This window comes from Tenrec ecaudatus, chromosome 5 (assembly GCF_050624435.1).
Source record: "Tenrec ecaudatus isolate mTenEca1 chromosome 5, mTenEca1.hap1, whole genome shotgun sequence".
NCBI classification, from domain to species: domain Eukaryota; kingdom Metazoa; phylum Chordata; class Mammalia; order Afrosoricida; family Tenrecidae; genus Tenrec; species Tenrec ecaudatus.
Window position 1 is genome coordinate 90,210,105 of NC_134534.1, and position 144,179 is coordinate 90,354,283.

Consider the following 144,179-nt stretch of genomic DNA (forward strand, 5'->3'; position numbering starts at 1 on the left):
GCACACCCACAGTAGGACAACTGGCTAGTTTGTTTTCCATATTAACTTTGCCACTTGGCATTTTCTTGATGTTTGCCTTTTGAGAGTTTGTTCGGTTCTCTCAACTGTTCCACGTGACCAGGGTTGCCCAGCAACTCCTTGAATCATTGCTGCTAAGAAATGTGACCCATTTAACAGCCCTAATATTCCTGGGCACGCCAAGGTAATGGAGTGATTTCTTGAATTGTGCTTTTACAACTTTTCTTGAATTGCTGGTCCTGCAAGAAAATATTTTTATCCATCAAGTGAATATAAACACCAGCACATATTGAAACATTACAACTGTATATAGCTTCTCAGGATATGTGTTTGTCATTGCTCACCTGGATATAACCCTGGCCTTGTATTACAGGTAATAAGGGGCTTTTGAATTTTTAGAATGGTCTTTGAACATATGAAGCAAGCTTGACTTACCTAGTGGATGGCTGACTGCAATCCAAATGTTAAGATGCATTAATTTCACTCAGTCCTATGTAGGGTCCTGATAAAAGTAGGAAGACTAATGACTTCTTTTTAGCAAGAGCTGTAACATATACTTCAAGATCATTACTTTTGTGTGTGTGTGAAACTAGTTCATGGGTCACAAAAGAATTGAAGTCAATTTCAATTTGATTGTTCCTCCTTTTCTAACCACTAAAAGGAGACCTGGGTGAATAGTGGTTATCTGTTGGGCTGCTAAACACAAAGTCAGCAGTTCAAACCCAACAGCTACTCCATGGGAGGATGATGAGGTTTTCAACTCCCATAAAGAGTTACAGCCTTGGAAACCTACAGGGGCAGTTCTGTGCTGTCCTGTAAGGTTGCCGTGAGTTGAAATCCACTCAGTGGCAGTGGGTGAGTGATAACCACGCAGATCAGTGTTTACATCTGGTGGGTAAGGAAAATGGAGGGTTTTTAAGGCTGTGACTGTTCTTCCTTAATTTTCTAAACCTTTTAATATTATTTTTCCCTTTCACTTGTGGAATATAACACATCCAAAGGAAAACATGTATTTGGATAGCCCATCGCATCCGGCGACTGTAGCTCAGTAAATACCACCTGCTCCTCCATTGTGTATGCGGTTCTTGTTTATTTTTTAATTTACCCACCATTCTCTCCCTTTCCCTCCCTTTCTTCTTTGCTCCCCACCCCCGACTCCCTGCCTCATCATAGTCTTCAGTCTTTTCCTTTGGTGTGAAAACCATTTTTTTCCTTTTCCCTTTATAATAATGGTGTAAAAAAATAGTGGTGTCATGAAATACTTTTCTATGCAATTGACCAACTCTGTGAGCATAAATTTTGCCGATGTCATGAGGTGTTTGAAACATGCATTGTGTTTTAAGGATGTCTAACATCCCATTTTGTGTATATAACAGAATTTATTTATCCATTCCACCACAGATGAGGATTTTGATTGTTTCTACCTTTTTGCTATCATAGAAATTACTGTGATAAACATGAATGTGAATGTTTATATTTTCTTCTTTATGTCTTTAGGATATATACCAAATAGGGAGAATGCAGGATCATATGGCATTTGTATTCACATTTAAGATAGCACCATTCTGTTTTCCATAACAGCTACACAATTCTAGAATCCAACAAGCAATGTACGAGTGTTCCAATTTCTCCACATCTCTCCAGCATTTATTGTTTTGTTTTTATTAAATTTTACTAAGAGTGTAGTTATGAGGTGATATTAAATCATTATTTTAATCTCTATTTCTCTTATAGCTAATGAACACAAGTTTTCTTCATATGATTGTTGGCCTCTTGATTGTCCTTGTTAGTAAATTGTTCATGTCTCCTGGCAAATTGTTGATTGCATTGTTTTACTTCTTAAGATACTGTAGTTTTCCCATATATTTTTGAAATTAACCCTTTAACTTACATGTTGTTGGTTCCAACCCATAGTGACCTTAAGCACAACAGAACAAAGCACTGCCCAGTCCCGTGTGATCCTCACAGGATGTTTTTAGTTTTGAGCCCATTATTGCAGTCACTGTGTCAGTCAATATCACTGAGGGCCTTCCTCTTTTTTTTGTTGCCCCTCTATTTACAACTCTGATGTCCTTCGCCAGGGATCAGTCCAAAGTATGTAAGATGATGTCTGTCAGCCCTGCCTCGAAGGAGCACTCTGGCAGTACTTCTAAGACACATTTGTTTGTCCTTTTGGCAGGCTAATATTCCTCACCAGCATAATTTAAATGCATTGATTATTTTCTGTCTTCCTCGTTCAATGCCCACCTTTACATGCATATGAGGCAATTGAAAAGACCACGGCTTGGGTCAGACACACCTTGGTCCTCAAAGTCACGTCTTTGCTTTCCAGTACTCTAAAGAGGTCTTGGGCAGATTTACTCAATGCAGTGCGCCCTTTGTTCTCTGGACTGCTGCTTCCATGAGCACTGATTGCGGATCCAAGCAACACAAAATCCTTGACAACTTCAATCTTTTCCGCATTTATCATGATGCTCCCTACTGGTCCAGTTGTGAGGATTCTGGTCTTCCTTACATTGAGTTGTAATCCATCCTGGCTTACCATCCTTGATCTTCATCAGCAAGTGCTTCAAATCTTCCTTACTTTCAGCAAGCTAGGTTGTGTCGTCTGCATATTGCAGGTGGTTAATAAGCCTTCCGTCACACTTGTTGCCCCATTCTTCTATTTTAACTAGCAAACAAAAATATTTTAAAGAATCAATATATTTAACATTAAAATCTGCATTTTCTTGCTTTTCTTAAAAAACAAAAACCCAACTCTGACTCCAGCCCACCAGTCAACCTACATTTCATCATGGTATTTTATTTATACGCAGTGTGGGGTTGTGCAATTCGTCCTTTGTTCTGTTAAGGTGGCTTCATATGTTATCACAAGCCTACCTCATATATTCATCTGCTTTCCTCTTCCGAACTAAAAATCCAGTCCCCACTCTCCTGCTCCTGGTTCACTTTAGTGATGGGGTTTTTGTCTAGTTCAGAGGCTGTCAAACTTTTGAGACAGAAGAGCCTATCTTGTTCCTCACAACAATTTAAAAATTATTTAAGAGCCATAAATATATATATTTTTCAAACAAGTGAAATAATCATCTGAATATTTTAAAAATATAAATATGATAATTTCATTTTATCTTCAGAGCCACATATATGTGCCAGAAGAGCCACATTTGGCTCGAGAGTTGAGGAACAGAAACAAAAGGCAAAGAGCAACTAAGTCTCTGATCCAGTCACCCCTAAGGCCAAGTCAACCCCACCCTTTCCGTTAGTTCTCCTTTTTTCCCCAATACTAGCTTAATGGGGACTTGAATCCTGACTACTCCTAACATTGTGAAAAGGGCACAGATTTCAGAGTATTACTCAGAATCTAAATTTCTGTCATGTTCCTGTATAATTCTGGACATGTCACTTATCTAACTTCAAATGTTTAATCTATACAATGAATATTCTAATGCTTACCTCAAGGCAAAAGTGGTGTTCTCATAATTTGTGCTACACAATAAATATAATATTTTTGCATACCCCATAAACATTTACTGAGTTTTATGGTTAACTCAAATGAAACCCAGTTCCTTTGAGTTCATTCTGATCCGTAGCCATCTTATATAGTGTTTTCTAGGCTGTAAATATTTACAGGAGCACAATGCCGCATTTTTCCTCTGTAGAGATGCTGGTGGATTCGGACCACCAGCTGTGGGGTTAGCATTCCAGTAGTTAAGTGTCAGTAAGACCATGGTAGATGCATTAAAAAAAACAAACACTATAATGTGAGTTAAAAAGTTCCCTCTTAAAAAATTATAGTAGGGTTCTTTAAGGAGATAGTCCTAAACCCATATTCCATTCAGAGATTCTGGAATAAACTGATAGAGACCCAAACCTTCAGCCAGATGAATTTAGATTTGTGTTATGGTTCATTATTTGAATAACTAATCATGAACTGCTTGTGGAAATTCTCTGACCCTGAGTTTACACCCTTAACGATGGAGGCAGAAATCCTCACCTCTTTTATTGGATTAGAGTGCCCAGTAGAGTGTGAAGCATCCAACACATTGTGGCTATTATGACTGTGATAGAAAAAGAACAAAAGCCAACAGGCAGGAGCTTGCCAAAAGTTTCATTTCTGTGAAACTATTGAATTTGTAATTTCTAGTATCTGAGAGCTCAATTGAGCTAAAATTGTATAGTGAGTAATCAGTACAATGCTGTTTTGTTCACTTGCTCCAAGGACACCCCTCCTGTACCAGTCCCAGCCCAGGCTAGCCCAAACTTTCCCACGATTCAAAGGCTTCCTATGTCAGCTTCAAGCATCATTATTCTGGAACCAAGGCAGATTTCCACTGTCTTCCTCTGGGTGGACCAGAGAAACACATTCATAAACATGCATATGTACATAAGAAAGAAGTTTAAGTGGAGAGCAAATGCTTTGAAAATGATGAGGGCAAAGAATGTACAGATGTGCTTCATACAATTGATGTATGTATGGATTATGATGAGTTGTATGAGTCCCTAATAAAATGTTTTTTAAAAAAAGAAAGAGGTTTATATGCAAGAGCAATTGCATATTGATAACGTCCCAGCCCAGTCCAGATCAAGCCTATAAGTCCAACATTAGCCCGTATGTCTGATACCAATCTATAAAGTCCTCTTCAGACTCATGAAATGCATGCAATGCTGCCAAATGCAGGAATATCACAGGTCAGTGGGTTGGAAATCTTTTGGATGCAGTGGTGTTGTAAGCATCTCAGCGCTGGCAGGGGTCTCTCTACATGGCTTCTTCAGCTCCAGACGTCTGGTTGCATCAGGGTAGGTCCATGTGGTTTCTCCAGCTCCCAGGGTGTAGTGTCAGGTGCCTTGTCAGTAGTGTCTCCTAGCGAGTGAGCTTTGTCAGTAGGGAGTCTCCAAGGGAGTGAGCCTTGAGAGATGTTTCTCCCACCTCCAAAGAGGAAATACAGGAGTTCCCAGAATTCTCAGGAGAAGGCCCTGCCCACACAGAGGTCTTATTGGTTATATCTTGAAAGACAGGCCAGACTCCACCCCTTCACTCATAATCCTCTCAAGTCCCAAGTCAACACGATTATGTAACTATCACATCCATGAAAAGAAACAAATAAAAGTCTGTTAGAGCAACTAGACGGATGCCACAAACCATAATTTCACGAGAGGAGTCACAGCCATGAAATGACCTCTTTGGGGCTGTTGTTTCTTTTCTTTAAGAAGCGAAGTCCAGCAACTTTTCAATCAGCCACCAAAGTGATCAGTTTGTTTCTCCTTAGAGATTGAAATATTACTTTATACTGTGACTTACTGGTGGGACCTTCTGGTGGAAGATGTACAGGAAAAACATGGCAGGTTCCCAAGAGAGTTGCCTTTGGAGTTTCAGCACGCTGCCTTCCCAAAATGACTTACTTTGAGAGGCACAGAATGAGTTTTCCTGAGAGGGAATTTTATTGACCTCTTCCCGCACCCTGAGGGAAGACAGTCTGGTCAGCCAACATGACTGGTTCTGGCACTTCTCTCCCCAAACAGTGTGAAACAGGCTTTATTTATTATTATCATTAAATACATTTGGGGGGGGGCTATTACAACTCTTATCATAATCCATACATTCATCCGTTGTGTCAAGCACATTTGTACATATGTTGCCATCATTTTCAAAGCATTTTCTTTTTACTGGAGCCCCTTATATCAACTCATTTTTTCCTCCCTTCCCCATTCTCCCTCCCTTATGAACCCTCAATAAATTATAATTTTTTATTTTCATGTCTTACATCGTCCGCTGTCTCCATTCACCCACTTTTTTGGGAGGGGGTTATATGTAGATCATTGTGATGAATTCCCCCCTCCCCCCCACCACCTCCCCTTTCCCCTCCTGATATCTCTATTCTCATTATTGGTCACGAGGGGTTTATCTGTCCTGGATTCCCTGTGTTCCCAGCTCTTATCTGTAGCAGTGCACATGTTCTGGTCTAGTCAGATGTGTAAGGTAGAATTGAGGTCATGATAGTTGGGGGAAGGAAGCATTAAAGATCTAGAGGAAAGTTGTATGCTTCATCGGTGCTATACTGCACCCTGACTGGTTTGTCTCTTCCTTGTGACCCTTCTGTAAGGGGATGTCCAATTGTCTACAGATGGGCTTTGTGCCTCGCCCCCTTCCTCATTCACATTGGTATGATTTTGATCTGGGTCTTAGATGCCTGATACTTGACCTCATCGACACCTTATAATCACTCAGGCTGGTGTGCTTCTTCCATGAGTGCTTTGTGGCTTCTCAGCTAGATGGCCACTTGTTTATCTTCAAGCCTGTAAGACTCCAGAAGGTGCTAGATAGCTGGGCACCGTCAGCTTTCTTCACCACATTTGCTTATGCTCCTGCTTTGTCGTCAGTGATCACGTCAGGAAGGTGAGCATCACAGAATGCTGAATTATTAGAATAAAGTATTTTTGCATTGAGGGAGTATTTGAGTTGAGGCCAAATGTCTATCTGCTACCTTAATACTTAACATGAATATAAGTAAATAGATTTATTTTCCTATCATTTTATATATCTTTACATGCCTATATTCAGACCTCTATAAATGTCCTTTGTCTTAGTTCTTTCCTCTATTTCCTTTTACTTTCCTCTTGTTCCACTATCATGTTCAGCCTTAATTTGGGTTTAGTAATTCCTCGCTATTACATTGACCTTGATTAAGCCCCACTAGGCATCCTACGCCCTTCTCTCCATTGATTTTAGTTCAATTGTTCCCTTGCCCTTGGTTGGTTGACCACCCCTCTTTCCTTTCTCCCACATTTCCTTTCCTCTTTGCCCCCCTCAACTATCAGTCCCATTGTTTTCTTCTCCAATTTGTTTTTCCCACCCATCTTATCTAGACATGCAGAGACATTAGTAAGCACCAAAAGTCAAACAAAACAAAGGAAGACAAAACAAACAAGACAAAACAAAAAACTCAACAAAAAGAAAGCCAATGATAAAAAAGGAAAACCTGTAAATAGTTCCAGGTCTGTTTTTAGACCTTCAGGAGTGTTTTCCAGTCAAGCCTGATGGGGTACCACACTCTGTCCCCAAAGTCTATTTTTGGTATTTCCTGGGGACTTCATTGCTTTGCTCCCCTTGCTGTTCTGTTGCATGCCCTGTGTTTTGCCTCATTACGATGGGTCAGACTGGGCATACTTCCTGTACTGCGTCTCCAGTGGTGCTCCCGGTAGCACTATGGTTCAGTAAGGGACGTCGTGTCTCCTGGAGGGGTCGGCCTTATGGTTCTCTCTGTGCATTGTCTGCTCTGAGCAAGTATATCGTCCTCAGGGATTGGTGGGCCAGGATGTGTTCCACTCACTCTCCTTCCCTTTTCGTTTAGTGAAACAGGTTTTTAAAACAACCGAGTACAACACTGTAGTGAAATTCTTCCTGGTGACAGGGAAACAAATGCATACTGGGGTATCAAAGGTTTCTGGGAAGTGTAGTCCCTCCATAGACTGCACATGCTCTGTTCAAATCTCCACCTTCACTCCCATGCCCTGTCACTTTCTCCCCTAAGACATTTTATAAACATAATTCTTTAGGGGATCAGAGGCGGAGGTTTCTCCTGTGGTTATTTCCTGCTTATATGGGTGTAGTGTATCATCACCCTGCCTATCTGAACAGAAACCTCTCAATCTATTCTCTATTAAGGGGAGCAAGCTCTTTCAGGTAGAGATGCTGAACTTGAGGCTGAGCGCCACATAGGCACAGTCATCAGTCTAGCACTTTCAGGATCAACTGGGTCTGGTCTTTCAAAAAGTCCAGTCACCAAAGCTGTCCTAGGGGAAATTCTTAATTATAATGAGACAAAGAAAAGTGAGACGTGGAATGTATGGGACCCATCAATGCTATGCCTAAGAACAATATTAAAAGCACATATTTCTTTACATTTCTCTCTTCTGCTTCATTATTTAAAATTCTTAATTTAGGCTTTATTATAAAAACTGCAAGGGTTGGCTGGTCTAACAGGCTGAAATAAAAGGGCAAAGAAATAAAAGTCATTTTTTCCTACATGTTCTTGCTCTCAGGACACTTTTAGATCATACTTCCTAATATGTGCATACGTGTGTCTGCATGTGTCTTGCTCTTTCTGTGAGCACACTACTTCTCTCTGCTTTTTCTAGGATTTGTCTTGGCCACTCGTGTAGTTTAGTGGTTAGAAGTGTGTGTACACAGAATACTGAAGATGCCTGAATCGATCCTAGGATGAAGGCAGGGCTGTGTGTGAACACTGTGGCTTCCTGTAGAATAAGTGCCTTTCAGCTCCTGCCACTGACGCGCTTATTCCTCCCGGTCAGAGGTTGAAGATACCATAGCAGGCTCTTTGAACTCACAGTGATGGCATCCCACTGGATGCCATCTTGTCTGCCCTCACCAGCAAAGTTCGTAGATTGATCAGAGCGTATGTTCATCACCGTGGTCCAAACTTCTTATTCCTCTAATACACGCGAGGCAGCAGTGAATGATAATACAGATAGAATTAGTACTATCCCTTGTAAATTTGACTTACCTCGTGTGCCTATCCTTGATAGCAGGTACTCAAGTAAGCCTGTGTGTGTATCACTGTTACTGTGTGTAGCTATGTGGCCTGCTCTTTAGTTCTGTGCATGCCTTCTTCTACCTTTCCTGTAGTATCCATTTGCCACAAGGAGTACTGACTACACTACTCTACTGACTAACTTGCTGAGCTAGTAAAAATAAAGTTCACAGCTGCTGTCATTTGGGGGCACTTTGGTCACAGAGTTTAAGCATTGTTGCTGTGCTCCCATTCCTCGTGGTGATAGATCAATTTCAAAGATTGTTTCAGTTTAACTATAACATACCCAGGGGTTAAAGTTCTTAAAATGACAAACCCTAGTCCCCTCCCTGGGGGACGGACAACAGAAAAGTGGGTGAAGGGAGACATCAGACAGTGTAAGACATTAAAAAAAATTGTCAAGAGTTCATGAGGGAGTGAGAGTGGGGAAAGGAGGGGACAAAATGAGGAGCTGATTCCAAAGGCTCAAGTAAAAAGCAAGTGTTCTGAGAATGATGATGGCAACAAATGTGCTTGACACATGGATGGATGTATGGATTGTGATAAGCGTTGTACGAGTCCCCAGTAAAATGATCAACAACACAAAAACGACCAACTCCAACTTGAGGGCTGGACTAAGAGAGGTCTCTGTCTCCTCTTTGGCAACATGCAATGCTGTCGTATCAGGTTTTGCTCTAACTCTTAGAACCACCAGTTACAGATTGAGGAAAGGCTTGGTTAGTGCCACAAGACATTATTCCTGAGGAGGTTTTGGTAGCTGTTCACACAAGTCATCAGTTAACTAGGTTCTAAATGAGGTCAAAACAAGGTGCTCCAGGCAGTCAGGTTACTAGCAGGGAGTCCTTAATTTAACTTAACTGCACAAAGGAAAAGCCTGTAAAAACTGAAAGTGGCAAGTAGGATCAAATGAAAGTTTAAAAAAACTTGGGTTTCTTGTGGCAGATTTAACGCTGCATTATATTACCAGCATTTGCTACGGATTTTGACAGTTTAGAAGCATTCTAATCCAAGCATCTATCCCACCCCCCACCCCCAACCAAAGGCAAAAAGTAACTAGATGAGTCATTTCAGATAAAAAGATATAACAAGTAGCACATGTGGGGATAATTAAATGGAGGTGTGTCACCTACCAGAAGGGAGGTGGATCAATCTAGTTCAATCCTCTTGCTGGTTTGGCCACCAAGTCAGGAACTTGGTCTTCTTCAGGTGAGAATGAAGTACCTAAGATTTTATGCCTGGTAATTTTGCAACATTTTAGACCTTTTGCACTTACTCGCTAAGGCAAACATAATCTTCAAGACTAGGGCAGAAGATTATAAGGATTATAATAACAGGTGGCAAATGTATGCTAGACCCATACTGATAGTCACTAGGAAAACTTGGAAGAAATAAAAAATGTCCAATGTCTTTAAAGGATTTTTATAATATCCTTGTTTCTGCCTGAAGCAGATATTTTAGCTTTTAAATTTTAACAAACTATTTTCAGCTCCTGTGATCTGTAAAGGGCTAGTTTAATGACACACATGCAAAGTTCTATTACACTTCATGGGCAGACCACTCTCAAATTTCCCCAAAACTTGTTAGAGAAATCTAGAGAATTGCTGAGTTTATCTCCAGTTCTCGTCATTGCTTCTAGAAGTCTGGGGACAGACTGATAAGTATCTCTTAATACCATTTTTCTTTCTTTTTTTTTTTAACAATTTATTGGGGCTCATACAATTCTTATCACAGTTCATACATATACATACATCAATTGTAATACCATTTTTCTTGTTGGACTCTTAGGGCCCAGGGAAATAGGTTTTATTATTGACCCTGGTACCTTTTAAAATGTCACCGGGTTCTCTTGAAGGCTTTGGCTAAGGGTGGCTAGATTGCCATTACTGTGTGCTGTTTTCAGGCCAGAGGTCACCACTGCCTAATTTACTACAAAGAAGATCAGTTTTTCTTTAGCGTTTGAGGATAAAACTTGCTCCACTTCTTACGACTGCATCCCAGAGGTGTGTCTGCAGGCATTCCCCTTTGGTTTCCCATCTGAAGAGCAGAAGAGACCATCCTAGGATCTAGAGCATTCTCTTGTCTCTACGGCATGCTTTAAAAATGAAACAAAACCCCCAAACCCCACCTTTTTGGGAAAGGGCATCCCCTTTCCAAACCTGGGCATCTAGGATTAACTGGTCCTTGCTGAGTAGCTACCACCACCTAACCCCTATCTGGTCAGGCCTACACATCTCTAACTCTGGGAAAACCTTTAAACTATCTCCTCGTAGGAAGCAGAAGCCTTAGCTCGGATCTGCTGCGAAATTCCATGGAGGTAAGGAATCATCAATGGGAGCTGGCAGGGTCAAAGACCACTTACCTGGCTTCTGGGGTTTACATAAAAAATGCCAAGCCAGTGATGAGGATCATTGGAGAGTTGGAAAATTCTCATAAAATGCTTAAAGTAAAACTGTATCTTGGCTCTCAAGTTTGTGGGGGTAAAGTGGCCTGAAATATAATTCCACATCCTTTGTAATAGCTTCTTTCTACAGCTCCCAAGTCAATTTTGGTTACAGAAAACCATACAAGGCACACGTGCACGTGCTCACGAGGGCAGAAAGCCTCATCTTTTCCCCATGGTACGGCTGCTGGTTGCTGACCTTGCTGACAGCAGCCCAGTGCATAGCTGGTATGTCACCAGGGTTCTTGCTGAGATTTTAAAGAGACAGGCGCCCTCTCCGTTGGATTTATAGTGTTCTGGGGATAATAGCTTTTGGATTTATAGTGTTCTGGGGATAATAGCTTTGCCCCAGACCTGAATAGATTAAATTGAAGCGAGCCTTTTATGGAGTACTTACATACAGAGATACCTTTAAATTGCCCACATTATTCCTACGTAAAGTATTTAAAGAAATGTTTACTCTACTTAATAACTAGGTTCTATCTTTGATGCTTTAACTTAGCTGTAACTCATGTGCCTTATCACCTTTCGGAGTTCTAGAAACCTCGATTTAGTATGTTAGGTTACAACTTCAGCATGCTAGTCCTTTTTATAAGTTCATTTCTGCAGAAAATCTTTGGTTAAGTATCTTAGTGGTTCCACAAATCAAAGGCTTATCTGTTGTTGACAAAATCTAATATGTCTAAGGTTAAATCACAGTAAAATATACACATTAAGTACATATATATATTTTGAAAACCCTTAGTGGAAAATTCACAAACTAATGCAAAGCTGAACAAAGTTAAGAGAAGGAACATTAGACCAAAAAGAAATATAAATAATGCTTAAAAGTTTCAGCTATAACATCAAACTTAAAAGTTTTAAGGTTCATTGGCATATAATTCATAAACTACAAATTCTATAGTTCAGATTGAGAAACATTGTACAATTATCACATCAGTTTCAGAATATTGTCTTCCCAATTTCCTGGAATAGACAAGTAAGTGCTTCCAGGATTTCATCAGTTTGTTTAAACTTTCCAATGGCTATTCCATCAATTCCTGGAGCCTGGTTTTTGCCTAATGTTTTCAGTGCAGTGTGAATTTTTTCCTTCAGTGCTATCGGTTCTTGTTAATGTTACCTCTTCAAATGGTGGGATGTCCACTAGTTGTTCTTTGTACAGTGACTGTATATTGTTTCCATTTTCTTTTGATGTTTCCCTAGATCATTCAATACATTGCCTATAGAATCTTTCATTATTGCGACTAGAGGTTTGGTGGATGCAGAGGGAGTGAGGCTCATGCCTTTCAAGAGGCAACGATCTCTGGGAAGAGATCCAGGAGGAGGTAGCTTTATTGTGATGGCCCGTGGGAGCGGGGCATGAGTGGTTCCAGGGGAAGGGGTATTGCTCGGAATAACCTAGGATGGCATCATTGATTTAAGGATTGTAGAAGTGGTAGAAACAGTATTTTTATTAAAAGGCATGAAAGATAGTACTGATTATGAATTGTAAAAATAGTACTTTTATTTTCTTTAACAAGAGAAAGATAAAAGGCAGGGGGTCTGAATCTGTCCGCAGGGCAGAGATCATTTGAGCATTTGGAAACAATGCCTTGACGTGAGTGGCTCTGCTCATTTGGGCATTTGGACTGGCAGGGCTAGGTTTAGGGAGAGCCTGAGCTAGAGGCAAAGGTTTCAACCGAGGCTGCGGGAGCTGAGACTTGAGATATTGTAGTTTGCAGGCAGAGTGGGGCTAACTGTGACCAGCTGTCCAGAAGCAAGAGCGTTGGAGTGGACCAGGTTGGAGGGGGTGGGGCTCAGGCTGTTCAGGTGATGGCAGTCTCTGATAAGGGATGGGAAAGAGAGGGCTGTGTCGCACCTGTCTGGGGGAAAGGTCATTTCTCTTGATGGCTTAGTTGGGGGGGTGGTGGTGGTGGAAGGGATGAGCCTTCTCGGAGGGCAAGGCGTTGCTCTGGACAGCCTGCCTGGGGTGGTCTCGTTAGGAATGTTGACTGGAGAGTGGGGTCATGAAGGGGCCAGGGTGCTAAGGTCAGCTGGCACTTCAGGTAGGACACAAGGTGGTTATGGGGGTCATGTGAGCCCAGGGCATATGAATTGCGTGCTAGGTGAGGGGAACTTGACAGCCAGGGTGCTCACCAGCTGAGAGGGCCTCGCCATCCGAGAAGCATTTGCCAGCTGAGAGGGTCTTGCCAGCTGAGGGTTCAGAAGCCTGGGTGGGCAGTCTGGAGGCCAGGTGTCTGGAGTACACACCTGTTGAGAAGTGAAGAGGCTTCTCAAGTCTGCTGTGACATCATCTGCTAGCTCCATTGGGAGAAAAGGCTATCCCCTTTCCTCTAGCCCTCGGCTGCTCCCACTAACTGGACCTTTTGGGCTCAGGTTACTTATCTATTGAGTTGATCTCCACAAATGCTCATACCGTTTTCTTTCTTGATGTCTTCCTCCTGCTTCTTAAAGAGGGGCTCACTCTTGGTGTGAGCAATCGGCCATCTTGACCTAGAATCACTTTTTATTATAATACTTTTACTATTTGTTATAGTTAGCTATTTCCTCTTCCTGTGCAGCCCCGCCCCTCTGAAAATACACATGCCTCTGAGGCAAAAACAGGAAGGCCTGGAGATGTAGGCACACCCACCCAAACCAGTGTCTTTTTCCATTCGGAGTGCACAGACCAGGTCAGGTTCATGCTGCCATAGCAACAGAACTCCAGCACCCACACCCAAGCTACACCCCCATTTTTGGTCTCTCTTGTCTCTCCTCTCTGTGGTAGTTACATAATCTGGTGTCGATTTGGGTCTTGAGAGGATTAAGAGTGAAAGGGTGGAGTCTAGCCTGTCAATCGGGTCATAACCAATGAGGCCTCTGTGTGGGCCTGGATTTCTGAGGATGCTGGGAACTCCTGGATTTCCTCCTTGGAGGCTGGAGATACTCTGTCTCTCTGATCACTCCCTAGGAGACTCTCTACTAACAAGGCTTACTCCCTGTGAGACATTTCTGAGAAAAAGTCACATGGACCTACTTTGATGTAGTCAGAACCCTAGGGGCTAGAGCAGCCACGTGGAGACCACTGCCAGTGCTGAGATGTTTACAATCCCACTGGATCCACAAGACTTCCCACCCACCGGCCTGTGATCTTCCTGCATTTGGCATTATTGCATGTGTTTTGAGTCAGACGAGGATTTTATAGATTGGTATCAGACATATAGGCCAATATTGGATTTATGGACTTGATCTGGACTGGGCTGGGCTGTTTTCTCAATATTAAATTGCTCTTGCACATAAATCTTTCTTATACACATGAGTGTCCATGAATTTGTTTTTCTAGTCTACCCGAACTAGCACACTCTGCATATCCAATTTTCACCCATATTTTTCTACTTGACTTTTACTTTGTCTTCTTCCCCTTTTCTTTTTTCCCTCTCTTCTTTAATTCTACTTTTTTTTCCTAAACACACATAAAGCTAAATCCTCTTCTGGTTTGACTATTTACTTACATATTTTTCCTGACCCTTCAACTATCTCTCTGCCCTTTCCCTCCTTTTCCTTGTGAAATACATTTCCACTAAGTGTATTCTGAATACTCATCTTAAATAAATTTCCCACAATTTTTATAGATCTGAGGGCCCATTCAGATGGCTGCATATTATCATTACTTTTACTTATCTCCACCACCACCTCACCTTTCCCCACTTACCCACCCCTTTCCCTTTTCTCCAGTTCTCGCTATCGTATGCTTTCTGGCACCTTTTGGACATGCCTGACATCACTAGACAGAGCCCTCTACCTGTTAACAGCTCAGCAGCTCACACACCACTGCATCATGATGCTGTAGTAGATGCCACTCCCCTGCCGGCCCCCCAAGTCAAGGAGTTGGTTCTTTGAAAGGATTACCAAAATTGACAAACGTAACAAAGGCAGAGAAAGAGAAGCAGGTAGATAGAATTAGATGATACTGAAAATCTTCTCATGTATTTGGTAGGCACTTGAATACTCTCTTTGGTGAAATGTTTATGCCATCTACCCAACTTAGGGCTGTGCTGTCTTTTTGTTGTTGTCAGTTGTAGTTTTATATGTACTTTGGTTATGTTCTTATTAGATCTAGTCAGTAGCTTGTTTTTACTCTCCATAGTCTTATGAGCAAACGTTTTTAATTTTATGAGCTTCATTTAGTCTTTGGTCTTTGTACTTCTGTTATTATATTAGATAGTCCACTGTTAAAAGCAAGGCTTGACAGTGTTACTCTATCATTTTCTTCCAAGAATTTATGGTTTTAAGTTTTACAGTTAGGTCTTGAATTCATTTTGAATTCTTGTGTATGGTGTGAGGCATTAGTCCAAATTTATTTTTGTGCATGTGAAAATTCCATTTTCCCCACATTATTTTTTGACGAGACACTTTCTCTCCTCACCCCTATGGCCAACCTGGTCAAATAGACATAGCACTCTTAGATTCTCAGTTCTATTTTGTAGGTCTGTATGTCTATTGTTAGATCAGTACAATGTTGCTTCAATTACTGTGGCTAGATGTTTGAAAGTAATGAAGTATGGGTCTTCCTACTTTGTCTTCTCTTTCAACATTACTTTAACAGTTCAGGACCTCTTCGCATTCCATATCAAGTTCAGGGTTGACTTTTTCCATTTATTTAAACAAAGCTATTGGAATTTTTAGCAGAATTGCAATGAATCTGTAAATCATTTTGGGTATTGTTGACATGTTAACAATATTAAGTCTTCCAACCCATGAAAATGGATCATCTGTTTAAGTCTTCTTTAATCCCTTTTAATCCATTCTTTTATAATTTTCATTGTATATGACTTTCACATCTGAGATAAGTATTTTCTTTTTTTCCGAGATAAGTATTTTCTTGGGCATTTTATTCTCAAAATTGTTCCCCAAATTTAGGCTTTTACTTTTTATCACCAGATTATTTAATACATTAAGAATATGTGAGATATTTCAATTATTTTATTGAAAATATTATTGAATGTACCATGGAGGGCCAGAATAAACAACTATATCTTGGACAAAGTACAGCTAGAATCTTACTTGGAAGCAAGGATGGAGAGACATATTATAATTTAGAGATGTGACTGTATATATTCGAGTATAAGCCAACCTGAATATCAACCGAAGCACCCAAAGTCAACCTGAATATCAACCAAGGCACCTCATTTTACCACAAAAACTGCACTAAAAAATGTGCTGAAAAACTCGGCTTATATATAAGTATATACGGTATTTGGAGGGACTAGTCCCTACAGAAGGAGCAATGAAGGCAAAGTGAGTTATGTGTTAGGTTGCTAATTGCAAGGTCAATAGTTCAAAACCACCAGTCACTCCATAGGAGAAAGATGAGGTTTTTTACTCTAAAAGAGACTTACAGTTTCGGGAACCATTTCGGGAACTCACAGGGGAAGCAGCTCTACTCTGTCCTATAGGGTCATTGGGAGTTGGAATAGACTTGGTGGCAGTGGGTTTTTTTATTTTTTGAGTCCCTAGAGATCGATATCTTAGGTATTAGTAAGCTGATACAGAGCAGTATTGGCCATTTTTAATTGGACAATCATTGTTTACTGTGCCTGGAATGACAAATCCATGATGAGTGGCATTTCACTCATCATTCCTCCCCACCCCATAAGTCTATCTTGAAGTACAATGATCTCTCGTGTACATTTATTTGTACAAGGATGACCAGATAATACAATATTACTCAAATTCAGACAAAAAACTAAAGCCAATAATGAAGAAAAAGAAGAGTCTTATGAACTTCTTGAGTCTGAAACTGATCAAACACGTGATCAAGATACATTGATAATTACTAGTGATTGGAATGTGAAAGTTGGAAACAAAGAGTATCAGTAGCTGGAAAATATGACATTGGTGATATGAAGCTGGAGGTTATATGAAAGTATTTTGCAAGCCCAATGATTCCTCAATGCAAATACCATTTCCAACAACATAATACACAGAATTCAAAGTGATTACATTTGTGGAAAAAGATGATGGAAAAAGGAGAAACTCAACATCATCAGCCAAAACAAGGAACAGATGAACTATTTCTCACATGTAAATTCAAGTTGAAACTGAAGAAAGTTAAAGCAAGTTCATTAGTGCCAAAATATGACCTTGAACACACCCTCCCTGAATTTGGAGACCATCTCAAAGAAGAAATTTGATGCATTTAACACTAATGAGCAAAGACCAGATGAGCTATTGATGATATCAGGAACATCATACATAAAGAAAGCAAAAGGCCATTAAAAAAAGCAAATCAAAATAATAATAATTTATAAATCATTAAGGGTTCATGAGGGAGGAGGGAGCGGGGAAGGAGGGGGGAAACGAGGAGCTGATACTAAGGTGATACTAAGGTGATACTAAGCAGAAAACAAATGTTTTGAGAATGATGATAGCAACAAATGTACAAATGTGCTTGACATGATGTATGGATGTATGGATTGTGATAAGAGTTGTACGAGCCCCCAATAAAATGATTTTTTAAAAAGCAAACACTAAACTGTATGCTAGAATAGACTCCGAAACTTGTTCTTGAAGAGAGAAGCTAAAACAAATATAAGAAACAAATATAAGAGTAGCTAAAACAAATACAAGAAATATAAAAATAATTGAACAGAACATTTCAAAATGCAGTTTGAGAAGACAAATTAACATGTTATCATGAAATATACTGTGGTAGTTAGATAATTTCATGTCAACTTGATAAATAGAATGTAGGGGTGGAGTCTAGCTTGTCAATCAGGTCACAAGGTAACTCCCACCAGGAGGATTCTGGGAACCTCTTTTTCTCCTGGGAGGAGGGCCATATTCTCTCTGCTTCACATTCCTGAAAACAAGCCACATGGAGCCACACTGATGGCAGCCTGAGCCCTGGAGATGTTTCCACCACCACTGGATCCACAAGATTTTCCACCCACAGGCCTGTTATCTTCCTGAATTTTGCATCATGGCAAGTGGCTGTGTGAATGTGAAGAGGGATTTATGCACTAGTATTGGACTTATGGACTTGAGCTGGACTGGGCTGGATGTTTTCCTGATATATAATAACTTCTTGTTGTAAAGCTCTTTTTTACACATATATGAGTGTCTCTGGATTTGTTTCTCTAGTCAGCCTGGCCTAACCCACATGGTATTTTAATCTTATATGCACGTGAGAGCTAGACAATGAATAAGGAAAACCACAGAAGAGTTGACGTGTTTGAATTCTTCTGTCTGTTCCTGTAAAAATTAAACGTCTCAAAAACCCAAAGGGGAAGCTCCATTCTGTCCTAAAGGGTTGCTATGAGTATGATCTATATGCTGTTGTTGCCAAGCGCCATCCAGTTGGTTCTGGACCATAGCAGCCTTAGTCACAACAGAATGAAACACTGCCTGGTATGCACGATCCTCACAATTGTTCCTATGTTGGATCCTATTGTTGCATCCATTATGTCAGTCCATCTGGACCAGGGTCATTATCTTTTTTTTTTTTGCTGTCCCTGTATTTTACCAAGCATGTGTCCTTCTCTAGGGACTGGTCTCTCCTGACATGTTGAAAGTATGTAAAAAGAAGTCTCGCCCTCCTTGCCTCTAAGGCGCACTCTGGCTATACTTCTTCAGCAGCTCAGGGTACTTTCACTGTTCTTCACTAGCACCACGATGCAAATGCATTGATTATATTCTGTTTTCCTTATTATTCAATATCCAACATTCACGTGCATCTGAGGTAACTGAAGATACCATGACTTGGGTTGGGTGCACCTTAGTCCCCAAAGTAATGTCCTTTTTAATACCTTGAAGAGGTCTTGTGCAGCCAATTTACACAATGCAATGCACTTTTGGTCTCTTGATGGCTGCTTCCATGAGCATTGAGGATCGAAGCAAGACAAAACCCTTGACAACTCCCATCTTTTCTCCATTTCTCATGATGTTACCAGTTGTGAGGGTTTTGGTCTCTTTTATATTGAGTTGTAATCCACACTGAAGGCAATGCTACATCTTCTTCAGTGTTTAAAGCCCTCCCCACTTTCAGCAAGCAAGGTTGCGTCATCTGTATAGCGCAGGTTGTTAATAGTCTTCCTCCAATCCTGATACTACATTCTTCATATAATCCAGCTTCTCTGTTTGCTCAGCACACACATTGACTTAGGATGATGAGAGCATACAACTCTCATCTTTGCACACCTTTCCCGATTTTAAACCATGCAGTAGTCCCTTATTCTGTTCTCACAACTGCCTCTTGATCCATGCATAGTGCCACACAAGCATGGTGAAGTGTTCTGGAATCCTCGAATCCTCATTCCTCTCCAGGTTATCCACAGTTTGTTATGAATTTAAATAAATAATTAAAAATAATAAAGAAATTATATATCTATATCTATATATATCCACTCACACATAGAACATATTGAGATTAGGGCCCAGCATTTAAAAAATTTGAGTGAAAAAAAGTGAAAAACCACATCTTCATAATATACGTTTGGATAAAATGTTAATAGCTTACTTTCCTTCATTTTTAGGTCAACACTTTGAAAATGAGGTTTCAGAAATGGAGAAAAATTTCATCATCAAATTCAAGCAGTGTCTGAGAGAGAAAAAAATAGCAATTGCCATCAAAGTGAGTAAAACGAATATGACTAAAAAATATTTTTGTGTGTGTTTTGACCTCTGGCAACTCCAAATATTCATTGAAATAAAAGTCAGACCTTCAGTTGGTGATAGGTCTGCAAGAACGCATCTTAGGTTGCAACCCTTCTTATCTAATGGCAGTAGGATGACTGTAACCTCCATGGGTCAATTATATATAAAAAAATCCTTAATTCTTACAGCAAAAAGTCAGCCAAACTAGTCTATGAAATCTCATATTTAGGAAGCGTGGGGCCAGGTTGGGCTACTAATGTCAGTAAACCCTGAGCATAAGCAGTGGCATCTGCTTGACTTTCTTAGCTTTCTGGGTGGCTACTGTACCTTAGAGCAGGGCAGCCCCTGAGCCTCCTTGCCTTAGGCTATCCTCAGTCATGTGGGAGAACAAAGGTATGTAATAACTGCCAAGAAAAGATGGTGATTTGGTTAAGTAGCAACTCAGTGTAGTGTAATAAAAGTTAATGTCTTTAGAACTGCCCTTGCCTTCTTGTGATTAGATTAGAGAGGTTACCTGGACTCCTGCCAGAGAGTACAGATTTACCTTCATCAAGTAAAGGGGAAACTCCAACCATTTCACACTCAAATAAAATTCAGTCAAAGTGAAAAATAAGAAAGAAAAAAACAAATATTTTCAAAAATTAAAAAAATTCTTTAAAATGTTGTGTACATAATCTTATTAGTAACACATATAAAACATTTTTAAGACACTTAGTGACTTGTTAGGCAATATTTCAAAGGGGAATAAATACATAATAAGGTTTTACAATTAAAATGATCTATTTGGTAATAACTCTAGAAAGAGTTCTACAATAAAATAATTGTTTTGGGAGGAAGAGTTATAACTTTTTCCAAAATGGCCAGAAAAGATGTGTTTAAAATGTTCACACGGCAATGTTAATTCAGTACATAAATAAAGTGGCACCAACTTTATGGCAAGTTTTCAACACAAAAATGTAGTTCAAGGGTATTTAAAAATAAATAATAGCTCCATACAGGGAAGATAATTTGTAACATAAACACTATTGTAAGTATAATGCTATGAGAAAGTATAGCTCTATACATTTCAAACCATTCATATATGAAAGACGTGTTAGCTGGATCTTTAGGTCTGAAGTACAAATCACACAGGTAAAGTCACCATCACTAAAAATCAGGTGTAGGGCTGGCCATCCTTTGCCAGTTTTCTTTGTTCTTCTAGTGTGTGTTTAAATATTTTCTTCAGAGTGTTGTAAACTACTGGTCCATTTGTAGAATCGAGATTAACCTGGTGACAAAGAAAATCTATTTTCAGCATTTGTAATAAGAATTTTACCCAGTATCTACTTTGGGAGAAAAGAAATGAGAGAGAGAGACAGAGAACACTATGTTAAAATGATCAACCATGTCCATACCAAACTTATGAATGAAAACTCAAAAAATGAATCTGGGATAATTATACCCATCCCTTCTCCCTAGCACTTTTGTGAGTAAAAAATGAAATCAGGCATGAGACTGATGCATGGTTGGCACATACCAAAAAACTCAACAAAAGTTAGCTTCCGTTCTCCTTGGTAAGGAAGCATCCACTATTTTGATTGTTTTTTTGAAGCTTTCTATACTCTGGGGTAAGGAGTGATGGTAGAACAATTTCAACACCTCTCCTCAACCCAGTTTCCATATGTGATTCATTGACAAGAATTAGGCTCACTTGGTCAGAGCTTCTCTCCTAGCATATTTCTTTCTCTGGTAAATACTGACAAGAAGCTTTTTCCCTTTGTCAAAACTGTGAAGGATCTGATATTTACCTACTTGTTAGCCAAAGTCAATTCTGACCCACAGGTCCTATATAGGTTTTCTGAGTCTACACATATTTATGAGATCTTTCTCCTCCCTGGGCCTCTTTAGCTACAAGCTAGCCTATTGCAGTTTCATGTGTGCTAGTTGAACACATGATATTCTTTGGTCAGAGGCAAGTTATTTTATTAATAATTTTCCCTTTGCCCTTTCACAGCCCCATGAGGGGTGAGATGCAAGTAGGCACAGGTGGTTATTTTACATGCAGTGGATTTACATCATACCTGAAGAAATCCACTTTTTATAAGGAGTATCATGGTTTGAATGGTGTACACCCAAATATGTGTCAACTTGGCTATGTGATGATTCTCAGTGGGTTGGGAGTTATGTAACCCTGTAATTTGGCGGTTATACAATTATCCCATTATGTGACAAATCAATCTGTTTTAAGAGGATTAAGGATAAGATTAAAAAAACAAAACAAACCCAAACACCAAACTCACTGCCATTGAGTCGATTCTAACTCAAAATGAACCTATAGGACAGGGTAGAACTGCCCCTGTGAGTTTCCAGGACTGTAACCGTTAACTGGAGTAGAAAGCCCCAATCTTCCTCTTGTAGAAGAGCTGGTGGAGTTGAACTGCTGACTTTTCATATTGCGGCCCAATTCATAACCACTACACTAAGGGTGGGATACAACACCCTTAATCCTGTCACCATCTCTGGGATGCACACATCAGGGAGGAGAAAAGGAGGGAGAGGGAGGGGGAGATAAAAAGAAAGGGAGAGAAAGACCGAGACCATGCTACGAGAAAGAAGAGCTGGGAGTGAAGCATATCCTTTGGACAAAGGAGCCTAAGCTGCCAGAGAGGAAAAGCCATCCCCTTAGCTGGCATCCTGAATTCTGACTTATTGTACCCTAAACCGGGAGAATTTGTTTGTTTGTTAAAGCCTCCCATGTGCATTATTTCTGTCATAGTAGCACTAGGCAACTAAGACAAGGTGGCTGTAAGCAAACTTGATCAACCTTTGCCCTAAAGGAAAAATTATCTTTATTATATCAACTAGTAAACACATCTGTCCCTTGCCCTAGGAGTCAGGCACTATACAAAAGGGTCTTGATGAGCTACCAATGCTTCTGCTCATAAAACTGTGCAGAAATGTTTCCTAACATTGAAATAGAGAATACAGAATACAGTACAAAAGTGTTTCCTACCATTCCTGTACACAGATTTAGAACAATTCATATATCGAACCTTTCACTTAATACCGCCTGTGAATCCAACAGTTCCTGAAAATAATTCCTACTATTTTCAGTGGCACAATATTAATGGTTGTTTTTTACCCAGTTAACTCACAAATTTATGTAGTCTATATTATTTATAAAAATTAATTTTTAATAAGTTTTAATAAATTTGTTTACTTCCTTAAACACTAAAGTATAATCTGCACACAATAACAGTTCTCTATCTATGAAACTGTAAAAACAAATTGTTGGCTCTGATGTGGTTTAGCTAGGTCATTTTGGAAAGCTTTAAAAATGCAGGAAGACATTGTGTCCTGCAGTATTCTGAGACGGCCCGTGCAGAATGTTGTGAAGATCGGAAGGAACCCGCTTCAGAATGCTGGGAACTGTGGCTAAGATCGAGTATGTCGCCAAACTCCTGCTACGTGAGTCTCACGAGAGCACGGTGAATAGTAACCAAATGCACCCCCATAGTTTTTCCAATTCTTTATAAACTTCTTCTAATTTGTGTATAAAAGCCACAGCTTATGCTCCCCTTTTTGGAATAAAATTTCAAGTTCTGTTTCGCCACTTCTTGATTTGCAAATCTTTGACTCTGAATACAACTCTTGTTTTACAGAAACTCTGTTTCCTCTTTAACAGATCAATAAAAATCGAGGAGAGAATCAAGAAGGGCCTGGAATAAAGATATCACTTAGGAAAGAAGTAGAGGGGAAGAGTGGACAAATAGCAAAACTTTAACATCTGCAAATGACTGTAGACAATTGCTATTATAATTAATATTTGCAGCATATATTTTCATATAAAAGCTTGCTCCTTTCAACACAGACATTTTCATTTCACATATAAGAGTCACCACACAGTGGGGAGGGAGCATGAGAACTGATAGTGACAACGCATTTTAAAGGTGATTTAACCATGGGGGTGAGGGTGGGAAGGCTTGCTCTAAGACTGATGTGGTGATTGGACAATTCTCCTTGATATGATTGTATGATATGTAAACTATGTGCCAATAAAACTGTTGGGAAAAAAAGTTACCAAACAAATTAGCTCAGGGGGCAAGGGGGACTTTTTCTTTTGGCATAAACTAGGCTTTACCTGCAAGCCACAGGATGTTCATGAAAAGGAAATATTTTAAAATCTTAGCTTAAGATTTGCTAAGCAGGACAAAGAATCAAGTGCTAAATTTTAAATTCTCCATAGTTCGTTGACTATGTAAATCCAAGGGTAGAACTGGCTTAACAAGAAAAATATCGTTAATAATTTAAAAATATTTTCCAACACTCAAATCCTTCTCTTCTATGCAAAAGCTCTTTGTTCCAATGTTCTCCTTTAAAAAAACTACACTTCAGCTTTACCTAATATCACTGTTGCAAAACAGTGTGAGGGCAAGTAAAAAGGATTGTAAAATAAAAGAAACCTTTGTTAAAAATATCAAATGTGAAGCCATTGTTTCTTACCATCTCCTCCATCTAGGGTGATAGGCTTCTTTTTAATCATTCCCCAAAGAATTCTGTGTTCTTTGACTTACTGTGTTCCCTCCACAAGTTATTTGACCCTTGGGAACAACAAGAAGTCTAAGGAGGCAAGTCTAATGAAAGATTTCACAAAGAATTCTTGTAGAACCATCTTTGAAGACTTCAAAAAATGAGCATTATGTTGATGGGCAAACAATCATTTGGGGTGACATTCTGTGGCTTTTCCTCACAAATGCAATCTTAATTTTCTTATGTCTTATGTCTGGTGGTGTAATGGTTAGGCACTGGGCTGCTAACCGTACGGCCAGCAGTTAGAGACCACCATCTGTTTCGAGGGAGAAAGACGAGGCTTTCCGTTCCTGTAAAGAGTTACAGCCCAGAAACTCAAAGGCGCAGCTCTACTTTGTCCTCTAAGGTCACTGTGGGTCGGCATTGACTTGGTGTCAGCGAGTGAGCAAATAAGTCTTCCTAAAAAGTCCCTGTATGGTTCTGCATTCTTTGTGAAAATACGTCAAGATGACCCTCTTTGGGATGCCAGAATATAGTCCCTAAAAACATCCAGGCTAACCTTTCTACCTTGACATTAACTGGCATAGCTCAAAGGCCATTTTTTTTTACTAAAAGGTAGTTTATTATTTCATGTAACTAATACTTAAATCAGAACAATAAAAAAGGTATAAAAACTAGATTATAAGAGATTTATATGATGAGGGAATACAATCTTGACACACACATTTTCTGATTTTGAACAATGCAATATACCTCTTTCTGTGCACACAGCTGCCTCTTGATTCATGTACACGTTTGACATGAGCACAATGAAGTGCTCTGGAAATCCCATTCTTCTCAAGGCGATTCATAATTTGTTATTACCCACACAGATGAATGCCTTTGTATGGTCAATAAAACACATGTAAGTATGTTTCTGGAATTCTCTGTTTTGAACCAAGATTCAGCTTATTTCAGCAATGATCTGCCTGTTCTGTGTCCTTTTCTTAATTTGGCCTGTTCCTCTGGCAGCTCTGTCAATGTTGCTGGATGATCTTCAGCAAGATTTTACTTGCATATGATATATATATATACATATATAGTTAATTACTTTTATTGGAGGTTCATACAGTTCTTATCACAATCCATACATGCATCCATTGTGTCAAGCACATTGATACATATGTTGCCATCATCATTTTCTTTTTCTTTAAAATAAATCATTTTATTGGGGGCTCATACAGCTCTTATCACAATCCATACACCCATCCATTTTGTCGAGCACATTTGTACATTTGCTGCCATCATAATTTTCAAAACATTTTCTTTCCACTTGAACCTTTGGTATCACCTACTCATTTTACCCCGTCTCCCACAACCTCCCTCCCTCATGAACCCTCGATAAATTATAAATTTTTATTTTCATATCTTACATAATTTGCTGTCTCCCTTCACGCACTTTTCTGTTGTTTGTCCCCCTGGGAGGGGATTATATGTCGATCCTTGTGATTGATTCCCCTTTTCTCCCCTATCTTCCCCTTATCCTCCTGTATCGCCTCTGTCATTATTGGTCCCGAGGGGTTTATCTGTCCTGGATTCCCCGTGTTTCGGGCTCTGATCTGTAGCAGTGTAGATTTTCTAGTCTAGTCAGATGTGTAAAGTAGATTGAGGTCATGATAGTGGGGAGGAGGAAGCATTAAAGAACTACAGGAAAGCCGTATGTGTCATTGGTACTAGACTGTGCCCCGAATGGCTTGTCTCTTCCTTGTGACCCTTCTGTAAGGGGATGTCCAATTGTCTACACATCGGCTTTGGGGCTCCACTCCTACCACCACCCCACCCCCATTCACATTGGTTTGATTTTTTTCTGGGTCTTTGATGTCAAAGGCCAATTTTGATTGGACCTTGCTTTCTGAGTTGTATTGGTAAATCTAAGACTCATCGCAGTTACAGTTTATTTCCTAAAATTGTCTTCATTTGCTTGAGTCTTGCTTAAAAGATGGATGGCAATCTCAGTTCTTTGAGCTAGCTAATCTTTGTGCAATGCCTTTGTCATGCATGGAGGTGAAAGTTTGCTAAAACCAATATGTTTGCTCAGAACTGGGAATGCACCATTAGAGAACCCAACTTCAATAGCTATCACACGCCTGGTAATTCCCCTCCAGTTTGGGCTTCTCACACCAGTTTCTGGGTTTTAGTCACAGTTCTTCATTTTTCAATGTTGACGACTTTCCTTTCTTCACTCATCTTTATTGGCACTTCATCCACTTATCATACAACTTAATAAGAGTTGTACAGTCTTTACCACAATCAGTTTTAGAATCTTCACTCATCTCTGAGATCTTCCCAACCTTTGTTAAAAGGCTTGATCCATCTGAAAACTACTGTTTTATGTGGAGAACCATCCTTGTAAATTTCTTGCCATGCTTTAGTGATCTGGGAACACATTCTCTTGCGTTTTGTTAAAAATTTGGTATTGTCTCTGACCTCAAAATCCACCCCCTCTCCCATGGCATAGAAAGTTTGCCCCTTTTTGGAAGGAACCCTAATGAAACTAGACAAATATATTACTGAAAGAACTTGTCTGTAGTCATCTGCTGCTTACCGAGAAACTTTCAAAACCATTTTATTTGTTATAAAGTGCATGTATGAACTGGACCCCTAGTAGTATTATCCTTTGACTTAGCCTCGTGTTTTCAAGAAGTGGCACACACATTGCTATCATGAAAATGTGTTGTACATGGCTGGCCCTACTATGAGACATGATGCCCCTCAGTGACTAAGGGCGATACAGGGGACAGCACCGGAGACACAGTGTGGGAATTGCACCTGACCTGATCCCACCACACCGAGGCAAAGCACTGGGGGAGTGCAGCAGAACAGCAAGGGAATGGAGTGGCAAGGTCCCCAGGGAATGCTGAAAGTGGACTTTGGGGCCAGGGCGTGGTGCCCCAACAGACTGGACTGGAAAACGCTCCTAAGCGCCAGCAAATGATCCCTGAACTAACTACAAGCTTTTCTCTTGTGAACTGTTTTGTTCTGTTCTTTGTCAGTGGTTTGTTTTTGTTGTTCTGTTGTCTGGTTGTATACTGTTGCTTTGTTTTCCTCTGTCTTGTTTTCGTGCATGTTAGTGTCTCCACAGGTCTGTCTGAATAGGACAGGCTGGATGAACTATCTGGAGGAAAAACAACGGGACCGACAGTTCCGGGGGGACAGACAGTTCCGGGTGGGGGAGGGGGAGGAGGGTAAGGAAGTGGTGTTAATAAACACAGGGACAAGGGAACAACATGGGACCCAAAATGGTAGTGAGGGGGGAGTGACAGGCCTGATGGGGAACAATCAAGGGTAAGGTTGCGTAGAGAAGAGGTATAGTAGTAGCCCAGGTGGGGACGGAGCATGGTGGTGGGGCAGGAGGAAAGTCAAGGGAGAGGGAGGAAGGAGCTGGGAGTCAAGGGGCATTTATGGAGGTCTAGACAAAGACATGTACATGCAAACATATATATGAGGATGGGGAAATAGATCTAATTGTCTACATTTATAGGTTTAATATTAAGGTGGCGGAAGGACCTTGGGCCTCTACTCAAGCACTCCCTCAATGTATGAATACTTTCGTTTATTAAATTGGTACTCTATGATGCTCACTCTCCCGACACAACTGCTAAAGCCAAAGTGGGTGAACAAGTAAATGTGGTGAAGAAAGCTGATGGTGCCCGGCTATCAAAAGAGATAGTGACTGGTGTCTTAAAGGCTTGAAGATAAACAAGCGGCCATCTAGCTCAGAAGCAACAAAGCCCACATGGAAGAACACACCAGCCTGTGTGAGCGAGTGATCCCAAAGGGATCAGTTATCAGGCATCAAAGAACAAAAAATCATCATATCATTGACTGCACACCTCCATGACAGGATCGCTGAAGACAAATGGGTGCATAAGCAAATGTGGCAAAGAAAGCGGATGGTGCCCGGCTATCAAAAGAGATAGTGTCTGGGGTCTTAAAGGCTTGAACATAAACAAGCGGCCATCTAGCTCAGAAGCAAAAAAAGTCCACATGGAAGAAGCACACCAGCCTGTGCGATCACGAGGTGCCAAAGGGACCAGGTATAAGGCATCATGCAAAAAAAGAAAAAAGAATATGTGTGTGTGTGTGTGAGAGTATATATATATATATATATATATATATATATACCACATTGAATGAAGGGGGAAGTGCAGAGTGGAGACCCAAGGCCCAAGGGTTGGCCACTGGAGATCCCCTCATAGAGGGGTTTAGGAGAGGAGATGGGTCAGTCAGGGTGCAAGGTAGTACCGACGAAGAGCACAGCTTTCCCCAAGATCCTGGATGCCTCCTCCCCCCAACTACCATGATCCGAATTCTACCTTGCAGGGCTGGATAGGGCAGAGGTTGTACACTGGTACATATGAGGGCTGGAGGCACAGGGAATCCAGGGTGGATGATACCTTCAGGACCAAGGGAGTGAGGGGCGATGCTGGGAGAGTGTAGGGTGAGTGGGTTGGAAAAGGGGAACTGATTACAGGGATCCACATGGGACCTCCTCCCTGGTAGAGGGACGGCAGAGAAGGGGGGGAAGGGAGACTCCGGATAGAGCAAGATATGACAAAATAACGATGTATAAATTACAAAGGGCACGTGAGGGAGGGGGGAGCGGGGAGGGAGGGGAAAAAAAAAAGAGGACCTGATGCAAAGGGCTTAAGTGGAGAGCAAATGCTTTGAGAATGATTGGGGCGGGGAATGTATGGATGTGCTTTATACAATTGATGTATGTATATGTATAGATTGTGACAAGAGTTGTATGAGTCCCTAATAAAATGTAAAAAAAGAAAAAAAAAAGAAAAGAAAACGTGTTGTAGTCGATTTCAGCTAATAGCTCCTTTCAAGGACAGAATAGAAACACCCCGTACTTAAACCATTTTATGCAGCAAGCTTTCCATTCTGGGGGTGCTGGGAAGGCTCTAACTTCCAACATCCCAGCTAGCGGGGGAGTGCGTATACATTGTGCACCGTAATAACAGACTTATGCCGGAGAACGATGGCTCTGTAACTGGAAAGGAAAAGGGAGAATGTTACTCACTTCAGTGAAAGCTTTAATGGCATGGGTTAGGAAAGCTTCCTCCACGTCCACAGGAACCGTCTGCAGATTCACTACGCAATGTAAAATGCAAAGAATCGTCTGGTGCTGTCCCTGTTTGTACACAAATCAAAAGCAAACAAAGTGTTTGAAAACTGCCTCAAGAAATAAACTCAAAGCTATTGCAAAACCAGAAACTGATTTGTGGTAAGAATGCATAATCTGAAATATCTACCCAAAACTCCTAAAAGTGTATTGTTACATGCTAAAATAATTTGGAAAGCATGCCAAGAGATAATCCATATCTGAGTTGGTTAGTAATTAAAAAGAACAACAAATGAATCTGAAAAACCACTGCAATTTCACAATCAAATGCTTTTTTTTGCAGTAAACTGACCAGATTAAAAAAAACATTCTGTTGCCTCTGGATATAATCAGATTATTAGAGAATGATTTATTATAGTGACACATAGGCAAGCCTGTGGAACACTGAATAGTCAGTACTTGTGTGCCCAGCCTTGCTCTAGCTCAGTGGTTCTCAACCCTCCTAATGTTGCAAGCCTTTCATACAGTTCCTCATGTTATGGTGATGCCCCCAACCATAAAATTATTTTTGTTGCTAATTCATAACTGTAATTTTGCTACTGTTATGAATTGGGGGACCCCTGTGAAAGGGCCGCAACTCACAGGTTGAGAACCGCTGCTCCAGCTAGATGCTATTGAGGGAGATGGAGCAGCAGAGAGGCAACAACCGGAGCCCTTCAGGAGCATGCAGGCTCCTAAGAGAACAGCCTCCGTTATAAGCGGGGAAAAAACCTTAAGAACAGGTTTGCAGACTTGACACTCAATGTGCTGGTGGTTCTCCTTAAGGAAACAAAGGTTCACTTAGAGAAACAAAGAAATTCTATCACCATGAGCAATACATGTCAAAAGTTTGGGGGGTGGTGGTGGTAGAATCACACCATTTACCAGCAATTTCACCCTCAGAAATCTGAGGCATAAGCTGAAATGGAGAAAACCTAAGTGTATGTAGAAATTATCATTATGATGATATCTATAAAATACGTGCCCGATGCACGGGCCGTGGGGAGAGATGCTGGGAAAGTAAGTGCGTGAGCTTTGTGCCAGCGCCGTTGGGTCTGAATGCAGCTGTGGCGCATGGTGTGTGCCTGGGCAAGTTGCTCGCCTTTCCTTTTGGAAAATTAGGACAACACCCTCCTACCTCTCAGGGATAGCAAAGAGAACAATGAGATACTTTAAACTGTTTCCCAACAAGGGTTGTGCCCATCGCCATAGAGCACAGGTTAATTTCCTCTCTTGTCACCCTGCCATTTATCTTTGTAATCTAATTGCTGAAAACATATGGTAAGAAAACAACTTAAGATACAAGAAAAGTCTTTTGTTCAAAGATGTCCACTGCATCACCACTGTTTGAGTGTTTTGGGGGAAGTCCAGATTTTTAGTTAACTTTGGAAACAATGAAGTGATGCTGACAGTGAGACAAAGCACAGTAGGTAAATGAAGGCTGTTGACTTTATACAGTTTTTCTCAAACAAAATCAAAGCCACATTTTAACAGACATTTTATTAGCTCTATATAAAATTTTAAAAAATTTAAACCATTGCTAGTTTTAAAATTTTTTCCTTCTAGAGATATTTTATACACATATAAACTATATGTGTGTATGTATACATATATACACACCAAAAAAACATTGCCACCAAGTGCAGTAATCCTCTAGGATAGGGTATAACTGATCTTAGGCTTTCAGGCTATAAGTCTTTATAGGAGCAGAAAGCCCTCATCCTCCATCTCTCCTCCCAGACATAAATATACCCTTTTAAAAATTGCATATCCCAACCTACCGAGCTTTTCACATTACAAATATATGCTCATAGCAAATAAGTAGAAACAAATATTCAAAAGTGGAAAATGGTTAATCCCTACATTAGAGCATTACATACTCACTGAAGTTGATGTTTAGGAATAGCTTGTACTATAGATGGAAAGGAACCCTAGTGGTGCAGTGGATTAAGCATAGAGCTACTAACTGGAAGAGATGTGGTGCTGACCCACTAGCTGCTCCATAGAAGAAAGATGAGACAGTCTGTTCCCATAAAGTTTCCAAGCTCACAAACCCCAGGGCGCAGTTCTGCTAGGTCCAGTTGGGTCGCTAGGAGTTGGAGTCAACCTGATGGCAGTGGGAATACATGAAAAAAAAAACCACCCACAAAAACCGCACTTATATTTTAAGCAAAAAATAAATCATAAAGTGGTAGCTTAAAGTGATTTTTACTATGTTAAAATATGCTGTATTAAAGTTAAACTATGGAAATGGCTCTCGGTGGTACGTTTATGACTATTTCCTTTTCTTGGGAAAACTACTAAATTAACTCTAGATAGAGGGTCCTCCATGAATTTCCACTTTATAAGATATATATATATCTCGTGTGTGTGAAATTTGTAGTGAAGTCCACAGTTGAATTTACTAACTAGTTAAATCTCGTTAAATTCATTAACAGCTGCTTTACCTTCTCTAATAAAAACAGGGTTTCAGCAGCATCTGCGTGCCTGTCAGCCAACATGTCCACATCCTCTTTGGATATTATAGGTTCTTTCAATTGTTCCACCCAAGACCACATCAAACCGCATAGGACGAAAGGATCCTCTTCACCACATAGTTTTTCCCAAGCTCCGTCTCGGGAATTTAGTTCTTTCTGAAAAGAAAAAACAATAGCAAGAGAAAGGAAGAAAGATTGACAGTATTTGGTTGACTTCTAGGCTGTTGAGAAATTGGAAAGGCTCAGGATCTGAAGACACATACTTGTGATTCCCTCTCAGTTGAATAGTACCAAGTGATACATTTCCATTAAGGTGATGAATTTTCTAAGCCTCAATTTTCCCTCCATAAAGTTCCTCCCCTGCTTTATAAGGTCTGTTACCACTCCTGGCACAGAGAAGGTACTTCATTAATGTAAATAATCTACGTAGTTCAGAAACCATCAAAAAGAGTAATTATTTCCAGGCCACTGGAGAAGAAAACAGGATGATTTATTACAATGTAGAATAGTAGATTTAAAAGCACAAATAAGAGAATAATTAAAAGTATAAATTAACCTGGGATTGAAGGTCAAACTTTTGACTAAAACTTCTAAATGCACGAAATGTGTGGCTTGAAAGTTAGTAAAGGTGGTGTATATAGATTTTTCAAATTCTTTTTCAGGCTCCTATGTAGTGTGTGTGCACCCACGTACATGCACACGCACACACACACAGTATACAGAGGCCTATTGGGTGGCTAACCACAAGGTCTACAGTTTGAAAATGGCGACTAGATGACGTTTCCAACTCCAGCAAAGAGTCACAGTCTGGGAAACCCACAGGGGCCGTTCTACTCTATCCTACAGGCAGCGAGTTTATATAGGGTATGAGTAAAAAGCCCTCACGTCCTGACATTGCATAGGGTGAAAGTAACTAGGAAGTTTTGTCAGTACCCCAAATACTTGGAGGATATTTAAGCATGTGGCTTGAAAACCTTAATTTCACAAAGCACCAAGAAAAAGAGCGATAAGGATTTTAATTAATCTTTGACAGGGTTCAGGGAAAAAAAAGCTGTTTTGCAACAATAATGGGCCATAACAAGTGTTCCACGCCCTCACTACAGATCAATGTACTGAAGCGCAAAAAAGATTCGATAACTTGCTGAGGACCTAAAACCTAGCAAATAGCAAGAAAAGCCTTCATACCCAATTCTCCATTACTTCAGTGTTTCTGCTCACTCACAGTGATCCTTCAGGATTGGTCTCTTTTTATCTCCTAGTTAAGCCAATAAGCTTAGTAGTACGTAGTTCTTCTGAACCCATGGGTTATGAAGAACATGAGTACCTTTTTATTCACTTGTATGGAGACCTGGTGGCACAGTGATTATGCTCTAGGCTGCTAACAGCAAGGTCTGGGGTTTGGAACCACCAGCAGAGGGAGAAAGATGAGGTTTTCTACTTGTGTGAAATGTTACAGTCTTAGAAATCCATAGGGGCAGTTATAACCTGACCTATAGAGTCGTTATCAGTCAGAATCAATTTGATGGCAGTAAGTTTGCTTTATAACAGAACCAGAAGACAATTGATGAAAAAAATGACATTTCTCAAAGACCTCATAGTAAAATGACTTTCCATTATTAAGCTTTCTGAAATCTTCCAGTGAAGTTAGGAAGAATATCATGGGATAATGTATTAAACAATTATGAATTTGTAGAATACCTAACTTTTGTGAGCCTTGGCCTACGTACCCTATGTGACTTTAGTCTCCTCATCTGTAAAATTTATTACATAAGGTGATTGTAAAGATTGAATAAACTCACTGCCATTGAGTTGATGCTGACTCAGGAGATGCTATAGGACAGGGTAGAACTGCCCCTTTGAGTTTGCAAGACAGTAACCCTTCAGAGGAATAGAAAGCCCCATCTTCTTTCTCTGTTGGCACAGTTGGTGGTTTTGGATTGCTGATCTTTCTGTTAGAAGCCCAATGTGTAACCACTCTGCCACCCAAGGCTCTCCATCATCTTTAAACTTTATACCTCAAGCCAGAACACTCTCGAGGAAATTAGTGACGTGTGCTTGCCTTGAACACTCTTTGCTTTCAGAGATTCAAGTATAGGAGGACAAACTGACAACAATATCTGGAAAGGACAGATAAGAAGCTTAAAGGTAATGAGATTATTGTGTTAAGATGTCAATACTACCTAAGGTACTACACCGATTTAATATAATCCCTACCTAAATTTCAATGGCATTTTATGCACACGTAGTAAAAGAAGTACTAAAATTCACACTGAAGCCGTAGTTGGTAGTTTCCAACTGCTGGTCTTTAGGTTAAGAGCCTAGTGCCTACTCCACTACACTACCAGGACTCCAAAACCCAAACCAGCCAACCATCCAAACCAAACAACCAACCAACCAACCAAACCAAACAACCAACCAACCAGCCAGCCAGCCAGCCAGCCAGCCAACCAACCAACCAGCCAACCAAACCAACCAACCAAACAACCAACCAACCAGCCAGCCAGCCAGCCAGCCAGCCAGCCAGCCAGCCAGCCAGCCAGCCAGCCAGCCAGCCAGCCAGCCAGCCAGCCAGCCAGCCAGCCAACCAACCAGCCAGCCAAACCAACCAACCAAACAACCAACCAACCAGCCAGCCAGCCAGCCAGCCAGCCAGCCAGCCAGCCAGCCAGCCAGCCAACCAACCAACCAACCAACCAACCAACCAACCAACCAACCAACCAACCAACCAACCAACCAACCAACCAACCAACCAACCAAAGATCAAACTTACTGCCACTGAGGTGATTTTGGCTCAGAGTGACCGACAGGGCAGGGCAGAACTCCCCCTGTTGGTTTCTAAGCCTGCCAGTCTTTACAGGAGTACAAAGGCATGTATTTCTCCTGAGGAGTGGCTCATGGTTGCCATCTGCTGATCTTGCGGTTAGCAGCCCAATTCATAACAGGGTTCCAGATAGCTGCTTATGCAGTACCCCATGAGTTGCGTCAGCACCCCTCAGGAAGCAGTATCACCCACTGTGGGCAACACTACTAGAGAGCAATGAAAAACAATAGAGAGCCTAGAAATAAACCTTCATACATATAGTATATTGATTTCACACTTACCCCCACAGACCAAAGGCCTCACAGTATTTATTAATTTTTAATCTCTCAATGTGGAAGCATAAAAAACAAGAAAGACACCCAGTACTTGCTAATCCAAGTTCAATTGATCACATGGTAGCAAAGTCTAAAACTCAGCATGACAGAATGTGAACCTAGGCAAATGCTGTGTGCATGCCGTCACACAGGGGCCTCCTTACACAACCGGCTTCGCTCTTCCCCAAGCTCTTCCCTTGGAATGTACCTGAGCTTATTACCAGTTTTCATTTGAATCCAGTGGGGAATGGGCAGATTCTGCTTTGTTTCTTGTCCAGGGATCTCTTGATCCTGAAAATCTTATTAAAAGACTTTGTGAAGATGGGCAGAAACTGCACATGGAATGGCAGAGAAACAGAGAGGTATGGTCAATTGATTTTTGACAAGGGTATCAAATTGGTTAAAGGGGAAAGCGCCATTTTGTCAATAAATGGAACTGGTAAAATGGGATATACAAATGCAAAGAATGAAACCGGACACTTACCTTACACCATTAAAAAACAAGCAAACAGTAAAATCCAAAATAATTCAAATGTCCAAATATAAAAGCTAAAACACTAAAAGTCTCAGAAGAAAACACAGAGGTCAAGTTCTCTAACTTGGAATTGGCAATGAATTATTGGCTATCAGACTAAAAGCACAGGCAGTGAAAGAGAAAAACCTGATAAACAGGACTTCCTCAACCATAAAACCTGTCCTGAGCATGGGACCAAAGATGGCCTTCATCACCACTCCTGGTCAACGTGGGGCTAGACGTGAGAGCCAAAGCCAGAGACAAGGAAGGAACGTTAAAGGCATCAAATTGGCAATGAAGAAATAAAGGTCCCTCTATTTGCAGATGATATGATCCTCTACACACAAAGGAGTCTTGGTGGCGGGTTATGCCACAATGTCTGTAGTTCAAACCCACCAGAAGCTCCCTGGGAGAAAGATGAGACTTTCTGTTCACATAAAGATTTACAGCCTATAAAACCCAAAGGAACAGTTTTACTCTGCCTTATAAAGTTGACGCAATGGCAGGGAGCTTGTAGTTATTAAAAAAAATTTTTTTTAACTCTACATAGAAAAAATCCCAGAGACTCACCAAGAAAATTACTGGAAAGAATTGAAAGATCAGTCAAATTCCTTTACGCTAAGAAAGAGGATTCTGAATAGGAAATGAGGAAAGTAATGCCATGTAAAATTTCTCCCCAAAGACGAAATGTGTGGAAATAAATATAACCAAGGAAACAAAAGATCAGTACAAAGAAAACGACAAAACACCACCACAGGAAACCAAGAGAGCTATGCTCTTCACGGACAGGAAGACTTAACGTTGTGAAAATCTCAACAATACTCAGTGCTCTACAGATATAATACAATTCTAATCTAGAGTACATCAATTTTTAAAGAGATAGAAAAACTAAGCACTAACTGTATATATTGTTCTTAGGTGCCATCAAATCAGCTCTGACACTAGCGACCCTATACACAACAGAAGGAAACACTGCACGGTCCTGCGCCATCCTCACAATTGTTCCTATGGCTCACCCCACTGATGCGGCCAGTGTCAGTCCAACTTGGTGAAGGCCTTCCTTTTTCCACTGCCCTTTCATTTTACCAAACATGATTCTTCAGTGACTGGTCTCTCTTGATTACATGTCCAAAGTAGGTAAGATGAAGTTTTGCCATCCTTGAATCTAAAGAGCACTCTGGCCTTACTTCTTCCAACACATTGGTTTGTCCTTGTAGCAATCCATCTTACTTTCAATATTCTTCTCCAGCACCACAATTCAAATGCATTGATTTTTCTAGTCTCCTTACTCAACGTCCAACTTTCACATGCATGTGAAACAAGGGAGAATACTGTGGTTCTGGCAAGGAGGACCTTAGTTCTTAAAGTAACATGCTTTCTCTTCAGTACTCTAAAGAGGTCTTGTGTAGCAAGTTTACCTAAAGCAATACATATTTTGATCTCATTTTTAATTTTTATCTCTTGATTGTTGCTTCTATGAGCATTGATTGTGGGTCCAAGCAAGACAAAATCCTTGAACAATTTCAACCTTTATCCTCCATTTATCATGATGTTACCTATTGGTCCAGTTGTGAAGATTTTGGTCTTGCTTACATTGCATTGTAATCCATGCTGAAGGATTGCTACAATTCTTGATCTTTATCAGCAAGTATTTCAAGTCCTACTCACTTTCAACAAACAAGGTTGTGTCTTCTGCATATTGCAGGCTGTTAATAAGTCTTCCTCCTACCCTGATGCCACATTCTTCTTTATATAAGCCAGTTTTTCTCTGATTATTTGCTCAGCAAATAGATTGAACAAATATATTGAGAGGATACAAGCCTGTCACATGCCTTTACTGTTTTAGACCAGGCAGTATTCCCTTGTTCTGTTCACACAATTCCTTCATGATCGATGTACAAATTCCACATGAGCATGATGAAGTGCTCTGGAATTCCCATTATTCTCAAGGTTATGCAAGGTTTATTTTTGTACACAGAGTTGAATGTCTTTGCAGTTAATGAAACACAAACATCTGTCTGGTATTCTTTGATTTGAGCCCTGGTACATCTGACATCAGCAATGATATATATCCCTTGTTCCACATCCTCTTCTGTATCCAGCCTGAACTTTTGGCAATTCTCTGTCAATGTACTGCTGCAACAGTTGTCGGATGATCTTCAGCAAAATTTTACTTAAATGTGACATCAATGATACCATTCTATAGTTTGAGTTTTTTGGGTTACCTTTCTTTGCAATGGGCACAACCAATGATCTCTTTCAGTCAGTTGGCCAAATAGCTCTCTTCCAAGTTTCCAGGCAAAACGAGTGAGTATTCCAGTGCTTCTTCAGCTTACGGAAACATTTTGATGGGTATTCCATTAATTCCCGGAGTCTTGGTTTTGGATAATGCCTCAGTGCAGTTTGAACTTCTTCCTTCACCACCAGTGGATCTTGCTCATATGCTACGTTCAGAAATGGTCAGATGTTGACTAGTTATTCTTGGTACTGTGATTCTCTATATTCTTTCCATCTTCTTTTTTCTCTCTCAATTTTTATTTATATATTTTTTCTTTTAAAAATCATTTTATTGGGGGCTTGTACAACTCTTATCACAATCCATACATACATGCATTGTGTCAAGCACGCTTGTACATTTGTTGCCATAATCATTGTCAAAACATTTTCTTTCTACTTGAGCCCTTGGTATCAGCTTTCCCCCCCTCTCCCCCCGCCCCCTCTCCCTCATGAACCCTTGATAATTTATAATTATTATTTTTTCATGTCTTACACTGACGTCTCCCTTCACCCACTTTTTTTTTTTCTTCACCCACTTTTCTGTTGTCCATCCCCCAGGGAGGGGCTTATATGTAGATCCTTGTGATTGGTTCCTCCTTTCTACTGTACCTTTCCCTTACCCTCCGGGTATCGCTACTCTCATTATTGTTCCTGAGGGGTTTATCTGTCCTGGACTCCCTGTGTTTCCAGTTCTTATCTGTACCAGTGTACATCCTCTGATCTAGCCAGATTTGTAAAGTAGAATTGGGATCATGACAGTGGGGGGGTGGGGTGGAAAAGAAGCATTAAAGAACTAGAGTAAAGTTGTATGTTTCATCATTGCTATATTGTACCCTGACTGGCTCGTCTCCTCCCTGCACCCCCTCTGTAAGGGGATGTCCAGTAACCTACAGATGGGCTTTGGGTCTCGACTCCACACTCCCCCTCATTCACAAAGATATGATTTTTTGTTCTTTGATGCCTGATACCTAATCCCACAGACACCTCGTGATCACACAGGCTGGTGTGCTTCTTCCATGTGGGCTTTGTTGCTTCTCAGCTAGATGGCTGCTTTTTTATCTTCAAGTCTTTCAGACCCCAGACACTATATCTTTTGATAGCTGGATATCATCGGTTTTGTTCACCACATTTGCTTATGCACTCACTTTGTCTTCAGCGATCGTGTCGGGAAGGTGAGCATCATGGAATGCCAGGTTAGTAGAACAAAGTGTTCTTGCATTGAGGGAGTACTTGAGTGGAGGCCCACTGTCCATCTGCTACCTTAATACTAAACCTATAAATATATGTATATAGCTCTATTTCCCCATCATCATATAACAATATATTTACATATGTACATGCCTGTATTTAGATCTCTATAAATGCCCTTTGCCTCCTAGTACTTTCCTCTATTTCCTTTTACTTTCCCCTTGTCCCACTATCATGCTCAGCCTACATTTGGATTTCAGTAATTCCTCTTGGTTACATTGCCCTTGATTAAGCCCTACCAGCAGGGAACCAATAGAGGTCTGAGGGGCTGGCGCCGATCACAACTGTGTGGACAGTCTCCCCTACTCCCAGAAGAATTTACTTCAGAGGATAGCACTGAAACTAAAGCTCAGGGAGTGGGACATGTCTGATCAGAGCACACAGGAGCAAATGAAGGGGAGGAAGAGAGAGTGGAGCACATCCTGGCCCACCAAGCCTTGAGGACGGTATCACTGCTCAGAGCAGCCAATGCAAAGAGAGGACCATATGGTTGGCCCTACTAGGAGTCACGGCATCCTTCACTGACCTATAGCCCTATGGGGGACAATACTGGAGACACACTGCAGGAATTGTGCCCAATCTGATTGAGGCACCACACTGAGGCAAAACAATAAGGGCGTGCAACAGAACAGCAAGGGGAGCAGAGCAAGGTAGGCCCGAAGGAATGCCAAAAATACTTTGGGGCCAGGGTATGGCACCCCATCATATTGATCATAAAACACTCCTAAAGGTCAACAAAAAGACTTTGGACTATTTACAGGCGTTTCTATTTTTTGTTATTGTTTTTTTGTTAATTTTTTTGTTGCTTTGTTTTGCTGTCTTGTTTTTTTGTGCATATTATTATCTCTGCAGGTCTATCTAGATAAGATAGGCAGGATAAACAATCTGGAGGAGAAAACAATGGGACCAACGGTTCAGAGGGGACATGCGAGAGGGGGAGGCGGGTGAAAGGAAGTGTTAACAAACCCAGGGCCAAGGGAAGAACAAGTGACCCAAAATCGATGGCAAGGAGGGTGTAGTTGGACTGGTAGGGCTTGACCCATCTTCTCTTGATGCTTCCTGCATTATCCAATATTTTGCCTATAGAAATCTTTCAAGATTGCAACTTGAGGCATGATTTTTTTTTTCTTGAGTTCGTTCTGTTTTAGATATGCTGAGCATATTCTTCCCTTTTGGTTTTCTAATTCAAGGTCCTCTTCCCTTTAAAATTTCTATTCAGCTTCTTGACTGTATCCTTTCTTCCATTTGCTTTAGCTACTCTATGATTAAGAGCAAGTTTCACCAAGTACATATTTTCTATCTACTGTTCCTTCCTGTTTCCAAGTTTTACATTACAATCAATAATAGCTATCATTGTATTTTGATTGCATGTTTGATCAATTTCCAACTGAAGTTGTTGGTAGAATTCTTCAATTTCTTCATCACTAGCTTTGATGGTTGGTACATAAATTTGAATAATAGTTGTGATTGGATTTCCTTAAAGGAGGACAGATATTATCCTATCATAAACAGCATTGCACTTCGGGATGGATTTAGCAAGCTCCTTTCTAACAACGAATGCCACATCATTCCTCTTGATTGTGTTCTTCCCCACATAGTAAATAAGATGCTTTTCTGATTCAAACTGGCCAATACCAGTCCATTTCAGTTCACTAATGCCTAGGATATCTATCTTCATGCATTCAATTTCATTTTTTACCACTTTCAATTGTCCTAAATTCATACGTCCCATATTCCAAGTTCCAATAATTAGAAGATTTCTTTTCAGCTGTTTCTCTTTACCTTGAGTCATTCCCCATCAGCAAATGAAGAACCTAAAGGCTCCTCCCTGAAGGCTTCTCCCACCAGCTTTACTTGACTCATGTTACATGGTCAACTCCCCCCTAAGAAATCATCTCCTCTTCAGTCCCATTTCGAGTGCCCTTGGACCTGCGGGGCCCATACTCCAGCAATATCTCCAAAGTTCTGCTTCCCTTGTTTAGGCGTTCAGTATTCAGTATTTGAAGTTATGTGTAAGGTTTCCAGTGGCTTCTTCCTCTGTAGTGGGGAGCCGAGACCTTGTTAACTCTTCTCAATCTGGAAGCTCTGCTGAAATCGGTTCACTTTGGGTAACCATGCTGGCATTTGAAGTACCATGAACATGGTTTTGAGCATCAGCGTAACACACAAGCCATCACAGTACGACAAATTGACAGACAGGTGGAACTATATGTATAGTTCCAAATATAGTGCAAAAATATATTTTTTTACAGCTGCAAAAATCTTCTACTGATTATATATGGAAAAAACAAAAAATTTGATAAGCAAAGAACTACTAAAGAAAAGAACAAATTGGAGACCTCTCCTTTCCAAATCTCAAAACCTACTACACAGCCATAGTAATTGATATAACCTGATACTGATACAACAGCAGACACATAGAAAAGTGGAAGAGAATAGAACCCAGAAGTAAGTCCATCCACCTATGGATAGCCTTCAGAATGGGACTTCCAGAACACTTAATTGTGCTCATGAGGATCCTGTACATAGATTAATAAGTAGTTATGTGAATAGAACAAGAGTTTAAAATCAAGAAGAGTGTAAGAGTTGTAGCCTCTCACTATACTTAATCAATTTGTATGCTGAGGAAATAATCAGAGAAGTTGGAAATATTGAAAATACAGTATCTTTTGGGGGAAGGTTTATTAACAACCTGGGGCGGTACAACCTTGCTTGCTAAAAGTGAGGAGGACTTGAAGCACTTGCTGATGAAGATCAAGGTGCGCAGCCTTCAGTATGGATCACAACTCAATGTAAACAACAACAATAAAAATCCTTAAAACTGGATCAGTAGGTAACATCATGATAGAGAAAAGATTGACGTTGGCAAGGATTTTGTCTTGGTTGGATCCACAATCAATGCTCATGGAAGCAGCAGTGAAGAGCTCAAAGGACACATTGCATTGGGTAAATTAGCTTCACAGGGCCTCTTTAAAGTGTTGAAAAGCAATGATGTTACTTTGAGTACTAAGGTGCACCTGATCCAGCCAGGATGTTTAAAAATAGCCTCAAATGCATGTGAAAATTGGACATTGAATGAAGAAGACTGAAAAAAAATTGATGTACTTGAATTATGGTACTGGTGAGGAATACTAAAAGTACCATGGATTGCTAAAAGAACAAGTGAATATGATGTGGAAACAGTATAGACAGAATACTGCACCAAAGCAAGGATGGTGAGACATCATCTCACGTACTTTCAGCATATTATCAGGAGAGACTAGTTCCCGGAAAAGAATATCATGCTTAGTAATAAAGAGGGGCAGTGAAAGAGAAGACTCTCAACAAGATGGATTGACACCATAGCTGCAACAATGGGCTCAACATAAGAATAAACATGAGGCTATTGCAGGACTGGGCAGTTTTTGATTCTGTTATACGCATGGTTGCTATGAGTTGGAACCACTTGGTGACACCTAAGAACAACACTGACAGCTGATCTTGGACAAAGGTACAAACTCATTCAATGAGGAAGAGAGCTTTGGAACAAATAATTCCGGCAAAACTGGATAAATCATTCAAGTAAAAATGAAATAGGCCCCACATCTTGCACTACATATAAAAAAACTCAAGATGAATAAAAAATCAAAATGTAAAACATAGAGTTATAAAGATCATCATTGAAAAATAGGGACAACTAAGGGACAAATTTATGTCCTAATACTTGGCATTAATACACTATTAAGCATAATGAAAAATACACATAAACAAAGGAAACCTAAATGACTGGGACCTCCTAAAAATTAGACACTTTTATGCATCAAACTATTTTACCAAAGGAGTAAAAAGAAAACTCACCGATTGGGAAATAAAATGGCAAAGACATATTGAACAAGGGACTAATCTCAAAATGTACATAACAGCTTCAACACTTCAATGAGAAAAAGACAAATAATTAAAACATGGGCAGAGAAGATAAACAGACACTTCACCAAAGATGATATTCAGATGGCCAACAAATATATGAAAAAATGCTTGCAATCATGATTCAATAATCCTTCTATTTTATATACATCCTAGACAAATAAGAACCATGAAATGAATATATATATACATATATACATATATATCTCCAGATTCGTTGCAGCACTATTCACAATGGCAAAAAAGATGGAAAAATCTAAATGTCACTCAATGGAAGGATATATTAGGAAATTAAAAATTTTAAATACCATATATGAGAGGTCAACACTGAGACACTAAACGGAGATAGGATTGAGACAAAGAACATGCGATTAAGAGCGCTTTATTAGGGTAGAGAAAGAGCTCCCGGGAGGGAATGGAGAGCAGAGAGAGGGACAGGAGCATCCTGAGCTCCTGGATGGTTCCAAGACCCAACGAGTTGGGACAGGGAAATCGCAGTTTGTCGGTGAGGTGGTAGGAGATCTATAGGGCTTGAACTAGGGAGGTATACATTGACAAGAAGGGAGCTATTATTGCTTGCACCTGCAGGACCCTGAGTCAGGATGCGACCTGTGGGAAGTGCCTTTGTTGTTTGCCAACCTGCTCCCTGGTGTGCTGGGACAGGGGCTGCACAACCTTGGTCTGGGGAGAGAAGCTCCTTGGAATGTTGGGGCAGAAGATGCACACTTCACTAGGTCATTTATCCTCCAGAGAGGCTGGAAATGGGGGCCTTGAAGTTCTATCCTCCTTAGGGACAGGAGAGGAGATGGGGGCTGCCTAGTCCGGACCTGGCCCAAACATCATACTCATGTATAAGCCGAATTTTTCCAGCACATTTTTAAATGCAGTGTTTGGTAAAATTAGGTGCCTCGGCTGATATTTGGGTTGGCTTATACTCGAGTATACACGGTAATAACGTGCAAATCAGATTTTTTTAATTGAGTGAAATTAGTCAATCACAAAAGGACAAATATTGCATGAGACCACTGGTTTTCACGCAAAGAGAAACACAATTTGATGGTTTTTCCGCTGGTGCTGAGGGTTAGACATTGAGTTGATAATCTCAAGGCTGATTGTTCAAACCTACCAGTTGCTCTGCAGGAGAAACATGAGGCTGTCTGCTCCCATAAAGATTCACAGAAACCCTACATAGGCTGCTATGAGTTGAAATCAGTAGTTTCGGCTTGAGTTCTTAGAGGGGAAGGAGGATCAATTACCAAGTAGAGGAACACTATCAACTTGGGTGAAAGAGAAGGCAATATACAAAAGACAGAGGTCAGCAAAAATCGCTGATGGAGAAGGAAGACACTGATAGTAGTGTAAGAGTTTAAAACAACAGAGGTGAATACTGTTGTATATACTATCTTGCCATAAGATGATCTATGAGTAGACACATGGATAGATATTAATTTGGCTGCAAATATATATCCTTGAATGTGGTGGAGCACAAAAGTTACAAAAACTTCTTAGTCATACCAAACACCCTAGGGAATGAGTTGCTGGGCCTGGGAGCTTAGGATTCTAACCTTGGATGACACCAGAGTCAGGTGGCATTGCACAGTCTACAAGGACAATGTTCTCTATATCACTTCAGTGATTGGTGGTGGGGCCTGAAATGCCTGTGTGACTAAGGAGCAAGAATTGGGAAGGGTGACGAAAATCAAAGCCATATGGAAGTCATTAGTCCAGTGGCTGGATGACATGTGAACATTAGCCTCCATGATCAGAACTAGGTGGTAAATGGCTACCACTATCAACCGCTCCTAATGGGATCATACTAGAAGGTCCCGAATAAAGTGGGAGAAAAGGTGGAACAAGATTCAAACTAGTGAAAAAGAGCAGGCTTACTGATAGGATAGAGACTGCTGAAAGCTCCGAGACTGTGGCTCTAGTCAGTCTTTAGGTCTGGAAATGAATTCACCCCATGGCTCAATTTTCAGCCCAACAGTAGACAGGTCTATAAAGGGAACAATAACATTAGGTAAGAACACCTTAGAACAATAATCAACCATCTGAGGTAAAAGTACAGCACTTACCCAAGACAAGTTCAGGAAGGTTAGGAAAGAAGGAAGTATAGAAATAGGAAACAGGGAATTAGTGGGTTAAGTGCTGTGAAATCGAAAGGATTGATATGAGTAACAAAACAAAAGGTATGTCAAGTGTTGAATGGAAAACTGATCTGCTCTGTAAACCATTACTCAATTCCCATTAAAAAATTTTAAAGACACCATTAAGAAAATGAAGACATCTCACAAAATGTGATAAAATATTTGCAAATCATAGGTGTGATAAGGGAATAACATTCAGAATAGTATATAAATAACTCTCACAACTTAATAACAGAAAGCTAATCCATTCAATTCAAAAACAGGAAATTACTTTAGTCATGTCTCCAAAAGAAGATATAAAAATGGCCAAATAATCCATGAAAAGATGTTCATGATTAGTAGTTGACATTTTTGCTGAGTGTCATCAAGCCAAGTCTGATGGATTTATAGTTAGCTCATGTGACAGAGTAGACTTACTCCTACTGTAAGATGGACTATATTCTTTAGGGAACTGGCTTTTACCCTACAGAGGTGCTGGATGGGTGCGAACCTCGAAGCTTTCAGTTAGCATCTGGATGTTTATTATACCATCCAATCCAAACCAAAACCAAACTCCCTGCCATCGAGTTGATTCCGACTCATAGAGATCTCATAGGACAGGGTGGAACTGCCTCTATGAGTCTCCAAGACTGTAACTCTTCACGAGAGTAGAAAGCCTCACCTGGGGACTGCCAACTACTGACCTTGAGGTTAGCTGCCCAACTCATATCCCACTATGCCACCAGGGCTCCTTAATTAATCAATAATGAAAAACAAATCAAAACCACAGAGCTATTACCTCATACCTATGAGGAAGTCTACCACATAAAAAAAATAAAACAGAACCCCAGAATGCTGGTGAAGATGTGGAGAAATTGAATCCTTTGTCCATGGGTAGTAGGAATCTAAAATGGCTCAGCTGTATTAAAACACTTTGGGGCCTTTTAAAAAGCTAAACATAGAATTATCACAATGAAGAAGAGTTCTATTCTTAGGTATATACATGCAAGGACTGAAGCTGGGATTTACTCTTTATGATAGGGTTATTCACAGAGTCAAAAGATGGAAACACCCCGTGTCCTTCAACAATGAATAAACAAAATGGGACACACACACACAAACGTGCACGAAACATAAAAAAGGAATGAGGTTCATATACATGGATGGACTTTAAAGATATTATGCAAATTGAACTAAAGCAAATACCAAAACAAATATTCTATTATTCTATTTATATGAACTAAAACTCGTAGCCATCGAGTCAATGCTGACTGATAGCGACTTCTTGTGGTTTTCCAAGACTGTAACTCTTCATGGGAGTAGAAAGCCCAGTCTTTCATCCGAAGAGCTGGTGGTGGTTTTGAACTGCCAACCATGTACATCACAGCCCAACACGTAACCACTACAGGATATCAGGGCTCTTATATAAGGTATCTAAAATAGGAAAACTGATACAGACAGAAAGTAGAACTAGACTTGAAGTCACTAGAGGTTGTGGGTAAGGAGAAGTGAGGAGTTACTGCTAAATGAGTAGAGTTTCCATGTGATGTGATGACAAAGATCTGGAAACAAAAAGGGTTGATATTTATTCAACACTATGAATGCTCTTAATGTCACTGAATGGACCTTCAAAATGGTTAAAACGACCAGTTTTATACTTATCTAATTTTTATAAAATCAAAATAAAAACTATTATATTATACAAATGTCTTTATAGTTCTTAAAAAATAAATTTGAGAAAATTTATGAATTTTGTTCACATACACACAATTAAATGAAATACAAATACCTGCCACATTTCTACTTTCTTTTTTATTTCTTCCTTTTCTACAAACTCATTTAGATTTGCCAAGGCTTTTGCTGCCAGTATTCTCCTTGTTTCAACACTCAATTCAGATTGCAAAACAATCTGAGAAGCTACTTCAACCTGATTTTTGCTCTCTTTGCTTTCATCTCCAATAGAAAATTTCACTTTAGGAGTAGAGCCAATGTCCAGAGAGGGGCAATAAATTCCACCATCCATCAGGATGGGCTTCTGGTCCAAACTGCCATGAGCTTCACAGGCGTCCACTTGCTGGTGAGAATGGCTTGGCTCCTTATATATATTTGAAAAATTGGGTATAACTGGTTCTCCAGGGTTATATAAATTTGTGACACCTGAAGTAAAGGTTCTACTCCGCTGTACTTCCTTTGAAACATTTCTTTTTTGGAAAAGTGATAATTCATCATCTTTGAGTTCTTCCAAGCTTCCAAACTTAGCCTGATTCCAGAAAGAAAATGCATTGCATATCAGAGTTTCTTTATTTAAGTTTAGGTGCGGAGACTGTGGAGCACAGCAATTGCTTGTGGTTTTCTGCTGCTTGAGGTTAGAAAGCGAGACTTGGGTCGGCACTGTCCATGGAGTCACACCCTGCTCCCAAAGTAATTCTGCACGCTTTAAGTCCGAGTCACTGTAGCTGAGGCGCCTTTTAAAAGGAGTCAGTGGCTGAAGACATTCAGTATTCCACCTCTTCCAAAGAGGATCTGGTTCTTGCTCATTGGAAAGAATGACATCCTGATTTTCAAAAGCTGCTACTGCTGCCATGGGCGTGTAAGGGACGGAGGCATCACTGCGACGCCTTATTAATTCTTTATCCAGTTGCACTGTGACCACCTCAGAAACGGTTTTTTTAATTTCAGCAGAGAGGTCTGGGGCTTCTAACACTTCTGCCTTCTCTACTGGTCTGTTTTCAGCTAAGTCCACCAGTAATTTGCAAACAAGGTGAATAATTTTTGGCACGTGTTTTAGAAGCCGTGCTTCATAACCATGAAGTAGATGACGCTGGCGAATTAGATATTGAGCTAAGGTGACAGCATGTGCTTTGGGATCACAACAAGAAAATATATTGCGAAGAGGGGTCAAAAACTGTGCAAACTCCCTTACACATAGTAGTTGTCCTCTAGTTTGTATGGAATTGGGTCGCTTTGCTCGGACAAATATAATTGCTTGGTCAGCAGTCATTCTCGTTGCAAATACTAAGTAACATGCTATTAAAACACCTAAAAAGCGAAGAAGAGAAGATTAAAGTGAGAAAAAGTATGCTTTGATAATTTAAAAATGGAATGTGATAAAGTCATAAAAATGAAACACTTATAATTTTTGTATGTTTTACACAGGTGTTTATCATTGTTTAAAAGTTGATCTATTTACTGTCCTTGTGACAAAGAGCTTTGAGACAGCACGGACAGCATTAGTCATCTCTTAGATGGGGGAGATTATCTGAACCTATATTTTAAACTCAGTTTCAATATGGAAGAGAGTAAATTCTACTTCTATTTTTCCAATTTGAACAGTACTTGAAAATTTTCACCAAATCTGTACACTCTGTGTTTGCAACTCATCCGCTGCCCTATTACCATCTTCATCATCAATTGATGGCACATTCTAGCCTAGAATTCTCCCTGGCATTGGAAGAATTTTTATTTTTCCTGGTCATTCTTCTTCCAGACTTGTACCTATACTACTTTGCATTTTTCTCCAATCCAAGATATAACTCTATTTAGCTATATTATGAAAGCCAACCATAATAATTAGTTTTATGTGTAATAATGTTTGTTAATATCAAGTAAAAATTATTAAAAAGTAATTTAACTAAAACATAATAATTAATATAAAATTAAAAGGCAAATCCTTTTGGTATGCTCATAATTTATTAGGTTTGTGAGTATCTTGTTACATCTGAAAATTGCATGTTCCTCAGTATACTGAGTTGTTAGTTGAGTTTGAGTCAATAGAGTGTGAATTATAAATATAACTCATCTGGAGTGCTATAAGGTGAAAGGGAGACGAAATGAGTGTCCAACACTGTCAGATACGTGCTGGACTGCTAAGTGCAAGGTTAATGGTTCCAACGAGACAACTGCTCAGTGGGATAAAGATGCAGATCCCTGCACTCATTACAGCCCATTGAGTGTCACTCAAAAACCCTAGAGAAATAGTGTCACTATGAGTAGAAATTGACTTGATGGCAATGGTTTGGGTTGAGCTGTAATCTCCAAGAACAGCCAGATTTCAGTTCAACCTTAATAATTACTACCTCAGAATTAAATCTGTATCATTAAAGGGATTCATAAGCATATAGGTACTCTATAGATAGAAATTCAGCATCAGTTGTTTGGTTGTATAAGACAACAGGTAATATTTCTGTTGACATAAATTATAGTTTTAAAGTACATTACACATTAAAATGAAGTGTTTGACTTTTATTTTACTATAAAGAGAATTAGAAAATCAGCTATCCTCTATTTTGCTTTAGAGGCTCTTTTGTTACTACACATGATGAGTTTTCAGCTCTAAGTTATTCAAGAATACTTGCATGAATATCTTATATAATCACTGTAACTAGATATTTAAGATACTTCAAATATAACTGATTTATTTCTTCCTTTTGACTCCAAAGCTTTGGTCGAATTTTGAAAAAATATTTATTGTGTACAAATAAGAAATATATATTATCCCTTAGATATTTGAATATATCTATAAGAAGAACCCACTACAACAATTACCTGTGCGACCAAGCCCTGCATGACAATGAACCGTGACCCTTCCTTCCTGTAAGGCAAACGCCATCACCTTCACCATGTCCAAGATCGTAGTAAGAGATGCGACCCCGTAATCCTTCCATCCGAAATTGTAAAAATAAACTAGAGATCGATAAAAATAAAAGACAAAATCAACGTGTAGGAAAAGTACTTGCACAGATGTTTGAAGAAAAATAGTGAATTCACAAAAGGTAAAAAACTGTAAGGCAAGTTATCTCAGTGGGTACAAACAAATCTAAAAATATAGTCCTTTTACATTTCAACTAAGTTTATTGTTAATGATTCCTACACAGCACATTCTATATTATTTAAGGTACTTCCTCCTGAAACTGAGCCAGAATGAATTATGGCAGCATATACATGAAATCATAAATTAATAAAACATATGATCTACAGAAGGGGGAAAAATAGAAGAAAACAATTGTGCATGGAGACACAAATAAGTGACTGATGAATGGTCAGATATTCCACATAGTTAAAAAATAGATTTCCTTACAAAGTTCCTGTAAATGAAAGAGGATCTATAATTGTTACAGTAAGAATCACAATGGGTATCCCTAGATGGCAGAGTTTTGCAACAGTAAAAATATATAGTCCTAAATCCCAGTCCTGACTGCCAATTTTAAGCTGTGTCATTTTGGGTAAGTCAGTTTAACTCGCCAAGTCTCTGTAGCCTCATAGGATGTATAGTAGAAATGATAACACCACCAATGCTTTAAATGAAATCATAACATCTGGCATACTATATACACTATTAATTGTGTATAGCCCAAAGTGGGTGGTCTCTTCCCCACACTTCCGTCACAGAAAAGAAGCAATCTGTACCTTCAACACAATATCAAAGAAAAAAGATAGCATTGTTTACAGTCGTTTTCTATGCGCCCTACTACTATGCAATACGCTTTGATGCCAACATCTTTAACTTAAAGGACCCCCGGGTGGTGTGGTGGGTACTCTTTGGGATGCTAACTACAAGGTCAGTGATTCAAACCCACTAGTCACTCTGTGGGAGAAAAACAAGGATGTCTATTCCTGTAGAGCAGTGGTTCTAAACCTTCCTAATGCCGCGGCTCTTTGGTACAGTTCCTCATGTGGTGGTGACCCCCCAACCATGAAAGGATTTTGGCTGCTACTTCCTCACTGTCAGTTTGCTCCTGTTAAGAATCCAGCGACTACTGTGAAAGGTCGTGCTCTAGAGATTCAGTCTTGTAAATCCCAAGGGGCAATTCTACACTGTCACTGTGAGTCAGAATTGATTTGATGGCAGCAGGTTTTAAATGTGGAGCAGAGCAGCAGCGTCTCTAAAGGCTGTCCCTGGCAATTCGGGAAGAGGAGCTGTGGGAAGGAACTTACTGCCAGCTTCCATGAAAGCCTCAGGAAGGTAAGTGAAACCGCTCTCCTGTTCCAGAGGACTCCCACAGCTAGCATGCTCACCAGGACGCTGGAGGTTAATGACTGTCTTTATGCCACAGCTTGAAGAAAGAACATTAGTCTTACTGGGAGCTGCTTTTTAAAAAAACATTATTTTCAAAATATTAATTTTAAGTGAAATAAACTCTTTACTGTCTATTATTAAAACCTTCATTTGAAGTCAAAAGCAATGAAAGAAAAACCACATGAGCTAGTTTCTTTCCTGCCATGTGTGAACCAGGAAGGAATTTACCTTTGGAACTGCTCGATGATGTGGTATTTTTCAATGAGTTTGGTGGATGGGCGAGCCGTGGCCAGTATGTTTTCAGTGACCCTGCAAGTGTGCGAGGAGGGATGATGAGATTCACAAAACCTTGAACCTCTAGCTCTAGAGGGCAAGGGAGCAAGCCCCTCCTTTCTGTTTTCAATACCTCTGCAAGACAACAATCTTATACAATCTTAACATCATAATTGCAGCTTTAACAAACACTGGCTTAGAAAATCTGGACAAATTCTAAGGAAATTAAGTATTTGGGGATTCTAGCAATGTGTTTTGTAGGACTCTTAACAGGTAATAGCAGGCATGCTGGAGAAACATCAGCTGGAGGCAAATGATTAGAATTAGTTATCCAAGATTAGTGCCTGGAGGAAGAGGGCTGACTGGGAGACATTTTTATTTACTAAATTACCTGAACCTGCTACCAACTGTGTTAAATGAGGATAATGCTGTCTTCCTCATAGAGTTTGTGTAGGAATCAAATATGATGTGGAGGTAAATTCTTTAATACCAACTCCTAACATCCAGTAATGAATACATGCTGCTATAATAATTTAGCAAACATGCAGGCTGTGGAATTAGTTGAGCCTCGCTTCAAGTGTTGACTTTGCTACTTTCTAGCTGTGCAACAAATTACCATGGGCCTTGATTACTTCATCAGTAAAATAGCATTGGTAGGACCTACTTCATGAAAATTCTGTGAAGCTAAGAGGTAATAAGGAAAAGTATTTAGTGCATGACTTGTAGTCAAATGGATGTCTACTGAATAAATGAATGACAAAGAGGCCTAATAAATGGCTGTCATGCTCTTTAGGGGTCTGGCTTTCCTATGTTCTGTTCACAATTTTCATTACTGGCATGGTGGAAGAAATGTTTATAGGAAGTTAGTTCGATCATGTGAAGCTGTGAAGAATAATAGACATTAGACTACAGAGAGGATATGAAAATATTCTTCCCCTGGGGAGGGGGAACAGGGCAGAGTGGCTAGAATTGAACAGGAATAACTGTTTGAGAATTCTAAATCTGAAAAAAAATTCTAAATCTGAGTAGTACCTAGTATAACTCAAAAGCAGCAGAGGTGGAAGAGATGAAAGGGCGGAGTCAACAAGAAACCAGAAAATACCCATGTGACCTTAGCTGAATTATTGGAAATTTACTTGTTTGACTGCCCCTCAGGAATACTGTTTATTTATTTCATTCTTTAGAAAAGTAAGTGATTAACTACAATACAATCTGAATACAATGACGGTGGGCCCCAACAATTAGCAATCACTATAGATGTACCCAGTAAATTTAACACGTCAAAGTTCAGATCGCAAGTTAGACAAGTTTGTAAAAAAAATACCTTGGATTTTAAAACGTTATTATTAAATCATTTTATTGGGGGATCTTACAGGTCGTATCACAATCCATCCATCCATCCATCCATCCATCCATCCATCCATCCATCCATCCATCCATCCATCCATCCACTGTGTCAAGCACATTTGTACATATGTTGCCATCATTTTCAAAGCATTTTCTTTCTACTTGAGCCCTTAATATCAGCTCATTTTTCCCTCCCTCCCTGATGAACCCTCAATAAATTATAAATTATTGGTTTTTTAAAATTAGTTATTTCCATATCTTATAACGTTTGCTGTCTTCCTTCACCCAATTTTCTGTGGTTCATCCCCCTGGGGTGGTGGTAGTGGTGATGCTATATGTAAATCATTGTGATCAATTTCCCCTTTCTCCCCCTACCTTCTGCTTACACACCTGGTATCTCTATTCTAATTATTTGTCCTGAGGGATTTATCTGTCCTGGATTCCCTGTGTTTTGGGGTCATATCTGGTCTAGTCATATTTGTAAGGTTTAATTGAGGTCATGATAGTGTGGGGGAGGAAGCATTAAAGAACTAGAGGAAAGTTGTATGTTTCATTGGTGCTATATTGCGCCCTAACAGGCTTGTCTCTTCCTTATGACTCTTCTGTAAGGAGATGTCCAATTGTCGACAGATGGGCTGTAGGTCTCCATTTCACACTCCCCCTCATTCACATTGATATTATTTTTTGTTCTGGGTGTTAGATGTCTGATACCTGATCCCATCGACACCTTATGATCACACAGGATGGTGTGCTTCTTCCATGTGGACTTTGCTGCTTCTCAGATGGCCACTTGTTTATCTTCAAGCCTTTAAGACCCCAGATGCTATGTCTTTTGATAGCTGGGCACCATCAGCTTTCTTCACCACATTTGCTTATGTACCCATTTGTCTTCAGCGATCATGTCAGGGAAGGTGAGCATCCCAGAATGCCAGATTATTAGAACAAAATGTTCTTGCATTGAGGGAGTACTTGAGTCAAGGCCCAATGTCCATCTGCTACCTTAATACATAACATATAAGTACATAGATCTATTTCCCTATTGTTATATATGAACATATTTACATATGTACATGCCCATATTTAGACCGCTATAAATATCCTTTGTCTCCTAGTTCTTTCCTCTATTTCCTTTTATTTTCCTCTTGTCCCACTATCATGTTTGGGCTTCATTCGGATTTCAGTAATTCCTCGGTGTTACACTGCCCTTGATTAAGCCCCACTAGGTATCCTACACCCTTTCCTCCATCGATTTTAGTTCATTTGTTGTTCCCTTGTCCCTGGGTTGGTTGACCACCCACCCTTCTTTCTCCCACCTCCCCCTCTCCTGTGTCCCCTCAGAACCATTGGTCCTTTTGTTTTCTCTTCCAAATTGTATATCCCTTGGTAGATTCTTGTTGTACAAAATGATGCATGAATTCAAATAAAAACAACAAACTCACTGCCATTAAGTTGATTCACTCATTCTTTAAACGGTGAATTCCTCCAAGTGCATCTGAAATGTGTGATTTATCCAAAATTAAAAAAAATCATTTTATTGGGGCTTGTACAATTTTTATCACAATCTATACATGCATCATTTGTGTCAAGCACATACGCACATTTGTTGCCATCATCATTCTCAAAACATTTGCCTTTCACATTTGCCTTCTACTTGAGCCCTTAATATCGGCTCCTCATTTTTCCCCCTCCCTGATTTACCAGAATTTTTTCAGAGATGTCAACATATTAAAAAAGGTAATGCCTCACTTATTTGAACTTCAATTTAAAGTGCTAAACAGTGTTTTAAACAAATTGAAGGCTGGTGGTAACCCTGCAACAAGCCAAGTCTGTCAACACCATTTTTTCCCCAACAACACGTGCACACTTTTTGTCTCTGTGGCATTTTGATAATTCTTAAAATATTTCAAACTTTTAAATAATGTATTCCACACCTACTAGACTACAGAATAGCATGAATATAACTTTTATCTGTTCTGGAAAACCTAAGAATTCATGTGACTTGCTTTATTGTGATTATTTGTTTTATTGTAATTGTCTGCAATAAAATGACTTCAATATCTCTGAGCTATGCGTGTGCTTGGTTAGTCTGTTGTTGTCAGGTACTGGTGAGTCAGTTCTGACAGCATAGCAAACCCATGTGCAACAGAATGAAACACGGCCTAGACTTGCACCATCCTTAAAAGATATTGCTAAGTTTAAGCCAATTGTTGTAGCTACTGTGTCAAACCTATTAAAGAATAAAAAGTCAAAGGAAAAATTAAGTAAAAAGCAATATGACTGAAAATATTGACTTTAATACTACCTAGAGACAATAACAGGGTAAGCCACCATTTTTGTTCATTAAACTGATAATTTTTACCAGTTCTATTATAATAGACCAAGTATATTCATGTAAAAATGTTTTCCTTTTATATAAAATACAGAACACGATAAAAATGAGGCTAAAAACTTACCTATTGAAAAATTTAAAAGATACTCATTTACCTCACATATTCATACCTCATACATAAATTTACAGCATAACATCCTTATTATTTGTAGCAATTTATGAAATTTAAGAGTTATCTAAAGTACTCATTTCTTTTAAGACACTGTACAAAGACCATTTCACTTAAACATGATGTTTTATTTCCATTTTAAAGACAAAGCAATTAAGATTCAGAATGCCTGTGTGAGTAGCCCAGGGTCACACAGCTTCTAAAGTGGCAAACCCAGGGTTAAAGGAAAGATACTCTGACTTTCATACTTTCTTCAACATTTCTCTGCTTCTCAGCATTACAGATATTTTCACTCCTGGATCTTACTTAGCACTAGAGGGTTTCTCTGGAGGACTAGCAGGGTCAATTACCAGGATGAGTACACCCCCTTTATGGCTTGCTCCTGATCACTCCAGCGGGCTGGGTTTTCATACTTGCAGGCTCTACCACCACATGTCATGGAACAGGCTACATGTCCAGGAATGACGTGTCGTAAACGCTCCCCAACTTTTGTGTACCGTGGTGTGGGACGTCCTGAATTTCCTAGAAAAATAAAGAAGGAAAGATTCAAAATACCATTCTTTTAACATGGAAAAAAGTTTTCATTTAGCTCAGTATTTCAGATGATAGACCAGTTCTAAAGTACTTTCATTTTGTCACGAATAAAACGGTTTCCTTTTTATCAAAAGTACACTATATCTTAATATAATAATATTTATACATTATATTGAGAATAAAGAGAAGCTATAATTATACTGTATTACTCTATGAGCTACATTTATAATAAAACCCCTCAAAAGAAGATGAACTTATCTCTCATATCTACTAAAATTCTCAGCATAGAAAACTGTAAAAAGTACAACACAGGTTTAACTGCTGAAGTCTATAAAGGTAAGAACACAACACAAACTAGTCACTTTGCTTAAATATATATACAATAGTGGAGCGATGTATAAGTGAACAAAATTTTACTCTTTCTCCTGGGGAAAATTGGCTTTCCCTCTGCACAACTGATGGAGGCTCAGCCACCATTACCCAAAGGAAGGATGGTGAGAAGATCCTGGTCATAGAGTTGCTATTCTGTAGCTCTACAGTCATAGGAGGGGGGCTGATATGGAGAGTTTTGGCCTTGGAAAAAGATGCTGAAATTCACCAGAGTTTATTGGGGGCTTCTGCATGGTTACTTGGGGCTCTAAGGAGGAAAGAGAAGTAAAGTCAATTTCAACCCCCAGCCTGTTCAGAGGAAAAGTTATAATGATCAGGCTGTATGATCAATCAGCTATTCAGGATAGGTTGGTTTGTTTCCATGGTGATAAAGATCTAAATTCCCATTTAGATCTGTAGAGGCAAAATACTATATTGATGAGTGGCATTTTGGAGAAATTGTTCCAATACAGATAAGAATAAAATAGATAATTCCTAAATCAAGACTACTCTATTTTGTTTTTCAAACACACATAAAAGGTCTGATTGCTCAGAGTATTACCCCAAAATATCTGTATGATACATACATCACCTTTTCACACATATTATAAGGCTTAGTTTCTGGATACTTTAGGAAATAATCTCTTCTTTGTGACAGGGTAGATTTAAAAAGTTAATTTCATTAAAGTGGGGTGTACTGGATAACATAATATTTATTAAAATATAATTGAATAACCAACACATTTTGTGTTTTTCCTTGGTACAACTATTAACAAATAAAGGTATCTGCAGGGCTGATATATTGACCAAAGGTATTTAATTTTTAACTTTAAGAATATGAAAAACACAATTCTTGGTTATATGTTGATTTTGAAGGTTACAGCAAACATACTTCTCAAATACCAAAACCACAATTCTCTGCTTTTTGCTGCTGACTACGAAGAAAAAAGAAGCTTAAATAATGTCTTGGCAGAACATATGCAGAAAAGTATGGTATTGTAAAAAGGAACTGGAGGAGGGGGAGTTAGAAACTTGAGGATAAAGGGCATAAAGAAATCAGAAAGTAGAACAATCATCCACTGTGCACATTATCCACCTCCTTCTCTGTTAATGCTAGATTGTGTGCAGATGGAATTTCAGCCATGTGAAGACTGGAAGCAACTTACTACCACAGCAGTAGAGCTAAGTAAGCTCCTTTTAAAACCACTTTCCCCATTTTCAACAAATATTCATTTTGGACATATAAGACAGGCAATGAAAGCCAAATTTGGTACCCAAACTCCTCTTTTGTGTGTGTTATATAGTAGAGTACAATGGGAAAAAACCGAAAAAATGTAATCATTTCTGAAATGTAACTTTCTTGCCTGGAGGAGTGACAAAGAATACTTTGACTAGCAGAAGTGATTACATGAGAGGAAAGAATAGACGCAAAGGTGAGAAAGACAATTGGAATCTGATAGTAGAAGGGCCTAAATGTTCTACGGAGTTTTTAATTTGTTAACTGGCTAAGGAGGAGTCTCAGAAAGCTGAGCAAGTGTATGTGCTTCAGATTATGCTACATTCCAGAAGGCTAGCCCAGCCCAAGAGAAGCAACAACCCTAAAGGAAGGTCTGAGATCCTACGGAGGACAGTGGTAGCACACAGAGACAAAGGACGGATAGGGCTACTTCAGAGGTGGAGTGAGATGGATGCTGGTAGAAGAGAGAGTCAGAGATAATTCTGCATAATGAGCAGCAAGCTATTAACGGTGGTTAACTAGGAGAGCCTTTGAGGCGAGACAGAAAAATCAGCAAGCTCCATTTTATAAATAAAGTTATTAAAAATTACAACCAGGGAATCCCAATCAGTCAGTTTGAAATATTTGCTTCGTGTTTGGTAAATTGAAACCTAAGGACATCTGCTGCTAAAGGAAAGTAAAAAGTGCCTGTGTTTTTAAGTTTACTGAAAGCTACTTGATGAGGGGTGGAAGATGTTTCTGTTTGTTGTTTTGTTGTACTCTGGTTGTTTGCTTGTTGCTGTCATGTTAGAGGCTATACCATTGATATTTTAAATACCAGCAAGATCACTCACAGTGGACAGGTTTCAGCAGAGCGTCAAGAATAAGAGACAAGGCAGAAACATTATTATCTATTTCCAATCATTAGCCAATGAGAACTCTATGAATTGAACAGAATATTGTTCAATAAAATGTTGAAAGAGGAGCCCCTCAGTTGAAGGGCACACAGTGCTCACACAAAATGGGTTCAAGCACACAGCTCAGTCCTACGCAGTATTTCACTCTGCTGTACAGGTTTCCATGAGCCAGAGCCAACTGAACAGCAAACAAACAAACCAATAAACTGTTTCATCATAATTTATCTAATCATTCCTCAGTTATTGGACTTTAGGCTATAATCAAGGATTTCTGTTTAGAAATTAAGACAGGTTTTCAGAACTCTGGACAAGTCAATTCTGACTCCGTAATCTTGTAAGACTGAAGAGAACTGCCTACCTAGGGTTTCCAAGGCGAAAATCCTTACAGGAGCTGAGTACTTTCTCCTGCTGTTTGGCTGGTGAACTAGAACCTTCACCTTTTCGGTAAGCAGCCAAGGGAGGTCATATACATCCAGTGCCACCAGAACTCCTTATTTTGTAAATAAAACCATTTTATTTTTGTTTCCCTCAATGTGTCCAACCAGAAGACACATTTCTCAGATCTGTGCCGTCCTCACAACTGTTCTCATATTTGAGCCCATTGTCGCAGCCACTGTCTCATCTTGTCGAGTGTTTACCGCTTTCTCATTGCCCTTCTACATGAGCAAGAATGATGTCTTTTTCCAGACTGGTCTCTCCCGATAACATGTCTAAAGTATGTGCGATGAAGCCTTATCATCCTTGCGTCTAAGGAGTGTTCTGACTGTATTTCTTCCAAGACAGATTTGTTGCTCTTTTGGTAGCCATAGTACTGGCAATGTTCTTCATCTGGACCGTAATTCAAAAGCATCAATTCTCCTTTGATCTTCCTCATTCCAACTTTCACATGCCTATGAGGCAAAAATACCATGGCTTGAATCAGGCACACCTTAGTCCTCAAAGTAACATCCTTGCTTTTCAGGTCTCATGCAGCAGATTTTCCTGGTGCAATGAGTTGTGCTTCCATGAGCACTGAGTATGGATCCAAGCAAGATGAAAACCTTGACAACTTCAATCTTTCCTGCATTTATCATGATGTTACCTTCTGGTACAGTTGTGAAGATTTTTTCCCTTTAAATAGAGTTTTAATCCATACTGAAGGCTGCAATCCTTGATCTTCATCAGTAAATGTTTCAAGTTCTCATTACATTTCCCTTGATCACACCCTACCTGGCCTCCTACACCCTCCTCACCACCGATTTGGTTCACTTGTTGTTCCCGTGTCCCTGGGTTGGTTAACACTTCCTTTTACCCCACCTCCCCCTCTCCCATGTCCCCCACAGAACCATTAGTCCCGTTGTTTTATTCTCCAGATTGTTCATCCAGCCTGTCTTATTTAGACAGACCTGCGGAGATAATAACATGCACAAAAACAGGACAGAGCAAACCAAAGGAACAAAACAAAATGAAACAAGAACAAAAAGCCAATGACTAAAAAACAAAACACCAAACAAGAACACAAAAGAAAAGGCTGTAGTTAGATCAAGGACTGTCTGTTGGCCTTTAGGAGTGTTTTCCAATCGAGTCTGTTGGGACGCCAAGCCCTGGCCCCAAAGTCTAATTTTGGTATTCCCTGGGGACTTTGTTGTGTTTGTTCCCCTTGCTGTTCTGTTGCACGCCCTTAGTGTTTTGCTTCAGTGTGGTGGGGTCAGATTGGGACAATTCCCACACTGTATCTCCAGTGTAGTCCCCTGTAGGGCTCTGGGTCAGTGAGGGATGTCATGCCTCATAGTGGGGACGGCCATATGATCTTCTCTGTGGATTGGTTGCTCTGAGTGGGAATATCATCCTCAAGGCTTGGTGGGCCAGGTTGTGCTCCACTCTCTCTTCTTCCCCCATTATTTGCTCCCATATGCTCTGATCAAACATGTCCCTCTCCCTGAGCTGCAGCTTCAGTGCTGTCCTCTGAAATAAATTCTTCTGGAGGGAGAGGCAGGTGTCCACCTAGTTTTGATTGGGGCCAGCCCCTCAGACCTCTCCACTGGTTCCCTACTCCATGCTGGTATGTTGCATTCACATCTTGGAGCACTGGGTTGAAGTCTGGTCCCACTTTCTCTGTGGAGATATAAACAATACCATCCCCTTGGGTTGGGTAGTGCCCTGTTCCCCTGCTTCCCATTTCTTTAAAATCTTTTCCTTTCCCCCCCATCCTTTTTAGTTGGCTACCATATGTATCCCTGGATTCGGTCTGGCCCCTAACATATTACCTGGTCCTCACCCCAGGAATGTTTGTATACAGTAGCTTTTTCCCTACACCCCATTGCATTTTTCTTTTAAACTTAACCCAGCGGACTCATGTTGTACTTGTCTTTTTGTGCTTGGCTCACATCACTTAGCATAATTTCCTCTAGTTCATTCCATGCGGCGATGTGCTTCATACGTTCATCACTGTTTTTTAGTGATGCATAGTACTCCATTGTAAGTATGTACCACAGTTTCTTAATCCATTCGTCTGTTGATGGACATTTGGGTTCTTTCCAAATCCTTGCAATTGTGAACTGTGCCACGATGAACAATGGAGAACAGATATCTGGCCATGGTTTGTTTCTTGCCTCTTCTGGGTACATGCCCAATAGTGGGATTGCTGGGTTGCATGGTAGTTCGATTTCCATCTGTTTTAAGATATCGCCAGATCAATTTACATATTGGCTATACGTACCTACGGGACCACCAGCAGTGAATGAGAGTTCCTGTCTCCCCACAGCCTCTCCAACACTTGTTGCTTTCTCATTTTTTGAATTGGGCTTTTTTTGAGGGTGTTAGGTGGTATCTAATTATTGTTTTGATTTGCATTTCTGTCATGGCTAAAGATAGGGAACATTTTCTCATATGTTTATTGGCCATTCAGATTTCTGCCCCTGTGAACTTCTGTTCAGTTCTTTTGCCCACAACCTCAGTGGGCAATTAATTTTTTTTTCTTTTTGGAAGCTAGCAGAGTATTGTAGATTTTAGTAATAAGGCCTTTGTCTGATGTGTCATTGCCAAAGATGTTTCCTCCCAGTCTGTGGAATCTCTTATTACTTTCTTGTTGAACAATGTACAATGGAGTTTGATCTTCAGGATATCCCACTTGTCAATTTGTGCTTCCTGTGTGTTTGTGTCTTTCTCTATTACTGATAGCTTATGCATTACCTGTGCCAGAGTTCTCAGGGTGGTCCCAATTCCCTCACTGATGGCCCTAATAGTTTCAGGTTTTACCTTGAGGTCTGTGATCCACCTTGGGTTTATTCTTGTGCATGGAGTGAGATAAGGGTCTTGCTTCATTTTTCTGCAGGTAAATATCCATTTTTTCCAGAACCACTTGTTGAAGAGGGCATCTGCTTCCTATTTGATATTTTTTTGGTCCTTACTAAAAATCAGTTGTCTGTATGCTGATGATTTTATTTCTGGGTGTTTCAATTCTTTTCCATTGGTCTGAGTATCTGTCATTGTACCAATGCCATGTGGTTTTGACAACTGTGGCTGTATAGTATGTGCTAAAATCAGGTAAAGCAAGCCCTCCCACGGTGTCCTTCTTCTTGAGGAGTTCTCTGCTAATTCTGGGCTTCTTCCCTCTCCATATAACGTTGTTAATCAGTTTTTCCATTTATTTGAAGAAAGATGAGGGTAATTGTATCATGATTGCATTAAACTTATATAGTGCCTTGGACAGAACATCTTTACTATATTGAGTCTTCCAATACACAAGCATGGGATATTCTTCCATTTGCTGAGGTCACTCTTGGTTTCTTGTAATAGTGTTCTATAGTTTTCCTCATATAGATCTTTTGTTCTTTTAGTCAGGTATATCCATATATATTTCAATTTGTGCTTGGCTATTGTGAAGAGTACCACCTTTTTGATCTCCTCTTATGTAGTCTTATCCGATGTGTATAGCAGTCCAATGGACTTCTGTTTGTTGATCTTGAATCCTGCCACTCTGCCAAACTCTACTGCTTCCAGTACTCCCCTTGTGTAACTTTTGGGACTCTCCATATATAATGCCACATCTACAAATAACGATAGCTTCACCTCTTTCTTCCCCAGATGAATTACTTTGATGTCCTTTCTTTGTCTTATGTTGTTGGCCAAAACCTCCAATACGATGTTAAATAAAAGTGGGATGAGGGTCACCCTTTCTGGTCCCCCTTTTCAGTGGGATTGTGTTAGTCTTTTCTCCATTGATTACCACGTTGGCTGGTGGTTTTTCATATATAGCTTTTATTATTTTGAGGAATTTTCCTTCCATTCCTATCTTCTCAAGTATCTTAAAAAGGAATTGGTGTTGGATGTTGTAGAATGCTTTTTCGGCATCTATTGATATTATTATGTGGTCCATATAGTTTATCATGTCAGTATGGCGACTGATACTAATGTAAAATGACCAGATTTTAACATTGGTAAAGCGGGACACCATTGATAAAACTCATATCCTGGCGAAAGAGCCACATGGCAGCCAAAAACCGTATACCCTAGCTTGTCGTGCATTCTTTCCAAAATCAGGACTTTTTAAAAACACCGCTGGACGTGGGAAAAATTATTAAAAATCGGGACTGTCCTACCAGAAGCAGGACGTCTGGTCACCTCACACTAATGGTCTTTTTGTATGATGAACCATCTCTGCATCCCTGGTATGAATCCTACTTGGTCATGGTGACTTATTTATTTTATATACTTTTGTATTCTATTGGCCAGGATTTTGTTAAGGATTTTTGCATTGATGTTCATTAGTGATGTTGGTCTGTGGTTCTCCATTCTTGTGGGATCCTTAACTGGTTTTGGTATCAGAGTAATACTAGCATCATAGAAGGTGTTCAGGAGTTTGCCATCTTTTTCTGTTCTGGAAGAGTTTGTGTAGGACTGGTGTTAGGTCTTCCCTGAATGCTTGGTAGAAATTCTTTTGTGAAGCCATCTAGCCCAGGAGATTTTTTGGTTGGTAATCCTTTGATAAACTTATCTAGTTCACCAATTGCTATGGGTCTGTTGAGATTCTTGATGTCCTGTGGGGATAGTCTAGGGAGGGATTGTTTTTCCAAGAATTTGTCCATGTCTTCCAAGTTGTTGGATTCATTGGAATACAACCCTTCGTATTACTGTGAAATTATCCTTTTGATTTCATTAGGGTCTGTTGTAATGTCCCCTTTCATCCCTTATCCTTGTTACTGAAATTTGTTCCCTCTTTTCGTTGGTTTGGTTTGCTAGCGGCATGTCAATTCTGTTTATCCTTTCAAAAACCAACTTTTAGCAGCATTAATTTTTCACATAGTTTTCTTATTTTCCCTCTCCTGAATCTCAGCCCTGATTTTTATAATTTCTTTTCTTTTGCTATTAGTAGGATTGTCCTGCAGACCATGCTCTAGTTGTAAATTTTGCACCAGCTTATCAATCATGAGTCTCGCTTCCTTTTTCATGTGTGCATGTATTGCTATCAAACTTCCTCTGATAACTGCCTTTGCTGTGTCCCATAAGTTTTGGTACATCATGTTCTCATTCTTGTTGGTTTCTAAAAATTTCCTAATGTCATCTCTGATTTGTACCAGTATTCTCTCCTTTTGCAACAGAGAGTTATTCATCCTCCAATTGCTTGCTCTTGTTTTGTTCATCTTACATTTGATTTCCAGCCTTATGGCACAGTGGTCAGAGAGAAATCTATATGATAGCAATGTCCTTAAATTTATTTAGATTCACCTTATGCCCCAGTTGTGGTCTATCTCTGAAAATTTGCCATGCGAGCTTGAAAAGAATGTGAAATTTTTTTGTATTTGGATGAAAAGCTCTGTAAATATCAGGTCAAATTCTCTTAATTGTAGTGTTTAGATCTCTAGCCTCCTTGGTGAGTTTCTTTCCCTGTGATCTATCTTTCTCGGAGAGTGGTATTTTGAAGTTACCAACTATAATTGTTGATGCTGTGATTTCTTTTTTCATCTTTTGGAGTGTTTGACATATTCAGCGGGTCTCTCTTTTGGGGAATATATGTTTACAATGCTTAGTGGTTCTTTGTTTACTGTTCCCTTGAACATTATATGGTGTCCCTCCTTATCTCTTTTTATGGTTTGCACTTTGAGCTCAATTTTATCTGAGATTAGGATTGCAACTCCTGCTTTTATTGAATTGCTATTAGCTTGATATGCCTTTCTCCAGCTTTTGATTCTCAGCCTATATTTTTCTGTAGCCCTGATATGTGTCTCCTGCAAGTAGTGATTGATGGGTTGTGTTTTCTAAGCCAGTCTGCTAGCCTCAGTCTTTTAATGCCTGAGTTCAGTCCATTGATAGGATTATTATCTACTTCTGTGGACTCTGTTATGTCATCTTATATCTATTGTGTTGGGCATTTTCCTACCTTCCTTTCTTATTAGTGTGGTGTGTGTGTGTGTGTATGTGTTTGTATCATTCTTGACTTCTTTCCATCCTTAAGCCAATGCTATCTTGGGGTCTGTTTTCTCTTTGCTGCCCTCTCAGTGAGGTTGCTCTATGTGGTGGTCTCTTATTTATGCTTGGTGTGTGTTGTTCTTCTGCCCATACTGGGTTGGCAAGGATCTTTTGTAGGGCTGGGTTTCTTTTAATGTATTGAGTTTTTCCTTGTCTGGGAAGAATCTTACTTCTCCTTCTATCTTGATCAATAATTGGCTTGGTAGAGTATTCTTGGGTTTGCGTTATTTTCCTTCAATTTTTGGAATATGTTACTCTACTCCTTTTCTTTACAGTTTCTTCTGATAGGTCTGAGCACATTATTATTTGGGAACCTTTATATGTGATTGCTTTTCGCTATATATGTGATTTTCGCTTTATATGCTTTTCGCTTTATATTGCTTTTCGCTTTATATGTGATTGCTTTTCGCTAGTTGCTCTCATGATTTTTCTACTTTATCTCAAAGTTGGATAGTTTAACTATTATGTGCCTTAGTGACTTTTGGGATTCAGTCTATCTGGTGTTTTTTCAGCCTCCTGAATGGTTGCCTGGTTTCCATTTGTCGCACGCTCAGTCTCGTCAGCAAGAAGGACGCGCCACAACAGGATTCTTCCACAGGCGTTTAATGCGGGTTTGATTTGCAGATGCGGAAAAAGACCCCGAAGCCCCAAACTACTGCTGCTTATATGCGCTCTATGGGGACGTGCTGTGCATTGATTGGTGTGTTCGCCAGAACCCTTATTAGCATACTCCAGGGTGGAGTTATGACGTCATCTAAACAGTGCACATGCTCTAAGTGGTTGTTTACCACTTAACTGGGCCACCGCCCTGACTGCCAGGCGCCATCTTGTAATGGCGGCGAGAGCTGCGGCTTCCCACATCCATTCATTAAGCTGGGGAATTTTCTTGCAAGAATTCTCTCACTATTGCAGATGACTTCTATGTTGTGCATTCCTCTGATAATCCCATTATTCTGATGTTGTTCCTCTTCATAGCATCAGACATAGCTCTTAGGTTGCCTTCAACTTCTCTGATGATCTTATTAGATTTTTGTTCGCATTTGTGAAAGTTTCCTTGGCTGTCCTCCAAGGCACTGGTACAGTCCTCTGCTTCCTCCAATTGATTCTCGATGTCCGTGAGTCTGCTACTGGTTTTTGTTATCTCCTCCCTAAGCTCTTGTATTTCCCTTTAGTATATGGCCTTTATCTCCTCTATCATTTCCTTTTACTGTATTGTTTCCCTCATATTCTGTATTACTTTAAGCAGTATTCTGAAAATTCTTTCTGTGGCAGCTCAATGTCTGCTTCTTCTATGCATATTGTTAGGTTCAGGACCTCTTCTGACACTGCCTTTTGGTTTATCCTGCTTTTTTTGTTGAGGTCAGGGCTGACTGCTGTTTGCACAGCATTTTTTTTAAAGGAGCCAGGTGCCATTTTCCAGAATCATTGAGCACTGACTCTCTCTGGGAGACTCGTAGGAATGCTTCTTCGAACTGCCTGCAGCTAATTTCACTATGGAATTAGCTTACCAATTTATCCTCCTGTGGCTTCACTCTCAAGGGGAGTGCCTCAGAAGGTTGATGGGTTGCCTGCTTTGGGGTAGAACACCGTGAATGGTAGGCGGAATTGCCCTGGTCAGGTAGATCACTATGGAGGTCAGGCAGAGGTTCTTGCAACAGTGTGGAACATTGGGAATGTTGTTGGCCGAGCTTTCTTAGGCTATGTGAGACACTAAGATAGGCGGAGGAAGTTCCCTCAGTCACACTGACCCACAGTGAACAAATAGGAGCTCCCCCAGCCACATAGGCAGGAATTCCCTGGAAGAAGTTGAGTGGAATAACCCCTGGTGAAAGCTGGGCAGGGTTTCCCCAGCCTCAGGCTGCACAGGATGGAGCTCACCTAACTGAGTGTGAGCCAGGGGTAGATGCCCTAGGCTAAGGGGAATGGTCTGGAGGTCCGCAGTTGCTGCGTGTGGGATCAGGGTAGTGTGAGATCAGGGTAGAGACAAAGAGCGAAAAACAAACAAACAAAACTAAGCCTGCTGAGACTGTGGGGGGATGGAGAGAAAAGAGGGAAACAAAAGTAACAATGTAGCTGAACCCCGATCCCTGACCATGGGCTGCAAGGGTTTAATCCCTGCCCCGAGGTGGCGGCAAGCTGTGGCTCTGTTGAGATAAAGCCCCTGTGCCAGCTCCAAATGGTTCCTGATCTGGCAGAGACAGTGGTGGGGCTAAGGTCAAACCCAACTGGCCTCCACTAATTTTCCTATATTACTTCAGTCTTTTCCTCTTTAATCTCTATAAGTGATCAGTTAAAATACTGAAAAGTCTTAGCAGAAAATAGAACACTGTAGTGCTGTAAACTATTTGATATGGCCCTTCTAGCCATATTGAGCCCAGGTGGGGTAGTGGTTATGCATTGGACTGTAATCCAAGAGGCCAGCAGTTAAAAACCACAAGCTGCTCCTTGGGAGAAAGACGGTTTTCTACTCCCATGAACAGTTACAGTCTTGGAAACCCATAAAGGTAGTTCTACTCTGTCCTATAGGGTTGCTATGAGTTTGCATCGACTTCATGGCAGTGAGTTTTCTAGCCAAATTTTTTGTAACCCTAACTAGAGGATTGGCCAGTTCTGCCATACTGCTAGGTCTAAAATAAGTCATCTCAGAGATGGAAAGGGGGATCTCACATCATCAAGAAATAAGAACCAGGAGTGGGACATATCATTTAGATATGAGATTACTGTGCTGAATCTCCTAGAACTAGGAGACAGAGAACTATGACACCCGACACAGCAAGAGGCAGTGAAAAGCAGAGGTGAAGCAGTGGTGGCAACAGAGGTAGCAGAATGGGCACAGGACAAGAGTAGTGGGCTTCCTGGCCCATGGAGTAAGACAGCTGAATGTCCTCAGGAAGGTTTGTTAGTAGAATGGCTTACCTTTGGGTCTTTATTAGCTGACCTAAATATTTGCCCAAGCAGGGGCAGAGGCCAAGGGGCTAAGGGGCTTGGGCATGCCCATAGAAATGCTTGTCAACTCCCTGTTGTGACCCATCTGAGAATAATCTGTCCTGATCGAAGAACAATGCCATAGCATTCCTTAACTCGACTTGCACCAATTATTTCCCTGATAAACTCCATAACTGCACTGGCTACCTGTACTCATGCAACCAATTATTGAACCAAGAAGAGAAGTAGTCTTTATAACTCTGCCAAATAAGTAAAATGGGTGTGAGATGGTGGCATAATATAATTATAGAATTATACAATTCAGTTGTGAGTGACTAGTAACTGGGTTAATTGTATTGCAAAACCTTGGAGCTATAAGGAGGGGAGAAGAATAGGAATTTCAGAACACTTTAATTGTGCTCATGAGGAACTTTTACATGGATGAAGAGGCAGTTGTGCGAACAGAATAAGGGAATACTGCATTGTTTAAAATCAGGAAGGTGTGTGTCAGGATTGTATCCTCTCACCACACTTGTTCAATCTGTATGCTGAACAAATTATAGGAGAAGCTAGATTATATGAAGCAGAGTGTGGCATCAGGATTGGAAGAAGGGTTATTAACAACTTGTGGTATGCTGATGACACAACCTTGCTGGCTGAAAGTAAGGAGGGATTGGAACACTTGCTGATGAAGACCCAGGATTGCAGCCTTCAGCATAGATTATAATTCAATGTAAAGAAGACCCAAATCCTCACAACTGGATCAACAGATAATATCATAATACATGGAAAATAGGCTGAAGTTATCAAGTATTTTAACTCACTTGGATCCAAAATCAATGCTCATGGAAGCAGCAATCAAGAGATCAAAAGACGTATTGCATTAGGTAAATCTGCTGGCTAAGACCTCTTAGAGCAGTGGTTCTCAACCTTCCTAATGCTGCGACCCGTTAATACAGCTCCTCGTGTTGTGGTGACCCCCAACCATAAAATGATTTTCATTGTTACTTCATAACTGTAATTTTTAAAATAATGATTTTATTGGGGGCTTACACAACTCATCACAATCCATACATACTCCCATTGTATGTCAAACACGTTTGTACATTTTTGCCATCATCATTCTCAAAACATTTGCTTTCTACTTGAGCCCTTGGTATCAGCTCCTCATTTTCTTTTCTTTTTTTTTCATCGTTTTATTAGGGGCTCATATAACTCGTCACAATCCATACATACATCAATTGTGCAAAGCACATTTGTACATTCATTGGCCTCATCATTCTCAAAACATTTGCTCTCCACCCAAGTCCCTGGCATCAGCTCATTTTATATCCTCCCTCCCTGTTCCCCCTCCCCCAAGGACTCTTGATAATTTACAATTATTTTGTCATATCTTGTTCTGTATGACGTCTCTCTTCACCCATTCCTCTGCCATCTGTCCCCCAGGGAGGAGGTCATACGTAGATCCTTGTAATCAGTTCCCCCCTTCCAACCCACCCTCCCTCCACCTTCCTAGTATCACCACTAACACCACTGGTCCTGAAGGGATCATCCTTCCTGGATTCCCTGTGTTTCTGGCTCCCATCTGTACCAGTATACATCCTCTGGTCTAGCCAGATTTGTAAGGTAGAATTGGGATCATGATAGTGGGGGTGGGGGGAGGGTGGAAACATTTAGAACTAGAGGAAAGTTGTATGTTTCATTGTTGCTACATCGCACCATCTGGCTCATGTCCTCCCTGAAACCCTTCTGTAAGGAGATGTCCAATGGCCGACAAATGGGCTTTGGGTCTCCACTCTGCACTCCCACCTGCATTCACTATGGTAAGATTTTTTTTTCCTGATCCCTTTGACACCCCGTGATCACACAGGCTGGTGTGCTTCTTCATGTGGGCTTTGTTGCTTCTGAGCTAGATGGCTGTTTGTTTACCTTCAATCCTGTAAGACCCCAGACGCTATACCTTTTGATAACCGGGCACCATCAGCTTTCTTCGCATTTCCTTATGTACCCATTTGTCCTCAGTGATCATATCAGGGAGGTGAGCACACAGCCTTCTTCTGTGCTTCTTCCATGTAATTTTGCTACTGTTATGAATCTGGTGACTCCTGTGAAAGGGTCATATGACTTCCAAAGGGTCGTGACCCACAGGTTGAGAACCACTGTCTTAGAATATTGGTAAGCAAGGATGTTACTTTGAGGACTAAGATGTGCCTGGCTCAAGCCATAATATTCTCCATTGGATCATGAAAGTTGGACATTGAATGAGGAAGACCAAAGAATTAATGCATTTGAAATTGTGGTGCTGGAGAAGAATATTGAAAGGACCATGACCTGCTAAAAAGACAAACCGATCTATATTGGAAGAAGTAAGGTCAGAGTGCTCCTTAGAGGCAAGGATGGCAATTTTGTCTTACATACTTTGGACACATTGTCAGGAGAGACCAATCCCTAAAGAAGGCTATCATGCTTGGTAAAGTGGAAGGCTGGTGAAAAAGAGGAAGGCCCACAATGAGATGGATTGACACAGTGGTTGCTTCAATGGGTTCAGGCATAGGAACAATTGTGAGGACTGTGTAGTGTTTTTTTCTATTGTGAACAGGGTGGCTAAGTGTCAGATCAACTCAATGGCATCTAACAACAACACAAGGAGGGGATTGTCCAATTCTGCTATTCTGCTGGGCATAAAATAAGCCATCTCAGAAACAGGAAGAGGGTATAGCTTGCTAACAATATAAATAAGGCACATGGCACTCTTATGGGGTCAGACCATGTAAATAAGTTGTGTGAAACCCTAATGAGAGGATTGGCCAGTCCTGACATCTTGCTGTTTAAAATAAACCGTCCCATAGATGGAGTAGGGGATCACTACCATCAAGAAAGAAGAGCCAGGCATGGAGCACATCAGTTGGACTCAGGTCCCTGTGCACCGAACCTCCTCAATCCAAGAAAAGCAAGCTCTGACATCTGAGAAGTGGCAGAGGAGTATCAACAGCAGAACCAAGAATAAGAACATGAGACAGTGTGCTAGGCTTCCTGCCCTTTGGAGCAAATAAAGCTGAGTGTCTTTGGGCAGGAAGCTCAGTTGTAGAGTGGGGTGCCTCCATGCACTTAATTGGAGAAGTTAGGTTTGCTGACCTATAGAGGTAGAGTTGAGTGGCTGAGGCTTGTAGAAAAGTGGTGTGCCTTTTGGGACTTCATCAGTAGCACTAAAAAGCTTTGTAACATTGCCCAAGCAAAGCAGAGGCCAATGGGCTGGATGACTGAGAGGTCGAAGAGCAGAAAGGGGCACGGCTGAGAAGAGGCTGTCCTGACACGAGAACGATGTATTAAGTGTTTCTGATCCTGAACTGTTAACTTCCCTAATACATTACACAATTGTGATATGGTCGGTGAATTCTGCATGGACATTGGAGCACATTATTTCAAAGTTGAGAGTGCTGAGGAAGGGACAGTTAGTGTCAGAATTGGTAAAAAGGTGGCCACTGCCCATTCCCTATCTGGATGCTCTCTAAACCCATTTGGATGGTAAATACTTCAAACAGGCTCCTGTCGCTACCCATCTTTGTGGTTGCCTTCCTCACCTATTTGTGTTTTGATATTCCATGCAGGGCCACCTTACCAACAAGAGCTCCTTCCCGACCTTCAACAATTCCTGATACCTTATAGTACAGCAGGCTTCTATATTGGGTCTAGCACTCAGTACCAGGTCAGTTACTCACTTAGTTTTGTCCAAAATAAGATGGCCCTTGTCCTTAGTTCCTGAGAAATAACCCTTATATTGAGATGCCTTGATCTGAGACTTCTAGGTCATAGCTGAGGATTTGTGCTGTCAAAGTGATGGCTGGATAGAGCATAAAGACTCACCTGGTAAGTTAGCATTAACAAGCCTCAGGAAGCATGCTTTAGTCTTTCATGCAAGACTGGCCAAAAAAAAGGGGGGCAGAAAATGAAGTCTTAGAGAACTTTTCGATTGGTAAAAGAAGGGTAATGTGCTGAAGGAATAGTGTGGGGGTCACATCTGATCTCCAGCTTACACAAGGGTGAAGGAGAAGTCAATTCAACATCTGCCTCAGGATGATTCCTGTGAGGCAGAGATCAGACATACCTCCACTCTCCAACTTTCTTTATCCTATTTTAACACCAACTGGCCCTCTCCCACAACACTCTGAATATTCCCCTCACGCTGCTTGAGTGCTGACACCCTGTCCCCTACCCATACTGGACTCCAGCACTGCAGCGTTTCCCTTCCCTCTCTCCCTGACACTACCCCGGGACTGCTGCACTAAAGTGTCCAGGAAGGGAAGAGAAAAGAAGAGATTCCTACCTCTTGGAAATATTCTCATGCATTGGGGTCTACACTCTTTGGGTTTTCTCTGTGTGACTCTTTAATTTTTCCTTTGGCGACTTCCCTTCCTCTTCCTTGCAAATGGAGGCATTTCAGGAGGGCTTAGCTAAGTTCTTGAACATCGTTTCATTCCATGCTTTCTATCTCTGTGCTCCCTTTGGATTTAATTGCCATCAAATTTTACTAGCTTTTAGCAGTCCTTTGAGCTGCAGAATTTTATCTCGTTGCTTAATAGTTATCTCAATGTGAAGATAGCAAATACAAATTTCTGAAACTCAACATATCTGAATATTAAAACATGATATCCTTTTACTTTCTCAAATCATGCTACGAGATAAACAGAAATGTTTCATATCTTAATGAACAGTCCTATCATAAATCTAGTTATGCATTTCTGAAACCTGGGAGTTTATCTTTGGTACTTTCCTCTTAATTTTCTTACAGTCAGTCAATCAGTCTAGTTCTTAGGTTTTAAGTATCGATCAAATCCAATTTCTATGAACACTGCTGGTATTGCAATAGGATCTTTATTGGGCCCCCATTCTTATCAATGGCAAATCATTGTATATCCATGCTCAACAAGAGTGACGTTTTAAAAATGTAAATCCAATCATGTCAATGTTCTACTTTAACTACTTTAAAAGCTTCCTTTGTTCTTAGGGACAAGGCATTATTCTAGGAGCCTCTCTAGCTAGTCTTCATTTCACTTTCCCTGTTCCAACTGTAATGATCGTTTAGCTCTTCAGTTATGCCATGCTTCTTTCTACCTCTAGGCCTTCACAAGTACTGTTTCCTCTTTCAGGAACACATTTACTCTCATATTAACCGAATTAATTTGGAAGTATTCGCAGGTCTCAATGTCAACAGACATAATTCCTAAACCTGGGTTATGTATCCACGTACATGTTTTCCTAACACTCCCCATTACACTGATGAAAAACCTAGAATTGCCATTTTGATGCTTGTTTTGCATGCTAGGAAATTAGGAAGGCAAGCAGTTAGTCTGTCTCTCTAGCTAGAATTTAGGAGCTCCAAGATATTTTTGAAATAAGTAATTTTCCTCTTTATACATTGAATTAATCTTATAGAGCACATATCTAATATCCATTAGTAACTGATGATCGGAAAGGAAATGAAAAGTCTGACCAAGTTGCATATGAATAATTGGTAGAAAATCTAGAGGCCCATGGGCAAGAGTTGGCTCAACTTAATGGCACATGGCCAGAATGCAAATATTGAAAAATGACATTATTTATTGCTTTAGTTATAAAATTATGACTCATAAATTTATAGCGATGATAGCTTAAGAAACAATATTCTACAAATTGTTTATTTAATTCTTCTAAATTCTTACTCCCCTCCATGCACTTTTGTATTTGCTTTGCTTGTTCAAGCTCCGTGTCCTGTCTTTCAATTTACCTTCTCTCTATTTCTTCATGTAACATAAAGACATTGGCTGGGATATGATTCTTAATGGTTTGGCAGTTATGATGTTAGTAGTCATCAACCATTATGAGATGAAATCTGATCAGTGTAATTACTACTGTGGTGAGATCTGCTACGAGCAGCCAATCCATTGAAAGGAGTGTCCTGGGATGTATGGCCTATTTCTAAAATATATGTGGATGCTCTGGCAAAGCCCTCTGAATTTTTGCTCACTAGATCCTGCATCTGGCTCATCATCATCTGGCCTTTGGTTCTTTGGGCTTTTGTCAACAGTCTGCTACATTTGCTGCAAATCCTGGGAGTTATTTGCTTCTGCATCCTGTAAGCCAGCAGCCTGCAATCTTACCTCCGGACCTTGGCTTCATTTAGCTCTGTAGCCAGCAGCCAGCTCTCTGAACTGCCGATCTGGGGTCCATTAGCTGCTGCAGCTACATGAGTCAGGGCACCTGCCATCTGACCCAGGGACTAGGAACCTGCCAGCCTCTATAGCAGCTTGAGCCATATCCTTTAGATAAATCTCTCTATATACATAGTCTAAGCTTTACTGGCTTTGTTTCTCCAGAGAACCCAGTATAAGAGAAACTTCCCTTATCTTTTCTCTTAGATCACATAAAGAAATATTTAATCTGCTTATTTAATAATTAATTTTATATTTTTAACTTTTAATTTTTTTAATGAAAAGATTTTATTGGGGTCTCCTACAGTTCTTAAAACAATCTATACATCAATTTTATCAATTTGTACATATGTTGCCATCATTATTTCCTAAACATTTATTTTCTATTGAGTTCTTGGTATCAGCTCCCTTCACCCCAACTTTTAATTTTAACACAGAGGAAAAAACAATAACAATAAATAAAGGAGCAACAACAAAGACAAAGACACCTCTTGAGTACCTATCATGAACTGGGCTTAATATGTATATTGTTTTTCATTTTATGTTATACTACTAGTAAGTGTGTTATTCCAGCGTTTCAAATGAAAAACCTGAGGATCAAGAAGTCTACAGAGGGACTTGCTCCAGAATGGCAGCATGAAGAGTTTCAGACAAGACTTTCCAGTGAATCCAGTGTAGCCAGTGAACAACACAACACAAAACAAAATAACATATAAAGCCTCTGGAAATTCCTCTAAGGGGAGAGAGCAAATGTAGAAACAGTTAATCAAAGATCTACTTTGTGAATCCCTGGTGACAGTGGTTATGTACTGGGCTGCAATCTGTGTGGTCGGCAGTTCAAAACCACCAGCAGCTCTGTGGGAGAAAGACTGGGCTTACTACTCCTGTAAAAGCAGTTAGTCTTGAAAACCCACAAGGGCCACTATGAGTCAGCATTAACTTGATGTAATGAGTTTTTGAGTACTTTGTGAATAAGTATCAGCATATATCTGATCCCAGAATGTAAGGAATAGTCAAATCCCCACTTTCCCACTTCTCCATCATCTCTGACACAAACTACCCACAAAACATCTTCTCTTACTCCAACTATCCAGAAGTAGGCCGGTCTCAAAAGTTGAATGAATGCCATTCTTAAGATTATCAAATAGGCAGACGCCAGCTGCAAATCTGAGGAGTCTACACAGTGCCCCAGATTTCTCGCCTGCTGGCCAGATTCAGGGTTTCCCCACTATCTTCAGCTAGCTCAGGGTCTGCTCATAGACTTCATCACTTTCACCAACTGGCTCCCTCTGCTCCTTTGACTTTGAAAATTCAATGGATTGACTCACAGAATTTATAGAAAGCCACTACTTGGGATAGATGTATTATAACAAAAAGACACAAATCGGGATCATCATAAGGAAGATGGCTTGGAGGTCCCTTAATGTGGAGCTTCTATGTCCCAGAGAGTCCTTAATCAACCAAGAAATTCTTGAATCCTCCATGTTCAGCAGCTTCATTGATGTCATTATTAATGCAGGCCTGAGTGAGGCCTGACTGTCTACTGGGGGTTAGTTGATATCAGCTATAGGGTAATTTCTCTGGTCTGGCAAGTGCCCAGTTGTTAACACAAATCATCAGGTGTGGTTTAGATAACAAAAATATCCTTACCCCAATTACTCAGAAAAGTCCAAGGGTTTAGTTACCGTTGCAAGAAACAAGAGAATGATCACATTACATTAGATAGACATAAATTCTTTACACCACATGTTTTGGGTCAATGGAACTGGGCCAGGATCCTCAAGAGTTCGTCAGTAAGACCTCCCCCAAAAGGTGCAGGTCACATCCCAATGAGATATCCTTTGGGGTGTGTCTTTTGCGTACCTATAAATAGGCACAGTGGAGAACTCGCTCTTTCTTCTTCCTACAAGTCTGGATCATGTGTCTGGCTTCTGGGACATAGGCCAGCAGCTTGAGATGTGTTCTGATGACCCTGGGAGCTGTCAGCAGCCTGCCATGTTGCTGGACTATATTGGATCCATTTGACTTAACCTCCACCAGCTTGCTTCCTAATTCTCTCTTGCTTCCTGGCTCATTGGCTGGCAGCCGAGGAGTTAGGAAGGGTCTCCAGGATAGCATTTGACTCACTGACCTGAGTCAAATTATGCTTGCCCACTCTGTGACTGTGTGGGCTGCTTTCTTGATATAAATTTCTTTCTTATACATATATGATTGTCACTAGCTTTCTCTCTCTAGAAAACCAGACTGACGTAACACACAGATCTACTAAATCTCAGTAAGAACAGTGAGTCTGTAGTATTTGAATCATGACCTCACTTCTTTTCCTACATTCCCATTTCAGCGTGGTGGATACTCCACTCTAGGGTAGTGTAGATAAAAACATAACCTTATTCCCACAGTTTCTGTTCTGGGCAAGGGTTACAAGGGCAGGCATGTACTAGTTTTTGTTGTTTTGCTTTTTCACCCTTCCACCACTTTAGAACCCAACAGTTTTTCAATGGGAGAAAGACATGGTTTTCTATTCCTGTAAAGAGTTACAGTCCTAGAAACCCACAGAGGCAGTTCTACCCTGTCCTGAATCAGAATTGACGTGATGGCAGTGAGCTTGTTTTTGGTTTGAATTAAGAGGAGGCTGGTAGCTTTATAAGAAACCCTGGTATTGTCGGTTTGGTAGGCAGTTCAAACCCACCAGCTGTTCTGTGGTAGGAAAAAGAGAGAAAGATTTACAATCTCAGAAAGGATCACTTTCTGATGTAAGAATCATTGGCTTGATGGTAGTAGGTTTTGTGTTTTGGGTTTATCATATGCATCAATAAGGGCTAGATGGAAGTGGCAAAACAGTTTTCAGGCATTTTGAGAAAAACAAAACAAAATAAAACAGAACACAAAGCTGTCAATGGAAATTCAGTGTTCAGTAAAAATATCCTGTAAAAATTAGGGAAAATTAAGCATTAGCAAAGGAAATGTGTCAGTAGTTAAAGCATCAAAATAAATGGTAGTAAAATATTCTCTTTAAATAAAATAAATTAAATGGAAATAAGTGAATAAATAAATGGAAAGAGAAAGCAATTTATTAATGCTTAGAGATGTATAAAAATGAAGAAACAAAACCCAAACCCCTCTATTTAAGTAGCTGTCTAGTGCTAGTTATCTAGCGCCACTATAACAAAAATACTGTAATTGGATGGCTTTAAGAAATAAATTTATTCTCTCATAATGGAGCAGGCTCCATCCCAGATTCAGAGCATCAGCTCTAGGGAAGGCTTTCTCTGTCAGCTTTTGGGTCATGGCATCAATTTTCCCCTGGACCTGGGAGGTTCTCCAAGCACGGAAGCTAGGTCTGAAGGATGCACTCCATTACTCTGTCGTGGTGGTAGTAGATACTCTTTCTCTACTTGCCTCGCTTCTTTTTGCTCTGGTAAGCTAACAGGATACTTCAAGCAAGGGTGTCAGTTGAGAAGGGCATGACTCAGACACTTGAGTAAAGGTGTAGACTTGAATAAGAATTAGACTTGAGTCATGCGCTCATATATGGCATGATAAGATACACAACCCACACTAACCCTGCCTCTTTAACATATTGTCGTTAGGTCCTATCGACTCAGTTTTGACCCAACAGAATGAAACACTGCCTGGTCCGATGCCATCCTCACAATTGTTCTTATGCTTGAGCCCATTGTTTCGAGGGCCTCCTTTTTCACTGCTCCTCCACCCTACAAGCATGATGTCTTTCTGCAAAGACTGACCTCTTCTGACAAGACCAAAGTATGTGAGACAATGTCTCACAGTCCTTGCGTCTAAGGTGGATTCTGAGCGTACTTCTTCCAAGACAGATTTGTTTGCTCTTTTGGAATTCCATGACACTTTCAATATTCTTCACCAGCACCATAATTCAAAGCTATCAATTCTTCTTTGGTCTTCCTGTTCAACTCTGATATTCATACGAGGCAACTGAAAATACCATCGCTTGGGTCAGGCACATCTTAGTCCTCAAAGTAATCTCCTTGCTTTTCAACACTCTAAAGAGGTCTTGTGCAGTAGATCTGTCCACTGTACACAGTTTGATTGCGCTTTTGACTGCTGCTTCCAAAAGCATTGGTGTGACTCAAGCAAGACAATTTGAAGCTTTTCTCCACTTCTCACGGTGTCTCCTACTGTCCAGCTGTGAGGATTGTGAGGGTCTTCTTTACAGTGAGCGGTCACCCACACCGAAGGCTGCGCGCCTTGATCTTCATCACCAAGGGCTTCAAGTCCTCCTCACTTTCAGCATGCACGTTGTATCATCTGCATATCTCAGGTTGTTAATAAGCATTCCTCTCTATATAATCCAGCTTCTCTGATTATTTGCTCCGTCTACAGCTTGAATAAGTACGGAGAGAGGAGACAACTATGACACTCACCTTTCTTGATTTGAAGCCACGCATTATTCCTCTGTTCTGTTAGCCTCTTGATCCACGCACACGTTTTGCATGAGCACAACAAAGTAGATTTCCCATTCTTCTCAGGGCTATCCACAGTTTGTTAAGACATCATATAGAAGTCTTGACCCCACATGGAGTTATGTAACTGGACATAGGGCTTACATACAATTTTCAATGACCAAAAATTAATTAAAAATCAAAACATAATGAATCCGAGTTGTTTCTAGCAGCACTTCCCCATGTTGCAAATTTCTCAGTCAAAAAAGGGGTCAAGAGTGGGAAAAGTTCTGCTGAGAGTCAGACATAACTAGGTTGAGGATCAATAAGAATCTGGAATTTAGAAAAGGTTAGGAGTGGGAAGTATTTCTTTACTTGATGCAGAAGAGCACCCCCTAGTGGAGTGGTCCAACAAGTGGTCCATTCAATTTTGAAATCCACTGAGTTTTAATAGCACTGAGCTTTAAAACTTTTAGCCCTTACTTTTCATTATATTTTAGACAAACTTATGGGGTAAAATCCTAACAGTATGGGAAGGTGACAGAGGGAAGAAAAATGAACAGGAATAGGGTTAGAGAGCTCCTGAATGTGCGTAGTCAGAGACATTTATAAGTAATGAAAGAAGAAGGAAATGCAAGGCTGATTCAAGTTTGACTATAGGAATAAATACATAATTTTAGTATAAGATAATGATGCAGGAGGCAAACAACATTGTTTACAACATTCCTTCTTAAAATGCCAAGGTCATTATTCAGGAATATAAAAAAGAATTCCATCAGGGCCAATGGTAAGGCAGAAATATACAAAGCCACAAAGATCTGCAGCTTAGGATTCCAGTGTGAAGAACTGAGCCCTTCTTTCATGTTCATTATTCAGAGTTACCTCAGTTAAACTCTAGTTTGCACAGAGAACAAAGTACAGTAAAGAAATATTACCTTTCATACTTGCAGAATACCCAATGTTATTCACCAATGATAGTTCATTTTGTGGTAAAACTCCTGTAGTCATTATAGTCTGTTGGGGGAAAAATTACTATTTTACTCACATGACACAAATGACACGCATGATGCAAATGAAACACGACGAAAATGCCACACACAACAACTTGCATGAAACAAATGTTTGTGTCACATGTGTCGTTAAAGTGTGCCTTTTGAGTTTTTACTATTAGTTATCTGTAATATCCAGTTAGCTAATGCAGCAAATGTGTACTTGACATGTGGTGAGTCTTGATTGAAAATTCTTATAAATACAAAATAGCAAAAGATGTATAAGAGGTTAGTAAAAAACAAAGAATATAAAACACTTAATTATTTTTATATTGGTTACATATTGAAATGATAACATTTTAAATATACTATTATTTTTGTTAGGTATTGAGTCTAATAATAACAACAATTTTGAGTTAGTGGAAATCTGAAATTGAATTGATTCCAACTCATATGAACTAGAAGTACAAAAGAAGAAAACACTGCCCAGTTCTGCACTATTCTCACAATTGTTATGCGCGAGGGCACCGTACCAAGTTTCTTACTATGTACCAGATACAAATTTTGCCAGCCAAGAATTATATATCCAGCAAAGTTGTCCCTCAAATACCACAATAAAATTAAGACATATCAAGATAAACAGAAATTAAGAGAATTTGTAAAAACCAGACCAATCTTACAAGAATATTAAAGGAAGTTAGTTCTTCAGACAGAGAACCAACAGTGGCAAACAATGCCTGAAATTAATTCACATGGCAACTTCATGCAAAAGCCAGCCATGGCATCGAAGTATCCAAAGTAAAATAGAAACTCTTAAGGTTCTGTCTCATACCTTCAAGCAGGGAACCACAGATATAAATTTGTGAAGGAAAACAACTCAAAAGCAAAAAGGAATAAATACTATAGTTACAAACTTCTAAATGGAGAGAAAGGCAAGATAACTTCACGACAGAACTCCTTTACATTTGGGAAGGAAAAAATAAATTACAGGGTAACTTCAAAGAACATTAATCACTTTCATCTAAAAATTAGTTATTTTTTAAAATGCTGAAACAGTAACATCTCATTACATGGATGGATTTGGAGGACATTATGCTGAGTGAGGTGGGAACCGTGACATAGTGGGTATACATTGGGCTGCTAACTGCTAGGTTGGCAGTTTGAAACCACTAGCCGCTCTTAGAGAAAGACTGGACTTTCTGCTCCCGTGAAGAGCTACAGTATTGGCTTAACCTCGTACATCCTCTCAGATAAATCACTCCACTCTACTTCCCTCCCTAAGGTGATGTTTTGAATAATAGGGCAAGCTGAGGCTTACATGACTTTATGGCAATGAGGGAGGGGTTTGAAACACACTGACATTCTCTGCCACGTTTGCCCTGTGCTTCAATTTAGGCTGCATGTCCTGGTGGCTCTGATGCCAGAGTTGCTGCTGAAATTTGTAACCTGACCCCCTTTTACTTGCTTGGACTCAAAAGGCCTCTTTGGCTGAGTTGAATTCATTTAGTTATTGTTGACAAAACAGACCTCTCTAGAATTTGGAGAATACTGAAAGCACTGTGGCCTGGCAGAAGAACAAACAAACCTGTCTTGTACAGTCAGAATACTTGGCTGTGAGGATGGCAAAACTTTGTCTCACATACTGTGGATGCTATCAGCACAGGCCAGTCTTGGTAAAGTAGGAAGTCAGCTAGAAGCGATGGACTGACATCTTGGCTGCAACAACGGGCTCAAGCACAGTCAGGATGGTGATGGGAGGGGAGGGCAGGGCCTGCCATTGTTTGTTCCTCTGCCCACTCCATGGCACCTAACAAGAATTTGACTTGGATTAAACTGATCTCAGCTCATCAAAACATAATGCAAAGATCCTTATTCTCATTCCCATTAGTTTCTTTGGCATGGTTCCTGAAAAGATTCAGTTAATTCTGGAAACAAGAGTGCCTAGGGAATGCAAAATAAAGAGTACAGTCTTGGAAACTCACTGGGGCAGTTCTATTGAGCCCTATAGGGTCTGTCTATAAGTATCCATGAGTACATCATCATTACAGGACTCTATGAAATAGTAATCATTTTACTCAACACTTCAAAACCTCCCACTGTCTTCCCTGCCTTCATCAATTTTTATTCCCTTGATTTTCAATCACCTTTTTCATGTTGACAGAAGCAACATAAATCTTCATTATCATATTCCTAAGATCTTTCAGCTTCTTAAATATACTCACAATCATACTATATTCTTTTGTGTGTGTGGCGAAATATACATGAACATAACAAAAGTTTGCCATTTTAAGTGTAAAATTCAGTGACATTAATTACATTCACGTTTGCCTTTCATCACCATGATCTATTTCCAGAAGTTTTTATTTTTCCATCACTGCAAATAGTAATTCAGTGTTCCTTCAGTATTAATTTCCTACCTCTCCTTTGTTCCCCACCCTGCTGCTGTGTTGTTAGGTGCCAGCAAGTCAGTTCTGACACATAGCGACCCTGTGCACAACAGAATGAAATACTGTCCGGTCCTGCGCCGTCCTCACAATCGCTCTGCCCTTTGAGCTACTGTTGCAGCCCTGTGTCCATTCATTTTGTTGAGGGCCATCCTTTTTTTCGCTACCTTTCTCTTTTACCAGGCATGATGTCCTTCTCCAAAGTCTGGTCTCTCCTGAAAACATGTACACAGTACATGCGATGAAGTCTCGCCACACTTGCTTGTTTCTAAGGAACATTCTGGCTGTACTTCTTCCAAGATGGATTTGTTTTTTTATTTATTTTAACAAATCACTTTACTCGGGACTCTTAAAGTTCTTATCACAATCCATACATCAATTGTTTCAAGCACATTTATATTGCAAACATCATTTCCAAAACATTTTCTTTCTACTTGAGCCCCTGGTATCAGCTCCTCTTTTTGCCTCTCCCACATTTGTGAACCCTTGACAATTTATAAATTATTTTTATTTTCATATTTCACACCATCCACTATCTCCCTTCACCACATTTCTGTTTGCCCCATTGGGGGTGGGGTGGTGGGGTTCTACATCGATCTTTGTGATTGTTTCCCCATTTCTCCCCCCTCTCATTCTGAGTCATGATTCTCTCAAATGCTTTAACTGGTTGACTAGCTTTCAGAGACCACTGATTCCACCAATTTCTGTTTTTTAATTTTCTTTCTGGTTTTGTCATGGAAGAATGGGAAAGTGTACTGTCTTCCTGCTTTGCAGCTACATATCTACTCCCTTTTAAAAATATATATATATTTCAAATCATTTCGATGCTTACTCTAATTTGAACCAAAAGCTTTGTAGGACTAATATTTATAAGGGTCAATTTGGGATTTTTTAATTGCATCATTGAATTAAGGTCATTATTTCTTAAATCCTGCTTTGATTATATTAATTTATCCCCAAGTAATTTTTTCATAAAGATTGAATAGAAGGTAAAATTTCTAAGTCTTTTTATTCTGACAATATATTTTATTCTCATATTCAATTATTAATGTAGCTATTTATAGAATTCTAGTTGGAAAATCATGCCAAGTCAGAAGTTTAGCGGTATTGTTATATGTTCTAGCACACAATATTGCTGGTGAGAAGTCGTATGCCACCTGAGACATGCAAAAGGTACATTTTAGCGTCTTTATCTTCAGAATCCTTTAACCTCAGAAGAATATGAATGGGAGTAAGTAATTTTCATTCTTGATTAGTCCCTAGAATATATACAGATGTGAATGTGGAGGAGTTCTTAGAGGCGGACAAAGCTTTAGAGCTTCCTATGAAAGAGTTTAAGGCAATGATTTTCAGCCACTTAAAGCAAATGGAGGGAAAATTTGACAGAAAAGGGGCTAGGGAGAAGAAAAGAGAGGAACTGAGGAAAGCATGACATGACAAAATACATGAAAAACTAATTCAACAACCTCAAAAATAATTTCAAAAGGTAAATACATTAAGATATTAGAACTGGATAATATTTTGAAATGACAAGACAGAAGAATCAAAACAATGGAAACAAGTATCAGAGAGATCTTGAAAATAAATCTCTCAAGATCAAAAGATAAGTAGATCAAGATATTAAAAAAATAGCTGAAGAAAAAGGAACAGTTTATGTTAGATAAATACCCTAAAATAGAAAGAAGAAATATTAACTACAGAGAAAGTAGTTGAAGAAGTATTAAATGAGAATTTCCCTAGTGACAGAACAGAACTTCCCAAGAAGCCCAGAAAACCCCAAACAGAATTGATCCCCAAAGGAAACCACTATGACACATCAGTCAAACTTTCTTTCTTTCTTTTTTTTTTTTTTTTAAACTTTCTATCATCAAAGAAAAGGAAAGAATCCTGGGATCAACTTGGGAAAAAAAGAATAATTACCTTTAGGCCAACCAATTAAAATAAACTCAGGGTTTTCTATGGAAACTATGTAAGCAAGAAGGCAATAGATCGATATATTCAAAACTTTGGTGGGTGGAGGGTGGGGAACAACTTTCGAGAATCCTATATCCAGTAAATTTATCCCTCATATATGCAGGAGATATACAATCATTTTCGACAAGAAAAAAACTAAAGGAATTTGCAGAAAACAAGACCCACCCCATTTTGTGAAGCATCTCTGAAAGGGGCACCTGCCAGTGCAAACTGTTAGCGGGGGACAGCATGGAAACAGATGATGAGCATTTGTTAATCCAGTATTACTGTCAAAGTTTGAATCAGGACTACTCCTGGAGCCAGCTTCCTAGTCCTGTTCAAATCTTGATTCCCATAGACAGTGAGGAAAACAGGGAGCTGGAAAGAATCCTAGCAGATCTTGAGGAAGAAAGCAGGAATCTGCCAGCAAAATATGACTGTCTGAAGCAGCAGTATGAACAAAAAAGGCCTGTCCCCACTGCCATCCCCTCCTGAAACGATGCCCACTTCCTCTTCCAACGTCCCTGGGAAGCTGAGTTCCTAGTTTCTACAACAGCACAAAGGCTGCCTGGAAGCCAAGATGCAATCCTGGAGGACCACAATAAACAATTCCATAGGCCAAGACAAGTGCTGGAACAACTCCTGGCAGTGATCAGGGTGACTGGCCCAATGGTGTGGTCTTCTTCCTCTCTAGAGAGGTCAGCAGTAGAAAGCGTATGCTGTTCCAGGGCTGGCAGTGAAACTTAGAATCCATGGGTGAGGAAGACTTTCTCAGTCCTCCTCCGAAAACAAGTACAGGGTTAGAAGAAGTAGTGGAGCAACTCAACAACTCCAGTTCCAGAGGGCACAAAGTAGGACACCTTTTCCACATAGCAGATAATTTGGGCAGAGTGCTAGAGTCCTTAGTTTCAGTCATGAGAGGTGAAGAAGCAAAAGAAATGTTTACAGCTCCGGATTCCTGCATGGCTTTAATAACATTCAGACAAACAACAAACAAGATTAGACGGTAAGAGTTTACAAGGAAAAATATTTTTGTAGGCGTAGTATACTGTAGATTCCAGTAGTCTAAGTCTGTTATTGTTTTTGTTAACAATGGCAGGTCTATGCAATGGTGCAAAAAACTTCTAAGAGAACTACATGTAAAATCCTGATAGAGAAATAACTTGTTATTTCTTAGCATGAAACACATTTTGGGTTCTTTTAAAAACTTTTTAATAGTTATAAAGAAGTATCTTTATATTTTAAAAAGTTGCTTATAAAAATCCCTTAAAGTACACACACACACACACACACACACACACAAACTTTGAGGCATTATAATGCTTTGCATCTTTTAGCATGATATTGTTCTGAAAATTCATGTTTTTTTACTTTCTTGCATATTAAATATAGAATTTTTTCTAATACCACCACTTTTTGATTTCACTTTACCATTTCTAGTATTGTTGAAAGAGAGGGACTGGTTGTGGGCTTTCATTTTATATGGCTATATGTCTATATCTATATGTATATAACTACTATTGGTGTATAGATAAGATAGACTAAATTTCTGTAAACCTTTTAAATTTCCTGTTCAACTGCTCCTGCCACTTCCTAATGGACAGAAACTGCCCCTTGTCAACTAGGCTTACCGTGTGGGTCTTGAATTCATTTTCCCTGGAGCCTGATGCCAGAAGGAAACTACCACACTCAAACACTGTCTAGAGCTCCAGATGTTTCTCATTTAAAATGTTCCACTGACAACTAGGGTACTGAATTTTTAAAAAAGCAGCACGGGACTGAATACATAGAACTTCTTACAGTGGTTGCTATGTTCAGCTTCCTGCTCCTGAGAATGCTTCCATTTCAGTGTCTTGCTCCTATGGCGGCTGCAGCCTCACAGGGCAGGTTTAACTCCCAGGCAGTCGCTGCACAATGGTAGGACCAGCAAGTTATACTTGCTCAGTCAATGCCTGCAAAGGAGCAGGCACGGAGCAGGCCACTCTTGAAGTGAAAGAGGAGATGAATGTTCATAGCCACACGGAGTTCTTCTCACAGTCAAATGGCAGTGTTTTGTTTTATTTTCAGGGGGAGAGGTGTGCTATTGTAAGGTTTTCCCCATTGCAAGAGATCTTACATGCACAGCACTTAATTTAAAATAACCCTTAGGGAAAGTTGTAAGACAGTAACCACATTACCTAGGGATACTGTTCACTACCAACCGAACACATGAATTGCATTTATCCAGGGCATTTCTCCGCAAGTAATTCCACACAGTTTGTGAGAAGGCAAGCAACCAATTTCAGGGTTCCACAAGCTACTCCAAATCCTTTTTGGTAGATTACACAAATATATAAACAAATATAAATAGTTCACACAGGAGAGGGGAAACAGCAACCAACCTAAGAGGAAAAGCTTGGCACTGTGGGAAAGCTTTGTTTTCTATTGCCCCTTTCATTAGTCTTTGATTTTGTCGTTCATTTACATGAAACCACCACAATCATAGTTAATCTATCATTTTTCAAATCTGTTACCTCTTACATTACGTGTAATTAACTTTTTGCGAATGAGATTTGCCCATTATTTTGTTAATGGTAACTAGTATCAAGCATGGCTTCTCATGTTATTTCTAACTCACTTTGGCTTCGGGGAGCTCCTGATAATTGTACAGACTTGATTTCACAGTTCTGCCACTTGTCCACACGTGAAGATTTCTCCCCCTTTCTTTTCCCTTTATAATTTCCAGAAAAACCCTCAAATCTCTAAGGTCACAATTACATGAAGATTTGGTTTTAGTATTACATTTTTTCCTTCATGTGAAGCTGAACTTTTTCTTTACCCAAGAATTTTCTTTTTTCCCTTTCAACCAAGAACTTTATATAAGGGTTATTTTATATCCTACTATGAAGTTTAAGTTTCATTGTAAAATCAGAATCAGAGTTAAATAGAGTGCATAATTGAAAAAACACCTCTTGGTTGTGTTTCAATTTTAGACAATAGTTCTGGAGTGAGTCTGTTAAAATATTTGAATAAACACTGAGAGCTTTATTGATGCATTTAAAGCATAATTTGACATTATTGTGCATTCTTTATAACTACTGAGTATTAAACTATAAATCATAATCAATGTAACTGAAGCACAAACATCACATAGCATGCTATGTCATTGTTTTTAGGTATTGGGCTCTTACTTGAGTATTATAATGTACTGTTTTAACACCAACATTGTAACATTTACAAATTATTATTATTATTTATTAATCATTTTATTTGGAGCTATTACAGATGTCATAACATCATAATTCAAATGACTGAAGCATAATTGTACAATTGCTACTACAATCATTTTCAAAACATTTTCTTTCTTCTTGAACTCTTTGATCTCAGCTCCCCTTTATTCCCTCCCACCCCTACCCTTCCCCCAGGAACCCTTATTGTTACTGTTATATTTTATTATTACTACTATATATATACACATATATACATTTATAGTCATATCTTACCCCATCCTATATATCCATTCACCTACAATTCTGTCATTTGCTCCCCTCAGATGGAGGTTATATAGTCATCATTGCTATTTTCTAAAAATATTTTTCAACTTATTTTAGTATATGTGCTGCCAAAGCAAGCACATTAACTTATTTTAAAAGATCAGTTTCAGTGTATTTTCACAACATATCAGACTTCACGACATACATGCCTTATTATTGTTGTATAGTATTGTTTCACTGTGTTTCTCAATAAAGCACACAGCTATGTTAAAAAACAAACAAAAACGCCAGCTTCACAAAACCACTAAAGGGAGTGCTTTAGAAAGAGAACAAACATATAACACACTGTTATTATTATTGAGAAGCCATCCTACTTAAGTAACATACACAGTGAAACAAAACATACAAATCAAAATGAGGAGCCAACGATAACATTTCTACATTGAAGACAATTGAAAGAGGGAACAGAGTACATAATAAAGTCATAGGTGGGATATTGAGTTGTTTGCAAAAGACAGCAAACTGTCTTAAATTTGGAAATAAAACAAAAAGACAAACTTTGCTCAAATAAAATGTTAAAATTTCAACAACAAAAAAGGAGAACCATAACATACTATCAAACAGTAAGATAAAAACAAAAACATTAATGATTGACAAGAAAATTCATAAACAAAAGGAAAGCTATACATGAACAATAAAGCCAACGACACTCAAAATAAGTATATAACAAAATGACAGCCATAAAATCATACTTATCAATAACAATGACTGTAAATTAATTAAATTCACCAGTTAAGGGAAAGAGACTAACAGAATAGATGAGAAAACATGAGCCATTAATATGCTGCTTACAAGAAATATACCTTATGCATAAAAACAAATAGGCTAAAAATTGAAGGATGGGAAAAATATGAAATTAGTCTTAGTTAAAAAATGTAAGTGTTCATGATGGAGGGGGGAGCGGGAAGGGAGGGGAAAAAATGACGACATGATGCCAGGGGCTTACGTGGAGAGCAAATGTTTTGAGAATGATGAGGGTAATTGTGCTTTACACAATTGATGTATGTATGGATTGTGATGAGTTGTATGAGCCACTAATAAAACGATTTAAAAAAAGAACTAAAAAATAAAAGGGAAATGCAAAAGACCTAGGAGAGCAAACTCAGCAATGAAAACGAAGGGCTAAAAAGCAAATGTTTTGAGAATGATGATGGCAACAAATGTGCTTGACACAATGGCTGGCTGGCTGGATGGATTGTGATAAGAGTTGTCCAAGCCCCCAATAAAATGATTAAAAAGAAAAAAGACGGGCAAAAGTGGAGGTCCCATATGTTCTGACTTGAAGGTCTGTTATAAAGCTTAAGATACCACGGTGTTAGCATTAAGATTGACAACTAGATCAACAAAACAGAATATAGCAACAGACCCTTTCATACGTGGCTAATTGGCAAAAGGACAAAGGTAATCAGTGGAGAAACGACAACCTTTTTAATAAAAAATGTGGAAACAAGTAGATACCAAGGCCAAAAGAAATAACAAAACTGTGATAGTTACATAATCTGGTGTCAACCTGTGAAGGGGTGGGGCCTAGCCTGTCAATCAGGTCGCATCTGGAAGTCCTAAGGAGATAAATAGCTCACTGGAGGCCAGATACACAGACTCTCTGCTCGTATTCCTGATGGCAGGACACACAGAGCTATGTGAGAGCCTTGGAGGAGCCATGTGGAGAGCCACGCCAGTTCTGAGATGCTTACACCGCCACTGGATCTACAAGACTTTCCACCCACTGGCTTGGCCTTGATCTTCCTGCATTCGGTGTCATTGCACGTGTTTCGTGAGTCTGAAGAGAAATTTATAGATTGATATCAGACATATGGGCTAACATCAGACTTTTGGACTTGATCTGGACTGGGCTGGAATGTTTTCTCAATATTCGATTACTCTTGTATATAAAGCTCTTTCTTACACACACACACACACACACACACACGTTTTCTCAATATTCGATTACTCTTGTATATAAAGCTCTTTCTTACACACACACACACACACAAAATATAAGAGTGTCAATATTGGTTTTTTTTGACAAAATAGACATCAAAGTAAAAGCCATATGAGAGATAAGAGGTCATTAAATAATAGAAAGTTACAACTGAACAAGACATAGCTATAGTAAACCTTCAAAATACATGAATCAAACTCACATAAAATTGAAGAGACAAATAAGCAAAATGATAACATTAAGAGACTTTAATGCATTACTTTTGATCAAAGGCAGATCAACTAGAATCAAAATCAACAAAGATATAGAACTAACAACAAAATAAATCAATTAAATTTCTTAGACATTTACAGAACACTTTACCCAACAACAACACACTATATTTTTTCTAATGCACATAGAAAACATTACAGAATAGAGAACATGTTAGGCCATAAACAATCATCAATAAATTTTAAAAGACTGATACTATAAAACATTCTTTTAGATCACGATGCTATAAAATTATAAATCAGCCATAGGAAAATTAACTCCTCAAAATCCATAATATGGAAATTGAACAGCCTATTTATGAAACATTGGATAATTGAAAAAATAAAGAGCAATTTTAAAGTTACGTAAAATAAATGTGAATGAAAGCACAACATATGAAATGCATGAACGAAAATACAATAGATCAAAATCTCTGGGACATGGCAAAAGCAGTATGCAGAGGGCAATTTACAGCAATAATTGCATACAACAAAAAGGAAGAAAAAAGTTAAACACTTTAGCATATCAACTATAACAATTAGAAAAAAAACAGTAAAAAAAAGCCCTCAGACACGAGAAAAGAAAAATAACAAATAAAGCAGAAATTAATCAGAAAAATTTTAAACTATTGAAAAAAATCAACAAGAAGTTGGTTCTTTGAAAGAATTAACAAAATTTATAAACTACTGGCAAGTCTAACAAAGTAAAAGTAGGAGAAATGGCAAATATGAATAAGGAATTAAATGGTGCTATCACAATAAAACCAAAGGAAAAAAGATAATCATGTAATATGAGAAATTGTATTTTAACTAACTTGCAACCATAGAAGAAACATATCACCTACTTAAATGAACACAGACTCATGTAGAAGACCTCAGCATATAACACAAGAAAAAATAGATCTGGTCATATAAAAATTCCCAACATCAAAAGTCCAGAACCAGATGGTTTTCCTGGGGCATTCTATCAAGCTTTTAGAGAAGCGTTAACACTAATCCTAGATGAACTACTTTAGCATCTGGAAAAGGGTAATATACTACACCGAACTCATTTTAGGAAGCAAGGGTAACCCTGCTACCTAAGGCAGGCAAAGAGATTACCAGCATTAAAAATTGTAGAGCAATATTCCTTGTAAACAGATGCTAAAATTTCCAACAAAATTCTAACTAAGAGAATTCAACAAAATATTTTAAAAATAATACAGTATGATCAAATGGGACTCATGCCAGCTATGCAAGGATGGTTCAATTTTAGAAAAATCAATATAATCTACCACATAAGCAAAGAACTAAATGATTAAATCAATTGATGGAAGAAAAGACATTTGATAAAATTCAACATCCATTTTTGATTACCAACACTTAACACAATAAGAACAGAAGGAACATATGAACAATGTTTCATTAACATAATAAAGGTCATATATGCAAAACCAACCACTAGCATCTCACTGAAGGGGGAGAAATTGAAAACATTCTCCCTTCAAACAAGCACTGGATAGAGTTGGCTTTATCACTACTCTTATTTAATATATTCCTAGATGTCTTAGCCAGAGCTATAAAATAGATAAAAAGATATTAAAGGCAACCAAATTGGCAAGGAAGAAATAAAACTCTCTTTATACGTGATATAATTCTATGTATAGAAAAATCCCAATGATTCAATTTTTAAAATTGCTGGAACTAATAGAAAACTTTGGCAATGTAGACGGCTATAACATCAACTTACAAACATCAAATGGATTATTGTATATTAAAGAAGAGGACTCTGAAAAGGAAAAAGAACAATACGATTTATAATAGCTACCTTAATGATAAAATGCATAGGAATACATTTTACCATAGAAACAAAACGTTTTTTTTAAACCTATAAAATATTTTACAAGAAACCAAGAGACTTACACAAATAGAGTAATGTCCCATGCTCATTGAGAGGATGACAATATAGCGAAAACGTCACTATTACCAAAAGCACTCTATAAATTCAATGCAAGATCCCAGTGCCAGCACAATTCTTCAAAGAAATGGAAAACTAGTAACCAACTTCATATGGAAAGGAGAGAAATAAACAAGATACTATTAAAAACAAAGGAGGATTTTCATTTCCTGATTTCAAAGCCCATTGTATAGCCTAAGTAATCAAAATAGTTTGGTATTGGTGCAATAGATGTAGACCAATGGATTAAGACAGTGAACCCAAAAATACAACAAAGTACCTACAGATAACGAATTTTTATATCGGGCTAGAACACAGTAAAGGGGGATGAGATAAGAGTCTCCTGGTAACCTGCTTCCATAAATATTATAGCCTAGAAAACCCCACATGGCAGCTCTACTCTGTCACTCGCATCACTACAAGTCAGAATTGTCTCCATGGCACCTAACAACAACAGTATTCTCAATACAGCAGAGTGATTTTGTTAAAGCTTTAATTCGGTGCTGTTATTCTTCCCATCCATAGCTTCCTAGTCAACCTACTTAAATATCAACCAATCTCCCACTCCTGTTTTATTTTTCTCCTCAAAACTTATAAAGACCATTTAACACACCATATAATTTCATTATCTTGTTTATTGTCTACCTAACAGACTTTAAATTTCATGAATGCATAAGGTTTTATTTTGTTGTTGTTTTTTCTGCTTACATCTGTTACATCTCCAAAGCCAAAAACAGGGCCTGATACATAGTATGTGCTCAACAAATATTTGTTGAGTTAGTACATAATGTATTGAGTTAATGCATCAATAAAAGGCAGCTATCACCACCCCCAAAATCATTTACCCTCTCTGAACTTAGGGTGTGTGCTAGTCTGGATTGAGTACAGAAACAAATTCATAGACACTCATATGTATATAAGGCAGAACTTTATATCAAAGAGTAATTGTATGGATTGTGATAAGAGCTGTAAGAGCCCCCAATAAAATTATTTAATAATAAAAAAGTAATTGTATATTGAGAAACATCCCAGCCCAGTCCAGATCAAGTTCATAAGTCCAATATTAGCCCATATGTCCAATACTAGTCCATAAATTCCTCTTTAGACTCACACAACCATGCAATAATGTTGAATGCATGAAGATCACAAGCCAGTGGGTGGAAGTCTTAGAGATCCAGTGGCAGTGGAAGGATCTCTGCCCTGGCATGGGTCTCCACATGGCTCCTGCAGCTCCAGGGCTCTGGATTTATCAGTGTAGCTTCAAGTATCTTGTCAGCAGGAATGTCTCCCAGGGAGTGTCTGCTCCTTAGCGCTTCCAAATGAGGTCATCAAGCTGAGACTTGATTGACAAGTTAATCTCCACCCCTTCACTCTTAATAGTCTCAATGTTGACCACAGATTCTATAACTACCACAGTTCTCATCTATTAAATGGAAATAGTAGTCATGCCTCACCTCTTTCAGGGTTATTGTTATACAAAAAAATCAAACCCACTGAATCCATTCCAACTGACAGTGACTCATTAGGCTAGGGAAGAACTTCCCCTACGGATATCTGAAGCTTTAACTCTTTAAAGGAGAGGAAAGCCTCATCTTTCGGCGGAGGAGTGGTTGGTGGGCTGGAATTGTGGACCTGCAGTTAGCAACCCAACCACTGTAATCCACTAAGCCCCCACGGCTCTTTCAGGGTTATTGCTAAGAGCATATAAATGACATGACAGCACTATGCAACTGCAAGGAATGCCATGTCTTTATTTCAGTTTTCCTGATCATATCTGTTTGAAAACGTTGTGTGCTTTCTAACTCCCCGCGGGGTGTAACTATTCAGTCAAATATGCAGGATGACAATTACTTACATCCTCCGGTCAAATGTTCTCTTTTAGGATAGCTTCCTAATATGAATTACTGATTTAGTTCACATCTGCTTATCATGTATGACCATTTATCTAGGTAGTAAGTATATGGTTCAGGTACTATAAACATGGCCTCTCAATACCATCATAGCATTTTATCATTAAGAGACTTAAAGTATTCCTTATGCATTAAAGTATAAAGTAAAATAATTAAAGTATAACCGTATGTAATGTAGTGGTAATGTACTGAGTCACTACCTGCAAGGTCAGCAGTTCGGAGCTTCTACTTCCATAAAGAATTCGTCTTAGAAATCCAGAGAGGCAGTTCTATCCTACAAAATAGCCATGAGTCAGAATTGACTTGATAGTAGGAGTTTCGTTTTGTTCTAAGATCTTCAATAAAACAAAACTAGATCTCTCACAAATGGAATTCTCCACACCTCTGTATCTGCAACATTAACCAAAAAAGTCGGAACTACATAAAGTTCCGTTTCTCCTCAAACTTCCCTGGAGGCACTAGGCCACATTAAAAAAACACCATCACCACCAATTCCAGACCCCTCTGAACCTACAAGGTTAGTCCTTAGAGAAAGAACAAAGGAACATCTTTAGTGTTGTTTGGTGTTCAGTGCTTTTGTTCCAACCCCAGTTTGTTTCTTAGTTCTTGGGGTCTTAGTCATCCACGTTACAACAAGGTCTCTCTCAGATGGAGTAACAGAAGAAGGTAAGGCAGGAATAGGCCTAGGAAAGAACAAGTGTGGCTAATTGCTGCCTTGAACAATGGCTTTCTTGGCCATGAGATAGGAAGCGGGTGGTCCCCAGCTACCATTACTCGACCTTTGGATCAAAGATTTTAGAGAACAATCTGGATCAAAAGGGGGAAAATGCAGAACATAATTTAAAATCCTCATAGATGTCATATTTTCAAGAGCTATCTAGGCTAGATGAACCCCTGAAACTATTGCTGTAATATAATCTTCAAACATTGAACTGAAAATATCCCCTGAAGTCTTCTTAAAAACAAACAATAAATATAGCTTAACTAGTCAAAAAATTTGCTTTGAGCACTGGGATCAGACGGACAAGGTCATCTCAAAAGATTAGCCAGGAAAAGCTGGGGCAGCGAGCTTATGTTAATGGTGAAGGTACAACTTACGAAACAAAAGTGAGAATGCACAATGAAGAGTGGTATCGATGTTCCTGAACTATAAAGTAGAAACTTGAATTGGTTTATGTTTTGCTGCATATATACTAAACAGCATGACAAAACAAGTAATGTTTTAAAAAGAAGTAAGTGTTTGGGTACAAGTCATTAAGCTTCATTGACTTCGGGGAGTTCACTTAAATACACTTTAGGGAAACCAATCTCTCGTGAGACTAGCCAAATAACAAGGGGGAAAAAAGAATACTACAGAAGGATCCTTACAATTTCATCATTTAAAGAAATATGTCGTTTGAATCTGAGTCTTTAGAAAACTTTCCGATCAAACATATTAACAATCGGAAGAGCTGGCGTTTACATTGAAGGTTTCCGTACTCCCTGCTTTCTACAAATAGCTACATTTGGCTGTTTATTCTAACAAGTTTAACCAACCTCAAGTCAAAGACACAACAGGTGCTTGTAAACAAAAGAAGTAAAAAATGTCTAATTCAACACTCATCAGCTTCAGCAGGCAATGTGGGTGAGCTTGAAGTAAAACCCAGTTCACTTGGTGGGGTTTCCACATCACGCACTAAGGACGTGGCCTCTGGAGGATGGAGAGCACCTCATAATAAGAGGTCTAATGGCCCAGTGGCACAGAGCACACACCTGGGTCATCATGGCTGGACAGCAAATGGGTCAAAAGTGTTCTCCCCTTGGGTTCTGTGTAAGTTGTTTTTGAAAAGTATCATTTTATTGGGAGCTCTTACAGATATCAAACACTACATAGTTTAATCACATCAACCAGTATTATACAACTGCTACCACAGTCTGTTTCAACCCATTTTATTTCTTCTTGAACTCCTTGATATCAGCTTATATAAGTATTGTTAAGTGAGGTTTTGTTTGATGGTTTTTTCTCAGTGAGAAGTTGCTCCTCCCCGTTGTTTACACATCAACAGAAATGTAACTGCCTTATCCAGGAGACTGTATGCTCCTCTTGCCCCATCCTGACTTACATTTCCATTAGGGTTTACTTGTCACTAAGAGTATCTGTTAATTTTGGGGGTGACCTCAGCACGATAGTACATGATAGTAATTGAACAGCCCTCTCCCTCTCCCCACATCTGGAAAAACTGACCCTGCTGAGGCGACATCTCCTCTGGTCCAGGACAAGTCTTGTCATATCTGTTTAACAATAAAGTGCATGTCCAAATCATAGTCCCGTTCCTGTTTCTGTAGTCCCGTGTGTAACTGTGATGTTTTGATCTGCCACCAATCAAGAATTTGTGAGTTTCCTTTGTTCATGTCTTTTAAAACTAGTATCCTGACTGTGAATCCTCAGACACCATTGTAACATCATGCTTCCTCATGCTAATGGCCCCTTCATCTGGATGATGCGTCTGTGTGTTTGTGCTGTATTTGTTCCTTTTAAGATTTAATAAATATTCTCCTTAAATAATATTTGAGATTGGGGGGTAATTAGGAGCCCTGATGGTGCTGTTGGGCTGCGATCTGCATGGTCCACAGTTCAAAACCACCAGCAGCTCTGAGGGTGAGTGACTGAGCATTGCACTCTAATAAACAGTCACAGTCTCTGAAACCCACAGGGGGTTGCTGTGGGTCAGCACTGATTCAATGGCAGTTTGCTTTAGTTTTTTTATATATACCCTAAAATAAGTGGCATAGTCAGCAAGATTCCAACACTATCTTTCCTGAAGGGATCTTTGGAGAATCTAGGAATCTTTGTAACACACACACACACACACACACACACACACACACACGAGTATTTTCCTTCACATCTCCATGGACCCTCAGAGACTCCACAAGAGTAAACCTCTTGGAACTATGAACCTATATTTAGCTGCTTTCAGAAACTTTACTTAGTCTCATTAAATCTTGCTGTGTGTTTTCTTAGCTGGAAATTGTTCATTTGTTCTCCGTTTTGTTTATCTTTAATGACTAGATTTTGTGTGATTGAAAATCTCCTGAAAATTGGCATTCCGCTTTTGCTTTTAACAGAAGTAATTCCTAATTTTGGAGGGGTTCTGATGTTTTGTTTTGCATACACTTAGTGGGGGGTACAAGAAATATACATATACATATGTTTATAATATGAGTTCTGGTGGTACAGTGGGTCCTTTGTGGGAATTGATGTAAACCGGGAAAAGAGTGCTCAGTTTTGAATGAGGTAATTCTATTTTTCCAAAGAACGCTGCATCACTGTAAGCCTGCACTTTGGGCTCTTACAATAAGACCTGCAGTTCGAACCTGCTAGCTGCTCTTCAGGAGGAAGAGGAGTACTACTCCTACAATGATTTACAGCCTCAGACGCCCACAGACGCAGTTCTAGCCTGTCCCCTAGGGTCACTGTGAGTTGTAACTGTATTGAAGGCAGTGAATTTTGGGATACACACACACACATAAAACTGTGACACAATGCCATATCTCTCTATCTACATATCATATCTACCTACAGATTATATCTATCTATATGTAGGTAGATAGATATGGCATTGTGTCACTGTTTGTTGTTTTAAAATGGGTGCTATAACTCATGTTTACAATGTATGTCCCAGAGGAGTTGGTCAAGAACCCACCATTAATTCACGGGAGAATTCAGTATAAACCAGGGGTCACAAACTGGCAATTTGGAAACAGCCTATAAATATCTCTTGTTTCATTCCCTCAGGGTTTAATTCAAATAATAATAATGCTACCAAGATTCAAAACCAAGAGATGCGGCATAAAAAATACAGATATGCCACTTCTCATGAAAAGAGGCCCTTGTGCTGGCCAAGCAGCCTGGAACTGACTGGACACAGCTCTCCCTGGTCCCCTGACTTTCAACCTCACTCTTGGAGGTGGGGTGAGGGGTGGCATTTGTCAAGACTCAGGTATATTGTCAGTAACGCTCACTGCCCGGGTGGTTTTCTGATAAAATAATTGAGTCACATCTCCTACCTAGTGAGTCTTCCAGCGGAAGCACCCAAGGCACCAATAGAGGCGACGAAGTTCGCCACCCCTCGGCTGCATGTAGCCCCGTCACTTTGTCCTCACCTCACCAGGCGGTCTTCCCGAGCCAGCCTTGCCGATCTGTCCACTGCGGAGTAGCGGGCAGGGTCTGCGCCAGCACGGGGCTCTCGAGGCGCCTGGGGCCCTGCCTCCTGCGGCAGGTGCCTGCCCGGCCGCGCCCCCGGCCGCGAGCAGCGCGCAACTAGAGAAACTGAGGCCTCACGGGCTCCGCGGCGAGCGGGGGCGGGGGCTTCCACCCTGGGGGCTCCCCCTTTGTGAAGGCGAGGGGTGCGAACGCTGCACTTTGCAGGGGCCCTGCCACCCGGACCCCACCCGGACCCCACCCCCGCCGACGCGGCCGCCCTTCGGAGAAGCCCCTCCGGCTGCCGAAGGCGGCCCGCCCGGCACCGGCGAGGCAGTCCCGGGGGCTCTGCCCCACGCACGGCCGCCGCGGCTCCCGCCGTCTCCCGCCGCCCGGCCGAGCCCGCGCGCCGGGGCCCACTTACCGCCGAGACCCGGCCCTCAGAGGCGCCCGCCCGGCGCCGCGCCGCAGCCTCCGCGGGCACGACTGTTACTCCGCGGGCCGCCCGCCGCCGCCCGCCGCCCGCCGCCCGCCGCCCGCGCCCCGCGCCAACCGGAACCGCGAGCCGCCGCACGTGACCCGCGCCGGCCAATGGCGGCCCGCGGCGCCGCCGCCCCCGCGCCCGGTGGCCCGAGGGCTGCTTCAAACGCGGAGCCGGCGGCCCGAGGGCTCCGAGGACGGGGAGGACCCCGAGCACCCCACGGGACCGCACTGCGCGTGGGCGAAACTGGCACCCGGTGCGAAGTATCCCGCATTCGCAGCCTCCCCGTTCAGGATGAACGGGAAAGATGGGCCCATGGGAGGAGCGATTGGCAGATTTAGAAGTTGACCAGTATTTTCTCCAGGGAAAGGAGCTGCAGGGAAAGGGCGGGAGAAAGACGAGGCTTTCTACTCCCGTAAAGAGTTACGGTCTCAAAACCCCACAGGGGCAGTTCTGCCCTGCCCTCTCACCAGGAGTTGGAGTTGAATGAATAGCACTGAGTTTAGATTTGGGTTTGTCTGTTGAGAGTAGGTGGCGTTATGCTTACAAGGTGGGCCACAAACCACAAGGTCAGGAGTTCGAAACCACCAGCTGGCTGCGGGAGAATGATTAGGCTTTCTATTCCTGTAACAAGTTAGTGGCTGAGACCCAGAGCGGCAATTCTACCCTGACCTGTAGAGCAAACCAAACCAAACTCACTGCCATCGGGGTGATGCCAACTCAGAGCAACCCTATGGGACAGGGTGGAACTGCCCCGTGACTTTCTGAGCCTGTAACTGTTTATGAAAGTAGAACGCCCATCTTTCTTCCAAGGAGAAGCTGATGGTTTCAAACTGCTGACCTTGCACCGAGCAGTCCAACCCATAACCACTGCCACCTCGGGCTCCTTAGTGGATCACTCTAAATTGAAATTGACTAGATGGCGGTGTTTGCTTTTGAGTTTGGAGTCGTGCTTACAGAGTTCCTCTGAGTCTAAATAGACACAGTGAGTGGTACTGTGATGGGATTTTTGAGTCCCGATAGTCTAGTTGGCGTAATAGTCACAACTGGTCTGACTGCAAGATAATCCAAAGTACCCGATCAGAATGCACACATGGTTACAGGAAATATCAGGGATCGGCCCAGTAGCCTGACCCCGAGTGGACCAAAATTGGACATCCAGCAACTATCTTGTCCTTGTTTTAGAAGGGTTCTTTGCAGAACCCCATCCAACAACTTCTACCCACATCATATAGCCATGAATTTAGTAGCATAACCTCACATATCCGGAAAATGTAAACTCGGTAGTTTTTTTTGAAAAGTGTTAAAAAATATTCAAAATTTTATTACATTTTTTTTCGTGTAAATTTTCTGGCATAATTTTAAACATTTAAGTATTAAAAATATTAATATCTCTCTCAAAAAATAGGATGTACTAAATTAATCAATTAAGTTATACTTTATAGAAATATATGTGCTTCAAATTTTGAGATTAACATTTACTTTTTATTTTTAAAATTTATTTTAAAAATCATTTTATTGGGGGTTCTTACAGTTCTTATCACAATCTATACATATATTCATTGTGTCAAGCACATTTGTACATTTCTTGCCATCATCATTTTCAAAACATTTTCTTTCTATTTGAGCCCTTGGGATCAGCTCATCCCCCCCCCCCACTCCTCATGATTCCTTGATAATTTATAAATTATTATCATTTTCATGTCTTACAATGACTACTGCCTCCCTTCACCCACTTTTCTGTTGTCCATCCCTCAGGAGGGGGGTTATATGTCGATCGTGATTGGCTCCCCCTTTCTCCGCACCACCTTGCCCTTACCTTCCTAGTATTACTACTCTAATTACTGGTCCTGAGGGGTTTATCTGTCCTGGATTGTGAGTTCTTGTCTGTACCAGTGTACATGCTCTGATCTAGCCAGATTTGTAAGGTAGAATTGGGGTCGTGACAGTGGAGGGGCTGGGGGAAAGAAGCATTAAAGAGCAAGAGAGAAGTTGTGTGTTTCAACAGTGCTATTCTACACCTTGACTGGCTCGTCTCCTCCTTGTGTTCCTTCTGTGAGGAAATGTCCAATTGTTTACAGATGGGCTTTGGGTCTCCACTATGCATTCCCCCTCATTCATATTGGTATGATTTTGTTCTGGGTCTTAGATGCCTGATACCCGATCCCACTGACACCTCATGATCACACAGGCTGATTGATGTGCTTCTTCCATGTGGGCTTTGTTGCTTTTCAGCTAGATAGCTGCTTGTTTATCTGCCTTTAAGACCCTAGACACTATATCTTTTGATAGCCAGACACCACCAGCCTTCATCACCACATTTGCTTATGCACCTGTTTTGTCTTCAGTGATCATGTCAGCGAAGGTGAGCATCCCAGAATGACGGGTTATTAGAACAAAGTGTTCTTGCGTTGAGGGAGTACTTGTGTGGAGGCACAATGTCTGTCTGCTACCTTACTACTTAATAAATAAATATATGTACATAGATCTGTTTCCCTATTATTATATATAAATGTATTTACATATGTACATGCCTGTACTTAGAACTCTATAAATGTCCTTTGCCTCCTAGTTCTTTCCTCTATTTCCTTTTACTTTCCTCTTGTCCCACTATGTTCAGCCTCTATTTGGGTTTCCTCTTGACTACATTGTAGTCAAGTAATTCCTCTTGATTACATTGGTCTTGATGAAGCCCTGATGCCCCCCCCCCACCTCGCTCCCAGGCATCCTATGCCATCCTTGCCACCAATTTTAGGTCACTTATTGTTCCCTTGTCCCTAGGTTTGTTGGTCCCCTTCTTTTTCCCTCCCTCCCCCTCTGTTGTGTCACCCCTCCCGCCCCCCCCCCTGCTTGGAACCTTCAGTGCTGTTGTTTTCTCCTCAGGATCATCCATCATCCTATCTTTTCTAGATAGACATGCAGCAACAATAATGAGCACAAAAATAAGACAAAGCAAAACAAAACAACAAAAGAAAATGAAGAACACAACAGCTACAATAGCAACACAGCCAAGAAAGAAAAACCTATAAATAGTTCCAGGTCTGTCTGTTGGCCTTTATGAGTGTTTTCTAGTCAAGTTTGATGGGGTGCCACATCCTGGCCCCAAAGTCTATATTTGGTATACCTCAGGAACTTCATTGCTTTGCTCCCCTTGCTGCTCTGTTGCATGCCCTTATTGTTTCGCCCTGGTATGGTGAGGTCATTAACTGGGTACTATCGCCTTTAGCAAAAGGAGTAAGTAGTGCTTTAGTCATGAAAGGTTAGGGAGAAAAGGTCTGCTGGGTAGAGCATTCCTAGTACACATTTTTCTCCATTAGGCCATCATTGAGCAACTTGTTCTGAGTTAGTGCACTCAGTGGCATTGCCTGGGAAGGTTCTCTCTGTTCACGGTGATTTTTTTCATAAAAGCAGTGTCACTTGAACCTTATTTTTTGTGAGGGTGATTTCAAAGAACAGCGTGCAGCTATGAAACTTTGTTTTCTGCTTGGGAAAAATGCCACAGAAACTGTTGTGATGTTCAACCCAGCTTACAAGGACAGTACTATAGAAAAAACTCAAGTGTATGAATGATTTTCTCATTTCAAAAAAGGTGAAATGTTCATTTATGATAAATCTCATTCTGGGCATTAATCAACTTCCCAAACAGAAAATATTGACAAAATTCATGTCTTGTGTTGGAAGACTATAGAGGACGGATGATTGAAGAGATGGGGAAGTAATCTGGACTATCTTGGAGCTTGGTTCAGCCACTTTTAACCAAAGCTTCAGGAGTGAGATTCATCATTGTGAAATTTATGCTTTGGGTTTTGACTGATCAGGAACGAGAGTGGAAACATGCTGTATCTAGTGGAAATGTACTGTGCTTAGAAAGAACAGCTCCAAATGGACCCAAAAACGGACGCCATCGTCATCTCACCCCAAAAATCTTGTCAAGTGAAATCAAAGAGCAAGACAATGCTCAAAGTGAGGGGAGTTTGGAGTTCATTCCATCAGGTCAGACTGTTAATCAAGCTTTCTATTTAGAGATTCTGATAAGATTGTGTAACAGTGTTTGACAAAAAAGGTCCCATTTGTGGTAGATGGGGGACTGGTTTTGCCACCATGACAATACACCTGCTCACACAACCATCTCAATGTGCCAGATTTGGGCAAAAAATAAAAACAGCAAGCCAGCCTCTCTTACCCCACACATCTTACTCATCTGATCTCACTCCTTGCCCCTTCTTTTTGTTTCCATGAATGAGGAGGGACATGAAAGGACAGTGATTTGGTGACGTAAAAAGGTGAAAAAAAAAAAACAATAACAAGGGAGGTGGTATAAGACATCCAAACAGATGAGTTTGAAAAATGTTTCCAAAAATAGAATTGTGGATTTGGCAAATGCCTTAAGTGTACTGGAGAGTACTTTGAAGGTGATATGGTTGTTTTGTTAAAAAATGTAAATACATAGCTTTGAACAAAAATTCCATTTTTTAGGGTACTGCCTCATATATATGCATGCCAAGTAATTTGCATCCTTTGGACGTAACATCTGTTCTCTCCCTTGCTTTGAGAGGAGTTACTTCTCGACCTTGTATGCAATCTAGATTGTATTATTAATTAAGATGTCTTCTGCTCTCTTAACCAAAAGATTAGCAGGTGAATCAAGCCAGGTCGATGGGATTATCTATCCACAGGGAGTGAGAGGGAAAGTAGGGGATTGGGAGTTGAGCAGAGTCTTTAAACACCCCTACGCTGCTTGGAGAGTTCAGCTGAGAATAGTCATCCTAGGCACGAGGTTTTCTTTAGCAAATTCAATAGCCTAGAACAGCGGTAGATGAACTGTCTCTTACAACAATTTCTAAGGCTCAAAAATGGCATCATCATGATATGAAACTAATTTAGATAACCCCTCCTCCCCAAAATATACATTTTTTCTTAAAATAGAAATAAGAGTATATATATGCCATAGCAGGGTTTAAAGTTGCCAGCAAAGACATATTTTGCTCTACTTGTGTACATACTAACATTTTATGCACATAGAAAAGAAGCAAGCCCAAACCAAATTCAGTGCCATCCAGTAGGTCCAACTCATGGCACCCCTATAGGATAGAGTAAAACTGCCCCTGTGAGTTTCAGAAGCTGCAAATCTTTATGGGAGCATCTTTCTCTTCCAGAGCATCTTGTGAGTTTGAACCATCTAGTTTTCAGCTAGCAGCCCAACGCAAAACCCACTATGCCATAGGGCTCCTTACAGGGAGAAGAGATAGAGCAAGATCAGCTTCACTAGTGGGCATTGGTCTCCCGTGGCCAATAGGATCCCCCTGAATATGGCTGTGCAAGGCAGATGTCCTACCTAACTCCTCTCGTGCTATAGACTGGAGGCACCCTTTATCCATTCGGGACAGATCGAAAAGTGGGATTGGTAAGGTGCCTTGAAGGATATTATCATATATACTCATGTATAAGCCGAGTTTTTAAGCACATTTTTAATGCAGTTTTTGTGGTAAAATTAGGTGACCTGGCTGATATTTGGATTGGCTTCTACTCGAGTGTATATGGTCTATCTGTACTTCATTTGTTACTACTCAGGCAGCATTTCATGAAGGTCACTAAGTAGGACTGTCCTGATCAAGCCTGTTTGGAGCAGTGATAACAATCAGCCACCCAAATCTCGGCTTAATCCAAGCCAAGTGAATAAATTTAAGGCATACCTCTATCTAATCTTAAATATGTCATTGATATGATTTATAACTGTTTTAATCACTTATGTAAAAACGTCAACAGATTTCTCCAAACAGAGCACTTGTACATGGATAGGACAAGTAATACAAAAGGCTCTCTTTTTTTAAGGCTCTTTCTTAACAGCCAGCTGAACAGGATATTGCCATTGCAGACCAGGTCATTTAGTCAAGTTAACAAAGCTCATGACAGAACTTCAGTTTGGGACCTTCTGCCCTGGAGTCTTTTATTCCAAATAGTACAATAACTCTTTGTGTCTGGGACTGCCTGCAGCATTCGATTTAAAGCCGTTGTTTTCCATGACATCAATGTATCAGTTACATGAGTGTAGAAACTGTCTGGAGACACTCTGCATTGAGGGTGCAGGAGCCAACACACTGTTTGCTGTTTCATTGGCTCAGTCTTTGCAGCAATGTGGAAAGGTGGCCAAACCAAAAAGAAAAAAAGAAAACACATTCCCTGATGTCAAGTTGATTCCAACTATTAGCAATCCCACAGGACAGAGTAGAACTGCCTTGTAAGGCTTCCCAGGCTCTCTTTACAGAAATAACCGCATCTTTCTCCAGTAGAATACCTAATAGGTTTGAATCAACAGCCTTTTCATTAACAGCTGAGCACTTTATTCACTGCACCACCAGGGCACCTTGGAAAGACCACACTGAGAATATTGTTGTTCCAGGTGGAGAATGAAGATTTTCTGGAACCTTGTTCTTAGTAAACCTTATTATTAGTTTACTCCCACACCCTTGCTTCATCTTAACACCTAGACCATATATTAAGGTTCAGGTGTATTTTTCTATCAACAAGGTGACCCACTTAGGAATCAAGATTTTACAAAATGTTTTCAAATTATGACCTATGTTATCTAGGTCTTTCTGTGAGGTACCTCTCATTGCCATCCAGTTGATTTCGATTCACGGTGATGCTACAGGGCAAAGTAGAAGTGCTCCTGTAGGTGTCTAAGACTGTAACTCTTTTCAGGAGTAGAAAGCCTCATTATCCTCCTGAGGAGTGACTGGGGATTCCTTATGGTTAGCAGCCCAACTCGAAACCACTATGCCACCAGGTCTCTTGTATACAAAAGAAACACATTTTGTAAAATAATCTCATCAAACCTATGGAAAATATCCTTCCAGGGACTGTTATAGTGAGATGCAAAACTACTTGTTTGAGATTTTGTGCTAGTGCGGGTTGACTAGAGAAGCAAATCCAGAGACACTCGTAAGTGTGTAAGACAGTGCTTTATATCCAGGAGTAATTGTATATCAAGAAAACATCCCAGCCCTGTCCAGATCAAGTCTATAGGTCTGATAATAGTTTAAAAATTCCTCTTCAAGCTTACACAGCCCATGCAACGATGCTGAATGCAGGAAGATCAGAGGTCAGTGGGTGAAAACTCTTTCAGATCCAGTGGCAGTGGAAGCATCTCAGCACTGGTGAGCATCTCCATGTGACTCCACAACAGAGAGAGAGAGTGGCCCTCCTCCAGGGAAAGAGAGGAAATTTTCATAATCCTTATGAACAGGTCGCACCCACCAGGAGGCATCATCATGCTGTGACCCGATTAACAGGCTAAACTCTACCCCTTCACTCTTTTTATCAAGTTGACATGAAATTATGTAACCATTACAGATGTATACTTCAGGCTGGGATTATTTTGTCCCCTCCCATCAGCCTTTAAACCTGTTCTTTATTGTTTATTAAATTGCCCAGTCACCCCTACAGCTTCATGGTGATGTAGAGCTTAATCTTAATCCTGCTTATTTCTGAAAGTTGAAAGGTGTCGGCATAAATTAACAAGCAGTCCTCTGTTGGAGCTTGACTATGATGCTGCTCAGTTTTCTTGGCAGGGATGGTTATCAGAACATTCTAGAGAAGATCTCAGAGGTGTCTACAAGATCATTCAACAAAAATGGTCTCTTGACAGCCTTTATGCTTGTACTCCTCCCTCTAACCCCCTCTCCCCCATCCTCTTTTACACTGGAATTAATGGGGTGTAATCAACACTAGGGACCTGTTCATAATTAACAGCTCTTTGAACTTCTCCAAATGTCTCTGCTCTCCTTTTTGGAGGCCTTTGAACATGGCTGGACTGGTCCCATAGTCCTTTGAATTCCCAGTTTTAGTACTCATAATTGAAAATGTTTTCTTACATAATCATATCAATAGTTGCATAAAAGGCATTTGACAGTATTCAAACCCACTTTTTATCAAATTTGATCAAAACACCCAATAAAATAGAAATAGAGGGGAAATTCCTCAACATAATAAGAACCATATATGAAACACCAAGAGCCAACATCACACTCTCTGTGGAAAAACTAGAAACATTTCCACTGAAAACAGGGATCAGACAAGGATGTCCCCTATCACCATTCTTATTCAAAATCCTTTTGGAAGTCCTAGCGAGAGCCACCAGACAGCAAAAAGAAGCCAAGGGAAAACAAATAGGCAAAGATGAAGTGGAACTATTTGCAGATGATATGATCCCATGTATAGAATACTCAAAAGTCTACTCAAAAAGCTTACTGGGAACAATTGAGGAATTCAGCAAAGTTTCAGGCTATAAAATCAACAACCAGAAATCAATCGGATTCCTATATACCCACAAAGAGAGCTACAAAAGAAGATATTAAGAAAATAATACCTTTTACAATAACCACACAAAAATTAAATACTTAGGAATAAACATAACTAAAGAAACTAAAGACTTATACAGTGACAACTACAGAACACTACTCCAAGAAACGAAAGGCAGACTTAAAATTGTGATAATGTCAATCTGTCTAAAACTATCTACAGATATAACACAATCCTGATCTAAATCCCAAATGCACTCTTTAAAGAAATGAAAAAAACTAATTGCCAATTTCATATGGGCAGGCAAAATACCCAAGATAAGCAAAAAAATTGTTAAAAAGAAGAACAACAAAAAGAAAGAAAGAACCAAATAGGAGCCCTCACACAACCTGACCTAAAAATACTACATAGCCACAGTAGACAAAATAGTCTGGTACTGGTACAACAAGAAATACATAGACCAATAGATCAGAACAGAAAACCCAGACAAATGCATCAGCCGACAGGCAACTAATCTTTGACAAAGGACCTGGAAACATCCAGTGGGACAAAGACAGCCTCTTAAGCAAATGGTGTTGGACAAACTGGATTTCCATATGAAGAAGAATGCAACAAGACCCATATCTCTCCCCATGCGAAAAATGAACTCAAGATGGATTAAAGACCTAAAGGCAAACCTCAGAGCCATCAGGATCATTCATGAGAAAGCTGGAACGAACTTTAGGGTCTTATTCCAGGATATACATAGATTACCAAGTATAATGAAAGAGGCACACATAGTGGGGAAGAAGACAAGATAGATGACTGGGACGTGCTGAAATTATATCACCTATGTACATCAAAAGACTTCATCAGGAGAGTAAAAAGAGAGCCTACATGTTGGGAAAAAAAATTTTTTTCCCAATGGGACATTGGACAAGGGTCTAATTACCAAAATATACAGAATACTACAACAGGTCAATAAAAAATATCAAAAGACCCAATTAAGAAGTAGGGAAGAGACATGAACAGATAGTTCATCAAAAGTTAAGTACAAATGGCTAACAAGCAAATGAAAAATTACTTATGATTACTAGACCTCGGGAAGATGCACATTAAAACCACCATGAGATACCACTTTACACCCACAATGCTAGCCCAAACCAAAAAGCTAAAAAACAGCAAATGCTGGAAAGGATGTGGAGAGAAGGGAACTGATATACATTGTTGAACTTGTAAATATATACAACCACTATGGAAACGAATCTGGTGGTATTTAAAGTAACTGGGAATTGCAATCCCATACAATCTAGCAATACCACTATTAGGCATATCCACCAAAGAAATAAGGGGCACAGCATGCGTGGATGTATCCTTTCACATGTTTATAGCAGCACAGTTCACAATAGCAAGAAACTGGAAGCAGCCTCAATGCCCGACAGTTGAAGAATGGATAAAAAACAACAAACAGCCTATGGTACATGCACACAGTGGAACACTATGCTTCCCTAAAACAGACATCGATGGAAGCATGAAACACTGCAGGACCTGGAGGTTCCTGAAAACCATTATGCTGGGTGAAGTTCGTCAGTCACAAGGAGGACAAATATTGTATGAGTCTACTACTATAAGGATAAACACCAATTAAATGTTAAAGACCAATTTCCAAACACAGGGGTAAAATCATCTGCCTACTGGCCATGAACCAAGCATTACCCCTGTAACGTGCACCTAATATGAACCACATCAAAAAAGAAGACCTCACATCAGGTGGATCCTTCGGCACCACATGGTCACACAGGCTGGTGTGCTTCTTCCATGTGGGCTTTGTTGCTTCTGAGCTAGATGGCCGCTTGTTTATATTCAAACCTTTAAGATCCTAGACACTATATCTTTTTATAGCCAGGCACCATCAACTTTCTCCACATTTGCTTATACACACGTCTGTCTTCAGTGATTGTATCGGGGAGGTGGGCCCCCACTGATATGACTTTTTTGTTCTTTGATGTCCGATAACTGGTCACTTCTACATCTCATGGTCAGACAGGCTGGTGTGCTTCTTCCATGTGGGCTTTGTTGCTTCTGAGCTAGATGGCCGCTTGTGTATCTTCAAGCGTTTAAGACCCCAGACGCTATATCTTTTGATAGCCAGACACTATCAGCTTTCTTCATCACATTTGCTTATGCACCTATTTTTCTTCAGCAATTGTGTCGGGAAGGTGTGCATCATGGAATGCCAATTTAATAGAACAATGACACATGAATATTATATTAAGAAAACTACTAAAAAAATCAACCAAGCTTGACCTGTGGTTACCATGGATGAAGAAGGAGGAGTTTTTCCTTAGGGGGCATTAAGTTTATATTAATGGTGGTGGAATTATTTAGAAAAGGATATCAATAATGGTTGTACAAGAAGAAGAGTATAATCAATGACACTTAATTATACATGTAGAAGTTGTTGAAATGGAGAATTGTGTATATATTTGCTACAAATTAAAAAGGAATTGCATAAATAACAATGAATACAAGGAAGAAGAAAATGTTTTAAAATTCATTGTAGTAATGATTGTGTAACTTTGCTTGATATGATTGAACAATTGAATTCTATGATATGTGGATGAAGTGCTAGTAAACTGTTAAAGAAAGAGAAAATGGCTCACACAGCTATAGACATTTTTAAGTCCATTTAGGCTCAGATTCATTGGTCAGATCAAAGGTAATATTTCTTCTAATGACTAGACAGGCCTGGCTGCAATGGCTTGTACAGAGTAGGGGTCTAACACAAAGGATCTCTAGTTTACAGAGAGCACTGTGGAGTTGACCAGGCAAATGCACCTACTCCACTCCTTTGAACATTCTCTGGGACAGATTGAAATATTTCTATACAATATTTAATAATAACTTCCTTCATTTTAACTTAGAACATGGAGGGAAATTTGTTTCTAATATCAGAAACAACCACTGACCGCCAGGCAGCACAATGGCTGTACGGATTCCATTTTACTCTTCTATCAGTATGACTTATTTTCTGAGAAAGGAGCCTGTAGACCTTGATGTAAAATATTTGGGAGGACCAGTTGCAGTATATCAGCCCCTTTGCTCATCAAGCAAAATAAATCATTCTGTGATGGTCTCCCTCAATCTCTTCTTGCAAAAAGCAAAGAAAAGAGCACAGAAATCGTTATATAACATAGTCATCCAAACACGCGTTGAATGAAAGTGTTCTTGCTGGAATACTTCAACCGCTTTCTTGTGGATTTTCTTGTTTGTAAGTTTCTTTCTCTTCTGGAATCCTTTAAAACATAGGCTGTTCTCGAGTGTTTCCCACATTATCATTAAGCTTCTCCCAGTCTCTTTTGTTCTTTTATAGATTTGTCTTCAAACTCACTAATTCAGGTTTCTATCGCTTCAATTCTATTTCTCTGTTCTTTCATAGTATTGTGTAATTCTGTTGTAGTGTTTGACTTTCATGTTTCTGTTTGAAGTTTCTCTTGTACAGCATGTAGTGAGGTTTCTAGCTTTTCTGTTTTATCACTTTTCCCCTCAGACTCTTCCTACATCTGTTGAATGAAAGCGATAATCATTCTTTTAAATTATTTTTCTGATATTCAGGAGCCTGTTCAATTTCAGCCATTTCATTTAAATCTGGTTGATGTTTGGTTCTCTCTCTCTCTCCCCCCCCCCCCGTGTGTGTGTGTGTGTGTGTGTGTGTGTGTGTGTGAGAGAGAGAGAGAGAGAGAGAGAGAGAGAGAGAGAGAGAGAGAGAACCAATATCTTCTGTTGCTTCCTTGACATCTTCTGTTGCTTCCTTGACATCTTGGTGTAGCTCCTAGGGGTGTCCAGGAGGTGGGATTATATGGGAGTAGTTGACTCTGCTAGTGCTATAAGGGCTGGCGGACAGTTTATATGAAATATCTGGGGAAGAGCATTAGAGTGTCAGAGGAAGATCAAAAAGTGGAAGAGGAAGAGTTAGAGGAGGGAGAAAGGAAGCAAAAAGGAAGCAAAAAAGGAGGGATCATGTTGTGTTAATTTATAGGTTAAAAGAAAGGAAATTAGACTAAAAGGATTGTTTTGCAATGATTGAGGAATAGGTAATATTATTTGAGAAATAAAAATTGTGAGAGTAGTGTCAGCCTTTGGTTTTATGAGGATGGGAAGGATTAATGGAAGAAAAGAAAGGGAAAAAATAAGTAAAATGGGCTGTGAAACAGAAGTTTGGATATTAAAATGAAAGAGAGAAAGGGCAAAAGACAAAAGTATTCAAACTAAAAATAGAAAAAATAATTCTAGAGTACGAAGCAAAAGAGCTGTTAAAGTATGCTTCTTTGGGCTCTGACTTTGTCCAGGAGCTTTGTCTCTGATGTGAGTGCTAATGTGTAGATTGATGATGTTTTGAGGGACTATAAAACAAAATAAATTGAAAGCAAAAAATAAAAGTAATAATATTTTTTCTTTCCTTATGTATATATCAACAGATGGAAGTCCTGATTAAGGATGAATTACAAGCATAGTGGACAACTTTGTTTTAAAGAGGGGGAGGATAAAGGAATGATAAGACACCGAGCAACAACAATACCAACAAAAGGCCAGCCGGAGTCCAGACCTTGTCTTGGTGAGGAATCAGGACCGTATGGAGCAAGTGTCTTGTGAGTACTTGAGGACAGTGTGACACTATATTATTTTACTGCCTTGTGGTCTCTTAGGATGTCAGGGTAGGCTTGAGATTCAGACTAGGGGAATCATTTGGTGTCTAGTATGGCTGAAAGTCTTGTATCTTATGATTTAAGTCATGGGTTTCAAACTCACTTAAAACGCAGGCCATTTGGTGCAACAAGCAAGATTCACGCGGGCCACATCACATTTACAAATTTTGTTAAAGCTATATTTTGAAGTGATGATTCAAGAGTATGGATAGGAAAATTAGAACACTATATAGTTGTTTTTATTTAAACATTAATTGTATTTAATATATTTATAAAACTAAAATTTTTCATTTTTATCTGAAACTTGCCAGTGCTTTCCTCCTACTACTTTTCACTTACCTTTTATGTTGTGATCAGAAATATAACAAAGTAGTTAATAAAAACCACAAAATGTTGGACAACTGACAAACATGATGCACAATCGTAATGGCTTCCCTCTAAAATGTGAACTAGCGCTGCCGCTAGGTGTGATTCATAACAACACAACCCAGAGTGCTCTTTTTAACCTTTTCGCTATTGGGATCTGTGTACATGACGTGACACCGAGAGCAGCAGACATATCGCTACCAAACATCCCCGGACCTGAGTCAGCACGTTGATACCCGTCCACACGCCCCCAGGAAAGGCACCGGGCCACGTGTCTACTTGTCTTCAGTAGTTAAATGGTTAATGAGGGAATTGTGTGTACAGTCTTGCCTTGATCTCCCCATAGCGCTATTTTCTTCATAACAATTTTTGTTCTATTTTCATTTTATTTCAGAGCATCGCGGGCCACAAAAAAATTACCTCAGGGGCCACATGCGGCCTGTGGGCCCCGGTTTGACACTCCTGATTTAGGTTAATTATCTTAAAGGACTACACCTTTGGTGGATCGGGTCAGTGAAGCCAGGGTTCGCTCTTTTTGATTGATGGAGGAGACCAAGTGGGGGTAGGGGAATGGATATCTGCCCCCTACCTAGGTGTCTAGGAGGGAGGAATGAATGATTGCCTACTCAGAGGACAAGCTGCTTGTCTGAGCAGATGGGGTGCCACCAGGGCTCCTGCCAGTCTGTCAGCCAGGAGCAGCTTCTGGCTTTGGGGGGTTGTCTCAGGTCCAAACTCCTAATCTGTGCGTTGTAAACACTCACCCCTTTCTGGTTCTACTGGTAGTCAATACATAGCTAATAGGTCTGGTGTGTGTTATATGCTAACCAGAGGAGGATTTTTTTAAAGCTAGGGCATGGAGGTGCCTTAAGAAGGGAGAGCTGCACCACAGGAATGGGGACTAGTCTGGCCCAGTGGGGCTCGAGCTCCCTGCTTGTGTCTGGAGAGTTCCTTTCTTCTCTCCTTAAGCCGCTCTAGGCTGCCCTGTGGAGTTATCCCCTCACAGCTCACTAGGCTGCGCTGTCGCTCTCCTTGCTACTGGGGATAGGACAGTGAGGGCACCAGACCAGAGCTCCCTTGGCTTCGGTGGAGAGCCCAACCTGTTTGGGCCTATGTCTGCCCCAGGCAGGTCCTGCAGAGCCATGTCCCTGAAGCTCGGCCTGTCAACCACCCTAGCTCGGCCCTGGACTGGGAAGAGTTGGTTACGTGAGCTGGGGATCTGTGCTTAGCCAGTTTGTGCCATGTGTCAATGACAAAGGGAAGTCTATCAGTAGATATTGCTGTTGTTTCTGCTAAAAAAAGTCTCCTTATCTTTATGCTGAGAATCTCGTGGTGTAGACGTGTTTGCTGTCCCTCTCTCTGGCCCTCTCTGCTCTGGTTTCCGTGGAATTCCTCCCATCTGTACTACTTGGTCACTATCTCGCTCCGGTCTCTCAACGCTTCTCATTTTCTTAATATACATTTCTCTCTTTGGTTTTCTCTAGCACTGAATTGTTTTGCATAGGCAATCAAGGGTCGTTTTAAATCTTTTAGCAACTCTGTTTTTTTGTCTTTTTCTTTTAAGCTTTGAACTTCCATTTCATTGTGATTAAAACAGGCGAGGTACTTTTGTGGATACGTAGAGACGTTCAAAATGGTTTAGCATCTGACGTACAGGTGTAGGCCGTCCTACAGTATAGCCTCTAACAAAGTGAGGCTGCGCCAAACTCCTAGTAATTGAATTGTTTCCCTTTACACCAAGATGGTTGGTAAAGTGTCCAAATCTGCATGTGGCATGTGCCCAGGCCAACTTCTAGGGGTCCTTGCTGTGAGACCAAAAGTTCTCATGAGGTCGTCCAAAACAAGCAAACAAACAACATGTCAGCAGGGACTATGGTGGATCCCTGTGTGTTAAACGTCTCCAAGACAGGATCGAGTGCGTTTCCTGATTGAGGAGCAGAAACCCGTTGTGAAAGTGCTGATGGCACAAACACAGTCAGAAAACTAAATAAATACAAATGAATTTTTTTGAATAATAAACAAAATCAAATGACTTGTTAAATAATAAAAAGAAATGAGACTCATGTACAGAGGAGGCAGGTCCTAAGGGGCATAGCATCTAGCATTAATATGCATTAAGTCTAGTAAGGGAGAGAAATACATTGTGCCATACATTTGTATCTAATAACTCCAGCCGAACACTGCCAGGGAGAATTTTATTCTGTAAATCACTTTTATATGCTTTAGTCACCTATACAAAAACCTTGTAGAGTGAGTATTGTTCCCATTTTCAGATGACGAGATAGGAAGTAAGGCAAGATAGTCACTACTGTTGACTCTGATAAATGATAACCAACAGAACAAAATGATGCCTATTGGGAAGAAAGCAGATCTCACTGGGCTCTTCTTCCTCAGAGAAAAGCCAGCAAGTTTCCCCCAAGTGGTTTGCCACCGAAAAAAATAGCCACACATGCACGACAGCAAGAAAAGACAATCTGACAGGACAGTGAATAGAGCAAAGATTTAAAAAGCAAAGTATACTTTAATCTTGAAATAGGACCCCTTTTAATTTCAGGAAGACCCCATCTAACATTACATTTCATAGAAGTTGGGTAGTGGCTTGACCCCATTGGTGTGCCTCAGTCCATATCCTGCTTTCCCATTGGCCTTTATCCTTGCATTTTAATGAGTCCTAATCGCAGCAGCCTGGTTGATCCTTATTCCAGCACAATGATTGGCCTCATAACCCACAGCTTGTGCACCTCATTACTACATAAGGCACTTTGGGATGAGTCATTGTCATGTGATATAGTTTGGGATAAGCCATCTAGACCTCCAGTGGAAAGGAAGTTTCTGACTCCAACTCGCTCTGAAAGTGCCCTGTCCCATGTCATCCTCATTGCTAGGTAAACCGATTCTAGGCAAGGAGGAAGAAGGAACAATAGAAGGAAATCACCAGCACAGAGGGTGGTGTAGAGCAGAGATGGGCGAGAAGGGGCTGAGATGGGCAGGATATGTGCCCAATCGCCACCAATAACTGAATTGTCCTTGGTGTGGTAGAACAAATCCAGCCAGGTTCTGGGTGGCCACAAGGATACAACGTGAACTTGGAGGGAGCATGTATCATCTGTAAAGGAAGGGCATGCTATGAACCAGCCAAATAACAGAAGATCTACCATCAGCAGTATAAAAATCTTAATTTTCCATCCAGTGTCTAATCTTCAGACTAGCTGAGTGCCCATCTATGCTGATATACTAAACTCCCTTATTCCACTTGAACCTTTTTACTCTCTCATCTGAATTCTTTTTTACAAACATGACAAAAACGAAGAGGGGTCCAGGAACACCATGATTACCAGCATGTTTGAGTGCATCATTATGACAATCCATTCCATCAGGAATTTCCTTCACCCTTACTGACCCTCACTCTCACTAGATATGATGTTTTCCTCCAGCAATTGACCCCTCTTGATGACCTGTCCAAAGCAAGTGAGTTAGACAATATTCTCTTGGTATCCATAATGTGTTCACTGGATACTTTTTAGAGGTAGATTACCAAACTTTTCTTCCTAGTCTTTCAGGCGGAATGAGCTTCTGAAATCTGTTCCTCATGGTTGATCCTGCTGGTATTTGAAATACCAGCGCATAGCTTCCAGCTGTACAGCAACACATAAGTCATCCCAATATGACAAACTGACTGACGGGTGGTGGGAAGGGAAGAATTGAGGTTGCCAGGTTCTGTTGAGTCAGGTTGTCTGTACAGCAGAATCAAACACTGCCTGGGCCTGGGCCATTCTCATGATGATGATGATATTTGAGTCCATTGTTGCAGCCATTTGTGTGTCTATCCATTTCTAAGAAACTGTCAAATGAGTAGTGGGGGTGGGGGTGAAATGTACAGAACAGAGCTGATCATCAGTTGCATTTTAATACATATTTTCATCTCATTTATTACAATCCCCTCAATATAATCTCACTTATACTTCATCCCAGTGTTACCTGTTTCTACTCTTCTTTCTTTCATAACCCTTCTGAACTTTGCCTTTGGGGAAACACTGCCCTTTTGATGTCAAACGGTTGATTATTTTAAAGTCCTTGGATAGACTAATCAGGACACCTGATGGTACTGCACAGTAAACATTGGACTGCTAAAGGTCAGAGGTTCAAACTTAACAGCAACTCTGGTGGAGAAAGATAAAGTTCCGTGATCTTGTAAATATTATAGACTTGTAAGCTCTGTATACTAGTCAGAATCAACTTGACGACAGTGGCTTTAGATCTATTTTTTGGTTGAAAATTGAGCCATGGTGTGAGTTCATTTCCAAATATATATGGTGACTAAGGGCTGTTGTCTTGGGAATTTCACCCATCTCTACCCAACTGTGAGATACCAGCCCCCACAATCATCGCATGGGTCCAAGGGGCGGTTGTGTAATTGAGGAGTAAAATTAAAGAGAGCTCAGACAAGATAAGGCATGCAAGGGTTCACCTCCGGGACCGCCATGACTTCAGGAGCCGGGTCCGTGCACAGAGAGAGAATATATTTCCTACCAAGGCTTACATACTCTTGGTGGACATTCATGCCTCCCTAATTACAGGTAACCACCTACGTAACAAAGTGGGCTGTACCCTAACCCTAAAGGGTCCCTGAGTACATTGGTTAATCAGCTATGTGCTTGTAAGAGGTAACCTTAAGGTAGCCCTAGGATGGGAGGGTATAGTGGGAAACAATATTAATTATGAGAATGTGATTGGGATTCATCTCCAACTTAGAAGGTTAAGGTCTGCGTCCACCCCAGAAACTCATCCTGCCAGGCTTCTTAATATATGAGAATAAAGGATTCATCTGTACATACTCTCTTTCCATTCTCTGCTTCCTACATCCACCCAGTAAACCTGGTCTCTTTGATGAGTTTGAATTTTTGGTTCACATTTTCCTCCTACTCTAGATAAGACTTTCTAATGTGATCTGTTTCAGAGAAATTGGTGATGGGAGTGAGGCACTATCTAGTTCTTCTGGCCCTGAGACTGATGTTGTGTGGTTCATTAGTCCATTGGACTACCGTATATACTCATGTATGAACCGAATTGTGCTGAAAAACTGGGGTTCGGCTTATACACGGGTCAGTGGCATGAATGGATGTCATCTGGTCAAGCCCGACTAACAAAAGGAGGACATCTCATGAAGCCTGACATAGAGCTAATAGCAAAGTGGGTTCGAGATGCATGGGAAGACATTCCAGAAGACATGGTGCGACGTGCCTTCCAGAAATGTAGTATTAGTAATGCTATGGATGGCAGTGAAGACTGCGCTTTGTATGAAAATGACAGCAGTGATGGTGATGACAGCGATCTCAGTGAGGACAGCGTCTATGATGACCTCACACCAGCTGAAGCTCTGCATTGGGATACGGATGATGATGAGGAATCCAGTTTTGAAGGATTTTAACTCTTTGCATTTTAGCTTGGTTGCTGATTGAGCTCAGGGAATAGTACTCTTAAGGTATCATTGTTGATACCTTACTGTTTCTGTTGAACCTATTTTCCACTTACTGTGCTGGTTTACTAATGTTAAATGATGTCCTTTTGGGAGTGTAGAAAGAGAGAACCGATCTTGGGGATCTATGTGTAACCTCCTCTCTGGGAGATGGGCAATGGGAAGGTGGGTGAGGGGAGACGCCGGGCAGTGTAAGATAAGATAAAATAATTATTTATAAACTATTAATGGTGCAGGGGGAAGGGGGGAGTGGGGAGAAAGGGGAAGGGGAAGGGGAAAAAAAAGGAAACCGAGCTGATTCCAGGAACCCAAGTGGAAGGCGAATTTTGAGAATGATGAGAGCAATGAATGTATAAGGGTGCTTTACTCAACTGATGTATGTATGGATTGTGATAAGAGTTGTATGAGCCCCAATAAAAAGATTTATAAAAAAAGAAAACAAAAAACAAAAAATGATGTCCTTTTATTTATATTTCTTATTTAAAATAAATATTTAAGTACATTACCCTACTGATGTCTCAATTTTTAGTAATTTTATTTTCATTTGTTTTGATTATTGAAACCCACCAATAGCTTCTGCATTTTCCACCCTAGGCTTATACTCGAGTCAATCAGTTTTTCTGGTTTCCCAGGTTACAATTAGGTACCTCGGCTTATACTCGGGTCGGCTTATATTCGAGTATATATGGTAATTGTTTCCACGTGTATTAGATTTTCAACACCCCTTCCTTCCTTTGGACAAGGAGAGACCAAATAGTTGTACTTTAGATGGCTGCTCATGAGCTTTTAAGATCTGTCATGTCTCACCAAAGTAAAATGTAAAGCATTGTATTTGTGGACTATGTTATGTCAATTGCCTTTGGGGTCACCAGAAACTATAGTCCTGATGTCCTAGGCCCAGCACCTGATTCCCTGCAGGTGTTCGATATGTCCTAGAACTTTTCATAACTATGCTGCCTGTGTGCTCTATCACACTCATGGGTATATTTGCAGTCAAGGTAAATGCCACGTAAAAATACCTTCTGTAAAACCTGTATATATTGCTAGGTGTACTACCACTCTCGTTCCCACTCCTATTCAGCCTGTGTGTCTGTTCATGCATGTACTTACAGATCACTGTTAATGCAGGATTGTGTAGAAAGTAGCACCTACTTTTGTTGTCTTTCACTCTCACTTCTGGTGTCTCCCTCTACTTCCATCACTTTTTTACCAACCTCCCTCTTGTTACATATTGCATCCCCCTTCACTTAAATGATCGTGTATCTACCTTCTAGCAGGTAATTTATCTTCCCCCTACTCCTCTCCTTTGTACCCACTGGAGTATTTATTTTAGTATGAATTCTTTTTCTTCACTTTTTACAATAGTGGTCTCAGACAATATTTATCCTTTTTTATCGACTAATTTCACGCAGCATAATGTCTTCCAGATTTATCCACGTTATGACATGTTTCACAGATCCATTACTATTTTTAATGTTGCATAGTATTTCATTGTGTGTCTATACCATAATTTCTTTATCCATGCTTCTGTTGATGGACATTGAGATTATTTTCATCTTTTTTCAGTTGTGAATCGTGCTGCTATGAACACAGCTGTGCATATATCTATTCGTGTTGAAGATCTTTTTCTTTAGAATATAGACCAAGCAGAGGGATTGCTGAGTCTTATTTCTGTTGCATACATTTTAAAGAAATATCATGCCATTTCCCACAGGGGTTATAGCATTTTATAGTTCTACCTGCAGTGTATGAAAGAAAGCCCCAGTCTTTCCACATGTTCACCAGAATTTGTTGTTTTCTGTTTGTTTTTAAATGTTTCTCTTAATTTTGCAAAGGCGCACTGGAGGTGTGGTGATTTATGCATTGAGCGGCTAAGGTCAGAAGCTCAAACCCAGCAGCAGCTTTAGGGATGAAAGATGGAGCTTTCTGCTCTCATGAAGACTGACAGACTCAGAAAACTGTTAGAGCAGTCCTCCTCTGTCCAATAGCTGATTATGAGTTGGGTTGACTGAATGGCCACGTGATAAATGTTGGGTGAAATGATATTCCATTGTTTATCTCCTACTTCTTTAATTTTGTTAATTTATTTCTTGATTTATAACAGCTTTATTGACATATAATTCGCATGCCATGCAATTCAATAGTTTAAATATATTGAAAAGAGTTGTGCAATCATCACCACAATCAATTTTGAACATTTTCTTCATTTTTGTACTCATTGCTATTACCTTCCCCCTTCCCCCAAACTCCGCTGCCACAACCCTAAGAAACTATCGATCGAGTTACCGTCTGTATAGATTTACCGATCCTGGATTTCATATAAAGAGACTCACACAAAATAACAAAACAAAACAGAGAAAAACCTCACTCCAAAAGAAAGCAGAACAATAAAAACTAGAACAAATTAAGAGTGGGTCAAAAGGGAAAACAAATGATTAAGTTAAAAAATTTAATCTAACTATATCTGCCTGAATTTACTTTGAATGTAATCTGTCTGAGAGCAAGGCTACTCACAACCCTGGTCAGTGGTCTAAGGTCATTCAATGGAAGGTTAATTCCCACTGGGACTTTGCAAATGGATTTTGGGATTTCACTGCTGTGCATCCATGGTCTTCTGCAAACCAGGTGCTCAGAATTTAAGTTCTAATACAATTTACCCCACCACCCCCCGAGCTCTAATAAGATTTCTTCCCCTGATCTTGTATTTTAATATTTACAATACATAGATCACAAAGGCTAGTGTTGCTTCTTCCATGTGGACTTTGTTGCTTCTCAGCTAGATGGCTGCTTCTTTATCTACAAGCCTTTGAAATCCCAGATGCTATATCTTTTCATAGTTGGGCACCATCAGATTTTTTTTACCACATTTACTTATGCACCCATTTTTGTCTTCAGCGATTGTGTTAGGAAGGAGAGCATTACAGAATGCCAGGTTATTAGAACAAAGTGTTCTTTCATTAAGGGAGCACTTGAGTAGAAGTCAAATGTCCATCTGCTACCTTAATACTTAACATATAAATACATGTACATAGATTTACATTCCTATTGTTATGTATAAATAAAGTTACATATGTACATGCATGTATTTATAACTCTATAAATGTCCTTTGTCTCCCAGTTCTTTCCTCTATTTCCTTTTACTTTTCTCTTGTCCCACTATCATGTTTGACCTTTATCTGGGTTTCAGTAATTCCTCTCAGCTACATTGCACTTGATCAAACTCCACCAAGCTTTCTATGCCCTCCTCACCATCAATTTTAGATCACTTGTTCCCTTGTACCTGGGTTTGTTGGCTCCCCCCTTCCTTTCCTACCTCCCTCTCTCCTATCTTCTATCTCCTATCTCACGTGTGGGAGGAGGGCACCAGAGAACAATACAGGAAAGGAGGAAGGAGAAAATGGCAAAAGCGAAGTATGAGTACTGATTACTTCTGCATCAATCTGCCCATGCTTCCTGCTATTGTCCAGAGGCCACAGAGGCCAGCAAGATGAGAGGTTTGCTGGTTGGGCAGCCTCAGGGGCTGGGAAAATTTGGCCATACCAGGGAGGAGTGGGACTCACAGAGCAGCCCGTGGCACTAAGCAATGATAAAGGAGAGTCTTTAGCAGGCGTTGTTGCTTCCATTTGAAGAAACTTGCATCTACTTAATTTTTAAGTTGAATTTCTCTCTGCCAGAGAGTGCAGGATGTCCTTCTGAGGATAACCTCTCCAGCACTTGCTGAGATCTTCCTGTGCTTGTTATATGGCGGCCATATTCCCCTATCCCTCTGTTTAAATCTGTTCAGTTTCTTCTTTGAAGATGTGATTGGTTCTCTTTGTAAGTTGCTTTTACTTTTTTCTGAGTTGTTTTCTGGGTTCTTTCCTTGTCTTTGGTTTTCCAAAACCTGATTATGATATGCTCAGATGATTTTCTTTAGTGTCTATTCTGTTTAGGATTCATTCAGTTTCTTAAATGCACATCTTTTAGTACTTTCATGATATTAGGAAAGTTTTTTATCCAACACTTTTTGGAAAAATTTCTCTGTGCTTTTTATTGCTGTTTTTATCCAGTTATATCTTTTTGATGATGTTCCACATAACAGGCTTTTTTCTTTTTAAATTTTGTTCTTTCTTCTGACTGTTCCTCTAACACATTAGTATTGAGATTTGCCTTCACTTTCACTAACTCTTTCCATTCATTCCATTCTACTCCTTTGACCTTTCAATGTTTTATCTATTTCTGAAATCTTAGTATTGATCTTCTGGATGTTGTCTATATTTCTATAGTTTCTAAAGTTCCATTTATTTGATCTATTTGTTCTTCTATTGTTCTATTGAAAACTCTAGATTCTGCTAAAGTTTTGTATAAGTTTTCCTTAAATTTTTCTGTGCTTTCCTCAAGAGTTCTCTCAATTCATTGAAGTAACATAAATATCTTCATTTTAAGTTCTTTACCAAGTAGTTCCTATACCACTTGTGTTTCCCTTCACGGAGGTTTTCTGGCTCTGTACTTTGGCCACTTGCTTGTTATTTGTGAGAAATGAGATTGTCTGTTGTCTCTGAGGCATTGTAGTGTTGTTTTATTTCTACTTATTTGGTGATTCTATATTGGTGTGTTTTGCCCAGGTTCTTCTTTATTTATTTTGCTTTGCAGGGTGATATACTTGTTGCCACACCCTTTGGCAGTACTTCGGCTCACTCACTGTCTCCTAACGAATATGGTTGAGAATGGGAGCATGTGCACAATCCTCTCTTTGCTGTTCCTGTAGAGCAGTGGAGGGTAGTGTTGGCTACTGTCTATCATTGATCAAGGGACCATTGGGTGCCTTCTCCTAGAGAGTGGGACTGCAGGAGGTGCTGGTGTGGCTGTGCAATTTAACTTATTGGCTGCTGCTTCCATGAGAATTGGTTGTGGACCCAAGCAAAATGAAATCATTAACATCATTATTTTCTCTGTTTATCATGTTATTGCTGATTGGTCTATTTGTGAAGACTTTGTTTTCTTTATGTTGAAGTGTAAGCCATACTGAAGGCTATCATCTTTAATATCTATTAGTAAATGCTTCAAGTTCTGTTCACTTTCAGCAAGCAATATTGTGTCATCTGAATATCAGAGGTTACGTCTTCCTCCCATCCTAATGTCACATTCTTCATATAGTCAAGTTTCTTGGGTTATTTGCTCAGCACACAGAATGAAGAAATATGGTACAAAGATACAACCCTGATGCACTCCTTTCCATAGTTTCAACCATGCAGTATCCCTTTGTTCTGTTCAAATGGCTGCTTCAGTCTAGGTCTAAGCGCTAAATGAGCACAATTAAGAGTTCTGAAATTCCCGTTCTCAATGTTATCCATAATGTGTAATCACTTACACAGTCGAATGTTTGCACAGTCAATAAAATATGGTCAGCCTGTGTCTGGCGTTATCTGCTTTCAGTCAAGGTCCAGCCAACATCAGGAAGGGTATCATGCATTCTTCATGCTCTTCAGAATATGGCTTTAATTTCTGGTAGTTCTTTATTAGTATTCTACTGCAACCATTTAAAAATTGTCTTATGTAAAATTTTACTTGTGTGTGATATTAATCATAATGTTTCATCATCTCCACATTTGCTGGATCACATCTCTTTGGAATGGCCACAAATATGGATATCTTTCAGTTTATTGACCAGGTAACTGTCTTCTAATTTTGCTTTTACATAGATGAGAAGTTAAATTGAGAATTCACATTCACAATAGATTCCTTAATTTCATCTAACATTCTTCTGCAGGGCACTCTATGCCTCTCCCACACTATTTCCATGATCTTGTCATTTCCTCCTAAATCTCCTGTATTAGATTTTTAAAATGATACTGCTGCTCTGACTAAATAAATGTATATTTAAATTTTCCAGGTTCTAATTTTTTTTAAAAAGAAGCGCTTAACAAAAGTGGGATGTAATGAACAGTAGAGTGGAATACAATTAAAATGCATCACTGTTATTTAGTCTGCGAGGCCCTACTGCCTTCTCAGAGCTCAGATGCTGCGGCTGGGATATTCCACTGAAGAAGAGAGAGGCAGACATGTAGAACCACACTATCACCAAGCTGGGACTTGGGACTTAGCATATTCAGGAAAATGAAAGTCATCACTGGAAAGAGAGTAACTTTATCACGGTGTGACTCACTATTAATTAGTACTATGTTCACATCAGTTAACATGATAGAGAGAGTTTCTGTCATTCACCCCTTGGCAGTGAAACAAGAACAGGGAAGGTAGAGTGGTGGTCAGGGCCAGGTCTCAAGGCTGAGCCCTCATCTGGTAGGATATGCCCTTAGGGCCTGGTCCTAGGCTGGCAGAAGGTTTTCATCTTACAGGCCTAGCCAGGAGACTCCTAGATCCCTGGTGCACCTTTCCTAAGAATCTGCATCTGGGCTCAGCAATATAGGCAGGAACTGACTACTGATGAATGTCAAGGGGAAGAAAAGGAGTCTGCTGTGTCCTGTGTATTTGGCATAAACGAGGGATGGGAATGTAGTGGTGGTGATTGAGATTGAACCACAAAGGAAATTCCAGAAGGGGAGCAGGTCAGGCTGGCAGGCTCTGAGAACATGATCAAATTCCAAGGGCTCCTCTGTCCCACCTCTTGAAGCTCAGGAGACATGGGCTGTGGGTGCAGAAGCTCAGAGACATGGGCTGTGGGAGTTTCTGTTAAGGGCTGCACTGCTAAACACAAGGTCAGTGGTTTAAAGCCACCAACTGCTTAGTGGGTGAATGCTGAAGGTGTCTGTTCCTGTCAAGGTTTACGACGTTGAAACCTGGATTTCGGTTTGTTGTGATTTGGAATTGACTCGATAGCAGTAAGCTTGTTTGTTTCCGTCTGTTTGTCTTTAAGACATAGTGACCCATCACAATGTGGTTCCTTTATTTTCTGTCCAAGGCAGGAGAAACACCATGCATGCCCTATCTGCACACTCTGCCCAGCACTGTGCCTGGACAGAGGAGCAGGGGTGCTCAAAGAATGAGTTGGCTCTGAGCTTTGACTTAAAAATTTTTTTTTTATTTATTAAAATTTTTTTATTTTTTTTGAGCTTTGTCTTATGTCTTAGTAAGGGGTGTGGACACTGCAAGGTAAAGACTTAAAGAAGAGTTATCATTGCCCCTAAGACAGACGCAGTGTGTGTAGTTGCATTACACACAACTCCCTCATTTGAATTCGTGTTCTGTTGCTATTTACTACTGAACAGATTACCATGAATTTAGTGATAGAAAACAAACAAGCAAAAAGCCACCCACTTACATTTCCTGATTTCCATGGGTCAGGAATTCAGCCACAGCAGAGTGGATTTCCCTACTAAGGGTTTCACTACGCTGGGAAAAAACCAAACCAAATACACTGCCATTGAGTCAGTTCTGACTCATAGCAACCCTCCAGGACAGACTAGAACACCAAGACTGTCTCTCTTTTTTTAAAAATCGTTTTATTGGGGGCTTGTACAATTCTTATCACAATCCATATATCCATCCATTATGTCAAGCACATTTGTACATTTGTTGCCATCATAATTTTCAAAACATTTGCTTTCTACTTGAGCCCTTGGTCTCAGCTCCTCATTTTCCCCCTCCTTCTCCCACCCTCCCTCAGGGACAAGGAAACAACAAGTGATTTAAAATCGATGGTGAGGAGCGTGTAGGAGGCCTGGTAAGGCTTGATCAAGGGCAATGTAACTGAGAGAAATTACTGAAACCCAAATGAAAGCTGAACATGGTAGTGGGACAAGAGGAAAGTGAAAGGAAATGGAGAAAAGAACTAGGAGGCAAAGGGCATTTATAGAGGTCTAAATATAGGCATGTATGTATGTAAATATATTTATATATAACAGGGAATTAGATATACATGCATATATTTATAGGTTTAGTATTAAGGTAGCAGATGGACACTGGGCCTCTACTCAAGTACTCCCTCAATGCAAGAATACTTTGTTCTATTAAACCAGCATTCCATGATGCTCACCTTCCTGACATTATTGCTAAAGACAAAGCGGGTGCATACACAAATGTGGTGAAGAAAGCTGATGGTGCCCGGCTATCAAAAGAGATAGCGTCTGGGGTCTTAAAGGCTTGCAGATAAACAGGCGGCCATCTATCTCAGAAGCAACAAAGCCCACATGGTATAAGCACGCCAGCCTGTATGATCATGAGGTGTCAAAGGGATTAGGTATCAGGCATTAAAGAACAAAAAATCATATCATTGTGAATGAGGGGGTGTGCGGAGTGGAGACCTAAAGCCCATCTGTAGGTAACTAGACATCCCCTTACAGAAAGGTCATGGGGAGGAGACGAGCCAGTCAGGGTGCAGTGTAGCACTGATGAAACATACAACTTTCCTCTAGTTCATTAATGCTTCCTTCCCCCCTCACTATCATGATCCCAATTCTACCTTCCAAATCTGACTAGACCAGTATGTACACTGGTACAGATAAGAGCTGTAAATACACGGAATCCAGTTCAGATAAACCCTTCAGGACCAATAACATGAGTAGTGTTACCAGAAGGGTAAGGGGAAGGTGGGTAGAAAGGGGGAACTGATCACAATGAACTACATATAACCCTCTCTCTGGGGGATGGACAACAGAAAAGTGGGTGAAGGGAGACAGTGGATAGTGCAAGACATAACAAAAAATAATTTATAAATTATCAAGAGACTGTCACTCTTTATAAGAATAGAAAACCTTATCTTTATCCTGCTGGTGAATGGCTGGTGAATTTGAACTGCTGACCATGTGGTTTGCATCGCAATGTGTAACACACTATGCCACCAGATGGTGAAATTCATTTACACTGAACTCCTATCTATAGTCCCTGACCACGTGGCTCCCTCTATAAGCCTAATAACCTATCAGATTCTTATTTGAGTAGCGTGAGGACCTTTCTGAACTCAGGGAGAGTCTCAGGCGGTCCTTTAAAGGCCTCATCTGGTAGGGGATGGCTTTAGAATTCAGGCTACCACACTTAGCTTACTCAAAAGGGTAAATTTTGTTCTAAATCTGTAACAACTGAAGCATAAAACAGAACATTGGTACATTTTGATATTAAGATGAAGTTTTCACAGGAAATATGCAGCTAGGATATGTTTTCTTCTTTATTTTAACTGAAACTTATCATTTGGGAAAGAGGCATACAGATTGACATAACTTGAAACAGTGACTCCACTTGATGCTATGAACACAGAAAGCAGCCAATACTCCACAAGAGTCCTGGCTGCCCTTCTGTGGGTTTTGCACTTTATAGTCAGGAGGTGTGTTTCATCATTGATGAACCCGCCCCCCCCCCCCGCCTGGATAATGTTATCTGGTGAGATTCCCCCACCCCCTGCCCCCCAGGTTTCCTCATGACTATCTCTGAACATTGTAAGAAACTATGACTGAGAAACTGGCTGAGAGCAAGCTGCTATGAGAACCATCAAATCCAAAACCATTGGTAAGTAGCCTGTTTCTGGATGTGAGCCACTCCAAGGTCAGCACTCTAGAGGGCTTTCCGGCCTTGGTATATATGTGATACCCCTCAAACTCCTCGTATTTGACTGCCACGTTTGGATACCTGTTCATGTGGTTAGACTCAGCTAGACAGCTTTACCCAGCTTGTGTAATCCCCAAAGCACCGTCCTTTTATTTCTGAGCACAGCCTGTCCTTCCCAAAGCCAATAGGATTTATTACTGATCTGCTTGCCTCGGCTGAACTTTGATAGGACAGGCCTGGTCCATCTTGCACCATTCAGGATACACAGATGGGTATCCCGAGCCAGAAAGGAGCCCGCAGCATCTCCTGCTCTCTGAGACGAGACACCTTGTCTTCAGTGTATGCCTAGGTGGTAGTGGGGCTGCCTTCCAAAAGTCAGTCCTGGTCAACAATGCCATATCTATACCAACAGAGGCACCCGGGAAAGGAACAATTCGGGTAGAAGTAGGGGACAATGATTGTGGACACAGCAGGTAGAGCGAGCCAGTGAACATCGACAGGAGGTAGTCTTTGGGAAGCTGAATCCACAGGTCTGATCTAAGACTCAGTAACCAAAAAGTGAGTTAAATCAGAAGGCGATGTGTAGTGTTGTGAAGGGATCCTTTTCATTTGGACAGTGAGGTCACTCTTGTGTGCCTTGGTTTCTTCTTGTGTTAATTAAAGACAGAATTTGACTTAGAGAGGAAAAGATGTGAGATTAAGCAAGGTCCTGTAAAGGGCTTGGCACAATGCCAGGTCCAGAGAATATGCTTCTCAAATTATTACTAGGGTTATTCTAGTCTGGTATAATCTCATAACTGTCTCAGTCATAGGAGCCAGAACCTGAGGGACCTTGGGAAAAGCTTGGGGGTCTGGGGCTCAGTTGTAGTAAGCATCAAAAGATTCAAACATTTAAAACCCCAAATACACCAGCCTACCCATGTACTTGATCCTTCAACCTCAAATCCAAACTCACTGCCGTCAAGTGGATTCCAACTCAGAGGGTCACTCCAGGACAGCGTAGAACCGCCCCCGTGGGTTTACGAGGCTGAAACTGCTCCTGATAGTAGGAAGTCTTGTCTTTCTCCCATTTGAACGTGAACACCCCGCCAAAACAAAGTGTGACTGAACTGCGTCCGCTTGTAAACATCCTCATCCCTTACATTTGGTGCACCGGGCGCATCACCACCACCTCCTCTGTAAAGTGTTCTCCATCATCCCCTATGAACAGCCTTCTGTACTCTTTGTCCTTGTCCACAGGTGTGAGTCTACCTGTCTGGCTCTCTTCATAACTAAAGTGCACCCTCTCAGGGTGGACCGGATGCCTTTTATTGGAATGCAAGAGGGGAAGCATTCTTTTTCCTTTTAAAGAGAACAGACTAGTTAGAGATTAGTCTGACCAGCAGAGGGTGCAAGAACCATTAAAGAGACAGATTGGGAGGGAAAGGATGAGGCCTCAAGAGGAGCCCAAGATTTCCTGGAAAAAATATTAGGAAGAAACACATTCAAAATAGCCTTTCCCCCCTGTAATATCCTTTATCTTTGCCTATTTCTTGAAATATTTGACACTTGGCTGCTGAAGATGCCCTTTCAACAGTGCAGACATGAAACATTTCCAGAAGGTCAAGCAAAGCTATGTAGTCCCTTTGTCTCTCCATATTTTAGCAGTTGGAGAGGCTATCCTGCTGATGATCTTGAGAGAGCCTGGGAAAGGCCTGGAGGAGGATGGAGCACTCACACCAGCAGGAGCCGTCAAGTCTTGGTGACATGGCTAGTCTAGGTCCCTGACCTCTCAGGATCTGGATTCCTTTAGGAAGATGGCCTGAGGAATCTGTTCGGGGTCAAGGCAATCACAATGGCCTGGGCTGCTGTCGTAGGAAATGAGTGTCTTATCACTAGAGGCATATAAGGAGGTCCCTGGTGGTATAGTGGTTATGAATTGGGCTGTTATCTGCATGGTTGACAGTTCAAAGCCACCCACAGCTCAGTGGGAAAAGACGGAACTTTCTATTCCTGTAAACAGTTACAGTCTTGGAAACAGACAGGGAGTCACAATGAGTCAGCAGTGAGTTTAATTTTTTTGTTCTATCTCCTTTGGTGTCATCAAAAAACAAAACCAAAAAACGAGTGTAAACAATACCTACTCTAAACATCCTTGTGAAAATTAAGTGAAATAATGATTGTAAAGTGTTAAGCCTAGAGCCTGGGCATAATATTAGTCCTAAGAAATTAAATTGTTAAAATGATTCTGTATTTTGAGGACTCAAAAGCTAATTGGGATTTGGGGGGAAAACCAATGCTATTTTTTTTCTTTTTAAAGAAACAGTTGTATTGGCACATAATACACATAGCATACAATTCAATAGTTCAATCAAATTAAGAAGAGTTATACAATCATTATCAATACATTTTAGAACATTTTCTTCTTTCTTGTACTCCCTGTTATTAGCTCCTTATCCCTTCCCCCCACCCCCTGGCTATACTCCAAAGAAATCATTAATCCAGTTATTGTCTCTATAGATTTACCTACCCTGGATTTTCATATACAGAAAAGCATACCAAAAAGTAACTAATAAAAATAACAAAGTAAAATAGAGAAAAGTCTCAATGGAAAAGAACATAGAAAATACAAAGCCAAATGTTAGAATATTAGACCAAAGTAAAAAAAAAATGGGTCCAAAGGGAGACCAATGGACAAGGTGTTAAATTTTGTCCCAACACATCTGCAGTGATCCACTCTCAGCGCACTCTGCACGAGAGCAAGGCTGTTAGAATCCCGGGTAGATTCCAGCACACAGTGACCCTATAGGACAATATAGAACTCTCCCTGTGAGTTTCTGAGACTGTCAGAGGGAATTCACCAGAAGCTTAATTCCCATGTATTTCCCCTTCACTTTTATTTTTTAAATGGAAATAATGTGTAATGTGTCAAAAGGGAGATCAAATGATACTACATTACATTTTCATCGAAGTGTATCTACCATAATCAACTTTACCCTGCTGTCTGTCTGATAATAGGCTGTTCATATTCCTTGACTGTGGTCAGAGGCTTACTCTGCGCATAGACACTGCAAATGGGTTTGGGGCTGCCACTGTCGTCCTTAGCCTTTTGCAAATGAGGTGTTTACAATGTGAGCTCTGCTAGCATTCCCTCTTTCAGGTTTGGATGATGTTATTTACAATCTTTGGGTTACACATGTACTTCCATGTCGATTTAGTTAATGCCTCACTTTGATGGCTGTTTGCTTGAAGACAAGCCTTTAAGATCCCAGGTGCTATTCTTTCTGATAGCTGGGCACCATCTGGTTTCTTCACCACACTTTGCGATAGCACTGATATTTTCAGTGATCTCTTCGTGAGGGTGAACATCAGGCAGGGTGATGTCATAAGAGCTAATGGTTTTTAGATTGGGGCTAGGATTATGTGCAAGCCCAACATCCATTCATATAGCTATGGTTTATATATGTCTCTGGTTCACCTTAGAGACATCATTGCCATTTTATGTTAGAGAACATTATCAATCATCTCCCCAGGGTATGAAGCAATTCTATTGATATTGTCATTAATTTAGCCAATTCAATTCTATGTCCCCCTCAGAATGTTTCTTTGCTGCTTGGAGTTCAGATGCCAGTGAAGACTCACCGTGCTTCAAGACAACACTGTGACTATGAATACTGCTTCCCCCTGAGAAATTGGGGTCCTCAGGCATAGAATTTGAAATATTAAGCAAAGAAATATTAATAGTATAGAATTTAAAGCAAATAAATATTAATGGTATAGAATTTTAAACACAGTTAACAAAGAAAATTATGCAAGTAGAATCCAGCATCAAGTCACAGTGCGTGAATTGTTAACTTGTGCACATTAAACTCTTAAGTGACTGGACACCATTTACACAAACAATGGGGGTTAATGATAGGACAAAACTTTCAATAATATTCGTTGACAGTGACAGAACCATGTCTACCAGATTAATACAAAATTTTAAATAGAATTTATAATGCATTTATGCCATCAGAAATATATATTTGTGTTATCAGGAGAACTTAATCTAGATCAGGAATTGGCAGACTGAGGTCCACAAGCCAAATACAGCCCAGTGCCAATTTTTGCAAAGGACATGAGATAAGAATGGTTTTTACATTTTTAAGTGTTTGGAAAGAACAAAACATTTTCTGGGGCGGAGATTATATAAAATTCCGATTTTAGTGTTCATAAACGAAGCTTTATTGGAACACAATCATACCTGTTCATTTGCATGTGTGTATCATCTATGGCTGTTTTCAAGCAACGAGAGCAAAGTGGAGTAGCTACCACAGAGCCCCATGAATCACAGCACCTAAAACCTTTACTATCTGGTCCTTTAAGCCCCTATGTAGACTGCTAACACTGTAGTTCATCTAGCTCACTCTCTCATTTTCTCATTTGGGGAAACTCAAGCCTGACAGCAAATGGTTATGCCCAAGGGCAATTGAAGAAATAAGCCCGGTCCCAGTTCCATCATGGGGACCTGTGCATGCTCTTTTCCGTGGGCCTTTACAAGTGGGACCTCTGAGACTGCTCCTGGCACCCAGAAGTGAGAAAGACAGTGAAAGAAGCACAGGTGTGATGTGCTTCCTTGCAAAGAAGGAGCAGCCCAGGGAACTGTCGTGTGTGTGTGTGTGTGTGTGTGTGTGTGTGTAATGTAATGAGTCCTTGTTTCCAACCCCTAGGTCATCAAAAATATGGATAAGGGCAGCAGTGGGGAGGAGGGGCTGGCCAGGACCCCAGGTACCAAAGGCTGGTCCTGGTCTGGTTGCTGAGAGGAGGAACAGCTATGACCGCCTCTCTGTGCCCACCCCCCTCCCTAAGGCCCCAGGGGGAAGCCATACGCAGTCCTAGTGTTGTATTGATGCAGGTTGAGCCTTTACTTACATATGATCTCCAGGAAGCAAAGAAACATTCTGAGGGAGGCATTGGGTCCCCAGTCACATAGCTGAGGAAGATAGGGTGGGGACCCCTTTCCTAGTCTAAGAGGGCTCCCCAAATTGTTCTGCCTGCGAAAACAGACCCCTGGCTTGGATGCCCAGGCTCCCGAGGTACCTGAGTCTGAACTGTGAGGGGAGCATGCTCTGCCACAAAACATCTGGCACCTGGTGGGGACTGATGAGGGAAAGCCCTTTCCTTTCCTAAGCAAGAGGCCAGAACTGTGGCTGGTTCATCCAGATGAAAAGAAACAGAGAGGGAGAGAAGGGGGAGAATCGAAGGGAAGGGGAGTGCAAAGAACAAGAAATATTTAAGGAAAAAAACAGAGAAACGGGGAAGGGGGGAGAGAAGTAAAAAATAAACGAATAACAGAAGATGAAAATAGATGGGGGAAGTTAGGCAAATAAAGAAGGAAAGAGGGAGAGAGAGGAACTCAATGCTAGCAGACCTGATGTACATACAGCCTGGTCCACAGTCCTGGTTAAAAGACCAAGCGTCCCATTACGCCCTCTGGTTTTTCTGCGGCGTCTATATGCTGCCAGTGGTGCCAACTCCGGGACGTTGGCAGGACAGTGACCTGAGTGCTTGTCAGTGGAAGAGGAGGAGGCCCAGATGGGTGACTTGACCAAGTGAGCAGGCGACACAAGCCAGTCGGCTTCTAACACCTCCGGGGCTAAAAGCGACCAGGCTCTCCACATGCTAGGAGGGAGTCCCCGGTGGAGGTCTACCCTGAGTCCCTCCGACAAACCTTGAGCTGGAAACCCAGCAAGCCCAGGGTCCCCACCCTGCAAGGTCCCAACCCAGCGCAGCGCTCTGGGACGCCTGGTGTGTGGCCTCTGCAGTATCACTAGTTCGCAAGAACCAGCGTTGAGGCAGAGGCCGCATGAGAATGCACTGGAAGAGAGACCCGCAGGAGCTGGGAGCTCAGTCGGTGCTGCGCGCAGGTTTCCCTCTGGTTTCCCCGGGGGAGCAAACATCAGCCCTCTGGATGGCTAGATCAGATCGGTGGAGCCAAGAATCTGCCTATTCATTTAAACTCAGCCTTCCAACGAAAAACACACGTAAAAAATGTTTGTTGCTGTTGGGGGGCAGGGGAGCGAGGGCTACCAAGCAAGAGCTAAGGACCAAATTTCAAAGGAACAGATTTGTACATTATTCGGAGAAAGGGAACCGGCAGGAAAAAGACAGAGGGATGCGTCCGGAGGCAGTGTCCCCTCCAACGCGTAACGGTTTCCGAAGCTTCAAAGCGAAAGTCCTCGCTGCCACCAAACCTTCAGGAGCCCCGACTAGGCCGGCTTCGGGACGCGCCTTTCCGCGATGGGGGGAGGGGGGGGAGGGACTCAGCACCCCTCACGCCGGACATTCCCTGCTGTCTCTTGGGGAAGAAGACTTCCAAGTTTCCCTAAAGAAACGCGGCACCAAGAGACTCGTTTCCATCAGGAGGGATGGATGGAAGCGCTTGGCCTCCTCCCCCGACGAGGGTGCAGCAGGCTCTCGGGTGGCGCGCGTGCGGGTCGCGAGCGTCGTAGAGCCCCGAGCTCTGTTGCGAATCACGGGGCACAGTCGCCAGTCGCGAACCCCGGCATCTGTACGTGCTGGGACAGGCTCCTACCACCCTCCAGACACCTGCCTGCTGCTCCGGCCCGCCTGTGCGGGGCCCGCCCGCCGGTCCCGCATCTGGATGGCGGAGGAGCAACCGGCGAAGACAGCTCGGAGGAGGCCAAGAGGGCGAGGGGAGGAAGGAACTAGGGACGCGCCAAGCCCGACGCGGGAGGCTGAGTGCAGCCGGGTCCACGCCCGCCCGGGACGGCGGCGGCCGCAGGGCTTCTCCTGGAGCAGGGGTGCGGGGCTGGCCCTCTCAGGGACTCCGCCACTCCGCCACTCCGCGTCCTCTTGCCAGGCAGGGGGAAGGTGCAGGACTTCTCAGGCCGCTACAATTGTCTGGCCTGGGGTGAGCTACCATTCTGGTGAATCCCCCACACCTCTACCCTCCTCCATCCCCGCTCCAATTTGTCCCTGTGTTTCACTGCTTGCGATGCAAACCCCGGGAGGCCGGTGTATTTTTTAAATGTGTGGGCAACTTCGAAGGAAGAAAGACGCACAGAAACAGGCGAAAGGCCTAGGGCGGCACATTCCCGGGCCTCAGCTGCGCCATCTATGCAGTGGATCTTCGGCCCCTTTGGCCAGTAGCGGCTCTCGAAATTCCCGCTAGGAAGAGCCGAGAGGAGGTTTTGTCTGCGGGAGACGGCGTGGAGGCCCTGGAACCCCCATTTTCCTAACTCACACTGGGGCTAAGGGTTTTTGATGATGGCGTACTCGCCCCTCCCCCACGGGCTGGATCAAAGCAGTAGTGGGGCAGGGGCTGTTCCAGAAGCACAGTGTCTGCGAGGTGCCAAGAAAGAGCTCACTGCCGCCCAGAGCCCCTCACCCGCACTGCCTCCAAGGGGAGGGCCGCTGGGCCGCTGGGCGATGAAGTCACCTTTTCCATCCGCTGCTTTCTGGGGTTTTCAAAGCAGACGGCTGAGGAGGCCTCCGCACACGTCTGGGAGGCTGTGCCCCTGGCCTAGAAACTCTAGGCTCTGAGCTCGCAGGAAGCCCGAGGCACTTGGGGCCTCTGTCCAGTCTTGGCTCCTCTGCCATCATGGACTTCTGGTCTCTGTGCTTCAGTGTCCCCGACGGGAAGGGGAGAGATTTTGCTTTCTGTGAGCCCTTTGATAACTCCAAGATCATGGTTCCTGAGAGCGGAGGAAATCTGCCGCTGTGTGTGTGTGTGTGTGTGTGTGTGTGTATTTCGCCTGAAAGAGGTTTATATGCCGCCTCACTGTGGAGTAGGCATAGGAGGAAAATGGTGCTTGAACGCAAGGGGCAGCTGTGGACTTGCAGGGCTCTGTGGGCGGGGTGAGGCAGTAAGGAAGATCTTTCCTCTCTCTCCCAGACAAAACCTCTTGGAAGGCACTCTTGCAACGGCAGGGCTCCCCCGGAGAACCCCCAGGGCCTGAGCCTAAGAGAGGAAATGGTTCTAGCTGGTGTTCAAAGAGCTGGCCAGGGCCCCCCCTCTGCCACCTCCACACCTGTGAAATAGGGAGGGGACTGGACCCCACCAGGCTTTGTTCCCCCACATCTAAAAGTGAGGTCTTCATTCTTGAAAAGGACTGCCTGTCTCTACCTGATCAAAGAGCTCCTCTGGAGTCTGGGGAGCAGTAAAGGGAGTTGGTGCTGGTAGGTGTAGAGACCTAGGCTAGCCAAGCCCAGCTTCTAGCCAAGCCCAGCTTGAAGTCAGATAGGAAGCCAGCTAGCAGGGGGGCATAGGAAGAGGCTATGGGATTCTGATTGGGGATGAGGATGAGAGAGGAAGCCAGAAAGAAGGGCCTGATAGGAGTAGAGAGGAATTGCAAAAATTCCATCCAACCTTATTCACGTTGGTCCCTCTGAGCCGAGATGGGCACAGCTCCACTTTCCTTATCTCAGGGTCTGTTCAGGGTGGAATAATAGTGTGCTAGTGGGTCCTGTACCACCCACTTCCGAAGCCCTGTATGACTTAGGACTACGCACCAGAGAGTCTGAAGCAACTAGAGGTCATCAAGGCCACTTACTTTTGATCTTGATAACTTCTCTGAGTAAAAAAGGGGCTGACCTTGGGTGAAGGCACACAATGTAGTGAGGACTACATGGACTGAGGCTGGGTCCATGGAGCTCTTAGGTCTGGGTCTTGCTCAACTCTCTGGTCAGACATTTCCTTTCTAAGGATGTATATATGTTCCTCATTCCATTCTCTATAGACAGAAATATCTCAGCTATCCCCTAGTTTCCATTGGTGGGGAGTGTGGAGAGAGATGCCAGTGGCCTCTGGTAGTTATGGCCTCATTGTCAGCAATTTGAGAGGACTGGGACAATAGGTATGGTCAATCCTATTTCCCAGCCACCTGCTGCAGCTCTTATCCACACCTGTTAACCCCTTTACAACCCACACCCGCCAACATCCCTCAAGTCCGGAGCTGTCTGACCCCTCACCTAGTCCTCACCATCTCCCGGGATCAAAGTCATCATCTCTTTGGACAGGACAAGGAGAAGTCTGCCTAGGGAGTGGCAGGGCCAGAAACAGGAAACTAGCCATTCTTCAACATTCTTCACCAAAATCTTGAGGCTTAGATTTGTTTTAGCAAGGTGATGAGGTGGGAGAGTAGGGGCAGGGGGGGGGAGAGGGGGGGTTGCAGAGAAGATGCAGCTGCTTTCCTGAATCAGGACTTTGAAGGTCAGGTCAGTCGCTGAGCCTGGTCACACTGGAGTTCTGTCTCCAAGTTCCCAGTGTACTTTGTGGCCCACTGTCCAGTTCCACCCACTTTCTCAAATGTCTGAGAATGTTCAGAAAAGGTGAAACTGCCGCCTCACTTTCTCCTGGCACCACTGTCTTCCTCTCACAAGGGGATTTTCCAGAGGAAGATGCATTCAGTAGTCACTTAGCAATCAAGCAAATGCAGATTTTCCTCTAGGAGGGCTGGGAGGTGGAATGGAACGTAAATGATACACTACAGTGGGTGTGCACAGGTAAAAAAACGGCAGCTCCTTAAGCCAGCCTCACTGTCACAGACCAAGAGTCGTCCCCGCACCCTGGCAGAAAGGCCAACACACCCTAAGACTACTTCCTTCCTTAGAAGGCCTTGCCTTTCTTCTCCAGACCTTCCAAGGCTCCCGGACTCTTGAGGAGCAGCCTCCCTGTACTCTCTTGACTGGCCCCCTCTTTAATGTTTGGCTTCCTTGCCTGCCTCTGAGTCCCTCTGGCAACTTCAGCTCCTGTGTCCCTTCTGGTGGCTATCCAGTTGTGTCCTCTCGGCCTCTCTCTGTGCCTGTCTCCTCCTTGTCCCTTGGTACCGTCAGAATTCAGTCTTTGTCCCTCACGAGGACTTCACTGTTTCCCTATGGCCCCTTCTCTCACCTCACTCTCGGACCCTCTGTCTCCCATCTCTGCGGTCTCTCCGGGGTTCTCCCAGGCGGCTGTCTGCGCTGGGCTTGTCCCTCTTTCGGAGCGCGCCTGAATCCTCCTTCCCGGGCAAGCTGCCTACGCTCCACACTGCCCACTGGGGCTGTCTGCCCGCTCCCTCTCTCGAGGGAACCCTCCCACTCTCCCTCCCTTCTCCAAATCCGACACCCTAGACCAGCCTCGTGGGGAGGGGCGGGGTGGGCGGCGTTCGGGTCGCTCGGGGCGGGGCGGTGACGAGGTCCGGGCTGGGCTAGAGGCGCGGCGGCGCGGGGCGGGGGCGCAGTCCCGGGGTCCCATCGGTCGATCCCCTGCTCACGCCCCCCGCCCGCGCCCTGCACTCCGCCTGGCCAGCGGGGGAGGGGGCATGAGCCGGCTCCCGCCCGCGGCCTCGAGCTGCGGGCCGGCCTAGAGCCCCGAGCCTGCCCAGCTGCCCCACGAGCCTCGCCGCAGGCAAGCAGTTTCCATTGCCCGCGGGCGCCGCGATGCAGCGGCCCGGGGATCCTGGTACCGCGTTCTTCGGCCCCGCCGAGGGCTGCGCGGATCACCGGCCGCACCGTTACCGCAGCTTCATGATCGAGGAGATCCTTACCGAGCCGCCCGGGCCCAAGGGCGCTGCGCCAGCCGCCGCCGCCGCCGCGGCTGCGGGGGAATTACTCAAGTTCGGCGTACAGGCGCTGCTGGCTGCCCGGCCCTTCCACAGCCACCTGGGTAGGTGTGTGCCGGCGGAGGGCCACTGGAGGGGGGGGTGCCTCTGGGGGCGCGCCTGGAGACCCCTAATGCCTGCGCTGCTAGCGGGGCCAGCTCTGGTCCTGCTGTCCTCTCGGCGCGCCCAGCAGGGCAGCAGAGGGGCCAATTGCTCAGTGGAACAGAAACCAGGCCTCGGGCCCCTGGCCAGGCTGGGGACAGTGTTCCCTAAAAGCTTCCTCCTCACAGCTGCCACTGAGGCCTCCAGCCTGAGTGATCTGGGCCCAGGGACGCGAGCTGGCCATCCCCATGGGAGGCACAAAGCGGACTCCCTCCCAGACGGACACCGCGTCTTGCCCGCTCTGTGGGCTTCAGGCTGACAACCACTGCCGGGCTAAACCTCAGGCGCCTAGGTTTTTGCCCAGAAGACTGACCGCGAGTGACCGAGGCGAGAAAGCTGGGATCTCTGAGGAAGAGACCCAGGCCTCCAGTGCGAGAGGCTAAGGCTGGTCCCAGGCTGCCTGGAGCCTCTCAGAACCCGTGGATTCCCGTTGAGACACTCGGGAGTACGGCAGATTGGCCCTGGCACTTCCAGGTTGCCTAGGCCTTGGAGAAGCCAGAGCCGCCTGTTCAGGCCTCTCCCGCTACTCCTCTTCCATCCGAGATGGGCCTGCTTTGTCCTACCCAGCCAGTGAACTCCTTACTACATTGCCTTTCCTTGTCGCTCTCCCTACCTCTCTTGATCTTTCTCCTCCCCACTAGGGTGGGCCTGTCACCCTTTTCCCACCTTCCCCACGAATGATCCTATCTTTTCTAGGCTGTTCTTCCCCCACCCTGTCCCCCCACTCCCGCCCCTGCTTTGCAGGGCGGCCATTCTCCAATTCCAGCTTGGCTAGGGAAGATCTGTTGGTGGAGTAGCTGTGAAAGGGAAGGGCACTTCTCACAAGCCTCTTCTGACCCCCTGCGGCTCTGAGTCAGGGCCCAGCTTGGGGCAGGTCAACAGGCCAGTTTGTTCGTTTGTAGTCCGGCTGGAACCCAGCTTCTGGGCTGCCTTTCACCTCTGGCTGCCCCGCTGCTCATGATTCATTTGAAGGAGGCAAAACAACAACAACCACAACAATAATTTTAGGACCAACAAAAATATCGATATATCTTAATAGTGAAGCATTTGAATAGAGAGAAAAAATGAGAACAACGATTTCTCAATTTTGGAGCACTTGGGACTTCTTGGGAAGCTACCATCCAGGTACCTATACTTACAACAAGACCCTCTGAGTGGCCACAACGAACAGAATAGCCCGTATGGACACTCCATTATTGGTTTTTTTTCCCTTCCAAGAGCAAAAATGTGAATATGGGAGGGCAAACGCCCCATCTAATTGCTTACTCTTTCTTCTTAGTTTCTCTTTTCCACAAAGACACACATCCGTTCAGAATTGCAAAAATTAGCAATTCAATAACCCGGAAACCTCTGAGTTGGCCGATGGATACTGGGAATGCAGAACAAAGTCCGGTTGAAGGAGACCCCTCTCCTAAATTCTTGGGATGCGGGAGTTGAAGGTCACTCCCAGCGGGTGATACAAATCTTATGGCAGCGGCCTCGCGCAGAGGTTTCGTGCTTGGAGGCTATGACCAAGAGTGGGTATCTCTGTTTAGGAGAACTTGGGGGTGGCTTCGCACATTGTGCCAGGGGCCATAGATTGAAGAACTGAGCCCAACTCAAGCACTTAGCTTATTTGGCTTTCCGCTTTTTTCCCCCGCCGCAGCCATGCTGAAGGCTGAGCAAGCTGCGGTATTCAAGTTCCCTTTGACGCCGCTCAGCTGTTCGGGACTCGGGTCTGCACTGCTGGCAGCGGGGCCTGGGCTGCCGGGCGCCGGGGCCACACCGCACCTGCCGCTGGAGCTGCAGCTCCGTGGGAAGCTGGAGGCCCCCGGCCCGGGAGACCCGGGTACCAAATCCAAGAAGGGACGCCGGAGCCGCACCGTCTTCACCGAGTTGCAGCTGATGGGTCTGGAGAAACGCTTCGAGAAGCAGAAGTACCTCTCTACGCCGGACAGGTAGGGCGGGACCAGGTGGGGTCGAAACAAGCGGTGGGACGGGGTGCTTCCTGCCCTGCTGAAGGTGCGCCCTGCTGGTTCGCAGAATAGATCTCGCGGAATCCCTGGGCCTGAGCCAGTTGCAGGTGAAGACTTGGTATCAGAATCGAAGGATGAAGTGGAAGAAAATAGTGAGTGTGCGCTCGACTTCTTTCTTCCTAACTTGTTCAACCCGGGCTCCCAGGGCACCGTAGACCCCAGCCCCTTCTCACCACCCCTACCCCGCCCGTGCGATGTCTGCCCAATCTCAAGGTCTTCTTGCCAGGTGCCTACGTGTTTGTTTGCCCACTGTGCCTGCGCGCTTCCGGCAGGCGGTGGAGATCTATTCCTCCAGGCGCTCTCTTAAGACCTCTCCCTAGCGGCGCTCGGAAAAGTGTCACCTCCCCTCTAGTCCCACCGCACCCCGACTGAGTGCGTCCTTGGGTCGTCTTGTGGAGCCCCTGACTGTCCCGGAATTGAACTGCCTGGGTCGGGCTCCCAATAGTGTCTGGTATCTCCCCCGCGCAGGTACTGCAGGGTGGCGGCCTAGAGTCCCCCACGAAGCCGAAGGGAAGGCCCAAGAAGAACTCCATTCCCACAAGCGAGCAGCTCACGGAGCAGGAGCGCGCCAAGGAGGCCGAGAAGCCAGCGGAGACGCCCGGCGAGCCTGCAGAGCAGAACCAGGACGACTGAGCGCGGCCGTGCCGGGAGCCGGGACCCCCGGAGCCGCCCACCGTCCACTGGAAGCTGCGAACCGGTGCTGCCACGTCCGCGTCGTTGGCTTCGAAACGTTGTATTACTACCTTGAATGCGGACAACTGGGGACCAAAGAGGAAAGATGCAAGGCCCCGAAGGCAAACCCAGTGCTCCCCTGTCCCCACACCCTGTCCTGGCGCCCAGCCTCCGAGACTGCGCCGCCGGGGGCAGCGGAAGCTGTTCCCGCTCACCACGCCCGAGGGGTCCCCAGCCACCGCGCGCACTCACAGCACCGCCCGCACGTCGCCCTCCCCCCGCCCTGCCTCCGCCGGCCGCAACGACGGACGCCGCCGGGTCTCCAGCGCCCTGGCGCGCGCGTCGGGGATCCCGCAGCCCGGCCGACGCCGCCACGGTCCAAGACAGGGCCTGGGACGACCGGGCCGCTCGGCCTCGAGTCCTTGACGTTGCTGGTGTCCCCTCTCCCTCTCTTTTGAAGACGACGATTTTTTTTTCAATAAAATATTTTATGACACGCCGGGGATTGGTGCGGCGACTTCTGGATCTGCGGACGAGCTGGGGGAGAGGGAGACGCGGCGGCGGTGGCTTTGAACCGCCGCGGGAAGCCTGGCGGTGCTGAGCGCGCCACGCCGTCGCAAGCCGCGCGGGCTAGGCTGAGCGGGCGCCTCGCTGCCGTGGCATAGGCAGCGAGTAATCATTTCCATTCCGGGCAGAGGGGCGAAGCTGAACCTCTTTTTCCTTCCCAGCGCAGAGAGCTGCTGGCAGCAGTCTGGCTGCATTTGGGCTCCCTGAAGGAGCGGGAGATTTCCGGCTGGCGGCGCACAGCTAGGCCCCCAGCTGGGCGCACTCCAGGGAGCCTTCAGGCCGGAGTCACCTCTGCCTTGGCGCCTAATCCCCTGGGACTTGAAGAATCTATTTGCAAGATCTTCGAGATGGTCTCCACCAGCCCTTCATGATGCAGACAGGGGTGGGGTGGGTGGGGGGAGACGAGGTTCACACAGAGGCTGTACCCACCCACCCCCACCTCCCCGTTCACGCGTCCCCTGCCACCGTGACGCCTGTCCCAATGTAAGCAAGACAGCCACCATACGCCATTGAGTCGCAGACTGGGTCAATGAGAGCCTCTGACAGAACTTCTGCTCAGCCCTATCCCACGACCCAGGCCTGTAAGGTTTCGATGGAAACCCGGGCCGGTCCAGGCGGAGGAACCAGAACTGCTAGAGCCAACGCTGCTGAGGACAGTCTCTTGAGGAGTGAAGTTTGATCGTGCTTGCCTGCAGGCCTTGGGAAGTCCTTGGCCGCTGCCTCTTCTCTGTTGAGAGCTGGGTTCAGACCTCCCTGTGAGCCCCACACTTAAATTTCTTTCCTTTGTACTAGGGCATGGGAGTGGAGAGATGACCAGCTTGCTAGGTAAAAAACCCCAGAAGAAGAAGAGGCTGACCTCACAGAGATCAAAACAGAACTGGGATTCCAACCCAGGTCCCAAGAGCCAGCAAATCCTAGCTCAGAGTCAGGATTTGCTTTTTGGAATGCGAGAACCACCCATTATTGTCCAAACGTGGCGGGGGGGGGGGGGGGGAGGGGGAGGGAGGGGGGAGGGCAACTACTTCCTTTTCAAAGGACCCCCCCATCTTCCCGCACAGTGTTGGTGTAAGGATGGGAATGAGTGAGGGTGAGTTAGTGTAACTGCTGCCAGCACGTTGATTAGCACTCGCAGAGACCCTATAGGACAGAGTAGAACAGCCCCACGGGGTTTTCTTGTCTGGAAATGTTTATAGAGGCAGACTGCCACATCGTTCTCCCTCCGGACAGCTGGTGGGTTTAAACCACTAACCTTTCAGTTAGCAGCCAAGTGCTTAACCACTGCACCACCACACCACCTCTTAGTCTTGCCAACAGCTCCCAGACCACTCCCCTGAGGGGCCTAAGAAAACCATAGTGTCCTACTGAGCCGCTAATTCTTTCTGGCTCTTCGCATCTTCCCAGAACCAGGCCTCTGCTTAATCCTACACGGTTGTGTTTAATCCTCTTTACATTTGAGAGAAAAGGAAGTAGCGTTTAAGAATTTTTGTCTAGGTAGGCAAGGTAGAACTAAGATTCCAATATATGCCTGCCAAAGACCAGCCTTTGCTAATTTACTTGGCAGTGAAGAGTGGGCTTGGCAGTGGGTATGTGATCCAAACCCAACATCATCTGGGCCCTGAGATTTACTCTGTACCATTAGTGAGGACCTTGGACAAACTTCCCAGGACTTCCAGCTTTTACAGGAGCCCTGGTGGCATATTGGGTTATGTGCTGACTTTTCATGGAAAGGTCAGCAATTTGAAACCATCAGCCACTCCTGGGAGAGAGCTAAGGCTTTCTACTCCTGTGAAGATTTACAACCTCAGAAACCCACAAGGACAGTTCTACTCTATCCCATAGGGTAGCTATGCGTGAGAAACCTTCCCCCCTAAACCTTGTACTCTTTGTCAAAGAGGGGGTTTGGGCATCCTCGAGGGACTAAAATCTTTTTTTAAAAAAAATCAGGTTTCTTTTAAAGAAATAATTTGATGGCAGTGAGGTTCCCGCTCCCCCCCCCTCCTATCTTCTACATTATTTCCCTAAAGGTAGCCCCCTTCTGACCCCAGTGGACTAGACAGAGTGGACCCATAGATTTGATTAGGATTTTCAGGAATTGGGTGGATGAATTGGCCTCAGAGCACAAGGCCCCAATATTTCAGTGGTTCAGTGAAGTGGAGGGTCAGCGATAAAGAAGAAGACTCTTTTTTATTATTAAATCATTTTATTGGGGTCTCATACAACTCGTACCACAATCCACACATACATCCATTGTGTCAAGCACTCCTGTAAATTTGTTTCCCTCATCATTTTCAAAAGAGTTGCTTTCCATTTGAGCCCCTGGATTCCCTGTGTTTCCAGTTCCTATCTGTCCAGTTACATCCTCTGGTCTAGCCGTATTTGTAAGGTAGAATTGGGATCATGCTAGTGGGAGGGGGGAGGAAGCATTAAAGAACTAGAGGAAAGTTGTATGTTTCATCATGGCTACACTGCACCCTGACTCGCCCTTCTCCTCCCTGAAGAGGAAGACTCTTGATAATCCAGGTTGACAGTGGCTGTAACAATGGGCTCCATTGAGGCCTGTTGATGGCAGGGCAGTGTTTCATTGTTGCTGTACAGGCCAGGGGAACCTATGGGAGGGCACTGAACAGCAACACGGTCCTCTCCAGGTACAGATGGGGAGCATAATGGGTACTCCTGTCAGGGGGTCACCAGCCAGTCAGTGGTGGTGGGGGGGACTGGGCCTTAAACTAGGGGTCTGGATTCCAGTGTAGGCATGGTAGAAGAGGTGGAGTAACTCCATGGCAGAGGAAAAGCTGCAGCAATGATCCCACACACAAGCCCTCAGGCCAGGGAGGAAGTTGCCTTCTCCTGGAGATTTTAAACCCTTGGAGTGCTCCTTCCCAAGCTGTGACTCTAGGTAAATGGTGCTATCCCAGTCCCGAGGGGGCCAGCGACTGCCAGAATAGAAGCACCCATTTCTTTTCCACTCCTGAAGCTCCGTCTCTGCCTGTTACTGTGCCCCTCCCTGCAGGTCAGATCTTGAAAGCCCCTTGGGGAGCGAAGGTGCCCCTCTCTAACCCACTGAAGTCTCTTCTCTGCTGGAGGTTATGGGACACACATCTTGGTTGGAGAAAGCACAATTGGCTAATCTTCTCTAAAATAGGGAGCTTTAGATCTGAAGCCAGTGGCCCAAGGAATCTTGAGTTGATTATGGGCTGGGACACAGTTTGTTCTGAGTGTTCTCCTTTTGCCATAGCCTGGCCCTCCAGGGAGGAACCCTGATGGTACAGAGGTTATGCATTGGGCAGAGAGCCCCAAGGTCAGCAGTTTGAAACCACCATCTCTCCCAGGGAGAAAGGCAACTCCTGTAAAGAGCTACAGTCTCCGGAACACAGGGGCAGCTCTAGCCTGTCCTGTAGGGTCAGAAGTGACTCTGTGGCATTGGATTTAGTTTTGGTTTGGTTGAGCTTCCAAGAGACCTAGAAGAGTTCGCACCAAGTGCCACCTGCCCTCTGGAGTAGCCCAGAAGGACCCCTCTGGAATGGACTGGAGACTCCATTGTTAGAGCTGGAGGAAACTTCATCTTCTCAAACACTCACACCTGCTCCTTTCCCCTGCCAACACCACACACACACACACACACACACACACACACACACACACACACCCCTCCATTTCAGGGAGACACACACACACACTCCTAGAAGCCAGGGGCCGTCTCTGAGTACACACACACACACACACACACACACACACCTCCATTTTAGGGAGACACACACACACACACACACACACACTCCTAGAGGCCAGGCTTCCCTGGCAATGTGGTTAGAATGTCAACTGGGGCCGTCTCTGAGTACACACACACACACACTCCTAGAAGCCAGGGACTGTCTCTGAGTACACACACACACACACACACACACACCTCATTTTAGGGAGACACACACACACACACACACACACTCCTAGAGACCAGGCTTTCCTGGCAGTGTGGTTAGAATGTCAGCTGGGGCCGTCTCTGAGTACACACACACACACACACACACACACACACACACACACACACACACACCCCTCCATTTTAGGGAGTCGGCACAAGCAGTACTTCTCACCCCTGGGTTGGTGAACAGGGTGGAAAGGTGCCGAAGCAGGATAAAAAATGGGG

At 41.7% G+C, this 144,179-nt stretch overlaps 2 protein-coding genes across 5 annotated transcripts; one reads left to right on the forward strand and one right to left on the reverse strand.

Moving 5' to 3' along the window:
• Positions 1-16,061: 16,061 nt before the first annotated feature.
• PTPDC1 (protein tyrosine phosphatase domain containing 1) lies at positions 16,062-97,778 on the reverse strand. Of its 4 annotated transcripts, XM_075549734.1 has the most exons (11): positions 97,693-97,778; positions 93,286-93,359; positions 79,063-79,141; positions 55,464-55,635; positions 51,224-51,304; positions 50,914-51,032; positions 49,525-49,662; positions 46,769-48,018; positions 31,747-31,932; positions 29,219-29,329; positions 16,068-20,908 (listed from the first exon to the last, which is right to left on the reverse strand). In XM_075549734.1, exons 3-11 carry the CDS (start codon positions 79,133-79,135, stop codon positions 20,795-20,797), a joined length of 2,244 nt encoding a protein of 747 aa, XP_075405849.1. In that variant the 5' UTR covers positions 79,136-79,141; positions 93,286-93,359; positions 97,693-97,778; the 3' UTR covers positions 16,068-20,794. The 4 variants fall into 4 exon arrangements, with proteins under 4 accessions (XP_075405851.1, XP_075405852.1, XP_075405849.1 ...); XM_075549737.1 differs by lacking the exon at positions 97,693-97,778 and having other exon boundaries at positions 16,067-20,908; positions 93,286-93,354; XM_075549735.1 differs by lacking the exon at positions 93,286-93,359.
• Positions 97,779-136,420: 38,642 nt separating this feature from the next.
• BARX1 (BARX homeobox 1) lies at positions 136,421-139,731 on the forward strand. Its single transcript, XM_075550692.1, has 4 exons — positions 136,421-136,681; positions 138,424-138,715; positions 138,801-138,885; positions 139,262-139,731. Exons 1-4 carry the CDS (start codon positions 136,456-136,458, stop codon positions 139,424-139,426), a joined length of 768 nt encoding a protein of 255 aa, XP_075406807.1. The 5' UTR covers positions 136,421-136,455; the 3' UTR covers positions 139,427-139,731.
• The last annotated feature ends 4,448 nt before the right edge of the window (positions 139,732-144,179 follow it).

What these genes read in the sequence shown, in the direction of transcription:
- PTPDC1 (XM_075549737.1), bottom strand. Translation starts at nt 79,135, where the DNA reads ATGACTACAGGAGTTTTACCACAAAATGAACTATCATTGGTGAATAAC. An exon ending in GGCTTTCATGGAAGCTGGCA is followed by an intron (nt 49,663 to 50,913) that starts GTAAGTTCCTTC and finishes ATCGATCTCTAG; the next exon opens with TTTATTTTTACAATTTCGGA. An exon ending in TGCAGGGCTTGGTCGCACAG is followed by an intron (nt 48,019 to 49,524) that starts GTAATTGTTGTA and finishes TTCGCTTTTTAG; the next exon opens with GTGTTTTAATAGCATGTTAC.
- BARX1 (XM_075550692.1), top strand. Translation starts at nt 136,456, where the DNA reads ATGCAGCGGCCCGGGGATCCTGGTACCGCGTTCTTCGGCCCCGCCGAG. An exon ending in GCCCTTCCACAGCCACCTGG is followed by an intron (nt 136,682 to 138,423) that starts GTAGGTGTGTGC and finishes CCCCCGCCGCAG; the next exon opens with CCATGCTGAAGGCTGAGCAA. An exon ending in TACCTCTCTACGCCGGACAG is followed by an intron (nt 138,716 to 138,800) that starts GTAGGGCGGGAC and finishes GCTGGTTCGCAG; the next exon opens with AATAGATCTCGCGGAATCCC.